Genomic DNA, 131,863 nt, shown 5'->3' with positions numbered 1-131,863 from the left:
CGACGGGCCCCGCGCAGAGCCGCCTCCCTCCGGCGGGGCTCGGCCGGGAGCCGCGGGCAGAGCCGCCTTAAGGTGGCGCCGCCGCCCCCCTGCCCACCCGCCCCGTGCAGCCCCGCGACCGCGGCCTCGGCCTTGGGACCACCCCGTCGCTTCCACCAGGGACCAGCGGGGAAACTGAGGCTCGCGTCCAGCCCCGCAAACGTCGCCCCCTCGCCCTCCCTGAGGGCCCATGAGAGAAAAGCCCAATAAATACCTAGTGGTCCACTGTGGGAGTAGCTTGGTGGGGAGGGGGGCAGTTGGGGGCCAGAAATGGCCTTTCTGAGGAAGTGGGCTAAGACAAGGGTCGGGAGGAAGCAGCCTGCCGAGTGCTGGCTGGGAAACCTGCCTGCACAGAAAGGGACCAGGTGAGGGACGGGGCTGCGGGACAGAGCTAGGCCCTCGCCCTTTCCTGGCCTCAGTATTCGCATCTGTAAAATGGCAGAGGCAGGGGCTATTTTTAAAGGACACGGCACATGAACAGCCCTCAGCCAGGTCTGGCACAGAGTAGACTCCCAGAGCTGGGAGTTGGGTTCCGGTGGCCACTACCAGCAGACTGGGCTGTCTCCCCTCTCAGATGATGGGCTCCTAGAAAGCAGAGGTCCCAAGGAGGATGAAAACGAATCTCTGCCATCAGACTGAGGTCCCTCTGAGGGCAGGGGCTCCATCACCCATCGCAGACCACAGATATCCAGTGAGGTAGGAGGTGGGACATTCTTATTCCCATCGTGCTTCTGAGAAACTTCAGGGTTGTTTGTTAAGTCAATCAACAAACACGTGTTGACAGCCTACTGTGGACCAGACACTGTTCTAGGCACTGGAGCTCAGCAGGGAAGCAGACAGAGAAAATCCCTGGCCTCGTGTTAATAGCTGCCCCTGTGTCATTAGGTGAGTAAGCAGAAGCGTACAAAAGCCCTATCAAATTTATTGAGCATCTATGGCATGCCAGGCATCCTTCCAGGCACCGGGGGTGGATGGAGAACAGATTCCTGCCTTCTCTGAGTTCAGGGGATAAGGCAAGATCACAGCTTGGAAATTATGGAATTCTGTGTGCATACAAAGAGGAGTTTAGGGTGCAGTTATAGAGATAGCAGAGGGAATCTACTTATCTGGGGTGTCTGGGAGAGACCTCTTGGAGGAGGTAATGTTGGAGATGAGACCTGGAGGATAAAGATGGGCAGCCATGGGAAGGGAGGGGAAGAGAGATCCTGAGGATAAAGATATGAGTGTGTATGTGTGTTAGAGAGAGTGAGTATTTGATGGCTCCCTATTGCCATCAAGATAAAATCCAAACTCCTCCCTCTTCCCACAAGGCCCTACACAAACCCCCTCCCCACCTTCCCTTCCCTGATCCCAACTCCCTTCACTTTCACCCTCATTCACTCTGCTTCAGCTACACAGCCTCCTCCTCGATGCTCCTCCTGCTCACCTGGTACAGTCCTGCCCCAGGGCCTTTGCACTTCCTGCTCCCTTTACCTGGAATGCTGTTCCCTTGCTTCTCATCATTCAGGTCTCAGCTCAGATGTCATCTCCTCAGAAAGGCCCTTCCCGGCCACCCATCTAAGCAGTGCTCACCCACTCCACCCTGTAATTCTCAAACACTGCATCCTATTCTCTCTCTTTCTAGGTCCTATCAGAGTTTGTTTCGTTTGTGTTTTGTTTTGACATGATTGTGTTTCTTCTTGGGTTGTTGTACTCATTATTTGTTTCCCTCTCTAGGTTGTGTAGGGACAGAGCCCGTCTTGGTGCCTGCAGAGACTGGCACACAATAAATGCTCAGTAAATGAACAGGCACTGGCGTGAGAAGAAGAAACAGCAGATTCAGCTAAAGCCAGAAATCACTGGCCACACTCCTGCTGGGGAATTCTAAGAAACAGGGGGTTCCACAATTCCATGATGCCGAAAGTTCATCATTCCAAGTGTTGGGGCATCTGTGAAGTCCTAATTCCAAAACCTTTCCAGGAGGTGCCTTACCTCCCCTGGGAAGACAACAGCTCCCCTCTGGGCCACTAGTCCAAGCAGTGGTACCCTTTCCTCATCCTCTTCTCCTTCACAGCCTCTGTCTTCTCCTGGGACTTCTCTTGACAAAAGCCCTCCACCTGGAGCTTCCCTGGTGGCGCGGCGGTTAAGAATCCTCCTGCCAATGCAGGGGACACGGGTTCGAGCCCTGGTCTGGGAAGATCCCACATGCTGTGGAGCATCCCACAAGCCTGTGTGCCACAACTACTGAGCCTGCGCTCTAGAGCCCACGAGCCACAACTACTGAGCCCATTCGCCACAACTACTGAAGCCTGCGTGCCTCGAGCCCATGCTCTGCAACAAGAGAAGCCACCGCAATGAGAAGCCCGCGCACTGTAACGAAGAGTAGCCCCTGCTCGCCACAACTAGAGAAAGCCCGCACGCAGCAACAAAGACCCAATGCAGCCAAAAAAAAAAAGCCCTCCACCTCTTCAAGTTCAACAGCTCCTTCTTGACCCTCATCTCACAGCTCTGCCCAGAGCAGCCTTTCCTCTCCCTGCCCCCATGCCCTCCTGACCTGTTGGCCCTCCTTCCTCTCTGAGGGCTGGTCTCTTTCCTCCTAGCCTAGTCATCTGAATGTCACCTTTGCCCACACCTCTGGTTGCCCAGGCTCTGAGCCACCATGTTCTCTTGGAGGCTTCAGGCATCACCTTCATGAAGATGGCTCCAAGCTCTGGCTCCCCTCCTGGTCCCTACCCTGAGACCCAGCCCTGTGAGTAGAGCCACCAACTAATGGATGTCCCCTTGGATGTTCCCCAGGCCACTAGATAGAGCACCTTCACCCAGACCTGTCCCTCACCCTGTCAGGGCCCAGTCCACCCTGATCCCCAAAAAAAGAGCATCAGCCTAGCCTCTTTTCTCCCCTTCTCCTGCCATGCAACCCGGCTCCCCATCCACACAGCCCCCTGCCTGCACCAGCCCTTCATCCTCTCCCATCTGGACCTCAAGCCACCTTCTCACTCTGAGCAGCTTTCACTATTGTCACCTTCTGTTTGAGTCTGGCCCTCCCTCACTTAAAACCCTCCCAGGCTTCCTATGGTCCTTGGGACAAAGTTCCAGATCTTTAGGCTAGCATCAGATGCCCTGCACTACCTGGCCCAGCCCAGCTTCACTTCCCTCCACCAGTTCAGACACTCTCTGCTCTGGCCACATCAGCCAGATTACCTAATCTGTGTTCCTCCCCACCTCTGGGTCTTTGTTTATGTTGTTATCTCTTTCTAGAATTCCCTCCCTCTCCTTTTCTGCCTGGAGAAAATCCATTCTGTCAAGGCCCAACCCAAAAGGCACCTCCTCCAGGCAGCTCCTCCAAAAGGCATCTCCCCCTCCACACACAGACTGTTTAAAGTTGGCAGGTACATGGGTATTTATTCTATAACCAACTCTTCATGGGGAAGATGATGGGGCCCTAGAAAGGACCAGCCCCAGGCCTAGCCTGGGAGGCTCCCAGGGTGGGTGGGACAGAGCTGAGGACACACCGCAGGCCCACCTAATCAGTGCCAGGACAAGGGAGCGCCCAGGGCCTTAAAGGACCCAGAGGAGGAACAGGAGCTCTGCCTGGTGAGTTCAGAGAAGGCTTCCTGGAAGAGGGGACTTTTACCCATCAGTTTTTAGATCCCTCAGCCAGGCACACTCCACAGGGGAGGGTAAATACAGATTTGTGGATTGCCTGAGAAGCCACACACACACACACACACACACACACACACACCTCTTAGTGTGTGTAATCTGCCAGGAAGGAGGAGATGACTTGCTCTGAGCAACAGCAACCCCAGTTTTGGGAGCAGCTGTGAGAATTTGGGGAGGCTCAGCAGTCTGTGAGATGGGGGTGAAACAGGAGAGGAGGGGGCAGGGCACAATCTTTGAATGACATAGCCTGAGGACATGACATAAACTGATTACAACCAAATGGGTCCAAGATGGCAGATAAGTCGGACAAGTCAACTTCCAGTAGACCCTGAGCCTCAGTATATGCTCACTGTAACACATCAACAAGCTGAATGACACACCCACAGGCGCCATGACAATTCCAAGATCAAAAAGTGGGCAGTGGCCCAATTCCTGGAAATCCCCGCGTCTTCCTAAAATAGCTGGAATACTCCTCCCCCTCATTAGCCTATGAAATTACCCACCCCTATAAAAACTGACAACCCTATAGCCTGGTGCCTTTCTCACCTTCTGAGATGGCCCACCCTCTGTGGAGTGTGTTTCTCTCTAAATAAATCCACTTCTTACCTATCACTTTGTCTCTCACTGAATTCTTTCTGCGATGAGACATCAAGAACCTGAACCTGAGCTTCGGGGCTTCCCTGGTGGCACAGTGGTTAGGAATCTGCCTGCCAGTGCAGGGGACACGGGTTCCAGCCCTGGACCGGGAAGATCCCACATGCCGTGAGCAACTAAGCCCGTGCGCCACAGCTACTGAGCCTGCACTCTAGAGCCCGCGAGCCACAACTACTGAGCCCGTGCGCCTAGAGCCCGTGCTCCACAAGAGAAGCCACTGCAGTGAGAAGCCCGCGCACCACAATGAAGAGTACCCGCCGCTCGCTGCAACTGGAGAAAGCCCGCGGGCAGCAACAAAGACCCAACGCAGCCAAAAATAATAAACAAATAAAATAAATAAATAAATAATAAATAAATAAAACTTAAAAAAAAAAAGAACCTGAGCTTCATTACGTCCTGAAACCAGGTGTGTGATCTCAGTTGGAAGACTGTGGGTTTTGGCCGAGTTTGAGTCCCAGCCACGTGGGTTCAAGTCCCAATCTGAGGTGCACAGTTTCAGGGGGACCCCTAGGCAGCACTTACTTGATAACTCACTGAAATGCCACATCCGGCCAGAGCAGGAGGCAGGGAAAGGACTGCCAGGCATAAGTTACAGCCTGGGCAGTCTAGCACAACCTTCTCATTTCTCCGGGAAGGCTTTCCCCAGCTAACTCATTTGCCATCCAGGGCTTCAAGCCGCACTCCTCTGGGGTCTCAGTTTCCCCATCTGCAAAACCCAGGGGGAAGGTGCAAAACTGGGGAAAAGAGCTTAGCTTTTGATCTCTCCCCTCCCACTGTACAGAAAGACTCAGCCCCGGTTCCTGGCTCGGTTTTTATGATGTGGATGTTTTTTGCTTTTTTTTTTTTTTTTTTAAAGGAAAAAGCTGAGAAGCAGCCCTGGGACACGGGATTGCTCAGACCACCTTAAATCAGCCTCACCGCCCCAGCTACTGTGGAAATTCCTTTCTCCGCGGTGGTTGGCTGGGCGCACCAGCCAATCAGCCCGCGGCGCTCCCACATGGGTCCGTGACGTCACAAAGAGCGCTGGCCAATGGGGATCAAGGAACCGGCAACCAATGGCAGAAGGCGCTAGGATCGGCTGGGCCAATCGGAAGGCGGCGAGGCGCTCCCAGCGGGGTACGGAGAGTGTGGCTCCCCCTCCCTAAGAAAAGCTGAGACCCTCGTGGACTCCTGATCCTGGCGGGTTTGGGGCGGGGTCGGGGGGGAACTCCGGCTCGGTTAGTCTCCAAAAAACAGGGAGAAGCGATCCACCACCTAAGCCTGGAGGGTCTTCCCTTAAAAACAAGAGTCTCTCGTCCAACATACTACCTTGCAAAAGCCTGGCCAGCAGGCTGGACCGACTAGCGTCTTTCGCCCTATTTCACAGATACGTAAACTGAGGTAGAGACGTTAAGTCACTGCAGACGCTCGGGGAAGAACTGAGACTCTCACTCGAGCCCGGAGGCTGCCAGCATTGTTCAGTTTCTGTCTTCAGGTCGGATGGGGAGGAATGGGCCCAGGGGTAGGCGAGGAGAGGGGGTTGCTGGTCCCCACGCCTCAGTTTGCCCGGGCGCGAGCGGTAGACTGGAGCAGGGGTTCTAGGAAAGACTACGAGCCCCAGAAGCTCCCGCGCGGCGCTCGCCCGGGCTGTCAATCAAAGTAACGTGGGTCCCTCTCCGACCCGCGCTCCCCCGCCCGCCGCCTTTTTCCTGCCAGCGCCCGCTCCCTCCCCGCCGGCTCCGGGCCCGGCGCGGTATAATTACAGCCCATTGATCCGACCCGGGCCGGGAAAGCGGCTCCCTCGGGGAGGCCAAGCCTTTGGCTTCCGACTTCGCCAACCTCTGCCTACCGCCCCCCTAGCCGAGCTGCAGGGCCACCAGCCAGGCCTGTCCCCCTCCTGCTGGCCAGGGCTCGCAGGTGACCTCTGAGCCTCGGTTACCTTGGCGGTGAGCCCCTCAGAAAAATTACACACAGGTTTCCTTCCACCCAAGAACTTGGGGCGCCCTCCTGCCCTGTTCTAGCGCCCCCCACCTCCTCATGTGACCTAGAGGCTCTTGAGGGCCTCTCCCTGGGCCACAGTTTTCCCACCTGTACAGTGAGATGGTTGCACAAGACTTATTCATGAAACCAATGCTTTCTGCTGGCCCCAAGCGAGCAGCCAGGGCTAGGCCATGCAGGAGGGGTTCCTGAGTTTGGGGAAGTAGGGGGAAACCAAGCACATAGCTCTCAGACCCCTGAGAGTGGTCAGGGCTGGGGAAAAGGGAGGCACTGGGGTGGAGATGGGGGTGGGGGCAGAGCCAGGAGTGAGGTGTCTGCTTGGGAAGATGGAAAGGCTTCCTAGATGTCAGGTGGGGGTGTTTAAGCTGGGGTTCTGCAGAATGCATAGGAGTTGCCTCATTTGAGCTGTGCCTTTATATAACCCTAGACCAACATGGAAGAGGAAAGATGGGGCAACTTTAAACCCTGCCCTGGAATTGAGGAGCCTTGAGCTCTGACCCCTTGCCTTGCTGAGTGGACCTCTGAACATTCCCTGGCTGTGAAGTGGGGAGTGGACACACCCATGGGTGTAATACCCCTCTGCCTACTTTCACAAGGGTCCATAAAGTTCCAGTAGGCTCTGGCCAGTGGGAGATGAGAAACTGCAGCCAATGGCTAGAGGCACTCGCATTGGCTGCGGGCTCCAAACTCCAGCCTCCCCCTGGGCAAGAACTGGACAGCTCAGGGGAAAAAAAGAAAGGGCTTTTGGAAGTCCAGGGTGGACCTGGGCTCAGTGGGTAACCTTATCTGGAATACAAGGTTGATAATAGAATCTTCAAATAACTTCAGGCCTATAAAGTACTTAAAATAATTCATAGTAAGTGCTCAGAACGGGGTAGCCATTTGCACTCCTTTTATGCTCCAAAGGGCCCTTCTCTCCCAGCCTCACTTCACACCCCACAGCTGGGCTATGCACTCACTCTCCACTCCTCCCATATTTTTGATCACCCAAATGTGAATCAGATCTCATTCTTCCCTCTGCTCAAGAATCTTCCATAGCTCCCCATCACCCTCAGAGTAAAATCCAAACTCCTCACCTCTGTCTACATGATCTGACCCCCATCAATTTCCCACTCTCACCCCTCCCTCTCTCCTCGTCACTCACTCCCTTCCAGCCACACCCGCCTCCTTGCTGTTCCTCCAACACACCAGACAAGGTCCTGCCTCAGGGCCTTCGCACAAGCTGTTTCCTTTGCCTAGACCACAGCTGGCTCAAAACATCAGCACCTGGGGAGGCCTGGCCTGGTCAGCCTGGCTGCAGTAGCCCCCAACCTCCCTACCTGGTCAGCCTCTATCATTTCACTTCCTTCAGAAGCCTCATCGCTCTCTGAACACTTACAGTTTATTTGCTTATGTGTTTATGGTCTGTCCAGGCCCAACACAATGCCTGCTCCACATATTTGCTGGGAAGATAAAGGGATGAGCTTAGGGTCAGAGCCTCTCCCAGGTCACCCAACATGCGGGGCAGGGCCCCAGAGCCCCTGACAACCTTCCCAGTGCTAACCCAACCTGCAGGGGTCCCCTGCAACCTGAAGGCCTGGGTTCAAATCCTACCTTAGCTGCTGTATTGCTGTGATTCTGTAAAATGGGGGCAATGACAGAAATTTCTTCATCCCGTGTCATAGGACTCCCGGCATGGCATGCAGAACTTCCCAGACCAGGGATTGAACCCCCGTCCCTGCAGTGGAAGCGCCGAGTCTTAACCACTGGACTGCCAGGGAAGTCTGAGGCATCCCCTATTTTTAAACTCCTGGGGTCTCCTGGTCAATGTAGCTATCCCAGACCCCACATCACCCAAGCCCCCTCCATCCCAAGCCCTGACCTCACCCTCTGGATCCTCCCATCTGGCATCTCTGTGAGCTGTGCCTCCATCTCTTCCCTGGGGCCAGGGGCGGGGGGGGGGGGCGGGGGGGGGCTCCTTGCTGGGCTCACCCAGCCCCCAGGCACTGCACAGGTGTGGGTGGAACCCTGTGGCCTCAAATGAATCTTCCCCAGCTTCTGGTTTGCAGGGAGACATTTTATCCTCTCTGGGCCTCAGTTTACTCATCTGGAAAAGGGGGCTGCCCTTGGTAATGGTACCCAGGGCAGTTATTACTCTGGGCTAGCTGCTTTATTCAGCTGACCTTGTGTCTGATGCTCACAACTGCGCTGCAAAGTAGGGGATGAGAACCTGCAGTGGACCAGGCAGAACTGCCTCCAGGCTTCTGTCCTGGGCTCGCTCTGCCTGGAACACCTCCCTGCCCCAGCCATCTCCCTGAGGCAGGCTCCTTCTGTGATCCAGGTCTCGGCTCACATGTCACCTCCTCAGAGAGGCCTCCTCCCATCTCCTGGCTCAAGTAGCCCCCTGTCATTCTCTGTCTCCTGCCCCTGCTGGATTTTTCTTCCTAGCACTTGACTGTTCTTGGAAATTATCTTATTCGCTGGTTTATTTGTTGTCTGTCTTCCCTACACGCTGTGGATTCCACTAGGGGTAAGAGGGGCCCTGTCCTGGGTCCAGGGCAGCCACCACAGAGCCTGGCACACAGCAGGCGCCCAATAAATTCCGGTTGCCAGTCGGTCTGGCTTGGGAGTGGGGGGAGGGGAGGCGGCCAGGGCCAGAGACGCCTAGGAATCTATCCAAGGTCACAGAGAGCCGCGCTCCGGGTGGGCGCTCGGTGGCTGGCGTCCTGGGGTCACCCCTCCCCGCAGTTCAGGCCGAGGGGGCCGCGTGCCAGGTGGTCGTCCCCTCGTTCCCCGCGCCGCCGCAGCTGGAGAACACACCGGTAACCACGTGGGCCGGGCCAGCGCGTCAACCCAACTGGCCCGGACAGGCCCAGCGGGGCACGGGGAGCACGGGCACCGCCCCTTCCCCGCCCGGGATCCGGGAGGCCGAGGAGGGGGAGGAGGAAACGGAGGGGACAAAGGGGGAGGAGGCGGAGTGGCGGGGGGAGGGGCAGAGGGCGAAGGGGGCGGAGGAGGAAGGGGCTGAGGGGCGGGGAGGGGGAGGAGGACGCGAGGGGGCGGAGGGTCAAGGGCGGGAGGAGCGGGCTTCCTGGCCTGGCCAGCGCGCAGCAACCCGGCCCGGGGGGCCTGGGTGGGTGGGAGAGGTTTGCGGGGGAGGGTGTGGGGGGAGCACTAGCGAGGTCGGCTGAGAAGCGGGGATGGCGGGGAGGGAGCACAGTAGGAGGGAGAGATCAAGGGGGAGGAGAGAGAGATAGAGAAGGACCTTGAAGGACAGAAACAAAGCTGGAGAGACAGAGACCCAGAGGCTCCCGGAAGCAGTGGGGGTGAAGAGATAGAGAGGGGCAGATCCCGGGAGAGACCCTCAGAGCAGGATGCTTGGCTGTAGGACGGGGGCTTGGGGTGCATGCAGCTCCCTCTTGCAGCTCCTAAAGTCAGAAAACATATAAATACTACGCGGGCTTCATCCTGGGGCCCTGCCTCTGTCTCCCCTCCAGCCGGGCCCCTCTGCGACCCCAGAAGATCTTGCTCATCGTGCATCTGGCTGCGCCCCTCCTCCGCTCAAACACCTTCCATGGCTCCCTGCAGCTGGCTCTCCCACTGAGCAGGCATCGTCCTGCAGGGCTGGCCCAGGCCCACCCATCTCACTGGCTCCTTTGCCATTTTCTCACTTTCTCCCTAGATCTTCCATGAACACCTATTGTGTGCCAGGCAGGAGTCTAAGCCCTGGGGATTCAGGAGTAACCAAAACAGACCCAATTCCTATTGTCCTGAAACTCATCTCAGAGTGGGGAAAAGCAGAGGACAGGGAATATTTGTTGACCTAAGTTGTTCACAGCGATCAATGCTGTGAAGATAAAGCGAGCAGGAGAGAGGGGGTGGTGATGGCGGGGAGTGCGCTGACTGTGGGGACAGTGTGTTCCACGCAGAGGGTCAGGCCCAGAGGTGGCACCGTGCTTGGTACCCTCAGACACGGAAAAGAGGCCAATTAGAATGAAGACCCTGAGCAAGGGGATCGGCCATAGCTCTGCCCACCTGCACTGGATCCAGGCTAAGATCTGGACCCGGCAGCTTGCATCTTCCCACATCAGAATCCTGGTTCCGTGGCTGTGTGCCCGGGGCGAGTCACTTTATATCTCAAGCCTCAGTTTCTTTATCTGTAAAATGGTCCTTCCTTCACCAGGCATTTTCAAGAATTGATTGAGAGCTGTAGCTGAAGCCCTGAGCCGAAGCTAGAGCATGGTAGATGTTCAGCAGATTGCAGCCGTCCATGATTTCTGTTATCCTTAGGATTTGCGTTGCTTTCCTGATTATTTTTTAAATATGTATTTATTTATTTATTTGGTCGTACCGGGTCTTAGTTGCAGCAGGTGGGCTCCTTAGTTGTGGTATGCGAACTCTTTGTTGTGACATGCATGTGGGATCTAGTCCCCTGACCAGGGATGGAACCCGAGCCCCCTGCACTGGGAGCACGGAGTCTTAACCACTGCACCACCAGGGAAGTCCACTGATTATTTCTGTTTGTGCCTAGCGGGGCTGAGAGCTCCGCCAGCCAGCAGAGGGCAGGAGGCCGGCTGTGGCCCTGCCTTGTTTTGTGACTTTGACAACTTCCTACCTTTCCTCCGGCCTCAGTTTTCCTGTCTGCACAATGGGGAGAGCATGTGGTCATTCCAAGATCTCTGATTCCACGTCACTGCAGCTTCTTTTTGTTTCTCCTCCAAGTCCAAGTTCAAGGCGCAAACACACAGACTCTGGAAGGAGGAAGGCCACGTAAATATTTCAGACAGTAGATGTACCTGGCCCGCCTGGCCTGTGACTGTTTAATGTGTCACATCCTAGTGTTCGCTGGCCTTCACAGGATGTTCTTCTCCCCAGCTGGGGAATCTGTTAGTCCTTGACCCCTCCTGAGCCCTGGAGGCCAAACCAGGAGGAGGAGGTGGGCCTGGCTCTGGGGGGGGGGGGGCTGGGGTGTAGGAGGGGTGTGTGGGGACGGGGCTGGGTCAGTCTCATGCCACTCTGGGGCCTGTGGGACTCTCCAACGCTGTGGACATCATTGTGTGCGTGGTGAAGTCAAGGCTCAGAGAGAGTCAGGGAGCCTCACACCCCGGTGCACACAGATCCCTCCCTGGAAAGACCCCTAGAAAGGGGGAGGGGGCTGGAAGAGGGGACTCCCAGAAGGGCCTGGGGTCTAGGTGGGGGGCGGGGAGTCAGAAGGGATGGGTTCACCCAGTCCTGTGCCCCAGGAGCTGGGAGCGTAGCTCTGGCTCCTCCTTCTCCTTTCTGCCCCTCCCCCTCGCCGCCCTCCCCCCCCACTGCTCCTTCATTCTCTCTCATCCCTCCTCCCCATCCCCCTCTGTCCCCCTCTCTTCTTTGCTTCTCTCCCTCCTCCCTCCTTTCCCTCACCCCCCTCCTCCCTTTCGCCCTCCCTCCCTCTCTCCCTTCTCTCCCCCTCCCCCTCCCTTATCTCCATCCTCCCTCTTCCCCTCCTCCTCCCGCCCGCCTTCCCCCTCCTCCCCTTCCTCCCGCCTCATTAGGCGTGCCCGCGGCGCGGGGCCCATTAGCGGATCAATTAGCCGAGGTCGCCGGCAGCCCGGTTGTTAAGCGCGGGAGGCCGCACCTCCGCCCGCGCCGGCTTCCCGGCCCGATCGCGTACCCCCAGGACCCTCTGGTCTCGCTCCCCACTGCGGACTCCTGGGCCCGCCCTATACCCTCCCCAGCCCCACGGGCGGGATGAGGGGCTTCGAGGCCCACAGGGAGACCCCCGGTCACAGATGTGTCCATGGCTAGGCAGGACCCCTTCTGCTTCGAAGACCCCAGGGGGGGACTGTCGGGTTTGCCCCCCTCCCCAACGCCCTTCATCTGCCAGCAACATCAGTAATAATAATATCAGCTGACGGCTGGTGAGCCCTTGCAGGCTTTCTGCTAATCCTCGGAACCCGCTTCCCAGAAACAGATCAGACAAGTGATTTCACTTGCCTCACTCCCCATAGCTCCTCTGCCTGCTGACACCTGCTGACACATTTTGTATTTTCCTACCACTGGCCACAGGGCGGGGACTTAAGTGTCCTGTTTCCTGCTGTGTCCCCAGGGCTCAGAGTAGGGGTGCAATAAATGAATGAATGAAAAAGATGAATGAATGAATGGGTGAGGGTCTGCTAAAGCACTTTCCACGGAGTCAGTAATAGGATCTTCACGACAACCGTGGGTTCTGTGATTATACCCATTTTACAGATAGGGAGGGAAAACCAAGAACCAGAGTGGTGAAGCCACTTGCTTGGATCACCCTGCTGTGAGAGGAAGAGCCAGGATTTAAACCCACGCTGGAGACCCCATGCCCAGAACCAGTATGTGACAATAACAACCACTGTTCCCTTCCAGGGGTGGGGGTGTCCCAGAGCCTTGCTTTGGGGGGAGGGTCAGGGGTGGCCTTCAGAAAAGTGACTTCTGGGAGTCCTGGGGGATTAGAACAGGGGACGGGGAGGGGGAAAAAAAAAAAGAACACTGTTCCAGGCAGAAGGAACAGCATGTGCAAAGGCCGCTAGGCAAGGAACAGCCAGATGTTTCAACCTGGCTGCAGCCTGCTGGGAAAGAATGATTAGAGGGCTGGGTAGCAGGCCCTTGGGGTCTCCTGGGCCTAGAATTTATTCCAAGGACCATGGAGGCCAAAGATTATCTATTCTTTAAATCCTTTTTTAAAAACTGTGAAATAGAACACATAGAAGAGTGCCCTGATTGTAAGCAAACAATTCGATGAATTATCACAAAGTGAACACACTCGTGTAATCAACTCCCAAATTACCATCACCCTTAGAAGTCTCCTTTGGTAACTCCACGACATCTGGTGCTATAGGTCCCTTGGGCCCGTCTTTGTTCTTTATATAAGTGGAGTCACACACACAGCATTGACTTTTTCATACCCGGCTTCTTCAGTGTTCTGTGTGCGAGATGTATGGTGTCAAGCGCAGTGAGGTCTGGTTCTTTTTCTGGCTGCGTAGTGTTCCGCGGGCAGCTCATGTCACAACTTACCCTTCTGCCCCTTGATGGCCAGCTGGTGGTTTCCAGTTTGGGGCAATGAGGACTAATTACAGCTGCTCTAAACATTCTTGTGGCACGTGTGTTGGGTGGATCCAGCATTCAAATCCAGGGGTATCACTGGGTGCTAAGCAGCCTTCTGAGGCAGATGTAATGATTTACACTCCCCAAGCGAGGGGCAGAGATGAGTTCTGGTTTTCAGCACAAGGATATACCTTAAGCAGGGAGTGATCCCATCTCACTGGCATTTTTGGAGGTGATTTGGCTGTAGTGGGGGAGGGGAGGGGCCCAGCAGGAGGGTCCCCCTGTCCCCTGCCTCCTCTTTCTCTCCTTAGGGACAGGAGACATTTACCCTGAGGTTGGCTGTCCATCATCACCCCTCTGTCTCTCCCTCCTTCCCTTCCTGTGCCCTTGGCCCCCATGCGAACCCACTGGATTGGGCAGACAGGTGAGAATTCCTTGGATCCCTTGTGCTCCCAGCTCCCTGAGGGTGGGATTTCTGTGGCATGAAGCCCTTGTGAAGATCTTACAAAGTCCAGATGACTGTCCCCACTCTCCACCCCCCTCCCCGCCACCAGGCCCATATCCTGGGTGGGGAGCCTGAAGTTCTCTTAGTTTTTTTTATTATTAAATTTTTTGGCCGCAGCACGGAGCATGTGGGATCTTAGTTGCCCGACCAGGGATCGAACCCACACCCCCTGCATTGGGAGTGCAGAGTCTTAACCACTGGACCGCCAGGGAAGTCCCTGAAGTTCTTTTGACTGAAATGCCAAGTGTGCTGGGAATCACCTTTCCTGCTGGCTCCCCCTCCTGGGGTGGTCCAGCTTGGATGCAGGGGGGCGAGGGTGGGCTCCAAGTGGTCCTTGGAGAGTTGAGGTCCAGCTGGGGGTCTGTGTTCTCTGATCTGGAAAAAAGCGTTTGTGTGTGCAGTGTGACCGTCCACAGTCTCAGCAGCTGTCTTTAAGGGTAAAGACTGTCATTTAGGAGCCCTCTGGCCTGGGACTCAGAAACCAGTGAGCCCTTAGCTTTTCTGAGTTCCTTTGCCTACCTGTCAAAACAGCTGGCTAGACCTCAAGCACCTAGGCTGTGCTGTGTGACCTAGAGCCTCCAGCTGGCCCTCTCTGGGCTAGGTGCCAAGTTCAGGAGCTAGACTACATTTACAAGCCGGACTCAGCTAGGACTTTCAATATCCAGTCCTGTAACAGACAAGGGAGACTCAGACTCGAAGGAAGCCCCCTCCTCCCCCAGGAAGGGAGGCACCGCGGGCAACTCGCAACACAGAGGCAGGAACACGGCAACCAACCTTCTCACATCTTTATTTGAAAGGCACAGCTAAGCCCACCCTCGATACAGCATTTTCACTTCTCTCCGTAGAGATCAAACGACTGAACACAACAAAGGCTGACAGTCTAAAAGGCTATATACAGACACAGGTGTGGGTGTTGCTTTTTTTTGTTTTTTTTAACATTTTTCTGTCTTTTTCTTTTTTTTAATATCCCTTTTCTTAAAAGACAAGCTAGTATACTGGAAAAAGGAAAAATAAAAAATAAAAACCAAGACAACTTGAGTACCCTCATCTTTATTTGGGAAGGGGAGACAGGGAATTCTGGGTCGCCCACCCCACCCTGTTCCCCGGGCGAAGCTTGCTGTCCGTGGCCCCTCTTTCTTTCATGGGTGAGGGGACAGGACTAGGTGGGCGTGGGCGGTGGGAACTAGCAGAGGGTGAGTGAGTGGGAGGGGGAGACGCGGGGCGCCCAGGGCAGGGAGGGGCAGCTAGCATTGTGTTTGCATGCAGTGCCAGGGTGTGAGGCCAGGGTGTGCCCCGGGGAGGGTGGTGGTGGGGGGGGGCCAGCGGGCAGACTGTCAGTTACAGGTGTGCGAATTGGGGAAGTGCAGGGGGTGTTGGACCTCTTGAGGTCTTGCTCCCTTCTGACCTGGCCTCCCACTTGTGCCTCCAGGCCTCAGCTTGCCTCATCTGTGGTATGAGCGGGTATTGACCCATTCAGGCTGCAGGGGAGGAGGAGGGAGGCTGGGAGTCGGGGGTAGGAGCCAAGTCAGGGGGTGGCACACAAGCAGGGCGAGGGCCCCAGCAGGCGGCTACCATAAATACTACCAGAGTTGAGCCAATCCCGAGCTATACTGTGTCTTACGCTGAATCTTCCTCTCTCTCTCCGTGTCTGTCTCCCCACCCCCATCCCAGCCGCCCACTAATCGGATTTCTCGCCATCATCCTCCTGGTGGGTGTCACCGTCATGCCCGTTCTTGTCTTCCTTGGAGAGGTGGGCCTGGGAGCCCAGCGCCGACAGCGAGAGGAGGCCGGTGCCTGCACTGACCGCCGGCAGAGAAGGGGGCTGCAGCCCCACAGGCAGTGGGGTCAGAGGCAGGGCCAGAGCCTGCAGCTGGGACAGCTGGTGGGCTTGGAGCTGCTGCTGCAGGGCAGAGGAAGGGGAGCGTTAGCCCCCTTGGGCCCACCTGTCCTTCTCCCACCCGCTGCTGCCCCCAAAGACCCCAAACATACTCGGATGATGGAGTTCAGCTCAGGAGCAGTGACCTGCTTAGCCCTCTCGATGGCTCCCAAGACTTGCTGCTGGTGCTGGATGGGGACAGGGTGAAGAGAAATCAACTGATTCGCCCTGATCTTGTTAGGGCTCGTGGCTCAGAGCCCAGAAGAAGCCCCGCTCCCATCTGGGCTATTAGAGTCCTCCCTCTCCACAGCTTCTCACCCCTCCCGAAACCCCCCCCTCTCCAGCTGATTCCTTTCATCCAGCCTCAGTCTCTTCACCTGGAAAATGGGATACACAGAGATGCAGAGAAGACCCAAAGGGCTTGGTACCAAAATCTTAGGAAAAAGCTTTTGGGTGAGTCTGAGAAAGCCTGAACCACGACCAATGCCATGTGCAAAGAAGCAGAAGTGCAGTGCACAACCTGGCCAACGGTACAGGGAAGTCCTGGTTCTAAGAGCTCAGACCGGGACTGCTGGTCCAAGAGATCTGAGATCTGCTAACCCAAGCTCCTCTTCCTCCACAGCCTGGGCAGGCCCAGTGAACTCCGGCAGGGCTGGGGCATGAGTCTGGGTTCAGGGCAATCCCCCACCCTGTACCCCAGCCCTCCCTGAACGTCTGTCTCTCCGGCCATCAGATGCTAGAATCTGCCAAGCTCCTTCTTTGCCTTGGCTACCAGGGAGCCCCTGTTGTGAACGGAAACCACAAGGCTAGGTCTTCAGGGTCCTAAGAATCCCCTTCTTTGGGGCTTTCATGGTGCCCTCCTGGAATTGTTCCTGGGCATCACCTGAGGGACCCCAAGATATGGGCAGGGGTTAAAGAGAAAATGATGTAAATCTGGCAGAGAGCAGATGGGCCTTACATGACCCAGACGTGTGTGTGTTTGTGTGTGTACAGAGTGGGCCTCACACCAAGAGTCTTAGAACCCCAGGAAACAAAAGAGGAAGAGTTGGGTACCTGGTTCCTCCGTGTGTCCCTGTGCATCTCTGTGTGTCTGTGTGCCATGTGTTTATGTGTCGCATCTGTGCGTATCTGTGGCTGTTTGTATGTCTGCCTATGTGTGCTGAGAGCCCCCCTGTCCACACAGCGGCCAGCAGGGCCCCGCAGATGAACCTCAGGGGGTGAAAGACGGAAGCAAGACAGGGAAACAGAATTCTTGGTGTAGTCTTCAGCGTAGCTGACATTTTTACAGTGCAATGACTCACTGAGGCTGGGAATTCCACAGCAGGGTGAGGCCCCTCGCTCCACTGCCCTGCACCCCTGGGGTTTCTCCAACCTGGGGATTCTTCTGCACAGACTGGCTGGTGGCTGGGAGGTCCAGAGAGGGAAGGCGTGTGCCCTGGGGCACCCAGCGCGCTGCTGCCCCAGATGGCTGCAGTAGGGAGGGCCTGGGGAAAGTTCACAGTCCGTCTACCGCCTCCTCCCCGCAGCCCCGGGAGGCCTGGGGGCTCCACTCACCTCTTGGGAAAGGTAGGGCAGGACCTGGGCACAGATCCCATTCAGCCTCTTGACGATTTCAGCCTGAAACACACAGACGCTTCAGCCCTGGGCAGCAGCTGGGGCAGGCGCAGACCAGCCCCGGGAGGCCTCAGGGTTTTGTCTAATCTAAGAAGAGGCCAGCTCGGCCCAGGGTCAGGTCAACTCATCGGGCCCACGGGCACCCAATCAGCGGCAAAGGTGGAATCTGAGGCTGGCTCTCTGCCCTGTAGGCTAAGCGCACAGGACAAAGCCACGCCCAGCCGCTTGGGGTCCCGGGCGGCCCTGGGAAGATGATGCCCAGTGCCTGATAGGTAGGGAGTGCTCCGTGGGAGAGAGGGGAAAAGGGGTGGGGGCAGCTGGCATCAGCGTTCTACAACATACCCGAGAGTAGCCTCATCAGGGCACAGATGGCAAGAGCAAGGCTGGAGGGCAAGGGGCAATCTGGGGGTTCCAGGGCGGGTTGGCACATCACCCCTCCCCTGCTGTTTGCAAAGGGGAGACAGTGGGGTGGGGGTGGCAGGTCCCCCGGAAAGTCTCTGCCCCTCCCCCCTCAGGGAGAGAAACCTGTCAGGGAGGCCTAAGAAAGAAGGGGGGAGGGTTCGGAGGTAACAGGATACCAGGGCAGACTTGGTGCTCAGCCAAGGGGTGGGCAAGCTCCTACCTGCCTGGGGGAGTGCCGAAGTAAGCGAAGTAAGCGTGGGGCGGAGGAGGGGGGAAGGGGGCGTACCTGCTTGTGCATCTCGATGTTCAAGCCGTAGGACATCTCGTAGTACTGCATGGGGGTGGGGAGAAGACAGAGAGAGAAATGGGGGCGGGTGAAGGACGGGGGGCTCCAGAGACAAAGAGATGGGGGGAGTGACAGAGAAAGAGAGACAAAGAGGGGGAGAAGGGGAGAAATGGAGAGACGGGGAGGGGAGGGCAGGCGAAAGAGATGGAGATGGAAGTGGGGAGACACCCACACCAGGCGCTGGGGCCCATGTGCCTGGTGGGGCTGCTGGGGAAGCTTCAGGGCCCCAGCAGCAGTGTGGGTGCCCTGGTTTCTGGAATAATGATCACACCCCAACCTCTAACGCGCGCACACACGCACACACATTCCAAGGCTCCTAATCTTTTATCTTTATGTGTCTTGTCTGCGGGTGGCCCCGGACTCCAGGGAAGTTTGCCTTCCTGGGTATAAATAATCGAGGATAAACAAATCCTGCTGGGTCTGGCTCTGCGGCCAGCAGCGCCCCCCCTCACGCCCCAGATCTGACCCTGCCCCTTCCCTTGCTCTAAACCGTCCCATGGCGCGCCCCTCTGTCACCCCAGGGAGGGTGGGGGGGAAGCCAAGTTTGTTCCCAGGCCTTTGTGTGGTCTCCCCTTCTTTGCCCAGCAAGCTCCTACTCACTCTTCAAGACCCCAGCTGTAATGCCCCATCCTCTATGCAGCCTTTCTCAAACCGGGAGCACCCCCTTCTGGAGTCCCCCAGTCCCGGGTCCCTCTCTCTTCCCCAGCCCCATCCCTCCCTCTGAGGCCAGAGGTTCAGTGTCCGGCTCTGCTTCCCCCACAGCCTGGGAGAAGTGGGCTCTGGGCTGGACCGAGGTGCGGTGGGGCGCGGGGGTGGGGTGGGGTTGATGCAGAAATCGCCACCTGGTGGGTAGGAAACCGAGCAAGTGATTCTGGCAGTGTGCACGGGCAGGGTCTCAAATGTCAGGCCCAAGAACACAGTGCCACCCCTTCCCTCCCACGTCAGAGAGTCCTCCTCCCAGGCTCGGGCAAGGAGGGGTTAAGCCTGGGATGCCTGGACCATGGGGGCGGGGAGGGATCTGGCTGCTCCCCCAGTCAGATCGTGGCTTTCCCAGCCATTGGCTCCTTTCCTGCCAAGGACAGCCGGGGGACCTGGCAGGCCCAGACTGCAACCCGGTGGTTTGGCACCTCGGCCACTGCCTGGGCCGGCAGCCAGGCCAGCAAGACGGACTCAGCCCGGCCCAGGGGCAGGCTGAATGGAGAGCTGACCCTGACTCCTCATACACCCCAGAGGTGGCGGCCAGGGTTCGGGCAGCAGCTGCTGGTGCTGGAGGGGGATCTGGGGTCCCCCATCCCTGCCCACTGGACCCCAGGGCTGGCTTACCATCACGTAATGACGCTGCATCTCCGACTTCTCGCTGGCCAGCTTGTCACATTCGAGTTTCAGACTGAAGAAGAACATGGGGAGGGGCAGGGGCTGGGCTGAGGTCCCCCCCATTGTGCAGGGGAGCCCCTAACTTTGGTGGGGGACAGGCAGAAGATGGGGCAGGGGGAGCCTCAGGTGTCCTAGCTAGAAAATGGGGATTATGAAACCAACCTTGCAGATCTGGGGGCGGAGAAAGCAATGAAAATAATAATAAAAATAACAAAAGTCAGAGCAAGTGCCCTGACTATAGGTCAGACAAGGATTCAAAGAAACTTTTACCTCTCCTGAAACCCAAAGAGGTCAGGGCTGTTAACATCACTCTGTTTTTACAGATGATGCAATGGACGCCCAGAGAGGTTGAGTGAATGGGCTCAAGGTCACACAGCCAGGAAGCTGGCTTCAGAGGCCATACTCTCAAGCACTGGGGAAAACTCCCCAGCAAAGGAGGAACAGACAGACACCGCGGAGAGGCTGCGAGAGCCGAGCTGGCTGGTAGGGCTCTGGATTGGATTTACCAAGGAATCTTCAAAGGCACCCAAGCCCCTCCTGTGGGTCCTGATTTCCCTAGCGGGGGGGCCTAAATTTCCACCATTGGGTAATAGAGATGGTGACCGCCCCCGCCTCTCTCAAGCTCCCCCAGCAAGGATGAGCTTAGGGTATTTCTCAAAGGCCCCTCACGAGGGTGTCAGGGTGACAGGTAGAGAGCTGAGAGCACAAACTCAAGCCAAATAGACTGGGTCCAAAGTTCAACCCTGCTATTTTGATGCTGTGTGACTCTGGGCAAACCCCTCTACCTCTCTGGGTCTTGGTCTCCAAGTCTGTTGAGTTCCAACCCCCGAGGGTGAGGTGGTGAGGATGAAATGAATTAAGACCAGAAACACTCTTAATGCTGGTATTCAGTAAGTACCCAATAAAGACTTAGTTGCTCTTGTAGTCACCCCAGGAGACTGGCGTTTCACTCCGCCAGACTGACCACGACTTGTATACCCCGGTTGGGAGAACAGCCACAGTTGGTTTCTCCAGTTTTCTTTAAAAATGTGCATTTGTTGCCACCGTTAAAAACAAAATCAGGCAATTTCATTCCAAACTCTGCATTTCTGCCCCTTCCTGAAGGACTGGTGGATACTGTGTGAGCCCCCAACATGGTAGGACCCCTCAGTGTAAAGCAGGAAGCCCAGGCCCAGCGGATGGAGACTCCAAAGCTCAGAGAGGGGGTGTGGCCTACCCGAGGTCACACAGCGCTGTGGCAGCAATCTGACCCTCGGTCTCTGGAATTGGATGAGCCCCAGTGCTCACTGTGACATGGGCATGAGCCAGGCAAGGGGGTGGTGGTGGGGGGACACCCCCAGAGAGGCTCAGAAAGGCCAGGCCTGCCAGGCGAAGCCCCTAAACCCTCCACATCACAGGACCAGAACAAAGTTCCTAGGCCTGCCCTTCAACCATCTGTGCCTCAGTTTCCTCATCTTTGAAATGAGCACAATGATAGAACAGCAGGAAAGATTAAACAAAAGGATGTATGTTCAATCTTCAGCAAATGGGGAGAATAGGAAGTACCCCCAAAGAACAAATACATCACTGTTCCCAATTTCTTCTTGGAGAAAACTCGGCATCCTTCAAAGAATACTTTTGTGTGGGTAAACTAAGGTCCAGAGAGGGCCCAAGACCCCACTGGTATTCGTGGCCATGGACCCCCTTTTGATTCCTAGGCAAAGCCCCCCTCCGTAGCAAAACCTTGAGAATCTGCATTCTTCAACCCAGAGATTGGGTACAAATCTCAGTTCTGCCACTTCCTTGCTGTGCAACCCCAGGAAATTCCTATCCTCTCTGGGCTTAAGTTTCTCTAAGTGTAAAATGAGGACAATAATAGTTCCTTTCTCTTTAGATCTGGCACATTGGCAAGCCCTTTAGAAATGTTAGATTCAGTTCTGGAAAGAGAATCGCCTTTCTGCTGGCTGGCAGGAAACCTTTCTCCAAAACTAGGCAGAGAGAGATAACATGCTACAGGTTTTGGTGGGGGGGTGGGGAGGTGGAGGGCCCAACCCCAACTCCAGCTGTTGGGAGGTCTTTTATCCAATGCAGATTGGGGTGCGGGTGGGGAGAGGGGCTCTGACACCAGACAGCTAAGGCTTTGGGCAAATTATTGAAATTTTTGTGCCTCAGTTTTCTCATCTACAAAATGGGACTGTCTTAAAGACTAAATGAATTTCATATCGGCAAAGTGCTAAAGACAGTGCCTGCCACCTAAGACATTCAACGCCTCTATTTTTCCGGAGCCTAGATATATAGCAGGGGCCACAACCTCCGCTGCAGGCTTCAGTCTTGCCATCTGAGCAGGGGGCTCCAGCTTCTCCCGGGGCAGGCACCACCAACCCCAGCTCACCTGTGGTACTGAGCCTGCAGCAGCTGAAACTCATCTTTGATGCGGTCGCAGGAGTCCGAAGTGGTGAATTTCAGTTGCTGGGGGAGGTGCGACGAGCCCTGTGGGGAAGGGGCGGCCCGGGTCAGGATCCGGTGGGGCCGCCACCCACCTCTCTCCCCGGCTGCCCCGAGGCAGAGGCCGGCGCAGCTGCAGCGTCCCCCCGCCCCCCCGCCCCACTTCCCGGGCCCGTGTTTACAGCCCCCGGAGCGGCCCCCGCCCGCACTTCCTGCCCCCGCCTCTCCGCCCGAAGCCGAGGGGGGTGGGCGCGCCCGGAGGCTCCCGTCCCCCGCCCCCCCACCAGGCTGTGGAGGTGCGTTTGAAGGCCCGCCCTTGGTGGGGGGCAGGGTGCGCCCTCTACCGCGCCTCCAAAGCGCCGGGAGGGGGTGCACGTCTGAGCGCCCCAACTGCCTCTGGGAGGGGGGAGAACGCGTCCTAGAGGGTCCCCCTCCCCAAGCTGGCGGCGTGGGAGGGGGGGATGAGGCTTCCTTGCAAACTCCCCTTGGGGGAGGGGCCTCTCTAAGCACCCGAAATCTTCCGGGGGGGGCCCACCACCCCAGATTCCTAACACCCTTCCTCCGGGCCGCGTTCTTCCGGGAAGGGTGCGCCTCCGGTCTCCCCCCACTCCCAGGCCCCGAAAGCAGCCCCGGCGTTAGAGGTGCCTGGTGGGGCTCCCGGGGCGCCCCAGGCCCGAGAAGGCCTCCGAGGCCCAGGCTGGCTGGATGGGGGGGGGCACAGGGCCCAGGGGCTGGGACCGGGGCTGGGGGGATTTGATCCGGGATCTGGAGGGGACCTGGCTTGGGAGCTGGGGGGGTGCTCTGGGCCCGGAAGCTGGGAGGGGGACCGGGAGCTACGGGGGATGGGAGGGAGCCCCGGAGCTGGGGGTGGGGAGTAGCGCTGGGCCCAGAGCTGGAGGGGACTGGGCCTAGGAGGTGGGGGGGAGACGCCGAGCTGGGAGCTGGGGGTGGGGGAGGTCCGGCTGGGATCTGGAGCGGGGGGCGCAGGGCTTGGTCCTTGAGGGGTGCGCAGGGCCCGAATCTGGGGGAGGGAAGGGCCCAGCTGGGACTGGGGGGACCGGGCCAGGACCTGGGCGGACGCAGGGCCCGGAGCTGGGGGGATGGCCCGGCCGGGAACTGGGGGTGCCGGGCCCGGATGGGGGGGGGGCGCCGGGCCGGCGGGCCCCGCTTACCGAATGCCTGCTTTGTGGAAACATCATGTCAGTCGCGGCGGGGGGCGCGGGCTGCGCCCCGGCTGTGCGCCCCGGCTCGGGCTGCTCGGGGCGCCGGGCGGCCGCGCCTTTGTCCCGGCGCCGATCGGCAGCTCCCGGGGCCGCCGCCGCCGCCTCCCGCGCCCGGCCTCGCCCGCTTCCTGCGCCCCCTCCCCGCGCGCCCGGCCCCGGCGCGCCCCGGGCCCCGCTTCCTGCGCGCCCGGCGCCCCTCCCCGCCCCTCCCCGCCGCCCGCCTCCCCGCACGCCCGGCCGCCGCTCCTATTGTCTAATGGCGGCGACGCCGGCAGTGGCCACGGCCTCGGCTGAGCGGAGGCTCCGGCTCCACCTGCTGCTGCAGCCGCCGCCGCCGCTGCTGCTTCCCGGGCCCCGTGCGCGCCGCCGACGGGGGGGGCGCGCGCCCGGGGAGGCCCGCGGATCCCCACCCATCCGCCTCCCCCGGGCCGGCCGGCGCAGTGACCTTGGGCCCGGCGCGCCCCCGCCTCGCCGCGGCCCCTCCCGGCCGGGTGGCCCCGGCAGCCGCCAGGGCCTCGGTTTCCCCTTGTGTCAGAGCCGGGGGGCCCGGCTGCCCCCATCGAAACCGCCGGCGCAGTCATGGCGCGACCCGGACGCGTGCCAGGGACATGCTCTGTAACCTTGGCTCACGGGCTGTTCTCTAAGCCTCGGTTTCCTCTTATGTAGAAAGGAGGTGGTGATACTGCCGACTTCCTGGGAGCCATGCCTTCAACACACATTTATGGAGCGCCTACTGTGTTCCAGGCCCCGCTCCAGGACGTGGCGGGGGGAAGGGGTACAAAGTCCCGACCCTGGTGGAGATGACATGAGACGGCAAACACATGAACCAAATCCCTGGCAGGTCAGAAGGTGGTAACAGCTATGGAGAAAACAAAGCAGGAGGGAGGGCTGGGAAGGTGCGATTTTTCACAGGCGGAGGTCAGAGGGGGCCTGCTTGTCCTCTAAGAGGGCCCGAAGGTGAGAGAGCGAGCGAGCCAGTAGTCTGTGGGGGTGGTGGCTTATTCAAGTAGGCAGAAACGCCAGTGCAAAGGCCCTGAGGCAGCACTGCGGCTGGCACGGGGTGGGGTGCTTGGGAGGAGATGGGGGCAGGGAGGCAGCAGCTTCCTGCATTCACGCAGGGGCGCTGCTCCCAGAAGGGCCTGCGCTTGGGTTAATGATCTGCCGTTTTGGTCTGGAAATTCCTAATAATTTTTGAACAAGGGGCCTCACAGTTTTGTTTTGCAATTTTTGAACAAGGGCTCTGCAAATTCAGTAGCTGGTGATGGGACCGGACAGATGGTGCAGGGCCTCGGGGTTTGTGGGAAGGCCTTGGTCTTTTACTCAGTGAGGCCAGAGCCCTGGAGGGCTGTGGGCAGAGGAGGGACAGGACTGACCCAGGCCTCGAAGAAGCTGTTGAAGTAATACACGTGAACCCCCAGCAAGTGCTAAATAGACAAGCTCTTAATTAGCACTATCACCATCAACTATGCACCTTGCCTCCTGGATGGGCCTTGGGTTTTCCCATCTGGAGTTAGGACTCTGGTCACCTTTCCTGGGCAGAGGAAGGGTTAGGACTAGGTTGACATGAATAAGCAAAATTGAAGACCCTTCCACCCAAAAAGCCCTTCAAGATAAAACAGTACTTTAACACCGTTTTTTTTTTTTTTTCCTGTGGCCACCCAGTGTGGCTTGCAGGATCTCAGTTCCCTGACCAGGGATTGAACCCAGGCCACGGTAGTGAAAGCCCAGAACACGATATTTTTTAAGATAAAAATTAATGCCAAAAATTCATCACGAGCAAGATAACACATTAACTAAGACAGCATCTTGGACTTCCCTGGCGGTCCAGTGGTTAAGATGCCAGGCTTCCATTGTAGGGGGCCGGGTTCAATCCCTGGTCAGGGAACTAAGGTCCCACATGCCACAGGGCATGGCCTAAATAAATAAACAAACAAATAAATAAATAAAACAACATCCAGTGGGGCCAGAGACGAGTTAGGAGGATGCAGGATCTCCCTAGTCCCGATGCCCTAAGAGAAAAAGCACAAACTTTTAGAAAGTTTACTATTCCTGGGGAATTCCCTGGTGGTCCAGTGGTTAGGACTCATTGCTTCCACTGCTGGGGGCATGGGTTGGATCCCTGGTCGGGGAACTAAGATCCCACAGGCTCTGTGGTGCGGCCAAAAAAAAAAAAAAGTTATAGAAAGTTTACTATTCCGAATGGTTCCGGAATATGCAGACCTCACAAATCGTATTGGGGTCCCTGAGTGGAACGGGCTACAGAATTTTCAGGGCCCAGGGCCAAATGAAAACGCGGGGCCTCAGGTTCAAAAAGGATCAGGAATTTCAGGATGGTGACAACAGAGCATTAAACTAAGAGCAGGGCCCTTCCTTCAAGTGCAGGGTCCTGTAGGACTGCACGAGTCACAGGCCCAAGAAACCAGCCCTGCTCCCAAATCTCCCCACTCCCACACAGGGACCAGACACTGTTTCTCCTAGGAGGCCATCTGCATCTAGGCAGGCAGCTCCAAGTATTAGGGCTCTTGGTGACCATTTTAGCAGACCCTAGACTTGGGTGGGCAGAGATGGACACAGACATCTCCAGTACAGTGGGGTCAGGGCAGGCCCTTCACCATGTAGTAGAGAAGCCTGGAAGTGTGACCCAGACTATGAATAAACCGACCCACCTGTTTAATTAATTAATTTATTTATTTTTCGTTGCGTTGGGTCTTCAGTGCTGCGCACCAGCTTTCTCTAGTTGTGGTGAGCGGGGGCTACTCTTCGTTGCGGTGCGCGGGCTTCTCACTGCGGTGGCTTCTCTTGTTGCGGAGCGCAAGCTCTATAGGTGCGCGGGCTTCAGTAGTTGTGGCGCACGGGCTCAACTGCTCTGCGGCATGTGCGATCATCCTGGACCAGGGCTCGAACCCGTGTCCCCTGCATTGGCGGGCGGATTCTTAACCACTGCGCCACCAGGGAAGTCCCTGTTTACGTTTTTATTTATTTATTTATTTATTTTAAAATTTTTATTGGATTACACTGTTGTGTTTCAGGTGTACAGCAAAGTGAATCAGTTCTACATATACATATATCCACTCTTTTTTTAGATTCTTCTCCCATATAGGCCATTACAGAGTATAGAGTAGAGTTCACTGTGCTATACAGTAGGTCCTTATTAGTTATCCATTTTGTATATAGTAGTGTGTATATGTCAATCCCAATCTCCCAATTTATCCCTCCCCCGCCTTACCCCCTGGTAACCATAAGTTTGTTTTTTACATCTGTGACTCTACTTCTGTTTTGTAAATAAGTTCATTTGTACCCTTTTTTTAGATTCCACATGTAAGCGATATCATACAATATTTGTCTTCTTCTGTCTGATTTACCTCACTCAGTATAACAATCTCTAGGTCCATCCATGTTGCTGCAAATGGCATTATTTTGTTCTTTTTTATGGCTGAGTAGTATTCCATTGTATATATGTACTACATCTTCTTTATTCATTCCTCTGTCGATGGACATTTAGGTTGCTTCCATGTCCTGGCTATTGTAAATAGTGCTGCTATGAACATTGGAGTGCATGTATCTTTTCTAATTATGGTTTTCTCCGGGTATATGCCTAGGAGTGGGATTGCTGGGTCATATGGTTGCTCTATTTTTAGTTTTTTAAGGAACCTTCATCCTGTTCATACCAGTTTACATTCCCACCAACAGCGTAAGAGGGTTCCATTTTCTCCACGCCCTCCTACCTGTTTGAGTTTTTACCATGAACCAGTCTCTGCTTTAGCATTTTAACCCTGGGTACTACCATTATGCCCATTTGAAATATGGGGAAATTAAGGCGCCGAGAGGTTAAGAGACTTGGCCAAAATCACATAGCTGGTGGGTGGCAGCAGCACGATGTCAGCCCAGGTCCTTGGGCCCTTGATCGCTATGCAGTCCTGCCCCTCCAGGTGGGGCGTGAAGGCAAGTCATGGTGGGAACACTGGGTGGAGAGGGCCAGGACCCCAGATGATGCAGGACCCTGCATTCTGCACTGAGGAGTTGGGCTTGTACCTGGAGGGCACTAGGGAGCCATGGAAGAGTTTAGAGCAGGGGTTGTCAGTCTGTACTCTCAACATTCTGGCCGAATCATTCTCTGGTGGGGGGGGGCGTCCTGGGCACTGTGGGGTATTGAGTGGCATCCCTGGCCCCCACTCACTAGGTCCCAGGAGTACCCCCAGTCCCAAGTGTCCCTCAGGGCAGAATTGCCCCCAGCTGAGAAGCCCTGGCTTCGAGCAGCAGAGAGAGACCACCAGGGCGAGTGGTAGAAAATGCTTACTGGTAGTGGGAATGGATGCAGATGAGGCGGGAGGTCAGGAGACCAGGGGGGATCCCCAAACTAAGGCTCAGGAGGGGTGCAGGCTGGGTCGGGCCCGCTGTGTGGAGGAGCTTTTGCGGGTAGAAAGAGCAGAATGCCAGCAAGTCAGGGAAAGGCAGGGCAGAAGGCTGCGGCCCAGGAGGGAATAGTCTTCATCGTATAATTAATTTGGGGGAAACCGGGGCTTTTGAAGATCGTACTGTCTGGGAAGCTGCCATCCCACACCCCCCAGCTCCTAGCCATCACCACCTCCTTGGGTCCACATCCTGATCTTTCCTCTCCCTGGGGTTCTTAGGGCCACATCTGGGGCCAAGTTGGGGCGGGGATCTGTCTCATGTATCCAACAGCCTGAGACCAGCCTCGCGGCCTGCTTACAAATGAGCGCTGGGCCCCGCGCCTCCAGGGCAGAGCCAGGCGCTGGCTGGCGCATGATGGATGGGGCTGCAGGGCCATTAATCAGAGGCGGGGGAGGAAACAGGTGGCTGCCGCAAGCACAGGGACCTCCCTGTGATAGGCCTGGTGGAGCTGGGGCCTCAGCTGTCCGGGCCTGGGTTTTAGCCCCTGGCTGCCGTAACCTGGCTAGGTGACCCCAGGGCAGTATGAGTTTACTGCTCTGTACCCTAGTGCCCCCCTCTCCAAAGGGAGCTGTTATTCATTCATTCCCTCAGTAAACATTTATTGCACCTACTGTGTGCCAAGCATGGCTGTAAGTGGAGGTTTATAGCAGTGATTAAGGAGGACAAAAATCCTTCCCCTTGCAGAGCAGACAGGCTTTAAATACTTGACTCAGGTCCTGCCCCTCCTCTGCCCACAGCCCGCCAGGGTCCCACCTCCCTCGGGGTAAAAGCCCAAGTCCTCCCCAAGGCCCTGCAAGACCTGTCCTGTCCCCTCCGTGCCCTCCCCTCCTTCCTCTCTCCCCCTCGCTCACTCTGCTCCAGACACAGGGGCCTCCTGGCTGTTCCTCCAACACACCAGGCCCGGTCCTGCCCCAGGGCCTTTGCACTGACTGTTCCCTCTGCCTGGAAAGCTCATCCCCGCAACCCAGTTTGGCTAATTCCTTTGTCTCCTTCCAGTCTTGACTTAAATGTCACCTTCTCAATGAGTCTGTATTGTGACCTTCCTATTTAATTCTGGCAGGGCTGGGACAAGGATGAGTGTACTTTCTAGTAAGGCACTTTCTTCAGGCGTAGAATTTAAGACCAAAATCTCAGTCAACAAGATAAATACCATTTTAGTGCAATCGATTTTTGAGTTGTGGTAAAATACACATACAATTTACTATGAGAGACATTTAATACATTCACAATGGTGTGCAACCATCATGTCTATCCAGTTCCAAAACATTCCATCGGGAATTCCCTGGCGGTCCAGTGGTTAGGACTCCGAGATTCCACTGCTGGGGGCCCGGGTTCGATCCCTAGTTGGGGAACTAAAATCCCACAAACTGTGCGGTGCAGCCAATAAATAAATAAATAAAATTTATAAGGAAAAGAAACCATTCCATCACCCCCATAAGAAGCCCCATCCCCATTGGCATCCCCCCACCCCGCCTCTGGAAACGACTAGTACACTTTCTGTCTCTGTGGATTTGCCTGTTCTAGACATTTCATATAAATGAATCATATACTATGTGACCTTTCGTGTCTGGCTTCTCTCACTGAGTATCATGTTTTCAAGGCCCATGCACATTGTGTTGTATGTCAGTGCTTCATTCCTTTTTGTGGCTAATGTTCCATTGTAAGGATGGACCACATTTTGTGTATTCATTCATTCGTCTGTTGATGGACACTTGGGTTGTTTCCACTTTTTGACCATTGTGAATAATGCTGCTGTGACCATTCATATATAAGTTTTTATGTGAATGTATTGTTTTATTTCCCTTGGGTGTAGACCCAGAAGTGGAATTGCTGGGTCATAGGGTAAATCCTATGTTTAATTTTCGAGGAATCACCAAACTATATTCCAATTGCATTTTACATTCCCAATCGCAGTGCACAAGGGTTCCAATTTCTTCACATCCTCGCCAATAATTGAAATTGTCCTTAAAATATATATATACATATAATACCCATTCTAGTGGGTGTGAAGTTGTATCTCAATGTGGTTTTGATTTGCATAAGGCAATATTTGAACAAATCAAAAGTAATGAAAAAATTTCCACGATGAACAAAATTTCAAAATTTTAAATAAAAACAGGATCCAGCCCTTCACTTGCATCACCAACTTTACTTGATTCCCTCTTCCCAGCCCTGTGGCAGCTGCTCCTTGTCCCCCACCCTCCCTAACCCAGTAATGAGGTCAATGAGGGATTTTAGTTCCCCGACCAGGGATTGAACCCACACACCCTGCGGTGGAAGCGCCAAGTCCTAACCACTGGAATGCCAGGGAAGTGAATGGGGGAGGAGTGGGATGAACCAGAGGGGAAGATGCAGACTGGGGTTCAGATCCTTTTCTGTGCAACTTCTGTGCAACCTCCAAGCCCTGATTTTCCTTCTCCATAAAGTGGAAACCCTCTATAAAAAATGGGGACCATGGCAGGAGAGTGACCCAGCAATTCCACTCCTAGGTATATACCCAAAAGAATTGAAAAAGCAAGGATTCGGGGACTTCCCTGGTGGCGCAGTGGTTAAGAATCCGCCTGCCAGTGCAGGGGACACGGGTTCGAGCCCTGGTCCGGGAAGATCCCACATGCCGCGGAGCAACTAAGCCCCGTGCGCCACAACTACTGAGCCTGCGTGCCACAACTACTGAAGCCCGCGCACCTAGAGCCCATGCTCCACAACAAGAGAAGCCACCGCAATGAGAAGCTGGTGCACTGCAACGAAGAGTAGCCCCCGCTCGCCGCAACTAGAGAAAGCCCGCGCGCAGCAGCGAAGACTCAATGCAGCCAAAAATAAAATAAAATAAAAATAAAAAGCAAGGATTCAAACAGATATTTATACACCAATGTCCATAGCACCATTATTCACAATAGCCAAGAGTGGAAACAAATCTCCGTCAACAGAGGCATGGATAAACAAAATTAACCATCTTACCTGTTTTTAAGTGCACAGTTCAGTGGCAGTAAGTGCATTCACATTGTCATGCAGCCATCCCCACCATCCATCTCCAGAACTTTCTCATCTTCACAAACTGAAACTCTGTCCCCATTAAACACTCCCCATCCCCTCCCCCAGCCCCTGGCCCCCACCACCTATTTTCTGTCTCTATGGTTTTGACTCCTCTAGGACCTCCTATGAGTGGGATCAGACAGTATTTGTTCTTCCGTGTCTGGCTTATTTCATTCAACATCCCTTAAAGAAGCCCCGTTCCCATGAGCAATCACCCCAGCCCCCTCCCCCAGCCCCTGACAACCAGGAATCCACTCTGTCTCTGTGGATTTGCCTGTTTTGGACGTTTCCCATCAATGGAATCACACACTGTGTGTCCTTCTGTGTCTGGCTTCTCTCACTGAGCATCGTGTTCTCAGGATCCATCAACATTGTAGTGAGTGTCAGCGCTTCTCTCCTTTTCATGGCTGAGTGATGTTCCCGTGTGTGGAGGGACCACCTTTTGTTCATCTATTCATCTGTTGATGAACGTTTGGGGTGTTTCTACTCTTGGGCTATTGTGAGTAGTGCTGCTGTGAATATTCACGTACAGATTTTCATGTGGACACGTATGTTCATTTCTCTTAGGTAGGTACCGAGGAGTGGAATTGCTGCGTCAGATGGAAACTCCAGGTTTAACTTTTAGAGAAACCACCAAACTGATTTCCACTGTGGCTGCCCCATTTTCCATTCCCAACAGCCCTGGAGGAGGGTTCAGATCTCCCTACATCTTTGCCAGGACTTATTATTGCCCGTAACTTTTTTTTTTTTTTTGGCCCTGCACATGCGCGGGATCTTAGTTCCCCCAACCACGATTGAACCTGGCCACAGCAACAAACAATAGTGATGACGCTGAGGCTGGCACAGACTTCCTGCATGCTGGGAACCCGTCTAAGTCTTCTTTATGCATTTATTTACTAGTAACCCATTTTGCAGATTGGGACAAGAGAGGCTCAGAGAGAGTGTGACCCATCTGGAGGTCACCAGCCTGGCAGGGGCTGGGAACCCAGGCCTCTAGGCCTTGTCACTGCCTCCCAGGGCTGAGCTTGACAATAAGTGTGTTTTGTTTTTGTGCTTTTCCTTCTCCCGGAGCTTCTGGCTGCACCCTTGGGAGCCTGGCATTGGCAGGGCCGGGAGCCACTGTTGGGGTGTTTAAAGGCCTTTAAAAGGTGTTCCCGGGGGACTTCCCTGGCGGCGTAGTGGTTAAGAATCCGTTTGCCAATGCAGGGGACTTGGGTTCGAGCCCTGGTCCGGGAAGATCCCACATGCCGCGGAGCAACTAAGCCTGTGAGCCACAACTACCGAGCCTGCGCTCTAGAGCCCGCGAGCCACAACTACTGAAGCCTGCGTGCCTAGAGCCTGTGCTCCGCAACAAAAGAAGCCACCCGATGAGAAGACTAGCCCCCACTCGCCGCAACTAGAGAAAACCCGCAGGAATGAAGACCCAACGCAGCCATAAATAAATAAATAAATAAAGTGTTCCCAGCCTTTCCCTGGGGCTGCGTGGTAATTAGGTAGCCACTCCCAGCAGGCATGTCTCTGGGGACACCTGGGGACATCTGGGGACTGTGGGGAGCAGGGAGGCGCGGCTGCCCACCTGGCCTGCCCTTCAGAGGCCCCCACTGCCTCCTCTGAGATACCTAAGGGCCAAGTGCTAGCTGCAGCTTTGCAGCTGGTGGGCTGTGTGGCTCTGGACAACTCTCTGTCCCTCTCTGGGCCTCTGCTTTCCCATCTATGTAGTAGGGGAGGGTATAGTGCAGACCCCACAGGACCTGCACCGCTACCCTTGCTCCCTGGTGCCTAGATTCCTCCACCTACCCCCCACCAACAAAATACATATCCTCTTCGTTGTAAGAGGCCAGGGTCTACTAAGCTCTTTCATATCCCCAGTGCTGCTCCAAGCCCTTGAAGTGGGCATGATGATCAGTCCCATTTTACAGCTGAGGAAACTGAGGCCCAGGGAATTTGAGAAATGGACTCAGGAACACACAGCCTATGAAAGGAAGAGCCAGGATTTAAACCTCAGTCGCCATCCTAAGACCACCAGCAAATATTCCCCGACATGCTACTGAATGTGGACAACACTTTTAGTGTTTTGCATAAGTGCTATGGAATAAATGGTGTCTTCCTTACAACAAACTTGTGCTGAAGCCCTGATCCTCTGTGGGCTAGTATTTGGAGGTGGGGCCTTCGGGAGGGGGTTAGGGTTAGATGAGATCATGAGGGTGGGGCCCTCAGGGTGGGATTGGTGTCCTTATAAGAAGAGGAAGAGGCCAGAACTATCTCTCTGCTATGTGAGGACACAGCAAGAGGCGGCTCTCTGCCACCTAAGGAGAGAGCTGTCACCAGACACTGACCCTGCTGGCACCTTGGTTTTAGACTTCCAGTCTCCAGAATGGTGAAAAAATAAATTTCAGTTGTTTAAATCAATCAATCTATGGTGTTATGTTATGGCAACCCAAGTAGAGTAAGGCAATGAGTTTTGTGATTTAATCCCCAGAATAATCCCAGGAGGAAGTAGCTATAGCCGAGGAGACCCAGAGGCTCAGAGAGGGCAAGACACACCCCTAAGGTCACACAGACAGGAATTGACGGAGATGAGATTCCAACTCCAGTCTGGCTAGTTCTGAGTCCCGCCTGTGCCTGTATGTCCCTAAACTTCCCCATCCCCACCCCCACCCCAAGCCAGTCCTGGGAGGCAGTGTAGCCTCCTGGTTAATAGACAGAGGTGAGTTCAAATCCTCACTCTGGCCTTCTACTTGCTGAGTGACTGGGACCAAGGCACGTCCTCTGTCTGCACCTCCGTCTCCTCATGGCAACAGTTCCAGAAAGTTGTGAGGATGGAATGAAATGAGATGTGAGGGTCCCTTAGCTGGGCATTAGCACAGAGTAAGAGCACTTGGTAAAAAAAATTTATTATTTTTTTCTTTCTTTCTTTCTTTCTTTTCTTTCTTTCTTCGTTGCCACACCATGCGGCATGTGGGATCATAGTTCCCTGACCAGGGATTGAAGCCATGCCCCCTGCAGTGGAAGCGTGGAGTCCTAACCACTGGACCGCCAGGGAGTTCCCTAAAAAATTTTTTTTAATTAAAAATTTTTAAAAATTTAAAAAGAGCACATGGGCAGCTGTCTTCTCTGAACCTCAGTTTCTTCTTCTATACAATGAGCATAATGTCAGTACCTACCTTTGTAAAGTGCTTGAGTCAATGACAGTAAAGGGCTCAGAACAGGGTCTGGCGCCAATGAATGCTTGATATACAATAACTTTTTAAAAAGTTCATAATTTCAAATACATTCACCAACGTGGAGACACACAATGCCCACGGACACACACACACACCGGGACCCTTCCTGCCCAGGGATGAGCGGATGAGTGGCTGCTTTCTCTACCAATTGGGTTGTCCACCCTGTTTACTGCAGAGCTCCCCTGCCTATTTGCATTAAACATAAATTAACTGAATGAAAGGAAATTTAAAAATTGAGTTCCTAGGCTGCACAGGCCACATCTCAGGGGCTCATTCGTCACTGGGGCTGGTGACCATCGCACTGGACAGTGAAGGTGCCCATTATCGCTCAGCACAGCAGGGTATTCTATGGAGAGCATGGTCTCGAATGTTCTAGAGCAGTGGTTTTCAGCCAGGGGTGATTCTGCCACCAGGGGACACCAGGTGATGTCTGGGGACATCTGTGGTTATCACGAATGGGGGGATCCTGGCATTGAGTGGGTGGGGGCCAGGGAGGCTGCTCCACACCCCACAGAGCCCACGACAGCCCCCCAGAGGATGAGCCGGCCCCACGTCAGCAGTGCTGGGGCGACCCTGGGGTAGGGCAATGGATCTCAAACCTGTCCCCAGACCGGCTTCCTCTGGGAGCTTGGAGGAATGCAAAATCTCTGGCCCTGCCCCAGCCAGGACTGCTGCTCACATTTTACAATGCACAGCTCGGCCCAAATGTCCACAGTGCGGGGGGAGCAGAGGAGGGTACCCTGGACTACAGCTATGGGAGCCACTTCCCCTACACCGTTATATTATTACACTGAAATTGATGGAAATGAGATGAAATGAAAGACGCATGTCCGCAGTTGCCCTGGCAACCTCTCAGGGGCTCAGTGGACACAGGCGGCGAGGATGTTGGGCAGCACCGAGTTAGAATACTGCCATCCTGGCGGAAAGTGCTGGTGGGCAGCGCCCCGTCGAGACCCTCCCCAGGGTGAGGCCAGGCTGGCAGCGCTGGCTGCACTCCCTGGACAGGGGAGCGGAGGCCGCGGTTCCACGACCGTCCACATGGGGGCAGCGTGTCCCAGGACCTGCGCCCCGGGAGGGAGGCTGAGCAAGGAGCCCTCATGCCCTCCGCTCGCACATCCTTGGGGAGCGCCCACCGTGGGCCAGGCTCTGGGCTGGACACGGAGCTGCACACCAGACAGACTAGTCCAGTTAACCCCCTCTGCGCTTGGACACTGGTGCAGGTCATCCTCTGTGCGGGGCTGGCCTGGGCACTGTGGGGTGTTGAGCAGCCCCTATCCAGTTGACGCCGAAAGCCCCCCACAGTGTGACAACCACAGAAGTCCCCTGACATCTCCCGGTGTCCCCTGGGGGCAGAATCACCCCCCACCCCCAGTCCTGACAAGCAGAAATGTCACCAACATTGCTGGCCGTCTCTTGGTGGGGCAACCTTACCCCCAGTTGGGAATCACCATTCCAGTGAATCAACTCATCACACACATCAATATTTAAATTATGAAATAAGATGCAGTCTAAGGAGTTCCCCAGTGGCATAGTGGTTAGGATTCTGGGCTTTCACTGCCGTGGCCCAGATTCAATCTCTGGTGCGGGAACATCCTGCAAGCCATGTGGTGTGACCAAAAAAAAAAAAAAAAAAAAAGTAAGAAAAGGACATTAAAAAAAAAATACTCAGTCTATAAGGGGGGAGGGGGGTTTCAAACTTTTTTGACCATGACATCTTCAGCCAGTAAAACTTAATTAGTTAATTAATTTAAAAAGGTATGCACACATGCTCAGGACACACATTTAAATACAGACATCACCCCAATAAAAGTTGCCCGAGATAACAGTTGCTGTTGCCCAGCATGAAACATTGTATTTCCTATTCTGTATCACTGAAAATAAAAATGTGGGTCATGACCCACTAAATTGATTTCTCGACCTGCAGATGGCCAAAAGCAATGACTCAGAGTGCAGGCTGGGAAGGACCACCAGAAACCCTAACCCTGAAGCCTGTCGACCTCAAGCAAGATAGCTTTCTGCTGGGGTCACAGCATGGAAAATGGTCAATGGCCACTGTCACGACCTTGACACGTCTTGCAGACACAACGTGGATGGAGGCTAGGCATGGAGAGCTAGTGGCCCGGCTGCACATATATGAAGTTCAAGAGCAGGTCAAACTAATCCAATGAAGACATGGGCAAAGGACTTGAGTAGACTTTTCGACAAAGAAGTTACACAAATGGCCAAGAAGCGCTTGAAAAGATGTTTGACATCATTTGTCATCAGGGAAATGCCGATCAAAACCACAGGGAGATACCACTTCACACTCATTAGGACATCTATGAAAAAAAACCAAAAAACAAACAAACAAACAAAAAACCTAGAAAGTAACCACTGTTGCCGAGGATGGGGAGAAATCAGAACCATCATGCTCGGCTGGTGGGAATGGAAAATGGTGCAGCCCCTGTGGAAAACAGTCTGGCAGTTCCTCAAAAGGTCAAACATAGAATCACCACATGACCCAGCAATTCCACTCCTAGGTGCATGCCCAGGATAATTGAAAGCAGGGACTCAAACAGATATTTGTACACTTGTGTTCATAGCAGCATGATTCACAATAACCAAAAGGTGGAAACAACCCAAGTGTCCATTGACAGATGATGGATAAACACAACGTGGTCCATCCACACACTGGAAGATTATGCAGACTTAGAAAGGAAGGAAATTCTGACACTAGCTACAACATGGATGAACCTTGAGGACATGATGCTCAGTGAGAGAATCCAGACACAAAAGGACAAATACTCTCTGATTCCACTCACAGGAGGTCCCTAGAGGAGTCACATCCACAGAGACAGGAAGTAGATGGTGGGGGCCAGGGGCTGGGGGAGGGGCTGGGGAGTCAGTGTTTCACGGGGACACAGTTTCAGTTTGGGAAGATGAGAAAGTTTTGGAGATGATGGTGGGGATGGTTGCCCAACAATGTGAATGTGCTTAATGCCAGCAAGCTGTGCACTTAAAAATGATTGAGGGTGAGTTTTACATTATGTTTATTTTACCACAACTAAGAAAAATTAAGTAAAAAATGTAAAACAAAACAAAACAAAACCCAAGGCTGGTTGGGTGGGGAAAACAGAGCTGGATACAGACAGTACCATCCCACGTAGTCAGGGCTGGGATTGCCGGGGATGGGAGAGGAGCAAAGACATTGCCTGAGCTTAGGGCTCCCAGAAACTACTGGATTCCCAGTTCAATGTGCATAGGACATTCTTATAGTAAAACCTTATTTGTTGCTTATCTGAAATTCCCACTTGTCTGCACATCCTGTGTTTTTATTTGCTAAACCTGGTTGGGAATTCCCTGGTGGTCCGGTGGTTAACACTCAGCGCTTTCACTGCTGAGGGCTCGGGTTAGATCCCTGGTCGGGAAACTAAGATCCCACAAGCCGTGGCTCACCCAAAAAACAAAACAAAACAAAACAAACCTGGTTAGTCCAGACCTGGTTTGCTCTGTGCCCACTGGCTGTGCCCACCGTCCTGGGATCTCTTCTAGCCTTTATCCTAAGAGGGAAAATCAGAGAATCATACCCCCTTCCTGCATAAATGTGGTCAGACACATAATTGTTGAGAATGGAGCCTGGCAGGAAGATAACGCTCAGAAATTGTCAGCTATTCCTCTCTCCTGGGGGTACAAGGCAGGCTGTCGGCTCACACTGCCCATGTGTCCGCTGTTATCTGCTCTCGGCCCTGCCTGCCCGGGAGCCTTGACGACTTTTATTGCTGGTCACAGATAAGGGGCAATAAGGGAACCGAGATGAGAAGAGTTTCAAATAAAACTCAGAATCGAAAGCCTTTGCAGCCACACAGGTCAGAAGCTTCTTGTGCCAACAGGCTGGCTGGGGCGGGCCTCTGACCCAGCTCCGCCCCCCTGAGCCTCAGTTTCCCTCTAAGAAGTGAGGGGCGGGGACATTTCCTAAAGGCATGCCTTGTGGCACCGATTGCTCCGCGATGAGCAATGCCTATTCCAAAAGGGCAGTTTTGATTTTACTATATATGGTGGGGGAAGTGTACTGAACAATTGTTTTGGGTTGTGATCTAGAGTGAGGCACGGTGGATGTAGAGTCCCTTTTTGTTATTCACAAAAGTTCTGTGCTATAAAGTTGCTGCAAACACTGAATTACTGAACACTGCACCGCTGCTCCTGGGGACACGGAGGGTCAGGCTCCTGCGAGCTCTGGTCACAGCACTTTTGTCAACCGGTCAACACATAAACTTGTGTGATGTGTGTTTCTGCTTGAAGACACCTTATTTAATAAAAGTCGTTGATTCGCTAATACTGAGCTCACAGCCCGCAGGGCTGTAACGTCTGAACGAAGCTCATCTTACACACGTACTTTCTCCGTGAGCACGTCACAGCCCTCCTGCGCTTAGGACACTAGACAGCACTTCAGCTCTACATCCGGGTCCATCCCTCATCATCGCTTACCCGGGGCCAGCAGTCATCCGCATCTTGAACCCCAGACTCCCATCCTCGCCCCCTACAGTCTGTCCTCCCCGAAGCAGCCACCAGAGGGCGCGCGTGAGCACCCGAGTCAGGCCCCGCCCCCACCCTGCCTGCTGCTCTCCTGGGCTCCCACCTCCCTGGAGTGAAAGCCGAAGTCCTCCCCGCGGCCCTCGAGGTCCTGCACGACTTGCCCCGTCCCCTCCCTGCCCTCTCCTCCTCCCTCCCCCTCCCTCTCTTCCCTTCGTTCAATCTGTTCCAGCCACACGGGCCTACTCCCTATCCCTCCAAAATGCCAGGCACAGGTCCTGCCCCAGGTCCTTTGCATACATTGTCCCTGCTGCTGGTAGATATATGGGTGCCTTGCTCACTTTTGCAGAGGGTCCTTCCCTAATCCTGGTACTTAAAATTCCACTCCCTTCCCAAACCCCCTACTGTGCTTTTTTCCCCTTCTCTTAAGCATTTACTCCTATCTAAGACCCAGTATATTTTATTTATTTATATTTATTATCTGTCTACCCTTACCTAGAACATTGGCTCCATGAGGGCAAGAATTCTTGTCCGCGTTTTCATTGCTGTATCCCCGCACCCAGGACCATGACACACAGTAGGTGCTCAATAAGTGTTGATTAAAAAACTGGCTCTATTGTGTCCATTGAGCCTATTATAATGATAATCCTGAATGTTTATTGAATGCCTTCTGTGTGCCAGGCCATGTGGGAATTGTTATTGTTTTTTTATCATTGACACATTTTTTGAGATATAGTTCACAAATCATAAATTTACCATTTTAAGGTGTACACTTCAATGGTTTTTAGTATATTGGGCTGCCAACACCATCTAATCCCAGAGCATTCCATCACCCCAAAAGGAAATTCCGTCCCCATGAGCAGTCACCCCCACCCCCTCCCCCGCCCCTGGTAACCATGAACCCACTCTCTCTGTCTGTGGATCTGCCTGTTCTGGACGTTTCCCATCAATGGAATCACACCCTGTGTGTCCTTCTGTGTCTGGCTTCTCTCACTGAGTATGATGTTCTCAAGGTCCATCCACGTTGTAGTGAGTGTCAGTGCTTCACCCCTTTTCATGGCCAAATAATATTCCAGTGTGTAGATGGACTACATTTTGTGTATCTGTTCATCTGTTGATGGACATTTGGGTTGTTTGCATTTTTGGGGGGGCAATTGTGAATAATATTGCTGTGAATATTCATGTACAAGATTTTGTTCGAGGGACTTCCCTGGCGACGCAGTGGTTAAGAATCCGCCTGCCAACGCAGGGGACACGGGTTTGAACCCAGATCCAGGAAGATCCCACATGCCTTGGAGCAGCTAAGCCCGGGTGCCACAACTACTGAAGCCCGCACGCCTAGAGCCCGTGCTCCACAACAAGAGAAGCCACCGCAATGAGAAGCCCACGCACCGCAACGAAGAGTACACCCCGCTCGCCGCAACTAGAGAAAGCCCACACGCAGCAACGAAGACCCAACGCAGCCAAAAATAAATAAATAAATAAATTTATTTATTTATTTATTTTAAAAAAGATTTTGTTTGAACACCTGTTTTCAATTCTTTTGGATAGGTCCCTAGGAGTGGAATTGCTAGTGAAATGGTAACTCTGTGTTTACCTTTTTGAGGAACTGCTAAATTGTTTTCCACTGCGGCTACACCATTTTACATTCCTACCAGCCATGCATGAGGGTTCCAGTTTCTCCACATCCTAGCCCACACTTGTTATTATGTCTTTTTTATGATAGCCATCATGGCGGATGTAAAATAGTATCTGACTGTGGGTTTTGATTTGCATTTTCCTGATGACTAATGATATTGAACATCTTTTTTTTTTTTTTTTAAATTCACACAAACCAACCGTTGGGTGTCTATTATGTGCAGAGCATCTTTTCATGTGCTTAGTGGTGCCTGGAAATTCTTATCATCTCCCCCATTTTAACAGATGAAGAAACGGAAGCTCAGAGAGGGGTGGCCACTTTCTGAGAGTCACGCAGCCTGCAGGGCAGTGCGTATGGGATGAGGACCAGACAGTTTGATTCTGACCTACTAGCTTAAAATGAGACTGCTGTGAGCATCCGTGTGCAAATCTTTGTATGGACGTATGTTTTCATTTCTGTTGAGTAAATACTTAGGAATGGAATGGCTAGATCCCGTGGCAGGTATATGATTTTAAGAACTCTTTGAGAACCCACCACACTGTTTTCCGCAGAGGCTGCCCATTTTGCATTCCCACCAGCTGTCGTGGGTGAGGGTCCCAGTTGCCCTGCTTCTCGTCAGCACTTAGTATGGCCTTAGCCATTCTGGTGGGTGGCATCTCACTGAGGTTTTCCTGGGCTTTTTCCTAATGTGCTTATTTTATTGGCCACCTGTATGTCTTTTTTGGTAAAGAGTAAAAGCTAATATTTATGGAGTTGTGCAATAAACATTCATTGTGTGTCTGCAGGTCTACAAAACTGTCATCCAGACAGACCCAGACCCCTCACCCTGATCACTGTCTTTGAAATTTTTTTTTTTTTAATATTTATTTGGCTGTGTCAAGTCTTAGTTGCGGCATGTGGGATCTACTTCCCTAGGGAAGGGATCGAACCCAGGCCCCCTGCATTGGGAGGCATTGGGAGAGCAGAGTCTTAGCCACAGGACCACCAGGGAAGTCCCTGTCTTTGAAAATTTAAAAGAGGGATTTCCCTGGCTGTCCAGTGGTTAAGACTCTGCGCTTCCACTGCAGGGGGCTCAGGTTCAATCCCTGGTTGGGGAACGAAGATCTCCCATGCAGCACAGTGCAGCCAAAAAAAAAAAAAAATTTAAAAGAGAAGAAAACAAATAAATACCCTCTGGGATTGCAGGCTGGGGCGTTAAGTCGGGTTAAGGATGTGACCCCTTTCTGGTTCCTCCGACGCTGAGTGTTCACGTGACATGGGTGATGATCGCCCTATTTTCAGCTCTGAGGCCCGGAGAAGGACAGGGACTTGAACACAGGGGAATCTGCCCCCGATTCCGGGGCTGGTGCTCTGGCCTCAGGTGCCCCTCCACCTTGCGTGCCCCCAGCCTGGGCCCCACTCACTTTTGCTCACGTTCTCAGCTCTGTGCCAGGAAATGGCCTTGTTCCCTGGCCCCCGGACCCGCTCATAAAACAGAATCCTTCAGGGCATGGGAGGCCAATATCCAAGGATGGAGGAGGGGAGGAAGCCATGGGGACAGGAGGACGGGGCCTCCCAACCATCAAGGAGTGCAGCCGTGGACTTTGTCTCTCTGGGCCTCTGGGTGGAGAAGCCAAGGTCAGTAATTAGCCACCAGCTGGGCCCTGGGACCAGTTCACCATCTCTCCGTGGGCCTCCGTTCCCCATCTTACCCACCTGGTCCCCACCCACCTCCGGCACAAGGAGAGCGCTCAGTGAATGGCTGAGAACGACAAGCCACCCCCTGTGGATTCGGCTCCATTTCAGTGTCCTCTGAAACATGTAAGCACTTATTAAGCACCTACTATGTACTTTACAAGTACCACCTCCTTGGACACTTCTTATTTTGACAGCTTTATGAAGGTGTAATTGACATGCCACGAACTGCACGTGTTTTTGTTTTTTAAAATTTTTATTTATTTATTTATTTATTTATGGCTGTGTTGGGTCTTCGTTTCTGTGCGAGGGCTTTTTCTCTAGTTGTGACAAGCGGGGGCCACTCTTCATCGCGGTGCGCGGGCCTTTCACTATCGCGGCCTCTCTTGTTGCCGAGCACAGGCTCCAGACGCGCAGGCTCAGTAATTGTGGCTCACGGGCCCAGTTGCTCAGCGGCATGTGGGATCTTCCCAGACCAGGGCTCGAACCCGTGTCCCCTGCATTGGCAGACAGATTCTCAACCACTGCGCCACCAGGGAAGCCCTGCACGTGTTTAAAATGTACATTTTGATGAGTTTTGTCATATGTCTACCCCAATCACGGGCACAATCAAGATAGTGAACAAGATCCCGCAAGCCGCGTGGCACGGCCAAACGTTTCCGTCACCCCAGAAAGTTTCCTTGGGCCCCTCCCCGCCCCGAACCTCCAGCCCCAGGCAACCAGCAATCTATTCTCAGTCACTATAGATTTCCATAGTGGGTGTTTTCCAGAATTTTATATAAATGGAATCATACAGTACATCCTCTTTTGTGTCTGGTGCCTTTCACTCAGCATAAGGCATTTAAGATTCGTTCATGTTGTGTGTTTTTCCTTTTTTATGGCTGAATCATATTCCAGAGAATGTATGGACCCCATTTTGTTTATCCACTCACTTTGTTGGTGGACATTTGGGTTGTTTCCAGTTTGGAGATGTTATCAATAAAGCTGCTACACCATGTGTGTACAGGTCTTTTTTGCTGCTTTGTTTGTTTGTTTGTTTTGGCCGCACCATGCGGCACGTGGGATCTTAGTTCCCCGACCAGGGATCGAACCGGAGCCCCCTGCAGTGGCAGCGCGGAGTCCTAACCACTGGACCTCCAGGGAAGTCCTGTGTGTACGGGTCTTATGTACACCTGTGCTTTTGTCTCTCTTGGGTACATGTGTTGTTATTAATGTCTATGTAATGAAACACCCCCAAACTTGCTGCCTTAAAACAATAAACATTCATGATCTCACACAGTTTGGGAGGGTCAGATATTTGAGAGTGGTGTAGCTGGATGGTTCTGACTCGGGGTCTCTCATGAGCTTGCAATCAAGCTGTGCACTGGGGCTGGAGGAGCCGCTTCCAAACCGGTTCCCTCCTGCAGCTGTTGGCAGGAGGCCTCAGTTCTCCTGCACATGTGCTTCTCCAGCAGAACAGGATGGTCTAGACGTCGGTAAAGAGCTTGCTGTAAGAGCGAGTGAGGGGGAGCCCACGATGGAAGCAAAAGGCATTTTGTAACCAAATGTCTGAAGTCTCTTCCTCCGTATTCTGTTAATATTTCAGCGAACATTAAGCTTCTACTGTGTACGTGACAAGAACCTTCCCCTTGGCTACTGACAACAAGCTCTCTGAAAAACAACAAATAGTCTGCCCACTTTGCAGACAGGGAAACTGGCCCAGAGAAGTTAAGTCACCCGCCGACAGTCTACACCAGAGTAAGCAGCAAAAGGAAGGTTCTATCCTGAGGTTTAAGTCCCGAGTGAGGAGGAGGCCGGAGGTGGCAAGGAATAGGAGCAGAGAAGGGAAGAAAGCGCAATTATTTTTTTCCTCCAGAGCAAGAGAAGACGCACCCAGGAGAGCTGTGTTCCTTCATTGGTTTCACAAACATGTATCGAGCACCTACTGTACGTCAGGGGCTATTTTAGGCTGTGGGGACACTGCAAAGAGCAAGATGGACAATCCCGGAGCACGTGGCACTCACACATGTGGGTGGGCGATTCCACTCACCACTATCCAGGCCAGCGCTGGTGCACCGTTTTGCTGGAGGAGGGAAGAGGCCTGAGGCTCTGTGCTGGACGTTGCGGACCCCAGGGTGACCGAGACACAGGCAGTCACTGCCCTCCTGAAGTTCACAGTCTGTTGGGTGAGATGGAAAACAAACAACAAAGAGCTCATCCATTCTTCCCTTCAATACTTATTTGTTACTGACCAGCGTCCTTGGCTTCCTTAATGAATAGAAATTGATGAGGCTAGACAAGAAACTCAGGGCCCCTGCTGCAGCAGGTGGGAGTGAGAACAAGCAACAGGTTCCCTTGCTTGTTCACTCCCTTGGTGGGAGAGGTGGGGACGAGCTGGTTCCTTATATGGGGTGAGGGTAGGGGTGTGTCCAGCGGTTGGGCCAGAGAGGTGACTTAGGTGGTCTGCCCACCCCTTTGGTGGTGTAGTGTGCAGCGGGCATGCACAGTATCCTGCTTTTGCTCCCGACACCCTGCTTTTGCTTCCGGGTCTTCAGAAGTGACAGTTGGGACTTCCCTGGTGTCCAGTGGTTAAGAACCCACCTGCCAATGCAGGGGACAGAGGTTCGAGCCCTGGTCCGGGAAGATCCCACATGCCGCAGAGCAACTAAGCCCGTGTGCTACAACTACTGAGCCTGCACTATAGAGCCCGGGAGCCACAACTACTGAAGCCCGCAAGCCACAACTACCGAGCCCATGCACCGCAACTACTGAAGCCCAAGCGCTTAGAGCCCGTGCTCTGCAACAAGAGAAGCCACCGCAATGAGAAGCCCGTGCACCGCAACGAAGACCCAACACAGCCAAAAAAGAAAAAAAAAAGAAGTGACAGTTGGGTTTTTTGGTCTTTTTGTATCTTGTTGTCCATAATTTGCCCCAACTGCGCGTGCACACCGTTAGTTTTAGTCCCCTTATAGTTTCTTTGTATTTTGTTGCCCGAGGAGACGTTTTTCCAGGTGCAAGCACTGCAGCAAAGGGTCCCAGGTCCCAGGTGCCAGCGTGTCTGAGCACTTACTGTGTACCAGGCTGGGGTCTAGATGCAGCAGTGATCAGGACATAGATACCCTACAATATGGTGGGGAGGGAACAGGACAGTAAGGGAAGAAAGCAGATGATTTCGGCCCATGAGAAGGGCCTGTGGAAGTCCAGCAGGGCGGCGCTGCGGTGGGCTGTGGGTGTCATCAGAAGGGGCGCTCAGGGAACAGCTGGCCTGACCACCTCCCCTGGAGGAGGGGACATTGGAGCCAAGACCAATGTTTTTGTTCAGGTTCCCTGGTTGTGGGTTCTTTGTTCAAGTGGAGCTTTCCTCTACTGGTGGGGGAACCCCAGCGGCCCCTGCTCCGGCTGCGTGTCCAATTGGGGTGGGGATGGAAGCCCCCAAGATGAGTGTCTCAAGAAACAAAACTTTCCTCAGTCCCAATCAACTAATAAATGGAGACTTTGACCCTCCCTTCTCCCCTTATCTCAAGACAGGTGAGTACAGTGTGTCAAGGTGCAGCTTGGAAGGTTTGTGATGGGATCTGGGCAGGGCCAGGTGGAGAGGGGGTGGGTGTTGTGGCCAGGTCATGACTGGGAGGAGTGCCATCGTCAGGGAACTGTGCATAAGGGCACTTCAGTTTCCTCATCTGTGAAATGGGTCTCCATTTCAGGCTTTTTTCTTTTTCCGTCATTCAAAACACATGGCGCTTCCTGTGTTTAGGCCTCCTTCTAGGTCTCCTTCTGGAAGAGGCCAGATGGTAAATATTTCAGGGCTGTTGCAACTATGCAGGTCTGCCGGTGCAGGGTGAAAGTGGCCAAGCTCCTTAAATGAATGGGTGTGGCTATGCTCCCATAAAATCAACCCAGCAGTACTTGGTTTATAGTAGGTGCTTCATTAATGCTTGTTCCCTGCCTGGAATTATAGCAGGCACTGCACTAATGCCTGGTCGAGGCCTGGTATATAGCAAGTGTTGCATTAATGCCTGGTCCATGCCCAGTTTACAGTAGGCATTCCACTAATGTGTTTCCTGCCCAGTATATACCAAGTACTGCATTAATGCTTGGTTACACAGTAGGCACTACATTAAAAGCTGGTGCATGCCTGGTATACTGCAGGCACTACATTAATGGCTGATCCATGCCTGATATACAGCAGGTACTCCATTAATGCTCGTCACATACGTGGCATATAGCAGGCTCTGCATTAATGCGAAGCCCAGGCCTGGTATACAGGAGGCGTTCCATTAATGTTTGTTCCAAGAACGGAGGAGAGGAAGGTTCGTTTCCGGTCAGGTAATGCCAGGGCGCCCCAGGAGGCCGTGAGGGCTTGTACCCCAGTGTCTCGCGTTGGGCCTGCGTCGCTCAGCCTCGCGACCGCACCTGCGGGTCCGAGCTTCTCGCTCCGGGGCCCAGAAAGACGCCGGGCCGAGCGGGGCCGAGCGGGGCCGAGCGGGGCCGAGCGGGGCCGAGCGGGGCCGAGCGGGGCCGAGCGGGGCCGAGCGGAGCCGAGCGCAGCCGAGCCAGCCTGCCGAGTCCTCCGCATTCCCACAATCCCGGGCGGCCCCGCCCAGCTCCCGGCTGCGCGTCCCCCTTCCCACGTCGGCGCAACCAAACCCGCGGGCGCGCCCGCCTCGCCCCTCCCCGCCCCGCCCGCGCGACGCCCCGCCCAGCCCGACCGCTAGTCCCGCCCCCTCGGCGGGCCCGCGGGCCGCCGCCCACTCCCATTGGCCGCGCCGCCCGCCCGTCGGCGCTGTCCGCGCGCGAGTTAGGTTGTGAGGCGCTGTCGCTCGGTCGCGGCGGCTGCGGTTGGCGGCGGCTGCGGCGGCGGCGGCGGCGGTTGTGGCGGCGCGGGTGGCGGGCGGTCGGGAGGGACCAGCGGCTGAACGGGACCGGCGCTTGCAGGCGGCCGAGGCGGACCGCCGGCCCAGGGGCCGAGCGCCGAGGGCCGGGCGGGCGCGGCCGGGGCGGCTCGGGGCCAGGGCCGGGCCGGCCGGGGGGCGGCGGCGGGGGCGGCCGGCGGGCGGCCGGGGCCGGGGCCGGGGCCGGGACGATGACTCTGGAGTCCATGATGGCGTGTTGCCTGAGCGATGAGGTGAAGGAGTCCAAGCGGATCAACGCCGAGATCGAGAAACAGCTGCGGCGGGACAAGCGCGACGCCCGGCGCGAGCTCAAGCTACTGCTGCTCGGTGAGTGGGGCCGGGCCTGCGGGGTTCGGGCCGGCGGTGCGCGTGCCGGGCGGGCGGGCGGGGCGGCCCTGCGTGCTGGCCATGGCCCTGCGTGCTGTCCAGAGCGGGCTCGACCCCCGCGGGGTCAGCCCTTGCCTACCTGTGCTGTCCACCTCTGGGCCACCCAATCTCTGCAGCCTGTGCTGTCTAGGTTGAGTCCCTGACATCAGAGGGGCCAGGCCCTGCCTCTGCTGTCCACATCAGCGCCCCAGACCCTCGGGATCTGCCCGCGCCTGTGCTGGCTGTGGCAGGTCACCAGCCCCTACAGGGTCAGTGCCTGCCTCAACTGTCCAGATCAGGCCCCAGTTTCCTTCAGGATCAGCCCCTGTCTCTGCTGTCCAGGCGGGGTCCCCAGGACCCTTTGGGATCAGTCCGTGCCTCTGCTGCCCAGCCCCTGATCCCTGCAGGGCCAGCTTCTGCTTCTGCTGTCCCGTTCGGGCCCCCAGAACCCTCGAGGGTCTGCCCTCTGCCCCTTCTCAGGAGACAAGCCTCCTCCCTGCACAGGGCTGGTCCTCCATCCCTGCCCCCAACACACACACCAACAGGTGTGTCCCCTCGCTGCCCCCAGCATCCATTCAGGGCCAGACCTTTGCGATGTAATCCACAAGACGCGCCCCTTGCCTTCTGGCATCCCTTCTCTACTTTTCCCACCAGGTGGAGCCCTGTTCCCTGCAGGCTGGGCCTGTCCCCCTCCAGCCCCCGTTCCCTGAGGCCAGTTGGAAAACCCATGTCCCTCCCCAGTGGAGTGCAGTCCGTGGGGAAGAAGACAGCCTTTCCTCTCTTCTTGGGGCCGGGGCGGGTGGAGCCTTGACGGAGCAACCGTCTCTTTGCGGCCCCTCTCCTTACGTCCTAGCGGGAGCCGGGTCTCCCGGGTCCTCTTCCCCTTCCTGGAGAGGATTCCTGTCCAAGTCTCCGTTTCCCCCACTGCGCACCTGTTGCACGGAGCCAGTCGGCCCAGCAGTCGGCAAGCTGTTGTCACCCCAAATAAGGGCTGTTGGAGGACTTACCTCTGCAGTCAAAGGCAAGAAGGTCGTTTACACAAGCGAAGCCCTTGCCCTGCCTTCTCCGGAGCTCTGCTGCATTCCTGCACTGCGGGGAAGGTTGGAAATGCTGCTGTGATGGGCCCCCGGTGGAGGAGGGGTCTGCCACCGAGGGGTCCTGCAGGACGGTGCCGGGTCGGAGGCAGCGAGTCGCTGGAGGCCGTGGGTCTTGGAGGGACTGCCTCGCTTCTCCCACCTGTGGGGACCCTCTGGGTCCTCCCTTTGATTAAAATACCTTCCCTGTTTTTTTTCCAAACATTCCACTTTACCTAAAGGCTATAAAACGGGCCATCTTTGCAGAAAAGACAGGCAGAGAGTAACGGTAAAGTTTGGAGGAAACTTGCAGTGGGGTCCCAGTGGCACCTGGGAGGACAGCATGGCCCTGGCTGCCTTTCGCCAACAGAGGTAGACTTTATTTTCAGAGGGGGGTTGAGAAGTTACCAGCATGTTAATGTTACCAGACAGTCGGCCTTGCCTGGGGGCTGGGGGCTGCACGAACCTCTGCACGCCCCTGCTGCCTGCCCTGTGCGCACCCAGGCTCCAGATTGACGTGGGGTTCAGGGGTACAGGTCGGTGGCCTGTGCTCCTGCAGCCTTGTTGTGTGTCTCTGGTCTCCCTGGGCCGGGGCTGAGGAGCCTCGCAGGGGATCTGGATGTGTCCAGCGCTCAGCCATGGGTGCTGGCTGTTGGCTGCAGGAGCACCTGGGTCTGAGGTCCCACCCCTCCCCCTGCCGGCTTGCAGGACAGGGAGTCTGCACCCCCCTGGGAAGCTGTTAAGTCCTAGGCATGGGGGCAGATAGGAAGACGAGAGCTTGTGGGTCCAAGGTGAAGGTTTATGACACCAGGAGGGCAGCTATGAATGCCAGGCTGAGGCCCAGGGGACATGCTGGGGGCCGGGGGGTGCCGAGCAACATCCCTGCCCCGCCCACTCCATGCCGGGTGCACCCCCAGTCATGAGAACCACAGACATCCCCAGGCGTGGCCCAGTGTCCCCCGGGGGCAGAATCACCCCCGTTTGTGTTATCAGAATCACCCTTGCCCCGTGTCAGTACACAGTGTAAAATGCGTGTTGCAGAGCCAGTATGTGATCAGTGTTAGGTTGTTTTGTCAGATGTTTTGTGTGTGCTTAAAAGGTGAATGCTTTTGTTACTACGGTCCAAAGCCACATATGTGTGTGCCGTCAACACGCAACACATCTACGAACATGTGTGATAGGTGTGTTCGGTTTTGTTGGTCCTGTTACTCCAGGCCACGTCCTCGTTGACAGTCGTCTGTGGTGGGGAATGGGGGTAGTGAGCGTCCCTGCAGGGGATACACTGGGGTCCCCACTTTACGGAAGAGGACCCCCAGGCTCAGTTAGGAGCGCCTGTGGGGGTCCCGGGCAGGCCCGCCGGCTTCTGCCTCCCGTGATCCCTCCTGGGTGCAGGTGCAGTCCCCTGCCCCTGCGTTTCTGCCACTCAGCGGAGAACCACCGAGGAGGCCCCTCGTCCGTTCCTTAGGACAGGTTTCCCCTTGAGAACCGAGGCCTACAGCAGGAAGCGCTGTTCCGGGAGCTGAGCGGCTCCGGGATTTCTAAATAAAGCAGGGCGGTCAGTTCCGCAGGCTTCCTGTCCTGCCTGCTGCGGCCCCGAGGGCGGTGGAAAGGGCCGGAATCCGGCCTGGGGTGTGGTGGCCCCTGCGGGAAGGGTGCGCCTGCCCTGCTTGGAGGCGAGAGTGGAACGTGGCCGTGGCTCCTGGCGGTGGCCCTGCCTGTTCCCCGCAGACCCCGAGAGCTGGAAGCGCCTGGGGCCCCCGGGCCACCCCTAGCGGCCCACCCCAGGATGAATCTTATGGGCTTAAAAGTTAGATGAAATTTTGTGTCGTTGAAAGGGTGGGCGCCATCCCTGGAGGTGCAGGAGCCCAGGCTTGCTCTCAGAGCCCCTCTCCCTCGGTGTCCTGTGCGCCAGGCCAGTGGGAATCTCCCTCCCCTTGGGCCCGAGCACAGCCTCGCCAGGCGTGTCCCTGGGCTCCGGACTCCGTGTGCACAGATGCTTCCCGGCCTCGGCTGAGCTGCGCTGGTCGCTGCCTGAGAGCCTTGGATGTTTAACCACAAAAGGTTTCGCTTTCTGATTTTCGTGGTGGAGCCCTTCACCCTGCGGCCCGAGAACAGGTCTCAGTCACTGCTGCTCCTGGGCTGGGAGTTTGGAGCGGCTGCAGAAGGAGCTGAGTGGGGACCCCTGGCAGGAGGGACGGGAGCCCGTTTGTCCCCCCTCTGCCTCAGAGGGCCTTGGGGGCAAAGTCCAGCCCTGGGTGGGCGGGTCTGGTCTGGGCTGGGCCAGGCCGGGTGTGCGGAGCTGGGCCGCACTCAGGGGGAACGGCCATCTCTGGTCCCCATAGGGCGCTCCTCTCCCATCAGGACAGTAGCCGCGGGGCCTGTCAGCCCAGTGTCCGTGGACGGGATTGGGGCATCTGCACGGGCTTCGGGGGCACCCGCGTGCGGGGTTATTTTTTGGCGGACCTCCAGCTGCTCTCAGAACCGGGCCCCAGGCCGCAGGCTTGCTGGCTGGGGAGTTTGTGCCAATGCGCCCCGGCCCCCTGCTCCCGGGTGGCCGCAGTCTCTGCCCTCAGCCCGGGCGTGGGGCACCTGGCCGGTCACTACCAAGGTGTCTCCCCCTCGTTTTCCCCACCACATCCCCCCTCCAGGCCAGGCCCTGCCACCCCACGGCCCAGCACAGAGCCCTGCGGGCCTGAGATGTTTGCTGAGTGGCTTTGATTGGCTAACTGAACGCAGTTCTCTCAAGCAGGTGGAATGGGGGTGACCGGGCGCCCCGACTTAGGACATCCTCACATCCCGCCTGGATGTGAGGCTCCCTGCTCCGGGGCCTGTTGCCACTGCCGGTAGCCCTCTGCTGTGACGCGTGGACAGGCAGGGACTTAGGGGCACAGCTCGCAGCTGCCACCCTCCCGAGGCCTCGTGAGTGGGCTTGGGGGCGCTCCAGAGCGAGCGCAGCCTCGGCTCCCTGCCTGCAGCGCTGTTGGGGGGAAGGCCGCGACGCCTGCGAGGCACTGTGCCCTCCTGTGGTCACTGCTCTCCCTACGGGGGCCTTTACCCGGGTTGACAGGCTGCCCGGGCAGCACTGGGAGGTGGGTCCCGCCAGGACCGAGCTGGAGAGCGTGGTGGGGTTTTGGTCCCCGTGCGTCCTGAGCCTCGGGTTTCCCTGCTGTGGAAGGAGAGCGTCCCCCAACTCCCGGACTGTGGGAGGGTCAGTGGGGGCGACGCATGTCAAACTGGGGAGCGCCGTCTGTGCCCTTTTCTTTATTTACGGTATCGCGCTGGCTGGCAGTCCCTCTGCGGCCAAGCGGGGACCTCCCTGTCTTGCGGTGGGGTGTCCGGAGCTTGGCCCTCAGGGCTGAGCCTCTCGTTCCCTGATCTGATCCCAGCGCCTGCCAAGGAGGTTTGCTTACGGACATCGGTTGGCCCAGAGCTGGAAGGTCAGACCCCCCCACAGAGGCGGGTCGCCCCGTCTCTGCCCCATTGGTCCTCTCTGCTGAGCCTCGACAGGTGGGTGGGGGCTTTCCCGTCCCCCAGGCCGGGCAGCTGGGCTGCACGGCAGGGTTGGGCGGGACTGGGGCTCATACCAGTCTCCCCGACTCCTGAGCGTTAGGCTTCAGGAGGGGCTGCACTAGGACCCGGCACGTGGGACAAGAGGGGGGCTGGCCCAGGGGACCAGTGTCTGCGCCTGGAGTCACCTGGGCAGGGGACGCTGGACCTGCTGACTTAGCGGCCACGGTGTGGAGGTCAGATGAAGGGATGAGTCCCGAGGTCCGCCCTGTTGTCCTCCCTCCTGGCCCCTGTCCAGGCTGGCGCCTGCTGCTGCAATATCTCTAAAAGGCCCGTGGCTGGCCCAGGAGAGCTCCCCCCGTGCTCTCACATTCGCTCACTTCCCTGGGTGGCGGTGACTGTGGACCACGGAGAGACGGACAGACGTGAAGCCCGAAGACCTGAGCCTGTTGAGGTCTGACAGTTACTGGCTGTGTGACCTCAGCGAAGCTGCTTGACCTCCCTGTGCCTCAGCTCCTTTACTTGTCCAGCAGGAGGTAGGGTGATAGAGGTACCACTGAATGAATGGATGAGCGGGGGTTAGGGGAGCGTGCAGTTGCCTTCCTTGGCTGCATGAGGGGTTTGCACTTTCTCTGTCCCCCAGCAGAAGGTCGCCATGCCTCTTTGATCTTGGACCTGTTGACACAGCTCGGGACTGAGTTGGATTTCCGGGCTGTTTCCAGGAGCCCAGATCCCCGGCAGTGCTCTCGCCTGGGCCTCCTGTGGTCCTGGGGTTCCTGGCTTCACTGTCCACATTCTAGAATTAGGGATGGCCGGGTGGCAGCCCTGAACCTCAGCTTCTGACGCTAGTGTTCTCTTGCTAGATCGCGGCCACTTGCCCCGGGGGTCACGGATGCTGCACACCTTGAGTCCCACTGGGATGATGTCGGACCAGCACCATCCTTCCTGCCCTCCAGGCCCTTTCCCTGCCCCTCTTCTCTCCCACATTTGAGGAGTGGCTGCCCGGGCTCAGACTTAATTCCTCCCGGTCTGCGGTCCTAGATCTTGGCCGACCGTGCAGGTGAGACGGCAGCTTTCTCCCTCTGTCGCAGGGATGGGGCTGCTCTTCTCCTTCCTCTTCTCCAGTTAGTCTCCGTTGGGCGGCTGGTGATGCCACTGAGCATGCCCAGAGATTGTCCTGCAGGCTCCCGGCCCCGCTGTGCTGTCTGGCCCCTGCCAGGCCCCCAGGGGCAGGACCCCTCACCTGGGTCGTGCCCCCAGGGGCCCCCATTCTTGGAGTTAGGACAGGAGATGCAGAGGACCTGAGGGGGACACGTGACAGAACCGGGACTGTGGATTGGGGACGAGTTCATTTGGTTCATTCGGGAAAAATGTGTGTGGTGCCTTCTGTGGGCCGGGCCTGTGCTGGGGCTGGGTGTGAGGCTGCTGGCAGAGCCCCGCCCTCGGGGAGCTGGCTCCCAGCAGGGACAGACGAGAGCAGCAGGCCAGGAGCAGGTGGGGTGCGGGGGGCGCTGGGGCCCTTCCTGGAAAACGTGAGTTTGCGTTTCTGTGCAGGGAGTTGGGGTGGCTTTCGGGAGGGGAAGGGCCCGATGCGTGGGCGACGTGAACAGTGGTGTGGCGCGCCGGCCCCGGGCCACAGTGCCATGGCTGTCCTCATGCGAGGTTGGGCTGGTCGCGTTGTGGGGGACAGCGGGGGCCAGGGGACCCACAGACACGAGCCCAGGGTCTGAGTGCAGCCAGGACCTGGGGCCACTCGGTGTCCTCGCTGGGAGGGGGTGTGGCGGTAGGTGCCCTCTGCACCTGTGCAGGTGCGTGGCTAGAACGAGGCCCGTCACGGGATCTCGCACGGTCTTGCTTGAGGGGGGCCTTGCTCTTCTCCCTGGTGGGCAGCTGTTGAAGGTTTTTTTTTTTATAAATATTTATTTGGTTGCGCTGGGTCTCAGTTGCGGCTTGCGGGCTCCTTAGTTGCAGCATGTGGGCTCCTTAGTTGAGGCTCCCGGGCTCCTTAGTTGTGGCACGCGAACTCTTAGTTGCGGCATGCGAACTCTTGGTTGTGGCATGCAAACCCTTGGTTGTGGCATGTGAACTCTTAGTTGCGGCATGCATGTGGGATCTAGTTCCCCGACCAGGGATCGAACCTGGGCCCCCTGCATTGGGAGCGTGGAGTCTTCCATCAGGGAAGTCCCCGTGACCGGATCTTCAGGGGGAACTGACCGAGGGCCGGGCAGGATGAGCTGGAGCTGCCAGGGACCCCCGGGCGGCGGCCACAGCAGATGGGCCTGGTCGTGAGGTCCAGGTGGGCCTCGCACCGCGAGACTTCTCTGAGCAGGTAGCTGTTGGCTTGGGCGTGTTGGGGGGCCCGGGTCCCAGCTCCCGGCACTGGGTGCCGGCAGCATGTGGGCTGAGTTGGGCCAGGGGGTGGGCACCTGGAGAGGACGCTGTGGCGGCTCTGGGTCCCCTGGAGCTTTTCCTCCCTCCCTCCCTGGCCAGTGGTGGCCGAGCTCCGGCCAGCTGGGCCTGCCGGTTCCAGAGCCCAGGGCCCGCGGCTCCGGCCTTCCACCCACAGCTCTGCTGGGAGGCGCCTGCGGGGACTGGCACCTGTCACTCAGTCGCTGTTGGCCCTGAGCACAGGTGACACGCCACCCTCGACATGCGGCTTGGTGGGGCTTTCCTCTGGGGGCCTGGCCTCTGTAGCCGCCACCTCCACACCCTCCTTTCTCTGTCCTTCCTGGCAAGGCGGCATGGCCCGGGCAGGGTCACTGACCGTCCCACCTCCTGGGCTGCACTGTCCCCAGGGTGTCCCTTTTGCCGCGTTCTCCCCCAGCTTTATTGAGACGTTAAGTGCCACGCGTGTTGTGTGGTTTCAGAGGTGCACGTGAGGACTTGACACGTGGCTTGTGACACGATTGCACGTGAGGCCCGTCACTGGTGCCTTTTGCTCCTGGAGTTGATCACGGTGCTGTCTTCGCAGCGGCTTCTCTGCCCCCGGCGGGGTTCGGGCCACGCGCCTCGTCCAGGACCCCCGACGTCTCCAGGGCCAGTTGCGTTTCCGGCTTCTGAGGGGTCCGTCTTCCATTTCTTGGTTTTCGGGGCGTGTCCCAGCTGCGTCGTCTGTGTTGGGCACCGGGGCGTCCCCCGTTGTCCATCGGCCACTCTCTGGCCGGCAATCACGGCTCCTCCGCGAACACCCGCTGTCCCCTGGCTGTTGGCACGGGCGCGTGCACGTGTGTGAGACCCTCGGTGCCCTGCGCTGCCTCTGGGGAGCTCTGGGGGGGCTGCCTGTCCTTTTCGCACCCGTTTTGGAGACGCTGGCTGTGGTCTGAAGTCAGCAGGCTCTCTCTGGGTCTCCCCGCGCCCTTGCGCTTGTGCAGCTCGCTTGCCGGTCCTGCAGTTCAGGGGGGTGGACACAAGGGGCAGCGCCCCGGGGCCTGAGTGGCTGTCCGTCTCCACCTCAGCTGACCTGTGGCTGCAGGGGGTCGGGCTTTAGTGGCCACTGGTCTGATGTTTCCGGTGAGAGGCCCTTCCAAACACCAGCAGGGCACGTATCTTTTTACAGTAGCATAGTGTCAAAGACAGGGGTTCTCACCTGGGTGGTCCTGCCCCCAGAGGACACCGGGCAATGTCTGGGGATGTCTGTGTGTCACACTGAGGGGATCCTGGCATCGAGGGGGCGGGGCCAGGGGTGCTGCTCAGCACCCCACAGTGCCCGGGACGGCCCCAGTGTCAGCAGTGCTGCGGGGACCCTGGTCCAGAGGAAACCGCGCAGGGCACGGCATTCCTGTGTGTCACCTCCCCTCCCCCACCCCGCCCCCTGCAACGAGGGAGGAGTGCATGGACCCCTCGGGGAGGTGTGGGGTCACATGGGGTCCTCGCCCCTTCTGCCTCAGAGCTGGGGTGGGGCCGTGGTGGGAGTGGGCGCCTGGCCTCTGGTTGATGCTGTGGCAGCGGTGGGATGGGAGGTGGCATCGGGGTAGTTACCACTCGGTGACACAACCGGAGTCGTATTCTTTTATTCGTGAAAGAACCCAGGGCCTTGATGGAGGTCCTAGAAAGGGGCAGCTGCAGTGAGGCCCCTGCTCTGTCTCCCCAGGTGGGCTCGGGCACCCGTGGTCAGTTACTCAGACGCGGGCGGAGGGCCTCCTGCTGCAGGACGGTGTGGTCACTGCAGGCCGCTCGGAACCCATGTCTTCTCTGGGAGCTCCTGGGCAAGGAGGCGGGCAGCAGATGCCTGAGAGAGACCCCCCGAAAGGCAGCGGTGATGGGTCCCAGTGCAGAGGGGGGCTGCCTGCCCTGCGCCCACGGCACCGGTGGCTGTGAGCCGGACGGCCTGCAGGGCAGGACGCAGCTCAGGCCCCTTCGTTCGGGTGGGGGACGCAGGTGACTCCGAGACAGGGTAGGGAGGATGAGCCTTGACAGGCAGGCTGGGGCGAGTCTGGGGGGTTCTGAGTCCCCACGAGGGGGCCTGGGGGCTTCAGTGCATGGGTGAGTGTTGGTTATCAAGTAGGGGTTTGAGGCCGTGCATCCGTAGGCTGTAGAAGTTCTCTCCTGCTGTGCAATAAAACCACCCTGTAACTTAGTAGCTGAAAATAACACACAGGCAGATTCTGAGGGTCAGGAGTCTTGGGGGTTCTGGGTCGGGGTCCCTTAGGAGGTTGTAGAGCACGTGTTAGCCGGGGCTGCCTTATCTGAAGGCCCGACTGGGCCGGAGAAGCCGCTTCCAGGGCGGCCCCTCACGTGGCTCCTGTCCACATGGGCCCTCATGCATGGTGCTGCCCCCCGGCCCCCGTGAAAGTCCTAGAGAGGATGGGGAGCCCCGTGACTCGTCTTGGATGTGACAGGCCATCCTTGGTCAGATTCTTTTGGTTGGAAGGGAGGCACTGAGTCCAGCCCGCCCTCCAGGAGGGGTCAGGCTCCCCCTCTGCGTGGAAAACATCCCAGAGATTCGTGGGCACATTAAAGCCACTAAATTGCAGTCCCTGCGTGTGGAGGTGAACAAAAGTGGGGAGACGGGTTTGCCGCTTAGAGGGTGACAGGGCGGTGCGGGGCTGGAGCAGGAGAGGAGCCCTCCCTCCCGCCACAGCGCTGGTGCCGGGTGGGGCTGGCCGGCCGGCACACGGCGCAGGTTAGCGCCGGAGGAGGACGCGGCGGCCACGTGGCCCCGTTCAGGGGTTTCTGCTCTGATCCCTTGATCCCAGAGACAGAGCCTCCGTGTGCCCTTCTCTGAGGTGGGGCCTTGACACCCGACACCTGGAGGGCTTTGGGACAGAGAGGGGAGGGGCCCCGGGCGCCCGCCGGGCCTCTGGGCTGACAAGGACGTGGGCCTTGGGGCTGTTCAAGCGCCAGGGTCACGCTCGGTCTCCGGGTGGCGTGAGGTTGGGTGAGTTACAGGTTCAGGGGCTGCTGGGGACCGTGGGGGGCACGGCCCGGTGCCCTACGAAGGCCCAGCGTGGCCTCGACGCAGATGCCAAATTTGTGCCCTGAAGGAAAGCTTTTCTGATCGGAAGCCGGGGGTCGGCGGGACGTTGTCACATGAGGGCGTGTGGGACAAGGGAGCTCGTCACGTGACCAGTTAAGGGGGTGGCGGCATCTGGGGGAGATACTTCACTGCTCCCGGCCTCCAGTTCCTCGGCTGCGGCCAGAGCTGAATTCAGACCCGAGTTGCCGCAGGTGCCGCGGCTGCTCCCCTCCCGTACCTGCCCACATTGTTGTCCCGACCTCCTCCGAGCCTCGGCTCCCCCTGTAGACAGGGTGTGCGTGGGAGGACGCGGCCCGCCCTGTTGTCCGGGCAGCAGCGGCTGGCCAGGCGCATCCCCACCTCGAGCCTCGTGGGCGGGACTCCGCGTGGGCGGGGCTTCTCGTGTGCAGGGCGCGGTGAGCCCATGGCTCGGGTCGTGGGTCCGGTCCCGCTGGGTCTCACTGGGCCATTTGCAGGCACGGGCGAGAGCGGGAAGAGCACGTTCATCAAGCAGATGCGCATCATCCACGGGGCGGGCTACTCGGAGGAGGACAAGCGGGGCTTCACGAAGCTGGTGTACCAGAACATCTTCACCGCCATGCAGGCCATGATCCGGGCCATGGAGACCCTGAAGATCCTCTACAAGTACGAGCAGAACAAGGTGAGGCCCCGGGTGGGAGCGCTGGGCACGGCTGGGCGTCTGGCAGCTGTTCGCAGCCCCGTCCTACAGTTGGCGGAGTGGGTCCTGGCCCCCTCTGAGGGCCAGCGTCCTACCAGGCACTGCACGCACTGTATCAGGCCCTCTGTGACCCCGGGTGGTGGCACGTTCTCTTATTTTCTTCAGTAACAGCTTTATTGAGAAAATTTACATACCAAGTTCCCCATTTAAAGTATGCAATTCACTCATTTTTAACATATTCACAGAGTTGTGCAACCATTGCCTCTAATTCCATAACATTCTCATCACTCCAGAAAGAAACCCCGTCCCCACTGGCAGTCACCTCCCCTACCCCTCCCCCAGCCCCTGCCAACCAGGAACCCACTCCCTGTCTCTGTGGATCTGCCTGTTCTGGACGTTTCCCATCAGTGGAATCACACGCTGCGTGTCCTGTGTCTGGCTTCTCTCACTGAGCATCGTGGTCTCAAGGTCTGTCCACGTTGCAGCGAGTGTCAGGGCTTCTCTCCTCTTTGTGGCTGAGTGATGTTCAGTGTGTGGAGGGACACATTGTCCATTGTCCATCGAGAGACACATGGTTGTTTCCACTCTTCTGGCTCTGCGGACATGCTGCTGGAACATTCGTGTGCAGGTTTTTGTTTGCACGCCTGTCCTGGTTTCTCCCGGGCGCGTCCCCAGCAGTGGAGGTGCGAGGTCCAGGGTAACTCTCGATCTGCCTTCCAGAGGGCTGCCTGCCTGCTGTCCGGGCGGCGTTGCCCTGGCCGTGCACCAGGGGGCTCTCTCCGGCGGCTTCCCTTGGCTTTGCTTTTGTGGATCTGTTTTCGGGGACTTCTCTTTCAACTCCAGCAGTTTGCCTGGGCTGGCACGTGGCACCATGTATTGGACCATGTATGTCCAATAGGGTTTAAATTAATCTGTTTACTTTGAGGCTTAAGAAGGGCAGTCAACCAGATTTCTGATATTGGCGCCTTCCTGCCTTGATGCCAGGTTCACGGGTCATCAGGGACCCTACAGGGCCCAGCACTGTGTCTGGGGCCCGGCCAGCCTGGCTGTGGGGCTGAGCATGTAGGGCCTGCTGGAGCGCCTCTCACCCTCTGGTTCGTAGGATTGCTCGCAGCTGAGGCCCCTCAGAGGCCAGGCCCCACTTTAACCGTGGAAGTCCAGAGGCATCTGGAACAGGGATTGGCAGACTAAGGCCTGTCTCTGTAGGTGCAGCTTTGCTGGCACAGGCCACGCCCACTCGCTTACATGTCATCCGTGGCGGCTTTTGCTGCAGCAGCAGGGACAGCGTGGCCGTAGAAATAGACATCTGGTCCCTGGCCTACATGCATCCGCAGTCGGGGGTTTTCTGGGGCTGGTGTCTGCTTCTCCAGGCCCGGATTGGGAGGCCGGGAGGGTGAGGCGGGGCTGAAGGACGCAGTTGTGCGGGGGCTGGGGCGGGAGAGCATCCCTGGGAGGCGACCGGTGGGTTCCAGAGCCTGGGCTGGGGCCCCCGCGTTCCTTGTTTGGGGTTCTGCCCAGCTGTGTCCCCTCCCCAGTCCCTCAGCTGTGTGGGTGGGACCATCCCGAGTGCAGGCATGTGGAGCAGGCTGGAGGAGAGACAGGGGTCTCCTGGGAGCCTTCTGCCCCCGGCGTTGTGTGTGTGTGTGTGTGTGTAGGTGTGTGCGTGCGCGTGTGTGGATCTCTGGGGTGGTGTGTCTCAGCGAGGCTCTTTAGCAGTGGGTCTCCGAGCCCTGTGGTCCAGGGTCTGTGTGGAGGCTCCGTCCCAGGGGCGTGAGTCATTGGACCACTGGACTGTTGTGATTAGCTCAGCCTCCCCTTCCTGGTGGGTTGCTCTGGTCCCTAGACCCCATCCCAGGCTGCACACGAGAGGACCTATGCCTTCAGAGATCCCGAGGGTTTCAGGAGCTGTGTGCTTGGAATCGGGGGGCAGGTTCTTCTTAGGTCACAGAGGCTCTATTTGCCTCGGTTTCCTCACCTGCAGCATGGGATCACGGGGGCAGCCGGTGGTGTTTGTTCCTCTGTCCTCTGTCCAAGGTGCCTGGCGGCCGGGTGGACCCTGCTCCCGGGAGCTGCCTCCATCTGCATTTTCCTTTGGGGGCCTGGCACTGGGGGGCGATCACTGCTGGTCGCCCTTGCGTCGTTCTGACGCGTGTTCATGGAAAACGGGAGTCAGTGGTTCCGAGTTGGTTGCCAGGTGCTGGTGCTGAGCGTCCCCGGGCCTGCCCCTCCCCCCACAGGCCAACGCGCTCCTGATCCGGGAGGTGGACGTGGAGAAGGTGACCACCTTCGAGCACCGGTATGTGAGTGCCATCAAGACCCTGTGGAACGACCCCGGCATCCAGGAGTGCTACGACCGCCGGCGGGAGTACCAGCTCTCGGACTCCGCCAAGTAGTGAGTGGGGCCGGGCCGGGCCTGGGCGGAGGAGGGTCTGCACGGCGCCTCGTTAGCCGTGACGGGGCGATTTCCCTACAGGGAGGCGGGTGTCTGCGGGGATTTTCTGTTGTCTCTCTGCCCCTTTTCTGTGTCTCTAAAACTATTCCAAAGTGACAGGTTTGGTTGTGAAAAGCCACCCCTCCAGCCCACAGCCTCTCTTCGGAACCCCGGCGCCATCCCCATCCCTGGACAGCCGTCCCTCCGAGCTGGGGTGGGGTTCTGTCCCAGGTGTTCCCTGCGGCCTCATTTCGTCCCTGTCCATTCTCGTCCCAAGTAGTTGGGCTGCTTGGGCCCCTCCCAGCGCTCAGGAGACCTGGGATGGCCGGGAGGCCCCTCGTGGGCTGGCTTGAGCGGTCCTGCCTGCTGTGTTGCAGCTACCTGACTGATGTGGACCGCATCGCCACCTCGGGCTACCTGCCCACCCAGCAGGACGTGCTGCGAGTGCGCGTGCCCACCACTGGCATCATCGAGTACCCCTTCGACCTGGAGAACATCATCTTCAGGTACCTGTGCCCCCGGCCCCGGCCCCAAGCCCCCGGTGTGGGGCAGCGAGAGAGGGTCCTTGTCCGTGGCTGTCACCAGGTTTCCGAGTGAGTCAGGCCCCGGTGGCGCTTGCGGGGCTGAATGGAGGCGGCCCGGGGGCGACAGCCTCCTCGTGCGGGCTCCGCATGGGCCCCAGATGGGGGGAGGGTGCCGGTGCTTGCGGGTGGGCGGGCGGGTGGTCTGGAGCCCAGGCCAGAGCAGGGGTGCTCCGGGCGGACGGTGGAGGAGCCTGAGGGCCCCAGGGGAAGGTGGCTCCAGGCCCCTCTGCGGCCCAGTTCCGAAGGCCATGCGGCCAGAGTGGACTCAGGGCCGTCCCCGAGGATGGGCCCCGCCACCCCGCGAGGTCACAGCTTGTCCAGAGCTGCCAGGTGGCAAGGCCAAGTGTGTCTCCCAGGGCAGCCGTAACAAATGACCACAGATGGGCAGCCTAAAATCACAGAAATGTATCTTCTCCTAGCTCCGAGGTCAAGGTATCGGCAGGGCTGGGTCCTCCTGAGGGCGTGAGGGGAAGCTGTCCCGTCCCTCCCAGCTCTGGCGGTGCTTGCAGCCCGCGGCGTCCCTTGGCTTTTAAAAGCCTTGCTTCATCTCTGCGTCCATCATCACACAGCCCCTCCCTGGGTCTGTGCCCATGTTTCCTTTTTATGGTGACACCACCGATCACTGGATTCAGGGCTCCTGCTCTGGAGTGACCCTGTCTTAACTAGTGCCATCTGCAGTGACCCCACTTCCAGATCAGGCTGTGTCCCCAGGTTCCACGGGGACTGACTTTGGGGGACACGGTTCGCCCAGGGCTCTGAGGCCCAGGCTCCGGGGTGGGGTTCCTCCTCTGGCTGCGAGCCTTCCCTCCCCGCCACTGCATGGGGTCCCTTCTGCTGGGCGAGCCCACCCCAGGGGCCCCAGAGACAGCGCTGCTGGTGGAGGTCCTGCCCTGTTGCCTTGAAGCGCCAGCCCCGGGGGCGTTCAGGGATTCTGCTGGGTTTGCCTTGAGGTGCCCTCTGGCCCGAGACCCGAGACCCACCTCTGTCCCCGGGGACCCGCACTTCTCAGGCAGAAGCTTCTGGGAGAGGGAGAGAGTCTGGGTGCCCCCAGCTGGCCCCCCATCCTTTCTCACCTGTCAGAGACCCCGGGGTGCCCTTGGACCCTCAGGAGTTGTAGGCATCACACCGCACATGCCTGATGGTACATTTTCTGGTGAGAGTTCAGCATTTTGGTTTCCTTCTTTTTTGGTCAGATTCTCGATGGGGTCCGGGACCTCAGAGGCCTGTGGGGCACAGGCCGGGGCTATCACTGGCCTTCCTCCCGACCCCACGTCCCGGGGTCCCCTCACACGGTCTTACCTTGGCTTCCGCAGCTGCTGTGCCCTCGGTCCAGAATGCCTCTCCCCTCCCTTCCCGCCCCTCCCCCAAGCCTGTGTGTGCGCTCTGCTGCTGTCCGAACTGCAGAGTGGCCCTGCGCCTCCGCCACCACTGTCCCTCGGCCAGCCCACCCCTCGCCCACCTTCCCCCTTGTCTGGTCGAGGGCTTACAGAGGGCAGGCCAGACGCCCGGGCACGGAGCTTGTGCCCCCATCTTGATCGGAGCTCACACAGCACCGGTGACAGTGCGATTGGCCTGATGTGTGAGGCCCGAGCCTGGTCCCACACGGGACCTCCTGCAGAGACTTGACCCCACCCCCACCCCGGGGGCCCAGGTTCCCACCCGGCTGTACTGGGGAGACTCAGCTCCAGAAAGGCTGTGGCCCCTGACGCCGTCGGCCCGATGGCGCTCCCCACACTGGCTGCGGCGGCCCGCGTGGGCCTGGTGTCCACTCACCCCCCTCCCGTCCCCTTGGTCACCCTGACACGTCCGCCATCCGCCTGTGCTTGCTAGAACCTTCTGCGAAACCCCCGCCAGGCGGATTGGCCTCTGCTGCCTGACTGTCCAGCAGCTGTGGACGGGCCTGGCCTGGGGACCCTTGCCTTCTCAGGCTGCTGTTCTTTCTCGCCATCGTCTTCAAAAGTAGAGGGTTTCCTCGTCATAGAAAACTTAAGAAACTCACAAGTAGAAAGCGGGGACCTGTCACCAGTCGTGATGCTCAGGGCGCCGTCCCTAGCCTGTCCCCGCCCCCCGCCCCGCCTGGTGTCAGCATCTGTGTGCCGACATCTCCCGCTGGACAAGCAGCCTGCTCTCGCCGTGGCTGGGGTGGGTTCCTGCGATTCATAGGTGATGCCGTGTGGTGTTCAACAAGGGGAGACGGGTTTCCAGACGTGGGACATCCGAGGTCGCCCGGCTCAGCCCCACCGGGGTCTGTGCCTCACACGCTCCACGGCGCCCCCTGTAGGCCAGGGCCCCTCCCTCGGCAAGCAGGCGCCTGGCTGTTTCGCGGGTCCCCCCTCCCCTGCTTGTGCTGTATTCTCCTGGCTTAATGGTACTGTGGCTTTGCTGGCTCTGACAGGTGACTGAGGGTGCCCTCGTGGCTCTGATGCCTTAGGGGTCGCTTGTGGCTCTGGCAGAGGCGGCTGTGCTGGGGGTGGGCAGTGTCATCTGCAGCCCCACGCTGAGCCCGTGCACCCCGCCCTGCAGGATGGTGGACGTGGGGGGCCAGAGGTCCGAGCGGAGGAAGTGGATCCACTGCTTTGAGAACGTGACGTCCATCATGTTCCTCGTGGCCCTCAGCGAGTACGACCAAGTGCTGGTGGAGTCGGACAACGAGGTGAGGCCCTCGCTGGGCCCAGGGAGGGGGGTGCCCACAGGCCCTTTTGGGGAACCTGCCGCCAACCTGCTGCCTGCCCCGCAGAACCGCATGGAGGAGAGCAAAGCGCTGTTCCGGACCATCGTCACCTACCCCTGGTTCCAGAACTCGTCCGTCATCCTCTTCCTCAACAAGAAGGACCTGCTGGAGGACAAGATCCTCCATTCCCACCTGGTGGACTACTTCCCCGAGTTCGACGGTGAGCCCGCCCTACCGGCCTGTCTCGGGCACCGCCAGTGCCTCCCTCACCCTCTCTGGGCCTCGGTGGCCTAGTTGGCGACTCGGGAGTGACACGAGGACGGTGTTTCCCAGGCTGCACGGAGGCCGCGGCGCAGTTAGTGTGGCCGGAGCTTGGCGGGCGCCTCGCAGGGCCCTGGATGGTGGGGAGAGCTTCGTGTCCCCCGGGGGAGCGTCGTCTGTGGGAGGGGGCACCCTGCGGTCACTGCCTGGCAGCCTGTCCCCACCCGCCCAGGGCCCGGGCACGGGGAGGAGCGAGGCGCTGGGGATACGGGGTGAGCCGGACCCCTCCTGCCCCTCCGGCTCAGCCCCAGTTCCTCCTGCCGTCCCCACCCCCACACGTGGAGAACCCCCGGGGGCGCTCCTGGGGGGCAGTCTGGGCTCCGCCACTCCCTCCCGGCGTCTCCCGGAGGTGCTGCCCGAGGAGCCGGGAGACCCGGGGTGGGGTGGGGGGTGGGTGGCGGGCCAGAGCAGGAGGCTGGCTGCCAGGGGGCAGCAGGGCTGTGGACACGTGCCTGAGTGGGGGGGGATGGATGGAGGGGAGGCGGGAGCCAGGGAGGTGGAGGGAGGTGGGAGGCGGGTCTGCCTGGCAGGTGGGCCTGAGTGAGGGGCTGCTGGGCGAGGGGGCTGCGCGGCTCCTTCCGCTCATCCCACCCCTGCCCCCGCCTCCGCCAGGCCCGCAGCGGGACGCGCAGGCCGCCCGGGAGTTCATCCTGAAGATGTTCGTGGACCTGAACCCCGACAGCGACAAGATCATCTATTCCCACTTCACGTGCGCCACCGACACGGAGAACATCCGCTTTGTCTTCGCCGCTGTCAAGGACACCATCCTGCAGCTCAACCTGAAGGAGTACAACCTGGTGTGACCGCGCGGACCCCTGCCAGCCGCCTGCTGGTCGCCAGTCTGCCCCAGGAGTCGGGGGTTTTTCATATTTTTAAACAAATGGTTTTTATTTCACAGTTATCAGGGGATGTACATCTTTCTTCCTACACACCTCGTGCACCTTCTCATCTTTGTCAGTGGCAGAGGCCGCCTTTTTCTGGCCTTGACTCGTGGCTTGCTTTTTTCTAAAAAAAAACAAAAACAAAAAAAAAAAACAAAAAAGGAAAAAGAAAAAAAAGAGAACCCACAGAAGACGGGCAGAGAGGAGACCTGGCCCCCAGCGGCGCGGGACACAGCCTCCGGGGACGGCTGTTGGCCTGGTTTCTTCTGATCTCGGAAGGCGTGGAGATGCAGAGGCTGGGACTTCTCTTTCTTCCTTGTTTAAGTTATTGACGCCCTCACCACTGTTGCCGGGTTTCTGCCCCGGACTCCAAGACGTGGGGGTGGGTGGCGCCCCCCGCTGCCCGCCCTGGGAAGTGCCTAACCATTTTTTCTTTTTTTTTGAGGAAACAAAACGCAGCCCCTGGGGCCCTGTCTCACAGCCCTGCCTGCCGCGGGGGGCTGGGGCGTCGGGGTTCTCTGGGGCTCCCGCCGGGAGCGTTCCTGGGTTCTGGGCCCAGCCCCCAACCCCGAGGAGGCCCACTTGGACTGGGAGCCACTGTTTGTTTTGTTCCATTTTGTACCCAATTTGGAAACAGTGAGGGTGGGGTAGGGACTTCTTTCAGAATTTTCTCAGGGCTGTCCCCGAGAGGCAGAGAGGGAGGGAGGGTCGCCCTGGCGGGGCCATGGGTGGCTGGGAGGTGCCCACCGCCCTGCACTCTGCCCAGAGCCGAGCCGTCGGGGCTCGTGGCAGCTGGAGGTGGGCCCTCAGCCTGGCCACGGCCACGCACTGAGGGGGCCTCCCCGAGGGCCTGAGGGCCGGTTTCTGGGGGGGGGGGGAGGGAGTGGCTGTCTCACGTGGCGTGGGCCGAGCACTGCAGTGGTTGCTTTTGTGTGGTTGGTTTCTTGCACCAACGTGACGGGAATGGCCTGCCGGTGGCGCCCCGTACCTGCCCCGCGCACCTGGGCCCTGCGAGTGAGCGCTCAGGGCGGCCCTTGACCAGGGCGTGCAGAGAAACGGCGCACACGTCAGACCAGCCCCACACCAGCCTTTTCCCCGTCCGTCCGCCTCCCACCTCCCTCCTGAGGCTGATACGCAGGGCCCAGGGCGGGGGGCAGGCTTCTCAGCATGTTCTCCTCGGGCATCTCCACCCAAAGGGCCCTCTCTGGTGCCGTGGGTCCACTTGCGGGGGTTTGTGCCATAGCCCTGACGTGCGGCCAGGGGCGGTGGTGCCGCTGGCAGTGGGCTCCTGGGGGCCCACAACGCACAGGGAGCCGGGGCAGGCCTTCGAGGGGGAGGCGGTGGGGTGGCGCATCTAGAGTGTTAACTTCCGGAGGGGTCGGCGTGCCAAGATCCCGGGGCAAGCCCGGCTGCCGTGCCCAACCTCCCTGCCTGGCCCGCTCGCCTCCAAGGCGCTTGCCCGAGTGCCAGCCTCCCCCCACCGCTATGTCACATCACCCAGAAGAACTGCCCTCCGAGTGCCAACGCCCCAGTGACGTGAGGGGCCGTGCCGGCCGGCGGGGGTGACCTCGCCCGCTTGTACTTGTATATTAAACAGTCCTGATTTCAGACAATTTAAACCTTAATCTATTTAAAAAAGAATATTATATAAAAATGCTGTTTTTAAACCTTTTGTCATTTGAAATGCATGTATTGTCCGTGCGGGCTGAGGGGCGGGCGCCGTCAGCTCAGTGCCAGTCTCCTGTGGCCGGAGCTGTCCATGTTCAGGCAGCGTGTCGGGGCCCTGACCCCTTAATCCAGAGATACGTGATGGAAATAGACTTTTCATACCTTTCTCCTGAAATGAATTCTGTTTTAAATTGGAATAAATTTTGTTCCTAAACACTCGGCCCCCTGTGGCTTATTTCCTGTTACTGGCTGGGGGTGGGGGGCAGCAGAGGGGCCCTGAGGCCCCCGGGGTGTCACCTGACTCCTGTGTGGCCTGTGGGGCCCTGGCACCTTCAGGATGGGGTCTGAGCTCACGGGAGCCACAGCTCGGCCGCCCGGGGTGTACCTCCTGCCCTGAGCTGGGACCGCGGCCCCAGGGCCCCTGACTTCAGGTCGATGTGCTGCGCTGTGGGCTGGAGCATCCTGCAAGAGGAACTCCTCCTCGTGGGGGGCAGGGGACAGAGATGGGGCGGCGCCCGGGTTCTGGACCCAGCTGGCCACTCACTGTCGCAGATCCTCTTGGGAAGACGCGCCCCCTCCCCCGGCCCCATTTCTTTCTGCAAACCAAGATGTTCTCAGTCTTTTTTTCCTTAAAATATTTTTTACATTGTGGTAAATACACATACAACTTACCAGCTTCACCATTTTTAAATATACAGTTCGGTGACATTAGTTTCATTCGCAATGTTGTGCAACCATCAGCAGTAATTGTCTCCAAAATCTTTTCATCACCTCAAACAGAAACTCCGTACCCATTAATCAATAACTCCCCACCCCCTTCCCCAGCCCCTGGCCCCTGGCCCCCACCATCCTATTTTCTAAGGATTTCACTCCTCCAGGGACTCCATGCGAGTGGAATCACACAGTATTTGTCCTTCTGTGTCTGGCTTCTCTCACTGAGCATCACGTCCTTCAGGTACATCCATGGTGTAGCAGGTGCCAGGATCTCTTTCCTTTTTAAGGCTGAATCATTCCACTGCGTGGATGGACCACCTTTGTTTATCCATCCGTTGATGGTCACTTGGGTTGTTTCCCCTTTTTCGCTGTCGTGAATCACGCTGCTGTGAACACAGGGGTGCAAGTATCTCTTTGAGACTCTGCTTTCCATTCTACTGGCTATAAACCCAGAAGTGGAATTCTGGGTCAAATGGCGATTCTACGTTAAACCATTTGAGGAACCGCCAGGCTGTTTCCACGGCGGCTGCCCCATTTCTCCTTCCTGCCAGCTGTACGCCAGGGTCGCTTTTCTCCACATCCCCCTCCAGTTTTTGTTTTTTTTAAAAATAACTCCATGTTTTTAATTTTATTTATTTACTTTATTTTTGGCTGTGTTGGGTCTTTGTTTCTGTGCAAGGGCTTTCTCTAGTTGCAGCAAGCGGGGGCCACTCTTCATCGCGGTGCGCGGGCCTCTCACTATCGCGGCCTCTCTTGTTGCGGAGCACAGGCTCCAGATGCGCAGGCTCAGTAGTTGTGGCTCACCGGCCTAGTTGCTGCGTGGCATGTGGGATCTTCCCAGACCAGGGCTCGAACCCGTGTCCCCTGCATTAGCAGGCAGATTCTCAACCACTGTGCCACCAGGGAAGCCCCCACTCCAGTTTTATTTACTCATTCATCAGCGGGATGGAAATGCCCTGAAGGCCCCGTGTGTGCCAGGCACTGTCCTAGGCACTGCATATACAGGGAAACAGCACTTACCACCATGACTCAATCTATGAAGAAAAACAGCAGGGAAGAGGCATGGGCAGAGATAGTGGCCATTTCAGGCAGGCTGTTCAGGAAAGCCCTTTCGGAGAAGGTGGCCTATGAATAGGATGCTGGAAGACGTGAAGGGAAGGGGCAATGCTGTGGTCTGAGGGAGGGACTTTCCAGGCGGAGGGCAGAGCTCATGCAAAGGCCCTGGGGCAGGACCAGGCCTGGTTCATTGGAGGAACAGCAAGGAGGCCCGTGTGTCTGGAGCAGAGTGAGTGAGGCGGAGAGAGGGAGGAGGGGAGGGCAGGGAGGGGACGGGGCAGGTCGTGCAGAGCCTTGTGGGCCGCGGGGAGGACTTGGGCTTTTACCCCCAGGGAGGTGGGACCCTGGAGGACTGTGGGCAGGAGAGGCACAGGGCCTGACTCGGTGCTCACAGGCGCCCTCTGGTGGCCGCTTCCGGGAGGACAGACTGTGGGGGTGAGGGCGGAACCAGGGACCCGGATGGAGGGGACTCAGCTGGACCAGGTGGGAGATGATGGGGCGGTCCCAGGTGGAGGCGGAGGAGGGGAGTGGGATTCGGGAGGTGGGTGCAGGGAGGGAGCCCGCGGATGCTGCCGGCGCGCCTGGCCGTCATGTCCCCCGCGGCCGGCAGGTGCCACTCGCCTGCTTTCCGCGCCCGCCTGCGCGAACACGCATCCGCCTGGGAGGTCCTCTCCGCATCCCGGTTCCAACAGGGAAACCGAGGCACAGAGCGGCCGGGCCCTTACCCTGACGGTAGACGGCACCCTTGAGCCTGGGCACCAGCCGCGGCCCGGTGCAAAGTGAAAACGCAGGGCCCTTGTTACAAAACCAGGAGGCATTCAAGACAGAAAACCTTCCGAGCCCGAGTCCCCCGCCCACCAAGCCGGCCCAGGTGGCCGGCGAGGGGATCCTGGGTGTTTCCTTCTTTTGGCTGCGGTGAATCATGCTTCTGTGAACTTGGGTGGGAAAGACCCTCTGGAGACCCTGCTTTCGGTTTGGATATACCCGCAGAAGTGGAATCAAATCCGTGATTCATCAGTTAATAAAGGGAGGGGATGGACCTTTGTACCCCAGCCTTGGGCCAGCCCTGGTGGGGGCGGGGGCATGACCTTGGGTGTCGCCAAGGGCAGTGGCCAGGGAGTGACCCAGCTGTGGCCTCCCATCAGCTGAGGACTGTGAGGTACTGTGAAACCATGTAAACATCCTATTCCTCATTAAACAGAAAGGGCATTTCTCATACCAAAGAAACAGCAAGGAGATCGTCCTTTCTGAATAAAGGAGAGACTTTTGGATGGGATAAATTTAGGTCCATAAAAACTCACCAGACAGGGGCTTCCCTGGTGGCGCAGTGGTTAAGAATCCGGGCTTCCACTGCAGGGGGCATGGGTTCGATTCCTGATCAGGGGAACTAAGATTCCACAAGCCTGGTGGCATGGGCAAAAATTTAAAAAACAAACAAAAAAATCTCACCAGAGCTACTGGGGTTGTAAATTGGTACATGCACTTTGGCAAAAGAGAGTTAATATCTGGGAAATACCTTGTAACCCAGCAGTTCCACAGTTGGGTATTTTTTTAAAAATAAATTTATTTATTTATTTTTGGCTGCACTGGGCCTTCGTTGCTGCACTCAGGCTTTCTCTAGTTGTGGTGAGCCGGGGCTACTCTTTGTTGCAGTGCGCGGGCTTCTCATTGCGATGGCTTCTCTTGTTGTGGAGCATGGGCTCTACATGCACAGGCTTCAGTAGTTGTGGCCCGTGGGTTCAGTAGTTGTGGCTCACGGGCTCTAGAGCGCAGGCTCAGTAGTTGTGGAGCACGGGCTTAGTTGCTCCGTGGCACATGGGGTCTTCTGGGACCAGGGCTCGAACCCTTGTCCCCTGCATTGGCAGGCAGATTCTTAACCACTGCGCCACCAGGGAACTCCCTGGGTATTATTTAAAGAGAGTCATACATATGGTCTCCAAAAAGGCACATCCCAAATGTCCATAGCCATCCTACTCATTACATCCCTAAATGCCCATCAACAGTAGAATAAATGACTAGCCCAGCATGGTGATGACAGTTAATAATACTGTATTGGGACTTCCCTGGTGGCCCAGTGGTTAAGACTCCGTGCTCCCAATGCAGGGGAAGCGTTTGATCCCTGGTGGGGGAACTAAAATCCCACATGCCACACGGCACGGCCAAACAAACAAACAACAAAAAATGACTGTTGTACTTTGAAAGTGACTGAGAGAGGAGGTCTTAAAAGTTCTCATCACAAGAAAAAAATCACTACATGTGCCAATGGACATTAACTAGACTTACTGTGGTGATCATTTCACAATATATACAAGTATAGAATCATTACGATGTACAGCTGAAACGCATATGTTATGTATCAATTATATCTCAATTAAAAAAAATAAATACAAAACGCTTACTAAAAGGATACATAAATAGATGGTGGGCTGTTCACCCAATGGAATAGTCTATGCAGTGAGAATTAATGTATTTCAACCACGTGTAACAATATGATTTATGACACAAACAAAACATTGAGTGATAGAAGCCAGACAGACCAGAATTCACAGAAAGTTCGAAAATGGCAAACAATGAACACAATATTTAAGGATGCTTAATCCACTTGTAAATTGATAAAGAAAAGCGAGGAAATATAGAGGGACATTACATAAGAGAATCATAAGAGAATCAGTTTATCAAGAGGACATAATAATCCTAAATGTGTCTGCACAAAATAGATGAAGCAAAATATGAAAATACTGATAGGAGAAATAGAGAAATCCACAATTACACTTCAAACCTTCCACAGTTCTCTCTCAGTAATTGGTAAAATGAGCAGACAGGGGACTTCCCTGGTGGCGCACTGGTTAAGAATCCGCCTGCCAATGCAGGGGACACGGGTTCAAGCCCTGGTCCGGGAAGATCCCACATGCCACAGAGCAACTAAGCCCGTGCGCCACAACTACTGAGCCCGCGCGCCTAGAGCCCGTGCTCCGCAGCAAAGAGAAGCCACCGCAATGAGAAGCCTGCGCACCGCAATGAAGAGTAGCCCCCGCTCACTGCAACTAGAGAAAGCCCATGCGCAGCAACGAAGACCCAACTCAGCCAAAAATAAATAAATAAATAGAATTAATTTTTTAAAAAAAAGAGTAAAATGTAAAACAATAAAACTCCAAGAAGAAAACAGAGAACTTCTTTGTTGGCCTTGGGTCTGGCAAAGGGTTCTTAGCGACAACACCGTACGCATGACCCGTGAAGGAAAAACAAACTGATAAATTGAGCATCGTCAAAATGAAACACAAAGAACACATCTAAGAGGATGAAAAGCCAAACCACAGGCTGGGAAAAAATATTTGCAAACCCCATATCCCACAAATGACTTGTATTCTCAAGACAGAATAATAGGGAAACAAACCCACTGAAGGAAATGGCAAAATATTTGAACAGACACTTCAACGAAGATACAAACATGGTACATAAACACATGCAAAAATGTTCAACACCGTTAGCTGATCAGGGAGACGCAGATTAAATCCACAGTGAGGTACCATTACACATGTCTTAGAATGGCTGAAATAAAAAATACGGACAATATCAAGTGCTGATGAGGAGGTGGAAAAACGGGAACCCTCAGGCATTTCTGAGGGGCGTGCAAAATGGGAAAGCCACACCAGAAAACCATTCAGCCGTTTCTTACAAAGTTATACGTACAATTACCTTATGACCCACCCATCCCGCTTCTAGAAAGTTATCCTAGAGAAACGAACACTCATGATGATTATAGTGCATGTTTACAGCAGCACTATTCGTGGTCACCCCCAAACTGGGAGCAACCCAAATGGCCTTCTACGGGTGAACACATAAGGGGTGATGCACCCACACAACAGAAAACTACCCCAGAGTCCAAAGGAAAGGGCTCCTGACATGCCCCACTGCATAGACGGACCTCAGATGCTAAGTGAAAGAAGCCAGTCTCAAAAATTACACAGTGTATGATTCCATGTATATGACAGTCTCAAAAAGATTCAAAAAACCATAGCAACAAAGAGCAGATCGATGGTTTCCAGGGGTGAGGGCTCAGGTGAGGGTCTGGCTATAAAGAGGTACCTGGAGGGGGTTCTTCAGGTGACAGAACCATATTCTGTCAACTGTTTTAGCCATAATTTACATGACTGTGTACATTTGTTAAAACACAAAACCGTACACCAAAGAAAGCGCCTACCAAGCCACATAAATTGAAAAAACAAAAAACAAAATAAATCTTGTTACCAAAAAGTAACCCCTAAACCCAGAAATACCATAGAAGTTGGTGCAGTGCTGACTGGCCAGCAGGAGGAAGGGGGTCTTGTTGGAACGGGTATCTGGGAAACCTCCTGGGGCTGACAATACCCTGAATCTTGGCCTGGGTGGGGATCACGTGGGTATCAGTTTCACAGGAAGTTATTAGGTTATACGTTCATGTTTTATGTGTTTTCTGTGTGTGTGTGTGTGTGTTTATTTTAATTTTTAGTTCCCCGACCAGGGATGGAACCCACCTCCTCTGCGGTGGAAGGGCAGAGTCTTAACCACTGGACTGCCAGATAAGTCTGTGTGTGTATTTTTTTTAAATATATATTTTAAAAATTTACTTATTTATTTATTTGGCTGCGCCGGCTCTTAGTTGCGGCACGCAGGATCTAGTTCCCCGATCATGGATGGAACCCGGGCCCCCTGCATGGGGAGCGTGGAGTCTTACCCACTGGACCACCAGGGAGGTCCGTGTGTGTGTATTTTTAAACACACAGCTCACCCTGTTATTCCCGAATGAACTAATAGGTGACAGGTGTCCCGCCAGGATGGCACCTCATCTGGAGAGGAAGCAGCTCCTCGCCTGTTTGGGGAAGTGGGAAGACTTGTTGTGAGGCTGAAGAAATTCACAGAGTATGGGCCCTGGAGGAGGGGGAATCAAGGCGCCTGTTTTTTTTTTTTTCTGAGGTCAGTGGGAGCCAAGAAAGGTATTAGACCTCGGCCTGCCGTCCTGGCCCTGTGTGATGGGTTAGGGGCCTGGTGTCCTTTGGGAAACAGCGGGGTGGCCCTAGGTGCTCCTGGCCTTGCCCCGCCATCCACCCTCCAGTCTGTGACTCAGCCTGGCCTCCGGGTTTTGCCAAGCTGGGTACCTCCGTTCTGCTTCTGTGTGGCCCACGTTATTATTTCTGCTTTTCGTCGCCTGCCCGGGAGTGGGAAGTCACCCAGGCCTCAGGCCCCGGCGAGCACCCCCTCCTCACGGCCACCCGGTCGGGGGGTGGGAACGGGGTTGGGCAGGGCAGTGCCTGCCAGGAGCCAGTGACCCAAGGGGGCCCCTATCGAACTTCCCATCTGCTGGTCGTTATGAATCAACAGCGAAGAAAACCGCATTGGTGTCGTCTGGGGCGTGGCACAGGGAGACAGTTGCGGCTGTGTGACCTCAGGCACAGCACGCACCCTCTCTGAGCCTCACCAGTGCCTCTGGGAGGGGCCCGGAGTCTCCTGGGTTCTGTGTATCTCTGGGGGGGGGGGGTGTTCGGGAACTTTCTAGAGCTTTCTAGAACCTCTCAAAGAGCATTCTGTCCCCGAACACGGCAAAGAGCTGCTGGATTGGAGACATTCTGTGGGGACGCAGCTACACAGCCACCCTTGTGTCCCCTCCTGCTTCTAATGTCCTGAGGGCTGAGCCGTCAGGGAACGGGGGCCTCATGGCCTTGCTGGGACGCGGGCTTGACTCCCAAGGTCCCCCCTATGTCCAGGCTGCCTATCCGACTTCTCCTCCTGGTCCCAAATGCCTGTCTTCTCAGAGTGACCTTCCTTGACCCCCCTGTTTCAAGCCACACATGAGGCCACCCCCCAGTCTCCCATCCCCCTTCCCAGTTTTATTTTCCTCTCACAATTTATGGCTATCTGATAGGCTCAGATATACATATATTTAAGGTATTTCTTTATCTGTCTGTCTAGACCATAAGGCAGGGAGATTGGGTTTTTTGTCATTTGGGTCCCTGCTGTGCGTAGAATGCCTGGCTCACAGTTGGTGCCGCATAAATGTTTGCAAGAAGAATGAATGGCCCGGTTCCAAAGTCCCAAAGCTGCCAGCTCTGCGGTTGAGACTGGGGCTCCACGGGTGGGAGAGGCTCCCCGGGGGTTGTCACTGCCTGGCTGTGCCTCTATGTCCCCATCTGTGCAGCGGGAATGGCAAGGAACTTGGGGTGCTGTCCGCATGACCACCCCCCTCCCCCCCAACCAATACACAAAAGCGCTTAAAACAGTAGGTGCCTCCAGGCCTTGGCTGTTCTTTTAAAAAAGATCTTGTGGGGTATTCTGATGACTGCTTCTAATTGGCCCAGAGGAGGGGGAGAGGTGGGTGGGCCGGGGCCGGCGTCAGAGGCCCAGGAGGACGGGGTCCACCCCTTCTCCAGAATGAGGAAGGAGGCCCAGCGCAGACCCAGACTGCAGACGGCTGGGCCTTTCCTCCCCGCCCCGCCCTCCCCCGGGGCGCCCACCTCACCTCTCGCTCTACTGCCGTCAACCTGTCGGGCCGGGCCGGGCAGGTCTGGGGGTGGGCGGGGAGCCCTAAGCCGGCATCTCCTCTCCTCCTTCTCCACCCCTGACCCGGCCGCACAGGCCTCGCTGAGCTGGGCCGCCGGGTGCCCAAGGCCGGGAAGCCGGGGGTCCCTGGGGGGCGCGACCCCCACGACGAGGGAGACTCTTGCCGCCGGCTGTCAGAAGCCCTCCCCGGAGCGGCCGGGCCGGGGTGCCTCCCCGGGGGAGGGGAAGCGGGGGGCGGGGGCGATGCCGCCTGCTGCCCGCTGAGGCCCCACCATGGCCCGCTCGCTGACCTGGCGCTGCTGCCCCTGGTGCCTGACCGAGGACGAGAAGTCGGCGGCCCGGATCGACCAGGAAATCAACAAGATCCTCCTGGAGGAGAAGAAGCGGGACCGAGGGGAGCTGAAGCTGCTGCTGCTCGGTGAGTCCGCGGCCACCCGGGCGGGACAGCCTGGGAGCCCACTTTCAGGATGAGTCGACTGAGGCCCGGCTCCTAGTCCCAAGGGGTGAGCTGTGGGCCCGTCCGTCCCGCAGCCCGGCCATCTCCTGGGCGTATGCAGGAGCAGAGGTGGTTTGGCCGGGTGGCCTGGCTTCTGTCGGGCAGGCCCGGCCCGTCCCAGCGGCTCCCGCGTCACAGGAAGGGAATGAGCCGCACAGCCTGGGGAGCTCCAGCCTCGCCCTCCAAGACCCTCCCGTCCCTCTGGAGGGCTGGGTCTGTTCTGGTGGTTTATCAGCACGAGTCGTGTGGGCAGAGAGAGCATTGCCATGTGCCTCTGATTGATTGATTGATTGGTTGATCGGTTCATTCATTCAAGACGTACTGAGTAATTCCTGGAGGCACAGCGGCAGAGGAGATGGGGCGTGTCCCTGCCTCTGGGGACCTCAGCTTCCGGTGGGGGAGACAGACGTTAAGCCCCAAAACTAATAAGCAGGTAAAATAATTTCCAGCAGCAGGAAGAACAGGAGGAAAATAGAACAGGGTGAGGGAGTGGGGGTGACTTGGGTGTGGTGGATTGGAAAGCTCTGAGGCTGTGACCTCTGAGACCTCATGTCTTCTTCTCCACGTGTGTCCACCCTCCCAGCCACCTTCCTGTGTATGACCCTGCTGGCCTAAGCCCAGGGATGCCAGCCTTGGAGGGTCTCCTGAGACTGCCTGAGCCCTGAGCAAGGGCCTGGGAAGTGTTCCAAAGTCCCATCCGCCTGTCCTGGGGCAAAGAGCCTGGTCATCTGGATGGCCGTCCTCTCTCTTCTCTTGCTCAGTGGGAAGGGGCAGCCCTGAGGGGTGGAGAGAGAGGAGAGGGTGGGGGCATGGGACCCCAATGAAGCTGTCTGAGCCTGGAAGGTTTTAATTAAGAATTTAATTTCATAGCTATCTCTATTCACTTTCTGTAATAGCTAGGCTAGTATATATATGTTATTTACTATTTTTTAATAAATAGGGCTATTTCTTCTTGAGTGAGCTTTGGTTATTGGTGTCTTCCAAAGAATTTGTCCATTTCTTCCAAGTTGTCAAATGTATAGGCATAAGGTTGTTTATAACATTCCCTTGTCATCCTTTCATGTCTGTAGGATTTGTAGTGATGTCTCCTTTTTCATTCTTTGTCTTTGCTCCATTTTTCTTGACCTGTTGGGCTAGGGGTTTGGCAGTGTTAGTGATACTTCCTTGCACATCTCAGGTTTTCTTTAACCATACCTCAGGACCTTTGCACTTGCCATTCTCCCTGCCAAGGGCTCTCAGCATCCCCCAAGCCTTTGCATGGCTGGTGCTCTCACTCCTTTCACTCAAGGCAGGTCTCAGCTCAAGTGTCACTTCCTCAGAGAAGTCTTCCCTGATTTCCCGGGCTTCAAAGTCAGCCCCATCTTTCTTTCTCGCCTGATTTTTCTTCATACCACTCACTCGCTGGCGCTCTCTCAGGTGTTTTCTTGTTTCCTTGTTTATTGTCTGTCTCTCCAGTTACACAGCAAGCAACACAGAGGTGAGGACCATGTCCATATTATTCACTCCTGTGTCCCCAGCATCTATTTCAGGAGTACGGTGACCTGACATAGAGCAGATACCCGATGCATGATTTATAAATGAGTGAATGAATGAATGAATGAATGAATTCTGTTTCAGGGGTGATTTTCCCCAGAGCTGTACCATATCTTCCTGGAGCTAGGAAAGTCCCTTGCCCCACTGACCACTGCACAGCCAGTCCCATATCAGGAAGCCACTTGTGCTGGTAGGGGTGGGAGAGGGGAGGTTGTCCACGTGTCCAAGCACAGATGGTGGCCCTATGGACAGCCCGCTGGACTGTGGTTTCAATACCCCATCCAAGCCCTGAGGGCTGCTTCCACACCTGCCCTCCTTAAAAACAGGAATTGAATCCAAAAGTTATTTTTTTTTTTTTTCTGGGAGGTGGCTGATCCTTTGGAGGAAGAAGGCCAAGGGGCTGGGGGTCTGTCTCTGACAGGAAGTGGTCACCACGTTGAGGAGGGGGAAGAGTCAAAATAAGGCAATTAAAGGAGCCAGCTCTGTCCATACTATGTGAGGTAGGAACCACTCCAGATGGGGAAACCGAGGCTCAGAGAGGTGAAGCGACCTGCTCAAGGTCACACAACCAGGATCGGAACCTAGAATTCTGGTTCCACAGTCCACGCGCTTGACTGCCCTGTGAATGTGCCTCCACAGAACCCCAATGACAGATGGGGAAACTGAGGCCCGGGGCGGCGGCAGGATGGGTCTGGGGTCTGCAGCCAGTTTTGAGGCAGAGCCGGGCATAGAAGATGAGCTGTCTGCTTTCAGGCAGCTCCCTGTGTCCCAGTGGCCCAGTTTCCTGGGGGAGGACGGTGGGGCTGGGACTGCCATTGCCCACGGAAGGAGCCGCACAGCGTCTCGCGATGCCTGGGGCTTGTCACGGCTCCTGGCCTCTGCGAGTTTCCACTTCCTCACCCATTCCCAGAAGGAAGCAATCACTTCCCGTCTGGGCTGCGAGGACGCGCCAGGTGGAAACAGCTCTCCCCGCAGCCCCCAGCCCCACTTGGGGGGATTCCTGAACCACATCAGGAGGGGGAGCAGAGAGGCTCCTGATTCCTCAGTGGCTCCAGGACAGTCACAGCTGCAAAGGTGGAGTTTTTCAGACTTCAGGTTGTGAACCACTTGTGAGTAACAAAACCCAAGCTGTGGGTGGCGACCAGGATTTTTTTTTTTCTTTAATGAAACAGAAGAGGAGGAAAAAAAAAAAAGAAATCGGTGCATCTCAACAAAATTAACTGTTGCAGACTTCCCCGGTGGCGCAGTGGTTAAGTATCCGCCTGCCAATGCAGGGGACACAGGTTCGAGCCCTGGTCCGGGAAGATCCCACATGCCGCGGAGCAACTAAGCCCGTGCGCCACGACTACTGAGCCCACGTGCCACAACTACTGAGCCTGCGCTCTAGAGCCCACAAGCCACAACTCCTGAGCCCATGTGCCACAACTACTGAAGCCAGCGTGCCCAGAGCCTGTGCTCTGCAACAAGAGAAGCCACCGCAATGAGAAGCCTGCGCACTGCAATGAAGAGTAGCCCCCGCTCGCTGCAACTAGAGAAAGCCCGCGCGCAGCAACGAAGACCCAACACAGCCAAAAATAAATAAATAAATAAAAATTAACTGTTTCTTGGTGAGATCTTTCTTTGTTCTCCACACTTTTGGGGGCAACCCAGAGGAAGGTCAAAGGGTGCAGCCCCCTGCCGTAGGTCTCACCGCCGTCTTGGCAGCACCCAGAGGAGCCGACGAGCTTCTGAGCGTCCGTAGAAGCATCACATGAACTGATACTTGGATGAAGGTGAAGGATCCACAAGGGCTTGTGTTTACTCCTCTGCTTTTCCAGTAGCTGTGTGACCCTGGGAAAGTCACTTCACCTCTCTGAGCCCCCACATCTCCACTGTGAATGGGAAAACAGTGGGAATCTTAGTGACGATAATTCAGGCAGTGCCTGGGGAACTTCCCGGAATGATTATTAAAAAGCCCGTGAGCTCTGGACTCAGAACCGGGTTTGAGTCCCAGTTTGGCCACCCACCAGCTGCATGACCCAACCGATCTGGGACTCAGTTTCCCCACGTGAAATGTGGAGCCAAGAGCCGTTCCTCTTGTGGGCTCGGGCGAGCTGGTGCGTGTGGACCCCCCCCCCCCCGGCACCCTAGGAGGACAGGGGGGCTTACGGTACCTCTTCCACCTCCAAATAGCAGAAGCTCCGGAGACCAGCCCGTCTCCCCAGGTTTCCCAGTGGGAGGCGAGGCTGTGGGTTTATCTCACTGACTGTGCTAGTCAGAGGTTCTACTGCGGGAATATTTATTGAGTTTGATGTATCCCCGTCCTGAAATCCAAGGAATCTGAGACACACGTGGCTCCTTACTGAAGCATTTCAGATTGTGGAACTGTGGGGCGTTTTTTGTTTGTTATTGGTTTGTTTGCAGGAAACTTTTTATTTTGGAATCATTTTCAAAGGACAGAAATGTGGCAAAGATAGTCCGGAGAGCTCCCGTCTCCTCCTGAACAGCTTCCTCTCGTGATGACATCTTACATAAGTGCCGTGTGCTCATCACAGCTGAGACATTAATGTGGGAACCGTACCATTACATTTCTGTTAAGTAAACTCCAGACTTTAGATTTCACTGGTTTTTCCACCACGGCCCCTTTTCTGTTCCAGCCTCCAACGCAGCATCTCACATGGCATTTGAGGGTTTTTTTATTTTAATAAGTTTATTTATTTTATTTATTTTATTTTTGGCTGCGTTGGGTCTTCGTTGCTGCGCGCAGGCTTTCTCTAGTTGCAGCACGCGGGGGCTACTCTTCATTGTGGTGTGCGGGCTTCTCATTGCGGTGGCTTCTCTTGTTGCGGAGCACGGGCTCTAGGCGCATGGGCTTCAGTAGTTGTGGCACACGGCCTCAGTAGTTGTGGCGCACGGGCTTAGTTGCTCCATGGCATGTGGGATCTTCCCGGACCCGGGCTCAAACCCATGTCCCATACATTGGCAGGCAGATTCTTAACCACTGTGCCACCAGGGAAGCCCTTTGAGGGTCTTTTTTTTTTCCCTTTCTTAACTTTTCATTTTGAAATACTTTCAGAGTTATAAAAAAGTTGCACCGGATTCTTCTGCAAATGTTAACATTTTACCACATGCCCTTTATCCCATCCCACCCTGCTCTCTCTCTCTCTCTCTCTCTCTCTATATATATATATGTATACACACACATTATATATAAGTATATGTGTATATACTTATAATTTACATAATGCATAGCTATAGTTTATTTGCTATACATTTATATATTATATTTAATACGTACGTATTCATTGTTATCGGAACCGTTTGCGAGTAAAGTTGCAGCCCTGACACATTTCCCCCCCCAGATACTTCAGTGGGCTTGAGTCCCACTAAAAAGCAAAGACCCCTCAGGGCAGTGGTGAGCAGGCGATGCGCGTGATGCAATCCCTTCACCATCACGTCCCGCTGGCATTCCCAGTTTCCCCAGGAATGTCCTTCAGGGCCATAGAAAAGCGACTCTTTTCCTTGGATCTCGAGTGCAGCGGTGTCGCTGGATCCTGCCCTCACTGCCTTCAGAATTGCTGGGAGTGGGAGGGGCGAGAGCCCCCCAGGGGCGGTACAGGAGGGTTCCACCCCCTCTTCTGCCGCTTCCTACACTCCCCGCCTCCTCCCTGCTGTGTTTCCGCTGCTCCTGGTTCCTCTTTCTGGCTCCAGCCAGGGCACCCCTTCCCTTTTTTGCTGCTGGTCCCAGTTCCTCCTGCACGAGTCCCCTTCCCCATCCCTGGAGGGACCCCACACCAGTGTCCCCCAGGAGCCGGCAGGGTGACAAGGTGTTGCAGGTGGTTCCCGGCCCCGCACCTCCCGCCTGGCTATCATGCCCATTTCACAGACGAGAAAACAGAGGCTCAGAAAGGGAGATATCGGGGCTCAGACAGCAGGGAGCCAGGCCTTGCTCTTTGAACTTCCAAAGCTTCTAGTGTTATTATCCCAGACCCAGGACTGGCATTTTGACGTGCGACCCTGCACTCAGAAGGGCCCTGTGGTTTCATCCAGCACTTGGCCCTGGAGATTCTGTAGGTGAGCCTGCAAGGACCCCTCTCCCCACTCTGGTCCATCAGCAAGGTCGTGTGTATTCTGTCTCCCAAATATCTTGTGCATATGTCCTCTTCTCTCTAGCTCCACGCGGCCACCTGGGTCCAGCCTGGACCAGAACACTCCCATCTGGCTGGGTTCACCCCTCCCCAACCTGCCCTCCCCTCAGTAGCCAGGGGGCGCCTGTGAGCCCCTGGGTCAGGCCCCATCCCTCCTCTACCCACAGCCCTCCAGGCTCCCACCTCCCTCGGGGTAAAAGCCCAAGTCCTCCCCACAGCCCACAAGGCCCTGCATGACCTGCCCCGTCCCCTCCCTGCCATCCCCTCCTCCCTCTCTCCCCCTCGATCACTCTTCCCCAGACACACAGGCCTCCTGGCTGTTCCTCCAACATGCCAGGCATGGTCCTGCCCCAGGACCTTTGCATGTACTGTGCCTGCTGTTGGGAACGCTATCCCCCCTTCTCTTCTAATGAATTCTGTCATCTGCCAGGTCTCAGATGAGATGTCACCTCCTCAGTGAGGCCCTCCTAGATTACCCAGCCTAACTCAAAGCCCCCAGCTCCTTAGAACCCCTTCCACAATCATAATTTCACCTCCTCCCTCTCTCCCCCTTGCTCACTCAGCTCCAAGCACACAGGCCTCCTCGCTATTCCTCCAACACACCAGGCCTGGTCCTGCCCCAGGGCCTTTGCACGTGCTGTATCCACTGCCTGGTGCTCCCTCCTCCAGATCTTGGCACGAGAGCAACCTTCCCAGCCTTCAGATCTCAATGCCAATGTCACTTCCACTGAGAAGCCTTCCGTGACACTTAGCTGTAGTAGTCACTTAATCACTCTTTATCTATTTATCTTATTGTATTTCCTTCACAAAACTTTCTCTACCTGAAATTATTATAGTGAATAATAATAATAGTAATTATAATCATGGTAAAGACTACTATTGCTAATAATAGTGGACAGGAGTGTAGCTCTTACTATGTCAAAGCACACTCTAAGCCAGGGGTCCACAGACTTTTTCTGTAAAGGGCCAAATGGTAAATCTTTTCAGCTTTGCAAGCCAGAGGGTCTCTGACTACTCAACTCTGTGGCTGTCCCGAGAAACCAACCCTAGATAATTTGTATACAACCAGGCACGGCCGTGTGCCAATAAAACTTTATTGACCAACCCTGAAACCTGAATTTCATGTCATTTTCAGGTGTCACCAAAAAGGAATCTTTGGATTCCTTTCAGCCGTTAAAAAATTCAAAAACTGTAACCATTACAAAAATGTAAAAACTGTAAGGGTGAAAAGAATTAGAAATATAAAAACCATGCAAACTGTAAAACTTTGCTGGCCATGAAAAAACAGGCAGCTGTCAGGAATTCCTTGGTGGTCCTTGGTTGTAGGACTCAGCGCTTTCACCGCAGGGGACCCCGGTTCCATCCCTGGTCGGGGAACTTAGATCCCACAAGCCGCGCGGTGTGGCAAAAAAACAAAAACACAAAAGAAAACAAGACCCCAAAAATAAAAGCAAAAACAGCGGCCGGCAGGCCGTGGTTTGCTGCCCCCCCGGGACAAACTTTTAATGAACTAGTTTACCCCTCACGTCCACCCAGCAAACCACGTTTCACAGGTGGGGAAACCGAGACACAAGAGCCATGAAGCTGCTCACCCAGGATCACAGAGCGGGGATTTGAACCCTAGTGGCCGGAGGTGGCGGGTGGCAGGAGCCCCGGAGGGCTGAGCTGACCGCAGAGTCGTCTCCCCAGGCCCCGGCGAGAGCGGGAAGAGCACGTTCATCAAGCAGATGCGCATCATCCACGGGGCGGGCTACTCGGAGGAGGACCGCAAGAGCTTCCGGACCCTGATCTACCAGAACATCTTCGTGTCCATGCAGACCATGATTGAGGCTATGGAACGGCTGCAGATCCCCTTCAGCTGGCCCGAGAACAAGGTGAGCATCCCGGGTCTCGCCACATGGGCGCCACACTGGGAGGGGGTTCCTTAGGACTTCAGGGTGGGACTGTGTCCCTTCAGATCCCCTAAGTCCTTGTTAAGAACCACCTCCTCCAAGGTTTCCTGGGATCCTGGTCTGCATTCCAGACAGCTCAGCATCAGCAGGTACCCACCCTCCCCCCCCCCGACTTGCAGGTTCCCCGTGGACCCCCAGGGCTCAGCCATCTCTCCCTTGGACCCCATGATGCCTGGTAGGAGTCCTGAGTCAGCAGGCGTTTTGTTCTAGAAATATTAGTAGGGTGGACTGGTTCCTGAGCCCTGCCCCACCCTGCTGGGGGCCGGGGTGCTATGCAGACTGTGTGTCACATCACCCTTCTCTTTAAAATTTTTATTTTATTGTGTGATGGTGTCACACCATCTCATGTCACCATGAGAATGGTGTTCTCAACATGAAATCTATCCTCTTAGTAAATTTTAAGCGCACGATGCAGTATCAGTAACTGCAGACACAATGTCATCAGGAAGAGCTCTAGAATGTATTCCCCTTGCCTAAGGGAAACTTTATTCATAGCAAACCCAACTCCCTTCCCCTAGCCCATTCTACTCTCTGTGTCCTTGAACTTGCCTCTTCCAGATGCCTCATATAAGTGGGATCGTGCAGGATCTGTCCTTCTGTGACTGTTATTTCACTTAATATGGTGTCTTCAAGGTTCATCCACATTGTCCCCTGTTTCAGAATTTCCTTCTTTTTAAAGGCTGAATAGTATTCGAGATATATCTGTCTTTATCCATTCAACCATCGATGAACATTTAGGTTCTTTCCACATCTTGGCTGCTGTAAATAACACTGCAGTGAACCTGGGTGTACAGATATCTTTTCAAGATCCCAATTTCAATTCTTTTGGATAAATACCCAGGAGTGGAATTGCTGAATCATAGAGTAGCTCTATTTTTAAAAATTATTTATTTATTTATTTGCCATGCCACACGGCTTGTGGGATCTTAGTTCCCCGACCAGAGATGGAACCCGGACCCTCAGCAGTGAAAGCGTGGAGTCCTAACCACTGGACCGCCAGGGAATTCCCAGTAGCTCTATTTTTAATTTTGGCGGGAACCTCCCTACTGTTTTCCACAGTGGCTGTACCAGATTGCATCCCCGCAGCAGTGTATGAGGGTTCCAACCACCAAGACCTCAGGGCTGGTTCCCTCTGAGGCCTCTCTGCTTGGCTTGCAGACGGCTGTCTTCTCCCTGTGTCCTCACGTGGTCATCCTTCTGTGTGTGTCTGTGTCCCAGTCTCCTCTTCTTACAAGGACACCAGTCCCATTGGATTAGGGCCACCCTCATGACCTCACTGTAACTTCATTACCTCTGTAAAGACCCTATCTTCAGACATGAACAACAGGAGCGCCTGCTTCCGGTACAAAGAAAGGAGGACAGATAGAGCAGAGGTTACTGCCCCAGGCAGGGCCACCCAGAACTGGCGCTCCCTGCACGCAAGCCCCTGCTGGCCCCTCGCTCCGTGCGCTCCGCCTGTGCCCGCCCTCGGTGGATGGACGCCAGGACGAAAGGGGGTGGAGACGTCAGGAGGGCAACCCGCCCCGCCCGGCTGCTCTGACCCACCCCTGTCCGTCCGTCCCTCCCCAGCACCGGGCCAACCTGATCATGAGCCAGGACCCCTACAAGGTGACCACCTTCGAGAAGCACTACGCCGTGGCCATGCAGTGGTTGTGGAGGGACTCCGGCATCCGCGCCTGCTACGAGCGCCGGCGCGATTTCCACCTGCTCGACTCGGCAGTGTAGTGAGTCTGGGGTCCGCGGGGACGGGCGCGGGGTCGAGGTGCCCAGCGCGAGGCGGTGCCGAGGCGGAGCCAGAGGAGACCCAGTCGCAGGGATCGGAGTCGGCAGAGGGGCCTCAGGCTGGCCGGCTCCCACTGCTGGGAATGCTGTGGGTGGTCTTGCCCCGGGGTGAGGCCGTCCCTGGGGTGACGCTGCTCCCCAGGTGACACAGCTCCTGGGGTGCACTGTTCCTGGGGTGACACCATTCCTGGGGTGACACTATTTCTGGGGTGATGGCGCCTCTGGGGTGACTGTTCTAGGATGACGCTGTCCTGGGGTGACACCATTCCTGGGGTGACACTACTTCTGGGGTGATGGCGCCTCTGGGGTGACTGTTCTAGGATGACGCTGTCCTGGGGTGACACCATTTCTGGGGTGACACTGTTCATCGTCATGCAGTGAAGCTGTCCTGGGTACGACGCTGGGTGTCTAGTGTTCCAGGCTATCACTGTTCTTGGGGCAGTGACACACCTGGGGTGACAGTTTTCCCAGGGTGACGCCCACGCCAGCGAGACTGCCCTTGGGGTCACGCTGCTGAGGATGAAGCTGCTTCTCCCCATGCTCCCATGGCCTTGGGCTGTGCTCCTGAGCCACCTGGGACCCCAGAGATCCTGGCCCTCCCCCGGGGGCTCTCCTCCCCCCAGCAAGGTCCTCACCAGGCCCTGGGTGGGGAGCCTGAGAAGCAAAGGGAGATTTCAAGGCCAAGACTCAGGGCTTCTGGCTCCACAGCTACCTGTCAAATCTGGACCGCATCATGGAGGAGGGCTACATCCCCACCTCGCAGGACGTGCTCCGCAGCCGCATGCCCACCACCGGCATCAACGAGTACTGCTTCTCCATGCAGAAAACCAACCTGCGGTGAGCGCATAGCCTGGTGGGTGGGGAAGGCTCCTGTTGGAGGGGCAAAGGAACTGGGGCACTGAGGGATGAGTAGGAGTTGCCTAGTCCCAGCCCACAAAGGGGCTGCCAGGCTGAAGGAGGCAAGGCTGGACACAGACACCTCCAGCCTCTCCATGGAATCAGGACTGGGACCTGAGGGAGTCCAGACTGAGCCCCCAGAGCTCTGGGAGGGTAAGTCTTCCTGGAGGAGGGGACATTGGTATTAGGGCATTGAAGAATGAATAGGAGTTCACTAGAGCTAGGAGTTGATGGGAAGGAAGAGACAGAGACTGTGCAGTCAGGGCTAGACCAGAGGGATTGATTTGGGGTTGGGGAAGCTCACCCTCTGAGCTTCCCCAGCCCCAAATGAGGGGTGAGGCTGGAGGTCAGGAGACCCAGGAGAAGGCAGGAGCCATGGTTCAGGCAGAAAGGGTTGGGAAGTGCCCGGGCAGTGGCCTTGGGGATGGAAATGAGGGGACGGTGCAAGAATGCTTTCTGATGTAGAATGAGCAGGATGAGATGAGCATGGGAATTAGAGCAGAGAGTCAAAAGTGACTCCCTATGGGGTTCCCATCAAGGTGACAGAGTAGATGGTGGAGCCACAGTGGTGGTGGCGGGATGGGAGGTGTTAGAATAGATGATGAACTCATTTGGGGCAGGTTGGGTCTGAGGAGTCTGGGGCATCTGGGAGGTGGCTGGGCGCACACAGGCCTGAGCTGGAAGCCAGAGGTGTGGGTGGCCAGTGCAGCAAAGGATGGTCCATGCAGAGTCATGGTCAGTGTCAGAGGCCAAGAAGAGGTCAGGAAGAATACAGTGAGAGAAGCAACTTCTGAGATTGGCCTTTAGAGAGTCCTCAGTGACCTTAGTGGCCTTTAGAGAATCTTCAGTGACCTTAGGCAGGGAGGTGTGGAGGGTGCAGGGTGATGCTTGAGACCCTTCAGTGTTCAACCCACCCATGTTGATCCCTTGTTTCCCTGAACACCCCCTCCCCCAGCCCCATGTTGTTCTGGCCTCTGCAATAGTCCTTAGCAGGAAGGTTCATAATTTATCTGTTTGCATTGGGTTTCCTCCACTAGATGGAGAGCCCCTCAAAGTTAGGGGCTGAGTTTGATTCTCCTGCTTCACTAGTGATGATCAGCTGAAGGTCAGAGTGGAAGTTTGTAAATGTGAGTGGATGGTTGGAAAGATGGATGGATGGATGGGTGGGTGGGTGGATGGATGGATGGACTTATGGATGGATGGATGGGGGGATGGATGGGTGGGGGATGGATGGATGGATGGACTTATGGATGGATGGGTGGGGGGATGGATGCATGGATGCATGGATGGGTAGGTGGGTGGATAGATGGATCAATGGGTGGGTATATGGGTGGGTGGGTGGGTGGGTGTATGTATGTATGAATGGATGAATGGATAGATAGATGGATGGATCGATGGGTGGATGGATGGGTGGGTATGTGGACGTATGGACAAATAGATAGGTGGGTGGGTGATTGGTTGGATGGATGAATAGATGGATAGGTGAGTTGGTAAAAGTTTAGGAGTAAAAGTAGTGGTTGGGGAAGTTCAGAAGGAAGGCTGGGCTGAGGAGGGGAATTATCAGATGGGGAAACTTGAGTCCGTTCTTAGGCCAAAGGTGAGGGCTCAGAGGAAACTGAGACTCCGAGCTGGCAAGTAGCATACCCCACACCTATCTCAGCCATCGGAGCCCCAGTCTCAACCGCTGCTTCACCCATCCCGCTCTGGATACGGGGTTTGAGGGAATCTGAGGATCATGAGAGAGGCTGGTTTCGGGAATCAGGCGCCGCAGGCATCAGCCTGGACTTTCCTCCTGTACAGCAGGGCAAGTCTCTTCTTGCTCTGAGGCTTCTGGTATTTCCTACCAGCTGCCTGAGTAATGGTCCCATCCCTGGGGAAATGACACAGGGCTTGTTATCAGTAACCCACATTTCTTAGAAGAGAGAACAGGAAGGCAGGAGGGCCCAGGCTTTTGCTGTGGTGTGTGGGAGGGTGGAGGCAAACCCTTGCCCTGGGCCACACACAGAGGGGATGACGTTTGCCCATCTGTGTGGCCACTCGACACTCCCATAGTCAGCCAGAACACAGCTGATGGGACACTGAGGTCTGGAGATGATCTGCAATTTCCCTCTTGTCACCCAGCCAGAACCAGGGCAGACTGAGGGCAACCAGCTGTCCTCTACCATGGGGTAGAAATCAGGCAGCCCAGTGTAGTAGAAGCTCTAGAAAGTCCCCTCTCTCCCTATACCTCGGTTTCCTCATCTGTAAAATGGGCATAATAGCGATACTTGCTCCATGGGGTGAAATGCTGTAATACACAAGGTGGCTGGCATCTATTCTTGTTGCTATTATTATTGCTCATGGTATGTCCCAGCCATGACTGGGGTCTGGGACGCCTCGTCACGGGGGTCCCGATTAAGCCTGAACTCTGAAAGGGAGTTGTTCCTGGTAGGATCGTGGACGTCGGGGGCCAGAAGTCAGAACGCAAGAAGTGGATCCACTGCTTCGAGAATGTGATCGCCCTCATCTACCTGGCCTCGCTGAGTGAATACGACCAGTGTCTGGAGGAAAACAACCAAGAGGTGAGGGGCCACGATGGATGCAAGGGCACCATTTCCCCTGCTTTTCTTATCCCCACCTTGGGCTGGGGACCCACAGCTGAGCAGGCACTCTTGAGTGGAGCTTTGTGTGTCTGGCTTGGCTTTGAGCGTCACCGTGCACTCTTTTGTGGTCAGACCATTGAACCCCAACACACAGATCTACAAGCATTTGTGAGGCCAGGACCCTGACACACACACACACACACACACACACACACACACACACACAGAGTCAGACACTCGAGCCTCAAGACACACACCCCACCCCTCACCCCCACCCCCGAAGCACAATGTAAGCCGTCCTGGGAATGTGGGTCATGGGGACAATGTCCTGCTTTTACTCAGAATTCTTCTCCTTTTCGTGAACTCTTCTCCTAATTAACCCCCTGCGTGAAGGTCAGGCACGTTATCATCTCTGACATGTGCACTTTTCAGGGTTAAAGTTTCCCATAGACAGTTTCGGGATCCAAGGGTCAGATGTTATAATTTCGACTTTCAAACTGAATCAGATAGAATCAATTTGAGGTCATTCTGACACAGATCTTGCTCCAGTCCAGCCACATGAGATGTCCTAGTTTGCTAGGGCTGCTGTGATGAAGTACCACAAACTGGGATGTGGCGGGCGTGGGGGTGGGGGGGAGCTGAAACAACAGAAGTGTATCGTCTCATAGTCCTGGAGGCCAGAAATCTGAGGTCAGGGTGTCAGTGGGGCTGGTTCCCTGTGAAGGAGAATCTGTTCCAGGCTCTCCCAGCTTCTGGTGGCCACTGGCAATCTTTGGCGTCCCTTGGCTTATAGACACATCACCCCATTTTACCTCCATCTTCAAGTGGCCATTTCCTTGTGTCCTAATTCCCCTTTTTATAAACATACCAGACATTGGACTTAGGGCCCACCCTACTCCAGTGTGACCGATTCTTAACTAATTACATCTTCAAAGACCCTATTTCCAAATAAGGTCTCATTCTGAAGTTCCAGGTGGACATGAATTTTTTTTTTTAATCAGTCATCAATTTTATACACATCACTGTATACATGTCAATCCCAATCGCCCAATTCAGCACACCACCATCCCCACCCCACCGCAGTTTTCCCCCCTTGGTGTCCATACGTTTGTTCTCTACATCTGTGTCTCAACTTCTGCCCTGCAACCCGGTTCATCTGTACCATTTTTCTAGGTTCCACATACGTGGACATGAATTTTGAGGGTGGGGAGGACACTACCCAAACCAGTACAGGCACAAAACCACCTCGGGCATACATAGGCAGCTGGCCACACCACCCTCAGACCCAGCTGGGTGGGAATTGGGGAGCCTCAAGCTGCTGCTTGGGGGGCCGACAGCCCCATCTCTACGTGGGGGGAGGGCTCCTGTTTGGGCTGAGCTGGCCATCTGGATCAATGACCTGCTTGTGCCCCCCAACCCAGAACCGAATGAAGGAGAGCCTGGCCCTGTTTGGCACCATCCTGGAACTGCCCTGGTTCAAAAGCACTTCCGTCATCCTCTTCCTCAACAAAACTGACATCCTGGAGGAGAAGATCCCCACCTCCCACCTGGCTACCTACTTCCCCAGTTTCCGGGGTGAGTGGTTCTAGAACTTTCTATACCCTTCACTTCCCAAAAGCAGCTCCCAAGAGAGATGCTGGTCCAGGTCCTACCCCAGCCTAGAGCCAGTGGGGTTTCAAATGCAATGGGACAGGCCTGAGTTCCAGGCCCATCTCTGTCCTCTGCCCAAGCTCTCTGAGTCTCAGCTTCCCCCTCTGTAGAATGGGGATAAACTAACAGAAGCCTTCATGCTGGATGCTGAAAACAGCAGAAATTTTTCTCCTCACAGTTCAGTAGGCCAGAAGTCTGAAATCAAGGTGTCAGCAGGGTTGGTTCCTTCTGGAGGCTCCAGGGGAGAATCTGTTCCAAGCCCCTCTCCTAGCTTCTGGTGGTCACCTGCAGTCCTTAGCATTCCTTGACTTGTAGATGCATGTCTCCAATCTCTGCCTCTGTCACCACATGACTTTGTCTCTGGTTGTCTCTTGTCTTCTTATAAGGACACCAGTCATTCATTCATATATATATATATATATATATATATATATATATATATATATATATATATATGAATATATATTAATATTCATATATATATATGAATGAGAGATGGTGGGGGGGAATCGCATGTGTGCCTCACCAGGATGGCCATCCTTCCCCCCCCCCTCGGCCTCGGTTTCCCCATTTGCACCTCCCCAGGATGTCTTTCTCTGCAGTTCCAGGCTCCCATCCCCCCAGCTCCAAGCCCAGCCAAGAGAGAGGGTCTCTCTTTAACACAGTTCTGCCCAAAGTCCCAGAGACCAGTCTCATTGGTCCATTCCAGGTCATGTGACCTGCATGAACACATACCTGATGCTCCTATTGGCTGGACCTGAGTCATGTGACCAGCTAGAAAGGCAGAAGATGGCGGTGGCCGGCAGGCACTTTGGTGGGTGGTCCCTGCAGCCCTGTTGCTGCCCATATCAGGGACAGGGTCTCCAGAGCCCACCTTGGTCGCAGGAGGGAGAGGCTCCCACCTGCCCCATGAGCTGTGTGCCCTGACTGCCTACCCCTGTCCCCAGGCCCGAAGCAGGACACGGAGGCAGCCAAGAAATTCATCCTGGACATGTACACCTGCATGTACGCCAGCTGCGTGGACGGAGCAGATGGTGGCAGGAAGGGCTCGTGCTCCCGCTGCCTCTTCAGCCACTACACATGCGCTACGGACACACAGAACATCCGCAAGGTCTTCAAGGACGTGCGGGACTCAGTCCTGGCCCGCTACCTGGACGAGATCAACCTGCTGTGACCCAGGCCCAACGCTCCGGACTCAGACCTGCGAGTGGCAGGCGGGACCTGCGGGCGGTGGGAGCGAGGTGGGCTGACGCTCAGCGAACCCAGGTGCCCCTTCCGCTCCAGCCCCAGGCCCAGGTGGCAGAAGGGCCACGAGTGAGCCAGGGTGGAAGGCCGATCGGCGCCTCCTGCTTTCTCCGCTCCTCAGCAGGACAGCCTCTGTGTCTTCCTTTCCTCGATTCACTGTATCTCCTTGGAGAGGGAGCACAATGGCCTTTTGAGAGGCCAGGGTGCAGGAAAAGGTGAAAAGAGCAGGGGATCCAGGACTTGGGTGGATGGGGTTCTCTCAGGACCCCCACCTCCAGATATGTCCCCCCTTGGGCAGGGGTCTGGGACACTTTTGGGGGTGATGCACCAGCCCCGGGACAGGGGAGTAGTCCTTCATGCCGAGGGACGCGGACTCTGGCGCCCCCTAGCGGAAAGGAGCCGCATCCCAGCCTGAGGTCTGCGTAGCTCAGGGACTTCCGTTTTCTTAGGAGAAAGAGACGCCCGGAAAACGCCGCCGTATCAGAGCCTCGTGGCTCGAAGTGTGTCCTGCCCCAGTTTTCAGATGAAGGAAACCGAGGTCTACAGGCATCCCCCGCCCCCCTTCCTTACCAGGCTGGGGGCCGGGCGTGCTGCATCTTACAACCTTCTGTATTTATTCCCTCACCTTCGGCGGGGCCCCTTGAAGGGTGGACATTAAAGAAATGACATTCTGGAGACCTTTGATTTCTTAGGGGCGTCCTGTTTAACAACCAACCCCCTGCCCCGCGCGGTCCCATTTCAGGTCGTCTGTCCCGGGCAGGGTAGCAACATGGCAAAGGAAGGAAAAAGTTCTACTTGCTGTCCATCCACTTGTGTAGGGCATGGTACACAGAGCTATGTGGGACTGCGTGCACTTTGAGCCAGGAAGTGGAGTTCAACCTCTCTCCCTGGCCCCGGGGACATGTGAGCTGACCTTCTGTTGCTACTCACCCAAAATTCCAGCAGAAGCCACCACCTATCCCTGATGGAGATGATGGTGACTCCACTTACCCCAGATCCTGGTCTCCCACCATCCTCAGGGCAGGCCCATGTAGCACAAACCCCATCACCCCCATTTTACAGATGGGGAAACCGAGGCACAGAAAACTGAATAATTTGACTAAGGCTAAACACCTGGGTGGTGGCCAAGCCAAGATTCTATTACTCATTCAAGAGGTTTTTTGTTTTGTTTTACTTTGTAAAAAATAAACTTTAATTTTTAGAATAGTCTTAGGTTTATAGAAAAATTGCGAATACAGAGGGTTGCCTTATGAAACCACACCTGATTTCCTGTATTATTAATATATTAATATGGTACTTTTTTTTTTCCATTAATGAACCAATATTGACCCATTATTAACTGAAGTCCAACAAATTTCCTTTTTTCCCCTAATGTCCTTTTTCTGTCCTGGGACCCCACCCAGGTTCCCACACGACATTTCATCATCACGTCTCCTTAGGCTCTTCTGGGCTGTGATGGTTTCTCAGACTTACCTCGTTTTTGATGACCTTAACAGTTTTGAGGAGTGCTGGTCAGCTATCCTTTTACTTTCCCAGGGCTGCTGTAACGAAGTACCACAGACAGAGGGGCTTAAAACCACGCAGATGTATTCTCTCACAGTTCTGGAGGCAAAGTCTGAGAGTAAAGTGTCAGCAGGGCCATGCTCCCTCCAGAGGCTCTAGGGGAAAGTCCTTCCTGCCTTTTCTAGCTTCTGGTGGCTCTGTGTATCCCTGGCTTGTGGCTGCATCCCTCCCGTCTCTGCCTGTGTCTTCACATGGCCATCTCCTCTTGTGTGTGTCTGTGTCCAAATTTTCTTTTTACAGAGACACCAGTTACTCTGAATTAGGCCCGCCCAAATGACCTCATCCTAACTTGATTCTATCTGCAATGATGCCATTTCCAAAGAAGGCCACGTTCCCAGCTACGTCTCCTAAAAGGTATTTTGTCAAACATCCCTTGGTTGAGTTTCGTTTGATGTTTTTCTCATGGTTAGTTGAGGTTTAGATTTTAGGTCGGAGGAGCACAGAGGTGAAGAAGGTTTTTGTCCCATTATATCAAGAGTACATGCCGTCAACATGACCTTGGTCCCCTGAGTTAGGCACCCAATTCTTATTTATTTATTTACGCTGCATTGGGTCTTCGTTGCTGCACGTGGGCTTTCTTGAGTTGCGGCGCACAGGCTTCTTAATCACGGTGGCTTCTCTTGTTGCGGAGCACGAGCTCTAGGTGCGCGGGCTCAGTAGTTGTGGCACATGGGCTCGGTAGTTGTGGCTCGCGGGCTCTAGAGCGCAGGCTCAGTAGTTGTGGCGCACAGGCTTAGTTGCTCTGTGGCATGTGGGATCTTCCCAGACCAGGGCTCGAACCCATGTTCCCTGCATTGGCAGGTGGATTCGTAACCACTGCGCCACCAGGGAAGTCCCTGGTTACTTTCATTATCCCTGATATCATACCATTTCATCCACATCCTTCTAATATACAAAGACTCCCTTCTAAAAAGGATAACCATAATGCAACATTATCACATCTAAAAAAGTTAGCAATGATCCTTGGATATTTAATATCCAGTCAGTATCCAGATTTCCCCATGTGTCTTGTAAACGTCTTTTCTAAAGCTCCCCCCCAACCCCCCCCGCCCCCCCTCCCTGCTGCGCTGCACGGCTTGCAGCTTTGGGGATCTTAGTTCCTCCACCAGGGGTTGAACCCGGACCCTCGGCAGTGAGAGAGTGGAGTCCTGACCGCTGGACTGCCAGGGAATTCCCTAAAGCTTTTCATTTTATAATAATTTTAGATTTACAGAAAAGTTGCAGCAATAGTGCAGAGTTCCTGAACATCGTCCACCCACGTTCCTCTGATGTGAACCTCTTAGATAACCATGCTACAAGCCAGGTTATCAAAGCCGGGGAATTAACATCAACCATCATCCTATTACCTAACCTCTAGACTCTCCTGTCCTTTTTCTGGGCCAGGATTCCACATTGCATCTCCTGTCTTTGTCTCCTTGGTGATGGCTCGTCAGCCTTTGTCTGTCATGACCTGTTTAAGGAGTTCTGCCCAGGGGACTTCCCTGGTGGCGCAGTGGTTAAGAATCCGCCTGCCAGTGCAGGGGACATGGGTTCGAGCTCTGGTCCGGGAAGATCCCACATGCCACGGAGCAACTAAGCCCGTGCGCCACAGCTACTGAGCCTGCGCTCTAGAGCCCACGAGCCACAACTACTGAGCCCGTGTGCCACAACTACTGAAGCCTGCGCGCCTAGAGCTCGTGCTCCGCAACAAGAGAAGCCACTGCAATGAGAAGCCCACGCACTGCAACGAAGAGTAGCCCCTGCTCGCCACAACTAGAGAAAGCCTGCGCGCAGCAACGAAGACCCAACGCAGCCAAAAATAAATAAATAAATAGATAAATTTATAAAATTAAAAAAAAAAAAAAGAGTTCTGGCCGGTTATTTTATAGAACGTCCCGCAATTTGGGCTTGTCTGATGTTTGCTCATGATGTGATTAATGGCATGCATTTTGGGCAAGAACGCCGCAGGGTCCCTCTTAGTGCATCAGCCGGGTGGGCCCATGATGGCAAAATGTCTCATCGCTGACGATGAAACGTCATACGTGTTTTTTCCGCAGGTGGTTCCTTTGAGTCAGGACCCAAACAAAGCCCACACGTGGCATTTGGTTGCTGTATCTCTAAGTCTCTTTTCACCTATAACCATCACCCAGCCTTTTTTCTTTGCCATTTATTTGTTGAAGAAACCAGGTCGTTTATCTGGTAGAGTTTACCGGCCTCCTGATTGGGTGGGTTGCTTCCCCGGTGTGGATTAATGGGCTCCTCTGTCCCCTGTAATCCCTGTGAATTGATCGACCTAGAAACATGAGCGGACTTCCTAGATGGTGTGAGCTCCACCTGACAACATATCTAGTTTGTTTTCTCTCTGTATCTCTGTGTCTCCCTGTCTTTGTCTCTCTCTCCATGAGATATGTAACAACATTAACACCCAGTTGGTTCCCTCCCCCACCTCGTTAAAATTGACCAGTGGGTTCAGGTGGCACAAGTCTGATTCATTTACTGCGAAATTTCCCCATGATCCTCTCTCATAATGGTCTTAGTGGCCACTGGTGATCATTGCTTACATATATCATTAGGGGTTGCAAAAATGGTGACTTTGAACACTTTCATTTCTTCTGCATTTATTGTCTGGAATTTTTCTGTTAAAAAACCCAGCTCAAGCAAAAGAACTGAAAGCAGGGTCTGAAAGAGATATTTGTACACCCGTGTTCACAGCAGCATTATTCGCAATAGCCAAGAGGCGGAAGCAACCCGTGTCCATTGAGAGATGGATGGATAAACAAATATGGTTCACCCATACAGCAGAATATGATTCAGCCTTAAAGTGGAAGGAAATTCTGACACACACTACAACATGCATGAACTTTGGGACCTTATGCTCAGTGAAATAAGTCAGACACAGAAGGACAAGTACTGTCTGATTCCACTCACAGGAGGTCCCTAGAGGAGTCACATCCACAGAGACAGGAAGTAGATGGTGGGGGCCAGGGGCTGGGGGAGGGCTGGGGAGTCAGGGTTTCATGGGGACAGAGTTTCAGTTTGGGAAGATGAGAAAGTTCTGGAGATGGATGGTGGGGATGGTTGCACAGCAATGTGAATGTATTTTTTTTAGATTAATTTATTTTTGACCGTGTTGGGTCTTCGCTGCTGTGCATGGGCTTTCTTTAGTTGCAGCGAGTGGGGGCTACTCTTTGTTGCGGTGCGCGGGCTTCTCATTGCGGTGGCTTAGGCGCACGGGCTTCAGTAGTTGTGGCGCACGGGCTCAGTAGTTGTGGCTCGTGGGCTCTAGAGCGCAGGCTCAGTAGTGGTGGCCCATGTGGGATCTGCCTGGACCAGGGATCGAACCCGTGGCCTCTGCATTGGCAGGCGGATTCTTAACCACTGCGCCACCAGGGAAGCCCCAATGTGAATGTATTTAATGCCACTTAACTGTGCACTTAAAAATGGTTAAAATGGTAATTTAATGTCACATGTAATTTACCACAATTTAAAGCAATTTAAAAAATGGAGTATGATTAAAAAAACATCTTTCCCCTATCAAGTAATTGGTTACCCAGAAGTAAAGGCTGTGCAGGAAAGACAGGGTAAATGCCTGATTCTTGACTTTTCTTTAGCAGTTTTCAAAATAATTTGTTACTTCCTCAATATCCACAAAAGATCACCAGAGAGTTTTTTTTTTTTCTCTTTTGTGTCACTATGAACTCATGGATGTAACATCTGATGTGTTTCTATCCATCGAATATCTTATTCTTCTCTTATGCCCACATTGTTTCATCTTTGGCCAGTGGAAACCTCTTTGAGTTGGCCCCTAAGTCCTTTTGATGTGACCAGTGGCCTTAAGGCCCTCATAGTTCTGGGGACTCCCCTGGCAGCCCAGTGGTTAAGACTCTGCATTTCCAATGCAGGGGGCATGAGTTCCATCCCTGGTTGGGGAACTAAGATTCCACATGCTGCGTGGTGCAGCCAAAAAAAAAAAAAAAAAAAAAAAAAGAGCTCATAGTTCTGGCACAGCATGATGCTTTCTACTCATTCCATACTTCACAGCCCCAGCCCTGGACCCGGCCATTTCTCCAAGGAGCCCTGCTTCCTTTTAACGGGAGATGGTATTTAGAGACCATAATCTGACCACAAAGTTAGGAAATCCACATTTTCTTCACTCATCTTTTGACTTTGAAAATATTTCATACCTACAGAAGTTGCAAGACGATGACAATGAACTCCCATAGACACTTCCTCTAGGTCAGGGGTCACTATCTGCTCTAAGCCTGTTTTCGTAAATAAAGCTTTATTGGCACATGGCCAGGCCCATTCATTTACACATGGTCTGGGGCAGCTTTCCCCGATGACAACAGTCATTGTGACAGAGACTGTCTGCCTCTCAATGCCAAAAATATTTACTATTTGGCTCTTTGCAGAAAAAGTCTGCAGACCCCTGAGCTAGATGCTCCCACAGTTAACCTTTTGCTTTATATTTCTCTATAAACATAATCTAAAAGTATACAATCTATTCCATAAAGAATATACACATTTTTTATTCTTTTTCTCAATTTTTTTCTAAGTAATTTGAAAGTGGGCAACATCATGCAACTTGACTCCAAAAAAACAAAAAAACAAACAAAAAAACCAAATGTATTTCCTGCAAACAAACACCTCCTGTTATGTAACCAGAAGGTGTTGGTCAAATTCAGGAAATCTAGCACTGACACAATAATAGTATTTAATATACAGCCCATATGAAAATTTCAACCGTTGTCCCAATATTGTCTTTTATAGCAGCTCCCCCCTCCCCCCTCCCCCAGTGTTGTATTCAGTTGGGGATCACTCATTGCATGTAGTTTCATATATCTCTGATCTCCTTTCTTCTGAGACAGCTTTAGGCTTTTTTTGTTGTTGTTGTCTCTTATGACCTTTTACGACCTTGACTCTTTCCAAGAGACCAGGCCAATTATTCTGTGGGATGTCCCTCAGTGTGGGTTTGTCTGATGGTTCCCACGATCAGATGCAGGTGACCCACGTTTGGCAGGAATATCCTAGAAGTGATGTGTCCTTCTCAGTGCCTTGTATCAGGAGGCCCAGGAGGCCCATGAGGCCCATTTCTTTACCCCATTCCCAGTGTGTTTACTTGGTGTCTTGGTTAAGCTGCTATTCACCAGGTTTCTAAGTAAGGCATTTTCCCCTTTGTAACTGATAAATCATCTGTAGGAAAATACTTTGAGAGTATGTAAATATCCTGCTCCCCAACAAACTTCCACCTAATTACTTTAGCATCCACTGATGAATCCTGCTTGGATCAATTATTGCTGGGATGGTTACCAAATGGTGATTTTTTTAAACTCTGTTATTGAGGCAGTGCCTGGGAGTGGGATTGCTGGATCATACGGAATGGTCATTCTTTTTTTTTTCCTAATTGTTTTTAAAAATACACATAACATAAAACGAACCGTGTTGTACATTTCAGAGGTATGGCTGAATGAATACATTCGTCATTTTGCAACTGTCACCACCATCCATCTGCAGAACTCTTTTCACCTTGTAAAACTGAAACTCTGTCCTCATTGAACCCTAACTCTGAATCCTCCACCCCTTTCCCTGCCCCTGGCACCCACCATCCTACTTTCTGTGTGATTTTTTTAAAAAAATATTTATTTATTTATTTTATTTTTGGCTGTGTTGGGTCCTCGTTGCTGTGCGCGGGCTTTCTTTAGTTGCAGTGAGTGGGGGCTTCTCTTTGTTGCGGAGCACAGGCTCTAGAGTGCAGGCTTCAGTAGTCGTGGCCCACGGGCTTAGTTGCTCCGCGGCATGTGGTATCTTCCTGGACCAGGGCTCGAACCCGTGTCCTCTGCACTGGCAGGCTGATTCTTAACCACTGCGCCACCAGGGAAGCCCCATGTCTGTGTGATTTTAAGATTGTTCATTGTTGATGCTCAAATTGTCTCAGGTTTGGCCAGCCTGTGTTTCTCCCATGGGTCCCCATCCTTCTCGGAGCCCTTCCTTACTCTCTGGTGCATCAAGACATTCCAGGCTCACCTTGTATGCTTTCTGCCCCATCCCTGGAATCAGCCGTTTCTCCCTAGAGTCCTGGATGCCTTTTTTTTTTTTTTTTAGGGCATGATATTTAGAAGCCAAGATCTGGGTGCTAGGTGTGCTCGTTCCTATTGGGTTATCTCAGTGGATGGAGTTAGGAAATTGATTTGTGTTTAAATATCAAGTCCACATGGATACTTTAATCCCATTTCATCCCTGTGGGGTTCTTCTATTTCATCTTTGCACCTTCTTTCTCCCCCAGGGAACACCTGATTCCTAATAATATCAACACACTTGCTACTTGGCCACATTTGCTACTTCACTCAGTCCCACAGTACACGATAGTTTCAGAATCACTACATCTATGCCACTCCCAAAAACAAATGTACTGAACCGAGTTTAAATTTTTTTTTGCAGTTCCCTTTGCCTTTAGAGTGAGTAGTGTGTCCAAAAGTTGCATAAGTTGGTTCTTTTCTATTTCTGTGAGGTTATGTTTTTCATTTGACATATCGTTCAGTTCATTTGTTTTCTATTTATAGTCCATCTTAAAGCTTCTGTCCTCCATCGTTGTTGATTTAAATTTTTGTTGAATATAGAAAGCATTAACAGTTTAAAAACTATACAAAGAGGAAAACACAAAGGGTGTCATCCCCTCCTCTCTTCAATTTCAATCCCATCCACTCCTGTAGATAACCAATTTGATTGGTTCTTGGTTTATCTTTCCTTTTGCAAAAACAAGATATGTGGATATTTTACTCCCCCCTTCTTTATTATACAAAAGGTAACATACTACATATACTCTTGTACTTCCCCTCAACTTAACAATACATCCTGGAAATCCGCTCAAATACATCCTGGAAATCCCCCATTCCGCTCACAGAGATCACCCTCATTCTTTTTCATGGCTGCGTAGTACTCCACTGTGAAGTGCAGTGTAATGCATCAGCCTCTCTCCTGTGTACAGACATCTGGGTTGCTTCTAATATTTTACACTTACAAATGACGATGAATAACCTTCTGCATACTCACATGTGTATCGTTAAAGCTGTGTTTTCAGGACAGATTTCTAGAAGGGGGACTGCTCTTCTGTAGCATGGGGATAATCGTAAGATTAAATAAGGTATAATGCACATATGGCCTTTCACCCAGGCAGCAGGTACTTCATGGCAGAAGGTCACCACTGTTGGACAGCTTGGCCTCAAATTAGCCAAACTCTGCTCTCTCATAGCATTTTAGTCTAGTTCTCAATTTGCTCTCCCAGCCTGGGGTCAGGGGCTCAACTGGGGTTGGGGTTTAGTCGGGGTTGGGGCTCCACTAGAGTTGGGACTCAGCTTGGCATTGGGGCTCAGCTTGGGGTCAGGGTTCAGTTCAGGGTCAAATCTCAGCCAGGGTGAGGGGTCAGGGTTGGAGTCAGGCTATGGTCATGGGCTCAGCCAAGGTCAGGATTCAGCCTGGGATCAGGGCTCAGTCCAGGATCAGGGCTCAGTCTAGGACCAGGGCTCAGTCCAAGGTCAGGACTCAGCCTGGGATCAGGGCTCAGCTGGGGTTGGGGGTCAGCCTGGGTCAGGGATCAGAGTTGGGGTCAGCCTATGGTCACAGGTTCGGCCAAGGTCAGGGTTCAGCCTGGGATCAGGGCTCAGTCCAGGGTCCAGGCTCAGAACATGCCGTGTGTCTCTCTGTGAATGTGCCTGGGTCAGGTGGTCCCTCGTGAGGCCAGGACTGGGTCTCGGGTGCTCATCCCCTCCCCCCTCCCCCCAGCTGCCTGCACAGCCCCTCCTCTCACAATCCCCCCCTTCAGATCCGTTTCTGCTTGGTCACCTCCAGTGACGAGATGCTGCTACTTCCCAGGGCGCCCCTCCCTCTGAGCTTCCCTGTAACTGTCCTGCTGCAGAGCTGAGCAATGAACTCAGGGTTCAGGTGCTGGGCGGGGGCCACAGTCCCTGGGCTGTCCTCAGCCCCTGTGTCCTGCCCACCCGCCACTCATGGGGGACACCAGAGCCCCTCAGACACCTGTGTCTCCCCCCTCAGACACTGGCCAGGGCCGTGCCTCCCCCCCTCAGGCCCCCCAAACATCACTCCACACATAATCCCCGACTTCCTCTCCCGACCTGGTGCCCACACGCCTCCGTCCTCACTCTTCTCTGGTTGAGTCAGTGTGAGCCGGGTCAGGATGGCTGTGCGGTGGCGGTGGGGTGAGCGCCCCACTTCTGTGAGCCCCTCCCCCTCCAGAGGTGAGGTGCTGCCCCGGGTGGCGGTCCCCAGCAGCTCTGCTCCTAGCAAAGCAGCTCAGGGGGCAGGAGAGGCAACGGAAAACCTGGGGAGAGAGGGTCTCGCCACGGAGGCCCCGGGTGAACGTGTGGGTGCGTGGGATTCACCTCCCGGCTGTGTGCTCTTCCGCGGGACCCGGGACGGACACAGCCTCTCCAGGCCTCGGTTTCCCCTTCTGTGGACTGCGTGGTCCTGGCCCTGTCGTGAGGCTAAAACGGGGTGCATCTGCGCTACCGATGAGGAAGCTGGTGGTGCTCCTGTGCGTGCGGCCACTTGACGCACACTTATTAAGCACCTACTGTGCGCCAGGCGGGCTTGGAGCAGCTGGGGAGCCGGTGACGGAACAGCGGGTCCCGCAGGGAGTAGCTCATGGGGGCGGGGAAGTCGTCCAGCCCGGGTGTCACGGGGGAACAGGTTTCCCCCCCGGGACGGGGCGCCGACCCCACCCGCGATGAGGCACCGCGGTCTCGCAGCAGGCAGCAGCCGCAGCGCCCTCCGGGAGTCCGGCTGGGAAGCGACCGTTGGGATGCCCCTCCCCGTCCCGGCCTCACCCTCACCCTGGGGGTACCTTGAACATAACAGGAAATTTCAAATAACAGGAAACCAAGACCGGGCAAGGCGAGCGGCTCCACCCTGCCTGGGGCGAACCACCCCGGGCCTCAGTCTGCCCCCGGGGACCGCGATGAACGCCACGGGGGCCCCGATCGAGGCCCCCGAGTCCTGCCAGCTGCTGGCGGCCGTCGGGCACAGCCGGCTCATCGTCCTGCATTACAACCACTCCGGCCGGCTGGCGGGGCGGGGCGGGCCCGAGGAGGTCGGCCTGGGGGTGCTGCGCGGGCTCTTCGTGGCCGTGAGCTGCCTGGTGGTGCTGGAGAACCTGCTGGTGCTGGTGGCCATCGCCAGCCGCATGCGCTCCCGCCGCTGGGTCTATTACTGCCTGGTGAACATCACGCTCAGCGACCTGCTCACGGGCGCCGCGTACCTGGCCAACGTGCTGCTGTCCGGGGCGCACACCTTCCGCCTGGCGCCGGCCCAGTGGTTCCTGCGCGAGGGCCTGCTCTTCATGGCGCTGGCCGCCTCCACCTTCAGCTTGCTCTTCACGGCGGGCGAGCGCTTCGCCACCATGGTGCGGCCGGTGGCTGAGAACGGGGCCACCAAGAGGGGCCGCGTGTGCAGCTTCATCGGACTCTGCTGGCTGCTGGCAGCCCTGCTGGGCCTGCTGCCTCTGCTCGGATGGAACTGCGTCTGCGCCTTCCAGCGCTGCTCCAGCCTGCTCCCGCTCTACTCCAAGGGCTACATCCTCTTCTGCGTGGTGGTCTTCGCCTGCATCCTGGCCACCATCATGGTGCTCTACGGGGCCATCTTCCGAGTGGTGCGCTCCAACGGGCAGAAGGCCCTGTGCACCCCGGCCCGCCGCAAGGCTCAGCGGCTGCTCAAGACGGTGCTCATGATCCTGGTGGCCTTCGTGGTGTGCTGGGGCCCGCTCTTCGGCCTGCTGCTGGCCGACATCTTTGGCTCCAACGTCTGGGCTCAGGAGTACCTGCGGGGCATGGACTGGATCCTGGCGCTGGCCGTGCTCAACTCCGCGGTCAACCCGGTCATCTACTCCTTCCGCAGCCGGGAGGTGTGCCGGGCCGTGCTGGGCTTCCTCTGCTGTGCGTGTCTCCGGTTGGGACTCCGAGGGCCTGGGGACTGCCTGGCCCGGGCCGCCGAGGCCCAATCCGTCGCCTCCACCACCGACAGCTCGCTGAGGCCGAGGGACAGCTTTCGGGGCTCCCGCTCGCACAGCTTCCGGATGCGGGAGCCCTTGTCCAGTATCTCCAGCGTGCGGAGCGTCTGAGCCCACGGTTGGGGCAGTGGTCCAGCTGCCGGGTGCACGTCCGGGCGCGCAGGGATGCAGCAGCAGGCAGCCTGGATGGAGAGGAAGGAACAGGGCAGCCGGGGGCGTGCGTCCCAGGGCCCTGCGGTCCTCCCCGAAGCCTCCTGAGGCTGCTGACGCCGAGTGGATTTCCCACGGTCTCCGTGGAGCAGGAGGCAACAGGAGAAACAGAGAGCGCGCTGGAACGGGGATGAATGGGTTTGCTGTGTACGCCGCCCCCCTCCTGTGAGATTCTGAGGAAATCCCAGCCCCACACTGGGCCTCAGTGGGGCTCCCAGGCTGCCAGGGCTAGGCTGGGTAGGGGGGTGTCTGTGCCCTGGCAACGCGAGAGCTCAATGATGGGATGAGATGCTGCAGCCCCTTATTCACATGTGGCATCAGGGTGATGGGATGAGGGCTGTGGGTCTGCTGGAGCTGTGCCTGCAGCATAGGGAAGGCCATGACACCCGCCCCTTCCTGTTCACTTCCCCTTTCCCTGCCCTATCTCTCATCTTGGGTCCTGGGCGGCCTCCTTCCCCCACCTCTGGCCTCTGCATCTCTTGGGACTCAGTCTGGAGACCAGCAGAGGGGGAGCCGACTGGCCCTCCTGACCTCGGGGAAATCTCACCCACTTCTCCCTTTAGCACTAACTGCCTCTTCCTTCCCCGTCTGTAAAATGGGCCTATAGCAGACGGAACCCACCGCAGGAGGCGGTCGTTACTCGCTCAGTGTTTTTGCCATGGCACGTGGCATCAGTGTGTTGACAAAACATTCAGCGATGGTGGAAATGTTCTACATCTGTGCTGCCAATATGGGACCCCCATGTGGCTACTGAGCCCTCGATAAGTGGCCTGTGCGACTGAAGACTGAACTTGGAATTCCTTTGCATTTAAACAGTCCACAGGACTTGCGGCACTGGTATGGGACAGCGCCACAGGGGTACCCCCTCGGGATGTAGCCACCTTTGGCTGGTAGAAAGTTCTCTTTCTCCATCTTCCTAGCCAAGACAGTGCCCGCAGGTCTTTCTGCCTCCGCCTTGCCAAGTTCTTGGGTCAGCATCCCGTCTGCCACTCTGGATGGGATAGCTCCGTTCTGAGCCTCCGTTTCTCCCCTGCAGGATGGGGGATGCGGCGATGGGAAACTGTTTACTGCGCTGTTTCAATAAAGCAGCCATTAGCCACACGTGGGTATGTAAAATTAATTAAAATGAATTTTTAAAATTCAGTTTCTCGGTGCATTTCTCGGAGCTGCCGTATCAAAGTATCACAGACTGAGGGGCTTAAACAACAGGAATGCATTCTTTCATGACTTCCCTGGTGGTCCAGTTGTTAAGACTCCGCGCTTCCACTGCAGGGGCACAAGTTTGATCCCTGGTCAGGGAACTAAGATCCTGCATGCTGAGCGGTGCGGTCAAAAAAAAAAAGAAAAAAGAAAAGAAATTTATCCTCTCATGGTTCTGGAGGCTGGAAGTCTGAGATCAAGGTGCCAACAGGTTTGGTTCGTTCTGAGCCCTCTCTCCTAGATTCTGGGGATTTGCTGGCAATCTTTGGCATCCCTTGGTTTGTAGACTCCATCTTCACATGGGGTCTCCCTGCGTGCACGTCTGTGTGCAAATTTTCCCTTTTTATAAGGACACCAGTCCTAATCCAGGTGGATTAGGGCCACCCTATTCCAGTGTGACTCAGCTTAACTAATTACACCTATAACCATCCTATTTCCTAATAAGGTCCTATTCTGAGGTCCTGGGGGTTAGGATTTCAAGACATGAATTTTGGAGACACAATTCAACCCATACCACTTGATCACACTAGCCACATTTCAAGTGCTTGATGGGACATGGGACTTGTGGCTACTGTTTTGGACAGTGTAGACACAGAGCATGTCCATCATCACAGAAAGTTCTGTTGGACAGGACTGGAAAACGTTCCAAGCATGTATAAGCTGGGATACTTCTTACATTTTCCTGATTCCTGGTCCATGTGTGTTTATTTGGGACAGTGGCAGGCAGGGTGAGGTCTCGGTGGAATTTGATGTGAGTGGAGCCTGGGCCTCCTTGAAGCTCTCAGCCTGCGTCCTGGGCCTGTGTGAGCGGGTCCTGTGGCCCCTCTGCCCTGTGGGGTGTCACACTTTGCTTTGACTGAGCTGCACTATTTGCTGCTCCCTCCCATCTGGGGTCTTTGCACCTGCCTTTGTTGTCCCCAGTAGAGTGGCCTGCCTGGCACGTGCCCTGCCCATCCTTCAGGTCTCAGCTTTAGCATCACCTCCTCCAGGAAGTCTCCCTGATTTCTCCTCCTCAGCCTTCTTCTGGGCTCCCACACCTGCCTGTGCAACTCCATTATAGATCCAATCGCGCCTGGTTACACATCCACCTTCTCCCCTGGACTTTGAGCTCCATAAGAGTGGAGGTAGGCCTCCCTGGTGGCACAGTGGTTGAGAATCTGCCTGCTAATGCAGGGGACACGGGTTCGAGCCCTGGTCTGGGAAGATCCCACATGCCACGGAAAAACTAGGCCCGTGAGCCACAACTACTGTGCCTGCGCATCTGGAGCCTGTGCTCCGCAACAAGAGAGGCCGCGATAGTGAAGAGGCCCGCGCACCGCGATTAAGAGTGGCCTCCGCTTGCTGCAACTAGGGAAAGCCCTCGCACAGAAACGAAGACCCAACACAGCCAAAAATAAATAAATAAATAAAAGATTACTATTAAAAAAAAAAAAAAAGAGTGGAGGTAGTGACAGTGTTTGGGCCACAGCTATGTCCCCGGCACCCAGCACAGGACCCAGCAGATAGTAGGTGCTCCATGACCTAGAGTGTTGGGAGAACTAATCCTAGCATCATGCCTTCCACTGAGCCTGGGAAACCTCTTCCCCTCCTTACTCCCCACCCCCACCTTCCTCCCTGACTACGATGAAACTGTCCCCATGAATCCTGGCTTCTGCTCTTAGGTGGCTCAGGTGTCTGTAACCCATTACCGTTCCCCAGCTCTGCCACTCACCATGGGCTTCAGTTTCCTCATCTGTAAAATGAGGATATTGATATCCCCTGCCCTCCTGGGATGTTGATAAGGCAAGGAATATAAAGGCCCTCAAACTTATGTGTCTGATTTTGTAATAGGGAAGAACAAATCTGACTCCTTTTTAGACCTGTTCCTTTTACTTTAACCTTTGTGCCCTGTTGCCTGTGCTTAGTCATGGTGGCCTTGTACCTTTTGTACAAGAATGTTGCCTATGGCCTGAAATATACAGGTGAGCCTATTCTCAAGGCTCCGACATTTAAGAGTCCATTCACATAGAGGTAAAATGTTTCAGAATAGGGAATAACATTTGTTTTGTTGGAGGTTTACAGGAACATCCTGACCTGACCTGCACAGCTGCAAGAACAAAGGATTCCAACACCAAGAAGTTTGCAACAACTAACCACCTCCCTCTCTCATTTGCCTTTAAAAGTGCTTTGCTGAAACCCTTTGGGGAGTCGGGGTTTATGGGGCATGAGACACTGGTCTCCTTGCATGGCCCTGCAATAAACCTTTCTCTGCTCCAAACTCCAACTTTTGGTTTGTTTGTCCTCACTGTGCATTGGGCACACGAACTTGCGTTTGGCAACATTTTTAAATGCCTTATGTATCACTCAACGTTATCCTAGTCACCTTTGTACTAACTCATTTAATCCTTGGAAAATCTCCAGGAGGCAGGTACCATCATTAACTCCATTTTATAGATGGAGAAATTAAGACCCAGAGAGGTTAGGTAGCTTATGCAAGGTCACACAACTGGGAAGAGGCAGAGCTGGGATTCAAACCCAGACAGGTGACTTTTTTTATTTTTTCGGGATCTTAGGTCCCTGACCAGGGATCAAACCCACGCCCCCTGCAGTGGAAGCGTGGAGTCTTAACCCCTGGACTGCCAGGGAAGTCCCCACAGGTGACTTCTGGATCCCTGTCTGTTACTGCCTCTTTGATGAATGAATGAATAAATGAATGAAAGAATGAATACCAGTTCCTTCTCTCCTTGGAAAACTCGAATGAATGTTCCATTTCATTCTATGGGCTGCCCCAAGGTTTCATCTCCACAAAGCAGGATTAGTTGAACCTCCCCATTTTACAGACAGAAAAACCAAGGCTCAGGAGAGGAGGCAGAATGGGCAGCCCTAAGGTCCAAGCCTTGTTATCTGAGCCAAGTTCAGGGCTCTTTCTTGCTTTGTCTCTAGGTGAGTGTGCGTGTCTTGCCTGTTCATAGCCTGGCCTGGAAGAGTGGGGGTAGATGGAGAAGCAGGTAATAAACATTTGCTGATGAAGATCACGTGGGCCAGAATTTCTCAGTCTTTTCCCTGCCCTGCCAAGCCACTCCTGACTCCTCATGCCTAGGACCTGCCTGGGGAATGGCTGGAAGCAAGGGACACAGCTGGAAGGAAGGGGCTGGTGTGTTGGGGTTTTCATGACTCATTCATTCATTCACTCAACAACTGTGTGTCAGGCTCTATTCTGGGCAATGGGGTTGCAGCTATAAACAACCTGGTACCTGCCCGCGGAAAGCTCACAATTTGCTGGGTGTGACGAACATCAAACTAAGAAATGTCCAACATCATTTCAGTAAGGAACTAGCCATGCAGAAAGTGGGAGGGGGCCCGTGAGTGTTTTGCAGGAACAGCGGATGCAGCAGCTCTGAGGCTGCACGAGCTTTGTGCGTTCTCATAATACCAACACTTATTGAGTGCTTCATGTATGCCTCATCATTTCCAAGTGCATTCACGTGGATTATCTTATTGAATCCTCACACACCCCTGGGGAGCCGGGGAAGAGTGTTAGATTACTTATCATCATATTTGGCAGCTGAGGAAATGGAGGCTCAGAGAGGTGAAGCGACTTGCCCAAGGTCACACAGCTGGGAAGTGGAGGAGCTGGGACTTGAACCCATGCTGTTAATCAACACAACTGCCACCTTTCACTTGGGACAGAAGAGAGGCCCACTTCCCTAGGCAACGGTATCAGAACCTGGGGGCCAGGGCCATGTGCTCTGCACCCTCTGGCCTCAGTCTTCCCATCTGTACAAGGGAGTGTGAGTTACTGATGCCCCTTAAGGCCCCTGGCCCAGAGACAATTGGGTTCTCAGGGGGCCAGATTAGAAAATACAAACTTAAGACACCCAGTAAAATTTGAATTTCTGATGAACGAATAATTTTTTTTACTGAGTATGTCCCAAATATAAATACGCCTAAGTATAAATGTATCACCAACCCCGGCACAACACCAAGCTGCAGACTACAAGTCCCAAAATCCATTGCGACATCCCTTTAGGAACCTTCTGTCATGATTTCTTGATTCTTCTTTCATTCTTTTATCCAAAAATTATATAAACCACCCACTGTGTGCCAGGCCTTGTGTTAAGTTCTGAGGAATACATCAGTGCAAAAAACAGACACAAGTCTTTGCCCTCATGGTGTTAACATCTATATTTCTTGGGAGTCTTAAGTGATTTTTCCCGGACTTCTGCCAGGAAGACTTCAGCTCCCATGAACCCTTGTGCTTGTTCAATGAGACTACAATTCCCAGGAGACCTAGCGCATCAGGCCGGCCCCTCTCTTCCTTATTCCCAACTTTCCTCCGGGTCGCAAGGTCACGTCTTGCACAACCCCCTGCATCCCTCCACCTTCTACCACAGCAAAGACAGGGTCTCAGTAAGTTCCGCCGATTATAGTTTTTTTTTTTTAAGTCTCCGTTTTTTCTGACTTGGGGTTTATGTGAAACCTTACTCAAACGGTCCACCACAGCTTCCTCTTTCGGGGAGTAACAGAATGGGCCTACAACTCCCAGGTGGCTCCGCGCGCGCCGGGAGGACTACAACTCCCAGCAGGCAGCGCGGCGGGCGAGCGGCCCTCGGCGGTGCCCGCAGGACCCCGGAGCGGGCGCGTGCTGCCCGGCGCAGCGCCCGCAGGACCCCGGCACCTACCCATGCCTAGGTGAGTTCGCGTGAGCCGCCGCCGCCGCCGTCCCGTCCCCGCCGCCGCCCCGCGCGGCCCCGCCGCAGGCCAGGATGCTGGAGGAAGCAGGAGAGGTGCTGGAGAACATGCTGAAGGCGTCGTGCCTGCCGCTCGGCTTCATCGTCTTCCTGCCCGCCGTGCTGCTGCTCGTGGCGCCGCCGCTGCCCGCCGCCGACGCGGCTCACGAGTTCACCGTGTATCGCATGCAGCAGTACGACCTGCAGGGACAGCCCTACGGTGCGTGGACCCGGGCCCCTAGCCTCCCCCCGGGGCCGGGCTTTCCCCATGGGCTCCTGACCTCCCCCAGCTTTGCCTCCCCGCACCTGACCTCCCGCTCAGCCTTTCTCCTCCCCGAGGCTCCGGCCTATGCCGGCCAGGATGCCCTCTCCTTCGGTTCGGTCTCTGCTCCCCGGGCCCCAGGACCTGCCTCTCCCACCTGTCCAGCAGGAGTCCAGCCCGCAGACCTCACTTGGGCCGCCAGACACTTACCCAGATCCCAGGCAAGTCCGAGCTTGGATACCTGGACCGACGCTAGGCCCCCAGCTCTCTCTGCCCCAGGGACCCGCCCCGCTGGCTGCCACAGCACCCCGGCCCCGTCCCCGACAAGGACTACATACTCCAGAACGCAGAGCTCTCTCCCACCTTCAGGCCAAGCTGCCCCTGCTCCTTTTCTCCTGGGTCCTCTCTGATTCCCAGCTGGAACAGAGCCCCAACCTTGCGTCTTCTTCACTTGGAGTGGAGCCTCTCAGCGCGGTTCTTCCAGGCCGAGCTGGCCACCCTTTCACAGTCCCTGGCACCCCAGTGTGTTTTGTCCAGTGTCTACATTCTGACCCCTTTCAGGGCTCAAGAAGCTCTGATCGCTGACCCCAGCCTGGCCCCGTGTCAAGGCCCATCTCTCCCCAGGCTCTGCTCCCTGGTCCCAATTCATGAGCCAGGTTCCTCAGAATTCCTTAGCTAATCCTTCAGTCCCCTGCCTTTGGGCTCCTGAAATCCCTTGGACCCCATTTCTTGCTCCCCGCTTTGGTGCATACCCACCCCTCGGCTTCCTGGAACACCACCAGCCCACCCTGGCTCCTTCTATCCACGATTTCAGGCCCCCACGGCTGGATCCTGTCCAGCTCCTGTTCCCCGGCCCTGCTCCCTCATCTGTCAAAGTTCTGACCCCAGTGCTCAAGTCATTCTGAATTTCTCTCTCTTTCCCCAGCCTTGCTGTATCTGGTGTTCCAGAACCTTCTGGCCTCTGGTTTCTCTTCCAGCCTGGTGCCTTAGGCCCCCACAGGTCAAGGCCCGCCCTCCCCAGTTCCCCTGGTCCCCTCCTCTCTGAGCTCTGGTTCTCTTGGACTAGCCTCTCTTGTTGGAACATCAGGCCTAGCCTGAGCCCCCTGGATCCCCTGCCACTGCCAGGCCCCTGGGGAGCCCCAGTGTCTGGAGATTCCCCTCAGATCCCTCATCACCCCAGAGTTATGTTGTTTCTGTTTAGTGCAGTGGTTGTCAACCCACTCAGTGGTTGTGGCTGAGTGATGACTTTGGGTTGTCGTGACTGGGGGCGCTCCTGGCATCGAGGGGGTAGGGCCAGGGGTGCTGCTCCACACCCCACAGTGCCTGGGCTGGCCTCTCCCAGAGAATGATCTGGGCCAGATTGTCAGCAGTGCTGAGGGGGAGAACTTGGGGTTGCAGTGATGTCTCTAGACCCCAGGCTCTCGACCGGTGGGGAGGAAGGCCAGGAGCCCCTAACGAGTGGGCAGTTTGTGTGCGTTGTTGACATCCCCCTGGGGAGAGGATTTCAGCCGGTGCTGTCACAGGTGGTCTTTTGAGATGTGGCTCATGCAATGGAAAAAGGGGATCTTTAGCATCTCTTGGTGGTTAACTGTAACAAGCTTGAAAAGCTACGTGTGGCTAGCGGCTGCCGTCCTGGTCTAGAGGATCGTGCAGTCCAGCAGCAGGCCTGGCTCCTAGAACTCTCCAGGTCAACCCGCCAGACCTTCCCTCACCCAGTCACTCCGCTGTCCCCTCTCGCACTGCACTCGGAGCCTTGCCGGGAGCTCTCCCAGCACACCCAGCTCCGCTCCGGGACCCGTGGGCGGCTGTAATCCAGCAGCCTGGATGCCCCGGATTCCCCCACCGCCTGCTCAGCGCTGGCCTGCTTGCGGGTGTGGCCCCCTCTCCCCGCCCCAGACAGGTGCCGCAGACCCGCTCCCTGACCGCATCATTCTCCTCGCAGGTCCTCGGGAACCTTCTCTCCTTTCTCCCTGCCCTCCTTCCCTCTTCCCCTCCTTTACCTGAGTTCTTCGCCCCTGTTCCTGGATTCCTTCCCGTTTTTTTTTCTGACCCAGTGTCTCCCCCCACCCCACATGCCCTCCTTTCCGGTCCCCATCTTTGTTGCTCATGGTGAGAAACCTGGATGCCGAGTGGGCTCGGGGGTGAGCGGAGGGGCCTGGCAGGGCGCCCACCCGTCTCAGCTCGCACGTCTACACCTCCACCCAGATCACACCAGGCAGCGTCCCCCATTGGCAGGGATGTGAGGTCCCCACCGCTGCCTGGGGAGATGCTGGCGGGATAGTCCGGGAAGGCCCGGTGGTGCAGAGGGAGTCCCGGCTCCTCCCCGGTCGTGGAGCCTCTGAGGGCTGGTCTGCTGGGTCACTGCTGATTGCAGCGTCCCCGGCATCACGCACACCCTCGGCTCCCGCCTCCTGGTGTAACCCTTGCTCTGGGCCTCCTTTCCCAACTTCCTGTTCGCTCCTGTTGAGAAACAGGCGGGCAGGGTGCCGGGAAGGGGAGGCGTGTGCTCTTTGAGCTGGGGTGTGACCCCCACCCCCCACCCCCCGAATGGACTCCGGCCTTTCTGGGCTGGGCCGCTCACGCCCATCCCACTTGGTCCCCACAGAAACAGCCCTGGGAGGTTGGGATGTGGGCACCCACACCGGGCACGGGGATGGGCTCTCTGCCCCTTGCTGGTCGGTGGCTTCGTGCTGCAAAGGACCAGTGCAACCCGCAAGGAGAGAGGACTGGCCCTGGGCCCTCGGTAGAGAGGCTTGTGACCTCTGTCCAGGTCTGGTCCCATCGTGGGAACCGGCGACTTCCGTCCAGGTGTCCAGCGCCCGCCCAGACGCAGGGGTGACCGAGGCTGCGCTGGCTTCAGCCTCATGCCAGCAAAGACGGTCTCCGCTCTTGGGGCGCTCAGCCTCTGGGGGCGGTTGGGGGGCTGGCGTCCACCTGGTTCTCCTCTCACCACCCCCCTTCCCATCTCTGGGTCTTTGTAGGCTCCACCCTGAGGTGACAGGTGACATCCGAGCCGCCCCTGGGAGACTGCTGCTGGGACACGGGGGAGGGGCCTGTCCGGCATTCCCAGAGCTTCAGGGGCCCCTGAAGGTCTTTGCCGCCCTCCCCGCCAGGCCCTCCCGGGCTCCCACGTTGCCCTAAAGCAGAGGAAAGGCCCTGGGGCGGGGGAGAGGCACACAGCCCCCAGCCTGGGGCGCATGGCCCAGCTTCGCCCCTTGGTCACAGACCCCTGCCCCTGAGACAGCCCTGCCCTTTCCCAACCTGGGGCGCTGTCCCTTCTGTGTTCTGCTGGGCCCCTCCGACGGACCAGCCCTCAAGATGGGCTGTAGGAAGCGACCCTTCTCCCGATGGCACGTCCTTGGAAAGCAGAGGTGGGGACCTCGCTCCTGGCCCTGAGCCTGAGGCCGTCTGGGCCTGGTGCATCCCTGAGGACACAGGTGTTGCCTTGCCCGGCAGCCTCGACCTCCAGGCAGCACACTCTGGCTCCCTGGCGGAAGCAGACCTGTTTCTCTGCATTGTTATTCTGACACTCACTGTGTGGGTCTCCAACTGGGGCCCTAAGGGCCATATCTGGCCCCCATGTGCAGTAGGGTTTGTTTGTCTTTGTGCATCCTGGGTCAGCCGGGGACCTGTGAGACATTTTGGACCCGCCGTGTGCCTTTGTCACCTGGGTGATCTGACCTAAGAATCTGGATTTCTGGCAGCATCCCGCTGAGTGCTGGTGGCCCTGGCAGCTGGGGGCCTGCCTGAGCCCCCTTTCCCATCAGTGCAGGGATGGCCCCGAGGGCCCGCCGCTGCATACCGTGCACCCGTGGGTGCTGGCGCCCCCTCCTCGTTGCGCTGAAACGTCCACGCAGCTTCTCGCCGCCTTTCTCCAGTAGAGCTCTGAGGACAGCAGTGCTGTGTCTGAGGGGACCTGCTGGCCTTAGAAACGCGCTCTGTGCAATCCTGGCTGCAGCCTACTTCTCAGGCGGGGAGGGGTCAGCTGCCTGGAAAAGCTTGTGAGCGGGGAGGGGGCCAAGCCGGAAGCAGCCTCTCCCTCCCTCGCTGATTCTCTGGCCCTTTCTTGAGCTCCCAGAGGAGAGAAACCCGGGTGGTCCTGCCCCCAGGGCACACCAGGCCATGTCCGGCATCATCTGTGGTTACCATGACTAGGGGGCTCCTGGCACCGAGGGGGCGGGGCCAGGGAGGCTGCTCCACACCCCACAGCGCCCAGGACGGCCCAGGGGGAACAGTGCAGCCCTGACTGGAAGAAGATGGACAGACCCTGGTGTTTTCCTTCCTGAGGGGCTTCAGGGAGACCGGGCGTTGGTTCGTTCCATGTCCTGAGCCTGCTGGGCTGGGAGTCGCCAGGCGATGCTGGGTTTGCAGTGTGGTGAACGAGGTCTCTACCCCTGGAACCCCCAGGCTAGTTAGGGGAGTAGATAGCGAGGGCCCCGGGGACGTGGACAAGGCCGTGTTAGAGCTGTGAGGGGAGGGGGCCCTGGCCTGGGGAGGACGGGCCGGGGGCCACTGGTCAGGTTAGCCAGGGCAGGGTTTGGGTTTTCCTGGGGTCATTGGGAACTGTGGGGGGCAGTCCTGTAGCCTGGGGGCTCCCTCTGCTGGGGACTAGACCCTGGAGTGGGTGCTGAGCTCTGTGCTGGGAGTCTCCTGACACCCTGGGCAGGGCGTGAGGCACCTGAGGGGCCCTGCGTCCCAGGAGCCATGGGGAACCCGGGGAGGAGGGCTGGGGGAGCAGGACCGACTGGGTTCCAATCCCGGTGCTCCTGCTGACGGTCCCGCCTTCCGGGTGGGTGGCGTGGGGGGCTGCTGGCTGCCTCTGTGGGCTGGGGTGAGGGCACCCGCCCCTGAGCTGCCGCAGGGACATGGGGCGGGGGGCACAGCACCCAGCCTGGCAGGAAGCCCGCACATCCTCGCAGGGCGGCTGGGTGGGCAGGGACCACGTCACTCTCTGAGGGATGACTGTGGCCGTGGTGCAGTGGCGGAGGGAGGGTGCCAGTGCAGGGACAGTGGGTCCAGCCCTGGTTTAGGAATGTAGGGGTAGGGGGGTTGGTTCAAGGAGAAGGGTCTTAGTTTTCGTTGAGTTCTCGGAAGGCCCCGCGAGACCAGGGTTGGGGTGGGCGCGGCTCCGGTGGGTGGGCGGCTAGCTGAGGGACCCCTCCCTGCAGGCACGCGGAACGCGGTGCTGAACACGGAGGCGCGCACCATTGACGCGGACGTGCTGAGCCGGCGCTGCGTGCTCATGCGGCTGCTGGACTTCTCGTACGAGCGCTACCAGCGCGCCCTACGCCAGTCGGCCGGTGCCGTGGTCATCATCCTGCCGCGGGCCATGGCCGCGGTGCCGCAGGACGTCATCCGGGTGAGGCCCGCCCCGCCCCACCCCACCGGCTCCGGCTCCATCCCGTCCAGTCCCCGGTGCCCGCCCTCTAGGGGCAGCCCCGGGCCCCCCTGCCCGAAGCCGCGTGAACGTTTGTCTCTCCCGCAGCAATTCATGGAGATCGAGCCCGAGATGCTGGCCATGGAGACCATCGTGCCTGTGTACTTCGCCGTGGAGGACGACGCCCTGCTGTCCATCTACGAGCAGACGCAGGCTGCGTCCGCCTCCCAGGGCTCCGCCTCTGCCGCCGAAGGTGGGCTCGGGGCGGGGGGTGTGCGGAGAGGGGCCCCGCTGTGCAGTTTCCAGGACCCCCTCTCCCGGGCTGGGGGATGCTGCCGTGAGCTTGGCAGCCGGCAGCTCTGCCGTTTGACCGGTCCGGGGGCCATGGGGGAGAGTGAGCTAGCAAAAGTGGTCAAAGAATTGAGCCAAAAGGATCCAATCGCAGGTGTAGGAAAAGGAAGCTGGTCCTCGGAGCCAACGAGAGTGGGCAAGGCAGGCAGGTTTGTCCACACAGCAGACTCACCCAGCTCCTTGGGGAAACAGTTTGTGGGTATGTGTTTAAGCTGTAAAGGAAGGGTCATTCCTCCTGGCCAGATTATAAGCTGCGTGGATGCTAGACTGGGGGATGGCAGACTGTGGCCCTCGGCCGCCTGTTTGTGTAAATAAAGTTTTATCGGCACACAGCCAGTGTTACACACGGCTTATGGTGGCTTTCACACTACAGTAGGAGAGTTCAGTGGCTGTGACAGACTGGCCCACAGAGCTAAAAATTTCGACTCTCTAGCATTTTACAGAGAAAGTTTGCTAAACCCTGGTCTGAATTAAAGTCTGGACAGTGGCCGTCTGCATTGTGGCAGCACAAGAGTGAGTTTTTGGAAAGATCTTAACTTCTAGTTAGAGCGGAAGGGAGGGGGAGGAGTCAGCTACTTGGTGGAATATTACGCAGCCGTTAAGAAATGGCATCGGGTGTGAGAAAGTGCTTATTTTACGTTGGTCAGTGGAAAAACCAGAATATAAGATCATAGATCAGGATCACAACACTTTCTTAGGCGTAGCTTGTTTGTTTTGGAATAACGCTAGGGTTTGGAAGAAGTTGCGGACGTACTACGGTTCCTGAGAGGCACCCTCCCAGCTCCCCCAGTGATGACACCTCCCATGGCCATCACGATTGGGGTTTGTGTCATTGTCATTGTTGTTTTTCGGCCGCACCGCACGGCTTGCAGGATCTTACTTCCCCGACCAGGGATTGAACCCGGGCCCTCGGCAGTGAAAGCGCGGAGTCCTAACCACTGGACCGCCAGGGAATTCCCACAGTTGTGTGTTTAAATGTGTAAAGAACGGAAGGGCTTGAGACAGGGTGAGCTCACGGGCGTTTTAGGGCAGCCGCTGCCCCCAGGTGAAAAAGTGGCAGGCGCAGTGGACCACTGGCTCGCATGGAGCAAGGTGGGCACCACCTCACCTCGGCTCAGGAGAGAATGGAACTTCCCTTTTTATGAAAGTTTGAGTTCTCACGCCATCTTTGCTTTCGGGGCTGGGCTGGAGGATCGTGGGCCATCTGATGGGAAACTCCTGTTTTGGGGTCACTGCTGAAGTGATCCTTGGGGAGCTGGGTCGGAGGTTGTGCACGCGCCTTCGTGATTTAGGAACGGTCCCTGACGGTCCCGCAGAGCGAGGGCGCACGCGCCCTTCTCACCGGCCTGAGTGGTGTCCGGGTGACTGTTTCACCGGCTCTTATACTGGACACCCAGGTTCTTGCCCGTGTCCAGTTCCCGCATTGTGTTCTAGTCTGTGTGGTCAGTTCTGCTTTTGCTCAGACTGAACCCCTGGAGTCTGGGGTGCTGGGGTGGTGAGCGTGCCGGCTCTGGTCCGGGAACCCCCAGGCCGCGGCACGGCAGCCCCCGGGCTCAGGCTGGTCCTCCCCGGCCCCGTCCTCAGTGCTGCTCCACACCGCCACCGCCAGCGGCTTCCAGATGGTCACCAGCGGGGTCCAGAGCAAGGCCGTGAGCGACTGGCTCATCACCAGCGTGGAGGTGAGTGCCCGGCGTGCCTCACTGCCCGTGCCCACTAGAGGGAGCCTCTGACAGGGAAATCGGGTCAGATGGCCGCCCGCCCGCCCGCCCGCCCTATGGAGAGATGGGCCTCCAGCCACACACCCTGCCTCGCCTCCTCCTCCCCCAACCCCTGCCCCACCGAGAGCCCCCTCCCCGAGTGGCCGGCCCTTCCCCTAACAGTAACATCACGGGGGCTCAGCTGAGCTGGCGGAGAGCAGAGCTCTGGGCAGCAATTAAAGCCTCATCTCCCACCGGGAGGGCGGGTGTATGCAGGCATCCAGGCCAGAGCAAGGTCCAAGTTCTCCCCCTCGCAGTCTCCCCACCCGGGTCAGCTCCACGGGCCGCCCGTGGGGTTGTCTCGCTGCACCCGTCCCACCCCCCCCGAAAAAAGCCTCCGGTGGTTTTGTTCCCCTTCCCCCACGAGGAGGCTGCAGCTGAGGCCTTGCAGAGCTGCCCTCTGTCCAGAGAGTAAGGGGCGTGGGGCCTCAGCACATGCTGCCCCCGGCTCGGACCGCCCGCGGGCCGTGCTCCCGACAGGATGTCTTTGCCATCTGTTCCCTGCTGGACTTGACCGGGGGCTGGTTTATGCAGGAGGACCTCGGCCAGGGCGCCGGACCCCGACCCCCTGAGCTCTTCCTGTGCTGTCAGGACCTTGCCGTGCCTGCCGTCAGCGGGGCTCGGCCTTTGAAGGGTGGGCCTGGTTTCCCGGTGGCCAGGTCTGGCCACTCCCTGTGTCCACAGTGTAGCCGGCAAAGCCGAGAACACTGCCGCCAGGTGGGGGGCGGCCACTGCCTCAGGCCGGCTGGCCCTTCACACCTGTGTCTCTGCAGGGGCGGCTGACCGGGCTGGGCGGAGAGGACCTGCCCACCATCGTCATCGTGGCCCACTACGACGCCTTCGGGGTGGCCCCGGTACGTCTGTGCCCTCAGGGCCCCGTGAACACCCTGTGGGACGGGTGTCATCGTGAAGCTTCACTCCCCCAAACGAGACGTGACAGCAGAGGGAGGGGCGGTCCCCGGGGAGGCCCATGAGACCCAGCCAGGGATTCTCATTTGGGGCCGGTCACGCAGGCACCTCTGCCCGGCATGGCCAAGACCCCAGACCCAGGAGGAGAGCAGGTGCCCATGCAGACCCTGTGTCTGCACAGACAGTGTCAGGACAGGGGGCCCCCGAAGTTCGGTTCCCGGCGCCCCCGAGGGCTGGCCTGGCCAGCGTCCCTCCAGGCTGCAGGCCACCCGGGGCTGTGCCCTCAGAGCCCCCGGCACGGTGGGGTGGGAGGTTCCTGCTGGAGAACCAACAGCCAGCTGAACCAGACAGTGTGGGTGCTGGGAGGGCCTGCAGCCGGGCGTGCGCCCCTGACCGCGCCTTGCGGGCCGCCCCACCTGGGAGGCCAAGGCTGTCCTTGAGGACGCCGGGGCCCAGAGGCCGGCCCTGGACAGTCGGCTCAGAGCCACGTTCTCACCCTTTTCATCATCCACCCCCACAGAGCCTTTTTAGACACCTGTGTCCTCATTTTCCCTTTGCTGTGAAATTTTCTTAAATATTTGAGATGTGATTCCCATAACATAAAATCCATCCTTTTAAAGCACGCAATTCAGAGGTTTTTAGTGAATTCACAAAATTGTGTAGACATCACCACTCTCTGCTTTCAGAGCATTCCATCCCCCTAGAAGAAGCCCCCTCCCTATGAAGTCACCCCACCCCTTCCCCAGCCCCCGACAGCCAGGAACCCACTCTCCGTGTCTGTGGATCGGCCTGTCCTGGACGTTTCCCCTCAGTGGGGTTACACCCTGTGTGTCCTTGTGTCTGGCTTCCCTCACTGAGCACCCCGTCGCCCCCTCCCTGTGAACTTGAACAACATCGCACACCGTGTGTCAGTTGGTGCGCTGTGACTGTGGGAGGGTCCCAAGCCATGCAAACAACCCAGTTTTTTTCTCTCCAAGAACCAGTCGTTCCCCGTAGGGAATGTCGCCTTAGCGCGCAGGACCCAGACACGTGGGGGGAGTTCACAGCGCGGGGGGGCAGAAGGCCGGAGGTCCAGCTGGAGGGAGCTCCCAGGGCGGATGCCCAGGCTGGACGGAGGCTGCGCACGGGGCTTCCCGCGTGCGTGGAGGCCGGGCGGCGCCCAGGGGCCGTCGGTCTTGGGTTTGGGCCGCGCAGGGTGGGTGAGCCCAGCTGTGCTGGAGACGTGGACAGGGGGCGAGATTCGGGGGGGTGGGGGGGTGCGAGGCGCCGCACGTGGACGTGGGGTGACCTCGGCCTCCTCTCTGCACACCCGCAGTGGCTGTCGCACGGCGCGGACTCCAATGGGAGTGGCATCTCCGTGCTGCTGGAGCTCACCCGTCTCTTCTCCAGGCTCTATACCTACAAGCGCACCCACGCCGCGTAAGTGATGGGGGCAGGGCGGTTCCGACCCCAGAATCACAGTGTCGGGTCGTGGAGCCCAGCTCCTCCCGGGTGCACCCCCAGGAATCCCCCCCAGGAGGCCGGGCTGCCCTCGCTCCCAGAAGAGCCGGGGATGCTCCAACGGCAAGAAGCAGAAATACCTGCGAGCCGGTTGCTCAGGCTGGTGTCTCCCCGTCGCGGCTCTGGGCACGGCTGGTCACCGGTGTGGGCGCTCGTCCCTACACCGCGCTGCCCTGGGACGTCAGGGACCCAGTGACAAGCGAGCCTCCCTGAGCTGCCGGGCCCGGCCCCATGCACGCAGGCGCCCTGAGCGGCAGGGGTGCTCACGTTCCAGGCAGGGAGGGGAGGTTGAGATCAGGGTGTCAGCAGGGCCACGCCTCCTGCTGAAACCCCAGGGGAGGGTCCTTCCCGCCGCTGCCTGGTTCCAGCAGTGATGGATTCCTCGGTCCCAGCATCACGTGGCCTCCTCTTCCTGCGGGTGTCTCTCCTCTCCTATAAGGACCGCCGTGGCCACGGCGGGACGGATGGGGCTGGGGGGGGCGGGCGTGGGGACATGGTCCTTCACAACACCCTTGGCTTCAGTCATGCTCGAGGGACGGGGTGCTGAATCACCTGTCACTTTTTATTTCCCGGTTGGTCCACCCAGTCTCTCCTGGTTTCGAGAGTTCAGTGAGGCCTCTGAAGCCATGCTTCTCACCAGAGAGGCAGCCAGAGCTGTGCTTCTCACCTGGAGCCCCTGGGGGACACTGGGCCACGTCTGGGGACATCTGTGATCATCATGACTCGGGGGCTCCTGGCATCCATTGGGCGGGGGCCAGGGATGTTGCTGCACACCCCCCCAGCACCCAGGACTCCCCAATGTCAGCAGTGCCAGGATAGGGAGGCCCAACCCTGAAGGCTGGTTGGATTTCGTACTTGGGGGGAGACCACCTCCTCCTTGTCGGGGACCTGGACTCCCACGTGTCAACGCTGGCACCCCACTGCTTCCCGCCAGGTACAACCTCCTGTTCTTTGCTTCTGGAGGAGGAAAGTTCAACTACCAGGGCACCAAGCGCTGGTTAGAAGACAATCTGGACCACACAGGTGAGCGGCCCCAGTGGCCAGGGTGGGGTCCGGGCCCCCGGTACTGCCCCCCACCTCCACCCACCAGCCCTCACTGCACTCAGATTCCAGCCTGCTCCAGGACAACGTGGCCTTCGTCCTCTGCCTGGACACCCTGGGCCGGGGGGACAGCCTGCACCTGCACGTGTCCAAGCCGCCCAGGGAGGGGACGCTACAGCACTCCTTCCTGCGGGAGCTCGAGACGGTAGGCGCCCCGCCGGAGGCCAGGCTGGGACATGGGATCTTTGCGCACCCTGGGGCCTCGGGTGAGCCTCAGGTGGGTTTTCTGGGGGGGGGCAGGTGGGCTTCTCCCTGGGTTCCAGAAGCAGGAGGTTCGGGGAGGGACTTGGGACCCGCCGGACGCGAGGGGCCACCTCCACAGAGACAGGCAGGGCTGGGGCGTGGCCCGCGGGCGCCGGGCAGAGCCTGAGAGTGCCACTTGCAGGTGGCCGCCCACCAGTTCCCCGAGGTGCGGTTCTCCATGGTGCACAAGAAGATCAACCTGGCGGAGGACATCCTGGCCTGGGAGCATGAGCGCTTCGCCATCCGCCGGCTGCCTGCCTTCACCCTGTCCCATCTGGAGAGCCACCGCGATGGCCAGCGCAGCAGCATCATGGACGTGCGGTGAGCACCACCGTCGGAGCAGGCGTGGGCCGGGGCATCAGCCGGTCCTTGGGCATCCGGCAGGCTTCCTGGAGGAGGTGGCGCTAGAACTGATGGGCGTGAGCCAGGAGAAGGGTGTGGCTCGGTGGAGGGAAGACTTGGGGGGAGGCGGGGGACCTCCCGGGGTAGCCCCCCACCCCACGCCGACGCCCACTCGGGTCGGGATGTGTTGCCTCTGAGGCTCCTCTTCTACGGTCCTGTGTTGCTGGCAGCCCTTGGTGTCCCTGGGCTTGTGGCCGTGCCACCGTCCCTGCCTCCGTGGTCACGTGGCTTCTCTCTCGTGCCTGTGTCCAAATTCCCCTCCTTATAGGGACACCAGCCGTGGGACTTCAGACCCCCCTACTCCAGTGTGATCACATCTTAGCTAATAACGTCTGCGGAGACCCTACTTCCAAATTGGGTCCCATTCCCAGGTTCCGGGTGGGCGTGAATTTGGGGGACACTGTTGCCCCCACTACAGGGCGTTACAGCAACTCCACCCTCAGCAGCCCATGGAGGCGGGTGTCCTGACCTCCCCCAAGGTCCAGAGGAGGAGACAGGCCTGGGGCCGCCAGTCACTAAGGCAGACGCGCGTCCACAGGGCGCAGGCTTGGCCCGGGCACCCAGGGTGCAGGGCAGCCCCGTCGGGGGCGGGCCCGGCCCAGAGAGGAGCCCGCAGTGCGGGGGGCGCCCGTCTGCTGGGAGGGCCGTCGCTCTGCTTGTCTTTATCGTTATCAGGTATATGCTCGCTCTTGGTTTTTGGCGATTGTGAACGATGCCAATTCCTGATATATGTGTTTTTAAAACCTGCCCTCGAAGGTCCCGGGTTGACTCTAAAACCCTGACCCGAAACACGAGGCTCATCGCCGAGGCCCTGACCCGTGTCATCTACAACCTGACGGAGAAGGTGAGCCCCCGCCCGCCCGCCCGTGAGCCCCCCGCCCGCCCGGCCGCTGGCGGGTCTGGACTCAGCCCCACGTTCTCTCTCTGCAGGGGACGCCCCCGGACATGCCAGTCTTCACGGAGCAGATGGTAACGGGTGGGCGGGCGGGCGGGCAGGGGGGCCGGTGGGGAGGGGGCAGGGGTCCCGTGACCACGGCCGCTTCCCCGCAGCAGATCCAGCAGGAGCAGCTGGACTCGGTGATGGACTGGCTGACCACCCAGCCGCGGGCCGCGCAGCTGGTGGGCAAGGACGGCCCGCTCCTCAGCACGCTGGAGCACTACCTCAGCCACTACCTGAAGGAGGTCAGGCCGCACCACGTCAAGGCCGACAAGCGGTGAGGCCGGGCGCCGCCCCGCCAGCCAGCGGGTGGGCTCTTCTAGGGCCTTCCTCCCCGCAGGGCCAGATGGGGCAGACAGAAACACTGGACGAAAAATAGACACGATAAGTGAGAAGTGCAGGTGCCCCGTTAAACGAGTTCCAGGTGAACCGCAAATTGTCTCGGTGTAAATATAGCCCATGCTGTGTCTGGGACATAATTACACTGAAAGCCCATTTCTTCTTATTTGCAGTCCTCGTAGAACTGAAGCCCTGTGTTTTATCTGGCAGCCCTATACCCCCAGCTACCCTTCGTGGACCTTTTGTGTTCTGGGCCTCGGGTGACTCCTACCCCAGGTCCCCTCCTGCCCTCGGGATGCTCTTCCCCACTGCAGGCCTCCTGAGTTCTGTCTTCTTTCTGTTCAGTGCTCCCATGCTCCCTGGTTGGGCTGAGCAAGGACCGAGGAGGGGTGTCTGGGGGATCCACAGGCAGGAGACACCCCCCGGAAAGCTTGGTGCCCCTCACTGGCTCTCCACCTTCCTCCCAACTCATGGTGCTCCAGGGAGAGCAAGCTCTTGAATAGAAGAAGAAACTGAGGCTCAGAGTGGACCCACAGCTGTGGAGCTGGGGGCCTCCAATTCCTAGGCTGTGGTCGTTCTCCCTCTATAGAAACGCTTCCCAGACCAGATAATTTCCAGTTACCACACTTCGTTTTAGAGAGTACACCCCAGAAAGCAACAGGAAAGACATTAGTTGAGAATAAAGGACGGTCCTTCCCCAGGAGGGGCAATGGCAGCCTTGTGCAGGCACACACCTGGGGTGCCCCCTTCCCGCGCCACGTTCCTAGGCTGGTGGGACCTCCGGTGGCCCTGCTATCAGGGTGAGCCTGCTGAGAAAGCGCTCTCTCACCAGGGACCCTGAGTTTGTCTTCTACGACCAGCTGAAGCAGGTGATGAACGCCTACAGGTGAGCGCCCTGGGTCACCGTCCAGGGGACTGGGTCCTCGGGACAGCTGGGAGCAGCCCGCTGACCCACCCCACCACCCCCTCCCCTCCCCAGGGTCAAGCCGGCCATCTTCGACCTGCTTCTGGCCGTCTGCATCGGCGCCTACCTGGGGATGGCCTACACGGCGGTCCAGGTGAGCAGGGGACTGGGGGAGGCGAGGCCTCTCAGGAGACCCCTTGGGTGGCCCGAGGGCCTTCCTGTTGGCGGGGTCGCCCGACCTCACTGGAGCCCTCCCGCTGCCCCCAGCACTTCGACCTCCTGTACAAAACAGTTCAGAGACTGCTGAAGGCCAAGACGCAGTGACATGGCCGCTCCGCGCCGGCAGGAGGGCAGGGCCTTGCCCCTCGGCGGCTGTAACCCTGAATTACAGAACTTTTCTGTGTTGCTCTTGAGGATTTGGGGGCTTCTTTCTCTTGTTTATCCTTGGAGCTCCCTCGGAGGAGCGCTGGTGGAGGTCTGGTCTGGGGCCTGGCCGCGGACTCGGGGACAGAAGTGTGGATGAGCCCCCGCCCTGGAGTCGGCCCCGTGGCCCTCGGGGCGCGTAAGCCACGCCAGGAAAGAGGAACTGCGCCCAGCTCAGCCTCGCCCTCGCCCCCGCCCGTGATGCTGGCCCGTGATGCTGACCGTGGACCTGGCGGTCGCAGGCCAACAGGGTCAGGGCCAGGCCACCCCCGTGCTGGCTCTGCATCTGACCTCGAGGCTATCCCCACCCCCTCCGTTGACCCGGGTACTCCCTTCCCTCCCGTCTGGAGAGGGTGGCGCCGCCTCTGGGTCTCCGGGTTCTGGCCGCCCCCTCGCAGCCTTGTGCCCTCGCCCAGCCGGCCCTGGGACACGACTCCCCTGAGCCCCCTTGGGCGGCTGGCGCCTTGAACACCTGGCAGCCTCGCCAGGGGCCCTTGCGCTGCTCACCCTGCTTCGCACTGCCTCTGCCCCTCCTGTCCCCGCCCCGGACTCTCGGGGCTCTGCGCTCAGCCTGTCCCCCTGCGGAGCCCCCAGGGTGGGGGGCGGCCCCTTTGCTCATTTCCCTGGGCCTTGGTTTCCTCATATGCAAGGAGGAGGATGCTTTCGCGGGGAGTGGGCACCCCCCCACCCCAGGAGGAGACGTGACCATGGGAGCAGCTCTTCCTGGGACCCTGAGGGGGCGGGTCCGGGCCTGAGCCCCGCAAACCAGGTGCCTGGTGGGGCCTGAGCCGCTCAGAAGGGGTGGAGGGGGCAGGGCTGGGACTGACCTCAGGGAGACCCAGGTGTTCAGATTCATTAGCAATACAGTCAGTGAAGTGTTGAGTGCTGGGGTGTCAGGGTCCAGGAGAGGGGACTCCAGGGGACTCCTGGCCACCAGGGAGGGCTCGCCTGCCTTCCGATTCTGAGGGGCCTGGAGGGGCTGGGGACTGGCTCGCTCCCAAAGCCGCCCGATGCTCACTGGAGGGAACGGGCTCCTGGGGGCTCCTGGCTCGGCTGACTGTCCGTCCCGTCAGGCCTGGGAGGGGCAGGCGTGGAGGCTGCAGGTCCTCTGTCTCGTCCCTCCCTCTCCCTGCCCGGTGGCCCGTCTCCCCCAAAGACTGTTTACCGAGTGCCCGGCCACCTCTGGGGCGGGTATGGGCCCGGCCCCGCCCGGCCCATCCTATCCTTCCCCACGTGTGAGTGTGTGAGCCGTGGACAAGCTGTGGTTTCCACGTGAGCGTCCTTCCTCCCCAGGGCACATGGTCAGGATCGCTGACCAGTTGGAGCTCAGGATGCTTGTGGGACGCGGCCGGACGATCAGAAATAAAGCCATAATGAATGACAGCCTTGCGTGTCCTGTCCTGTCGGGGGCCGGGGCCTCAGGGTTCAGTCCTGCCCATGTGAAAGTGGTTTGCGTTTCCCCGGGGGGTGGGGGGCCTGGTGCCCGTATAAAGAGCAGGGCCAGCATCCCTCCGGCCCCCAGCTGAGACCACCACCACTCCCCACTGCAGAATGGGGGTAAAAACCAGCTCAGAGCTGATGGGACAGTGGGGCATATTCCTTTCCTGCGGTGCTGTACCACGAGCTCAGTGTCTCAAAACAGCAGGGATTTGTTGTGTCCCAGCTCTGGATGCTGTGAGGGCGAGGATACCCGGTCTGTCCCGGCTTCTGGTCTCCGTGTTGCGTGGCCGTCTTTTCTGTCTTCTCTCATAAGGATGCGTCTTTGGGTTTAGGGCCCATCCTACCCCAGCAGGACTGCATGCCAACTAATCACATCTGCAAAGGCCCTATTTCTCCGTAAGACCATAAGTCTGAAGTTAGGCGTGGATGTGAAATTTGGAGGGACACCATTCAATCTGATGCAGGGGTGCAGTGGCTGTGTGAAGGCCACGCCCACTGGTCAGGCGCCGCCCCCCCGCCCCGCCCCCCCCGCCGCAGACCAGGCTCCGGGGAGGCCCTGGCTGGGCTGTGGTACCCGGTGCCCGGTGCAGCTCAACACAGGGGTTCCGGCGTCGTGCTCTCTGCTCTGGGCCTGGGAGCTCCCGAGGGTCTGCCTTGAACAAAGCCTTGCCCTCAGGAGCTTGGGTTCTGGGGGTGGGGGAGGATACACAAAGTACAGAGACGTATGCTGCGGGGACATGAAGCCGCAGGCAACGGAGGCAGTGCGGGGGGTGCAATTTGGACGAGGCATCGGGGGAGCCAAGGGAGGGGGCTGTGGGATCCTTTATCCCAGGGAGGTGGGACCCTGGGGGACTGTGGGCAGAGGAGGGGGCGGGGCCTGACTCAGGTGCTCACAGGCGCCCTCTGCTGGCGGCCGCGGGGAGGACAGACGGGGGAGGGCGGCAGGCGCTGAGGATTGTGCTTGTCCAGGTGGGGGCACAGGAGGCGAGGAGCGGGCTGGGTTCCCCGAACCCAGAGGAGGAGCTAGGAGGGTGCTCCTGGGACCGTGTGGGTCAGACCGCAGGGGGCTGCTCAAGTTGCCTTAGTGACGCCCGTAGTCAGGGTCAGGGTCACAGCCGCCTCTCCTCAGACCCTCCTCTCCTCCCCCCACTGCCCTCCCCCACCCCGCCCCCCACCGCCCTGAGGCTGGAAGGTGGCTCTGGCCCCAGCACGGACTCATGTAAAACTCCCCACGTCTCAGAGGCAAAGCCAGCCCCTCATCTCCTCATTTCAACACAGATTGATATTTCTTCCTCGTTTTCCACAAAACTGTTCCATTGACTGTAGCCAAGAAAAGGAAAATCGCAACAACACCGGCCCGGCGGACAGAGACGGCCACCATCTACATGCTGGAGCCTTATCCTGTCCCCACACCCCCGGGTACGTGGGTGTGTGTACACGTATGTACCCGAAACCTCGTTCTGGAATTGAGGTTCGTGTATAAAAATGGTTTAAGTGTTTCTCTCCGTAGGCACAGTGGACAGGCACCCATGAAGCCATCCCACATGGAGGGGGTGGTGTGTGCGTCGTCCCGAATGCCCCCGGCTCCCCTTGCACCCCCTCCCTCCGCCCTCCTCCTCCCCAGGCGCCCGCTGGTCCCGTCACTACAGATCAGTCTTGTTCGACTGTGGAGTGAACCAGTATTTCCCCACCTCCCCGCCACGTGCCAGGTACCGTGCGGGGGCCCGCAGACGCAGCCGCCAAACGGAGACCGTGGAGTTCGCGGTCCGCAGGGAAAGACGGATAAGTAAAAATAACGCCCGGTGGACATGAGGGGGCTCTTGAGTGAAATCGGGATGACAGGACGGTGGTCCAGGCAAAGGGCACAGCCCGTGCAAAGGCCCTGGGGCAGTACCATGCCTGGTGTGTTGCAGGAACAGCGAAGAGGAAGCCCGTGTGTATGCAGCAGAGTGAGGGAGGGGGAGTGAAGGAGGAGGGGAGGGCAGGAAGGCCCCCAGGACGTTGGTGGGCGTTTGCATTCTGCTCTCAGTGTGATGCGGAGCTGTAGGGAGGGGTGGGCTGAGGAGAGTAGGGATGTGGAGAGGTCACTGGCTCCCAGGGGACAGTTATGAAGATGACCGCGTTCCTTGGGCTCCCTCAGTGCCCATGAGCGTCACCCGAGGTCCCCATCAACCCTGGGCAGCAACAAACGACTTGGGCAAAGGTGTCCTCCAGCGAGGGCATTGCACCCCCCACGGGGACCCCCAGGGGGTCACATCCAGTGGCTTTGATCTCTTCCCAGGGGTCTTGGTTTTAAGGCTGTAAAACAGGAGGAGCGTCCCATGAAACCACCTCGGTCCCTCCCCCTTCTGCACAGAGGCGTCGTCCACTGTCTGTAACTTTGTCATTCTTTAAAAAACGTTTACATGCACGTTTATGGATCCAGGGACAATATTCAGCATCGCGTGGTGTGTGGCCTACACATCTTCTATGGGTGGCATTGTGCCGTCCCTCTCTTGCATTAACTCTTTTTTTTAAATTAATTAATTACTTAATTAATTAATTTATTTTTGGCTGTGTTGGATCTTCGTTTCTGTGCGAGGGCTTTCTCCAGTTGTGGCGAGCGGGGGCCACTCTTCATCGCGGCGCGGGGGCCTCTCACTGTCGCGGCCTCTCCCGTTGTGGAGCACAGGCTCCAGACGCGCAGGCTCAGTAGTCGTGGCTCACTGGCTTAGTTGCTCCGCGGCATGTGGGATCTTCCCAGACCAGGGCTCGAACCCGTGTCCCCTGCATTGGCAGGCAGATTCTTAACCACTGCGCCACCAGGGAAGGCTTCTTGCATTAACTCTTGCTTTGGTATCTCCCACTTACACCCCACACCACTTTTCCCTGCTGCGTAGTATTCTACCCTCAGAAGACACCACAACTTACCCACCCGGCACCCTGCTGATGGACATACCATTGCAAGCCTTCATAGGTGCCTCTTGGGAGGGAGTGTGTTTAACCAGAGGTCAGAGAACTGTGGCTTGTGGCTGCGTCCGGCCGTTCCCTGTCTTTGTAAATAAAGCTTTATTGGCACACGGCCACACCCACCAGACTGTGTATGGTCCATGGTTACTTTCTCACCAGGGACCCACCAACCCCCAAGTGCTTACCTTTACGGCTCTTTCCAGAAAAATCTGCAGCCCCCAATCTGCCCTCTGGTTTTTCTCCTTTCTCATCGTGGGAAACCTTTGGCCTCTACCAGAGCAGAGTGGCTCTGTGGTCCTTTTGCGGGGGACATACATCCTTGGCTTCTTTCGACATTTCAGTCTCAGTTCTGAGAGTTACTGCTGATTTTAATCGCCGTTTGACCTACAGCAGGTCCAGAGGAAATCAAGCCGGGGTGGGGGAAAGGGGGCGGGTGGGCCATTGCAGGAACCATGAATGAAGTGGGCTTGTCATTCCTGAGCACAGTGTGATGTAGTGTCTGCCGGGCATCTCACCGGAGAGTCACTGTTTCCCCCTTTGTGATTAATAAGCAATTTGCAGGGAGATCCTTCAGTCTCTGCAAATACCACTCCACCTCCAGGCCACCCCACAGTGTCAGCGCCCACTGACGATTCCTGCCCGAAACCAGGACCATGGTGCCCAACGGGGACCCTCCTTCCATCCCTCCTCCTAAAGGTACAGGTCAGGATCACATACCTGCTCTTATGTCCAATTTACAGAGAACAAAAGGGGAATCCAGGCAGGTGAAGCATCTTGCCTTGAGGTCGCGTGGCAAAAGGGCACAGCTGGCATTCAGACAGGTTTTTTTAATTAAAAAAAAAAAAGCCTTATTGAGATATATTCACATACCATAAAGTTTACCCTTTTAAAGTGTATAGTTCAGTGGGTTTTAGTACATTCACAGAGACATGCATCCATCACCTCTATCTAATTCCAGAATATTCCATCACCCCAAAAGGCAACCCCGTGCCCATGAGCAGTCACCCCCATCCCCTCCCCCAGCCCCTGGCAACCACGAACCCACTCTCTGTCTCTGTGGATTTGCCTGTTCTGGACGTTTCACAGAAATGGAATCCTACAATATAGAAACCCACGCAGTTTTGATGGCAAGTTACTGGATCACACTGAGGCTGGCTCATTCAGAAAAGAGAATTTATTCATGTCTTTCTCATTCTAACTTGGGGGGGAAAAAAAACCCTGACAACTCCAGCGTTCAACATGGTGTGCACCCAGCCCCTCTTGTTCCCAAGCACAAATTCCCAGGGCAAGAAGCCCTGTGGGGCAGGTGTCCACTCCTGTGGCGAAAGGGGTGGGGAGAAGGGGCCACGGCCCCTGGGCGGCCACGGCTGGATCTCTATTCCTGTTTCCAGCCCCTCCTTCCTTCCTTCCCCTTCTCCAGGCTTTCTCAGGGTTGGCCAAGCTGTGCTTCAGACCTCCCCCTCCCCGACCCCGTCCTGTCCAGGGAGTGGGGTTTGCTGAAAGAGGGACCAGGGAGGGGTTGGCCCAGTGAGGAATCATTTCCCATCCCTGAAGCCAAATGGTGGGGACCGGGGAGGATCCGGGGTCCCTGCAGGAAAGTGGATGGGCAGCTCCTTCCCAAGAGAGGGAAGGCAGTGGAGTTGGGGGCACTGAGAACTGGAGAGCTCTGGCTGCTTTATGTCCTTAGACGTGTGAAGGCGGCAGGCATCTGGGGCAGGTGGGGACTGTGGTGTGGTGTTTCTGGGGGACGCATCCTGAGCCCCTAGGCCCTTGTAGGATGGGCCTAGGGCTTCAACCCCCTGGAATGTGCCAGAAGAGCTGTACACAGCCTGGGCAGTGAGGGTCTTCGAGGCATGGAGGGGGCAGAGCCAAAGGGCACCAGGGTCTAAGGGGACGGGGTGTGGCTGACCATCACCCAGGAAGACACTCAAGCTGGCTGTGCAGGGACCACAGCGCAGCTCCAGGCCGGGCCCCCCGCCCCACTTGCTGACTCTGCCCCGCTGGCTGACCTTTCCACCGCCACCAATAACCCCCAAGCAGAGGGGGGCAAGGCAGGGACTCAGAAAGGACATTTCCCTTCGTGGGCTCAACCCTCCTCACACCCACACCCTATGAAATGAGAGTCTTGCTAGTAAAAGTCAAAACAGGAATGCAGTGGATGTCTCCTCATAACTTTGCTGCCCTTACCTGGAGGCAGAGTCCCAGGCCGCACCTCAGACCCGCAGGATCGGGATCTGCATTCCTGGCAGGATGTCCAGGTGGTCTCATGCACATCTGAGAGGTGCCAGCGGGGACTCTGCCCCCTGACCCCAACCTGGACCCTCTGCTGAGGTAAGCACCTTACCTGTCCACATCAGCAGTTCTCACTTGGGGCAGTTCTGCCCCCAGGGGACCCTGGGCCACATCTGGGGACATCTGCGGTGGCCACGACTGGGGGTGCTCCTGGCACCGAGTGGGTGGGGCAAGGATGCTGCTCGGCCGCCCACAGAGAATGACCTGATCCCAAATGTAGACAGTTTTCCTTTAAGATAAATTTATTTAAGTTTGGGTAATTATTTTGAGAAACCCTATTCTGGGAGATGAACACTAAGCAAGTGCAAAGGTCCTGGGGCAGGTTTTTGACGACAGATCCAGAGAGCCAGGCAACTTGCCAGAAACCTCCCAGCCCCGGATCCCCCAACAGGCTCTGTCCTCACCCTCATTGCCTTTTAAGTAACAGTCCAAACCGTGGGCCTCCTGCCATGACGCCAATGTGACAAGGTTTCCTCTGGCTGATAATAAATCAGAGAGTCGGCCTCAAGGGCTTCAAATGCTTTCAGGCGCACAGCCTCAGTTTTCTCTGCCATGACCTTTTCCCTGATACGGCTGAGGTGTGTCAGGGAATAAACTCCAGGGATGAGTATTGTTCAGGATGTGGTATGCTGAATTTAAGTTCCCGGAGGTCAGACTCAAGCTAGACTGGGCTCTTTCCCTCAGTGGAAGAAAGAGGCTGAGAAAAATGCCTCTTTGACTCACAGGAGAGCTGGTGGGGTTTTATTTTTATTCTTTTAAACGACTCTCCCGGCACATCAGAGGGCCACAGGGCTTCAAGCATTCTGTCTCCATGGAGACAGAGCCTATCTCCAGCCTGGCTCCACAAGCCCAGCCTGGGGCTGAGCCGAGAACCAGGGGCTGGGCAGGGCCAAGGGGTGGAATGTTCTAAGAGGACTCTGGACCCCTCACCCGGGCTCTGCTCCTCCCCCAGTCCTGATGTCCTGCTCCTGTCTGGGGGTGGGCAGGTGGCTTCTGGTAACAGTCATGATAATAGCCATTTATTGAATGATCAAGATGTCCAAGGCGCTATGCTGAGCCTCACCTATTAGCTCACTGAGTCCATGCCAGGGGCTTCACCCTCTTAATCTCACTCGGCAAATAAGGAAATGGAAGCTTGGCTGTGTAAAGCGTGGGAAAGACGGTGTGGGATCACGGGAAGCATGTGGGTTCTGGAGTCCAGCTGGCTGGGTTCAAATCCCAGCACTCTCACTGTGTGACTTTGTCCAAGTGACTTGATCTCTCTGAGCCTGTTTCCTCCTCTGTAAAGTGGGTATGGGAACAATACTTACCTCTTATGTTTGCTATGAGGGTGAGTTTGCCTGGGGAGCAAAGTTTAAGGGGGGGGGTGCCAAAAACATCAAGATAAAGATCATTTTAATGAAATAATTTTTTCTTTTCTTTTTTTTGAAGATCTGGGTTGTGTTATTTATTTATTTTTATAAATTTATTTATTTTATTTATTTATTTTGTCTGCATTGGGTCTTCGTTGCTGCGCGTGGGCTTTCTCTAGTTGCGGCAAGCGGGGGCTACTCTTCATTGCGGTGCGCAGGCTTCTCATTGTGGTGGCTTCTCTTGTTGCAGAGCATGGGCTCTAGGCGCGCGGGCTTCAGTAGTTGTGGCGCATGGGCTTAGTTGCTCCGCGGCATGCGGGATCTTCCCAGACCAGGGCTCAAACCCGTGTCCCCTGCATTGGCAGGTGGATTCCTAACCACTGCACCACCAGGGCAGTCCAATGCAGTAATTGAAAGAAAACTAAAAATAATGCTGAAAAAATCCATGGTGAACAAAATGTCAACATTTTAAATAGAATCAGAATTACTGAGGTTTCCTTTGGCTCAGTATGGCACTGTTTCTGATCATGTTTTTATTTTAAAATAAAAACAAAGAAAATAAATTTAAAATGAAGTCCGTGTTGGTAGACTGCCCCCAGTGGCTGTGTGGTGCTCTTTCTCTTACAGCCACTGATCCCTGTTTCTCCAACCCTGCCTCAGGGCCTTTGCACTTGCCACTTCATTCTCATCTTTGCTTGAAGGCCATCCTCTCTAAGTCTTCCCTGAATTTGCCTCCTAAAGCCGTCCCTCCACTTCTGTTTCCTCCATTGCACTGATGCCGGTGTAAAATATCTGGTTTATTTGTCTGTACCCACCCCAGGCATTTGTTGTGTGGATCAAATGAGTTCATACATGTCAAGCACTTAGCACCGAGCCTGGCACCTGGAAAGAGCTATGTGGCTTATCAATAAACAAGTAAGTATATAGCAAATTAGAATTAAATTAATTAAATTAAAATGAGTATAAAT

The 131,863-nt window shown here is 56.4% G+C and overlaps 5 protein-coding genes and 1 long non-coding RNA gene across 9 annotated transcripts; 4 read left to right on the top strand and 2 right to left on the bottom strand.

Moving 5' to 3' along the window:
* Nucleotides 1–14,886: 14,886 nt before the first annotated feature.
* On the bottom strand, nucleotides 14,887–23,292 carry TLE5 (TLE family member 5, transcriptional modulator). The gene is made up of 7 exons (XM_082456898.1): nucleotides 23,061–23,292; nucleotides 21,836–21,933; nucleotides 19,414–19,477; nucleotides 18,031–18,075; nucleotides 17,283–17,345; nucleotides 15,842–15,916; nucleotides 14,887–15,752 (listed from the first exon to the last, which is right to left on the bottom strand). The coding sequence occupies exons 1-7, from the start codon at nucleotides 23,085–23,087 to the stop codon at nucleotides 15,531–15,533; spliced, it is 594 nt and encodes a 197-aa protein (XP_082313024.1). The 5' UTR covers nucleotides 23,088–23,292; the 3' UTR covers nucleotides 14,887–15,530.
* Nucleotides 23,293–46,613: 23,321 nt separating this feature from the next.
* Nucleotides 46,614–66,324, top strand: GNA11 (G protein subunit alpha 11). The gene is made up of 7 exons (XM_082456997.1): nucleotides 46,614–46,801; nucleotides 57,352–57,536; nucleotides 59,792–59,946; nucleotides 60,363–60,491; nucleotides 63,093–63,222; nucleotides 63,307–63,460; nucleotides 64,174–66,324. The coding sequence occupies exons 1-7, from the start codon at nucleotides 46,666–46,668 to the stop codon at nucleotides 64,362–64,364; spliced, it is 1,080 nt and encodes a 359-aa protein (XP_082313123.1). The 5' UTR covers nucleotides 46,614–46,665; the 3' UTR covers nucleotides 64,365–66,324.
* LOC309658437 lies at nucleotides 64,477–74,818 on the bottom strand. Its single transcript, XR_014262234.1, has 2 exons — nucleotides 74,705–74,818; nucleotides 64,477–67,210 (listed from the first exon to the last, which is right to left on the bottom strand). It is a non-coding gene; the product is annotated as an uncharacterized lncRNA (long non-coding RNA).
* Nucleotides 74,208–91,353, top strand: GNA15 (G protein subunit alpha 15). Its single transcript, XM_082456992.1, has 7 exons — nucleotides 74,208–74,832; nucleotides 82,260–82,444; nucleotides 84,092–84,246; nucleotides 85,013–85,141; nucleotides 87,633–87,762; nucleotides 89,205–89,358; nucleotides 90,381–91,353. The coding sequence occupies exons 1-7, from the start codon at nucleotides 74,688–74,690 to the stop codon at nucleotides 90,605–90,607; spliced, it is 1,125 nt and encodes a 374-aa protein (XP_082313118.1). The 5' UTR covers nucleotides 74,208–74,687; the 3' UTR covers nucleotides 90,608–91,353.
* A 101-nt stretch (nucleotides 91,354–91,454) lies between these two features.
* Nucleotides 91,455–108,089, top strand: S1PR4 (sphingosine-1-phosphate receptor 4). Its single transcript, XM_082456991.1, has 2 exons — nucleotides 91,455–92,595; nucleotides 101,109–108,089. The coding sequence occupies exon 2, from the start codon at nucleotides 101,192–101,194 to the stop codon at nucleotides 102,347–102,349; it is 1,158 nt and encodes a 385-aa protein (XP_082313117.1). The 5' UTR covers nucleotides 91,455–92,595; nucleotides 101,109–101,191; the 3' UTR covers nucleotides 102,350–108,089.
* A 164-nt stretch (nucleotides 108,090–108,253) lies between these two features.
* NCLN (nicalin) lies at nucleotides 108,254–124,245 on the top strand. Of its 4 annotated transcripts, none has more exons than XM_082456973.1 (16): nucleotides 108,254–108,577; nucleotides 113,788–113,978; nucleotides 114,105–114,249; nucleotides 115,077–115,169; nucleotides 115,932–116,026; nucleotides 116,878–116,958; nucleotides 118,329–118,432; nucleotides 119,448–119,536; nucleotides 119,620–119,759; nucleotides 120,000–120,178; nucleotides 121,016–121,103; nucleotides 121,190–121,228; nucleotides 121,313–121,473; nucleotides 122,368–122,421; nucleotides 122,515–122,593; nucleotides 122,707–124,245. In XM_082456973.1, exons 1-16 carry the CDS (start codon nucleotides 108,394–108,396, stop codon nucleotides 122,761–122,763), a joined length of 1,779 nt encoding a protein of 592 aa, XP_082313099.1. In that variant the 5' UTR covers nucleotides 108,254–108,393; the 3' UTR covers nucleotides 122,764–124,245. The 4 variants fall into 4 exon arrangements, with proteins under 4 accessions (XP_082313099.1, XP_082313098.1, XP_082313101.1 ...); XM_082456972.1 differs by having other exon boundaries at nucleotides 121,310–121,473; XM_082456975.1 differs by lacking the exon at nucleotides 115,077–115,169.
* Nucleotides 124,246–131,863: the final 7,618 nt, after the last annotated feature.

The sequence above is a fragment of the Balaenoptera physalus genome, assembly GCF_965194825.1.
Source record: "Balaenoptera physalus genome assembly, chromosome: 3".
NCBI lineage: Eukaryota > Metazoa > Chordata > Mammalia > Artiodactyla > Balaenopteridae > Balaenoptera > Balaenoptera physalus.
Note: the sequence above shows the minus strand (reverse complement) of the source record. Positions and strands in the feature narration are given on the sequence as shown.

What these genes read in the sequence shown, in the direction of transcription:
- GNA15 (XM_082456992.1), top strand. Translation starts at nt 74,688, where the DNA reads ATGGCCCGCTCGCTGACCTGGCGCTGCTGCCCCTGGTGCCTGACCGAG. An exon ending in CTGCTCGACTCGGCAGTGTA is followed by an intron (nt 84,247 to 85,012) that starts GTGAGTCTGGGG and finishes CTGGCTCCACAG; the next exon opens with CTACCTGTCAAATCTGGACC. An exon ending in CTACTTCCCCAGTTTCCGGG is followed by an intron (nt 89,359 to 90,380) that starts GTGAGTGGTTCT and finishes CCCTGTCCCCAG; the next exon opens with GCCCGAAGCAGGACACGGAG.
- GNA11 (XM_082456997.1), top strand. Translation starts at nt 46,666, where the DNA reads ATGACTCTGGAGTCCATGATGGCGTGTTGCCTGAGCGATGAGGTGAAG. An exon ending in GCTCAAGCTACTGCTGCTCG is followed by an intron (nt 46,802 to 57,351) that starts GTGAGTGGGGCC and finishes GGCCATTTGCAG; the next exon opens with GCACGGGCGAGAGCGGGAAG. An exon ending in CTGGAGAACATCATCTTCAG is followed by an intron (nt 60,492 to 63,092) that starts GTACCTGTGCCC and finishes CCCGCCCTGCAG; the next exon opens with GATGGTGGACGTGGGGGGCC.
- TLE5 (XM_082456898.1), bottom strand. Translation starts at nt 23,087, where the DNA reads ATGATGTTTCCACAAAGCAGGCATTCG. An exon ending in TTCCACAAAGCAGGCATTCG is followed by an intron (nt 21,934 to 23,060) that starts GTAAGCGGGGCC and finishes CCTTCCCCACAG; the next exon opens with GGCTCGTCGCACCTCCCCCA. An exon ending in TGCAGCGTCATTACGTGATG is followed by an intron (nt 18,076 to 19,413) that starts GTAAGCCAGCCC and finishes ACCCCCATGCAG; the next exon opens with TACTACGAGATGTCCTACGG.
- S1PR4 (XM_082456991.1), top strand. Translation starts at nt 101,192, where the DNA reads ATGAACGCCACGGGGGCCCCGATCGAGGCCCCCGAGTCCTGCCAGCTG.
- NCLN (XM_082456972.1), top strand. Translation starts at nt 108,394, where the DNA reads ATGCTGGAGGAAGCAGGAGAGGTGCTGGAGAACATGCTGAAGGCGTCG. An exon ending in GGCTCATCACCAGCGTGGAG is followed by an intron (nt 116,027 to 116,877) that starts GTGAGTGCCCGG and finishes GTGTCTCTGCAG; the next exon opens with GGGCGGCTGACCGGGCTGGG. An exon ending in CAGGTGATGAACGCCTACAG is followed by an intron (nt 122,422 to 122,514) that starts GTGAGCGCCCTG and finishes TCCCCTCCCCAG; the next exon opens with GGTCAAGCCGGCCATCTTCG.